General features: G+C 38.3%; 3 protein-coding genes and 1 long non-coding RNA gene across 4 annotated transcripts; 2 read left to right on the top strand and 2 right to left on the bottom strand.

Annotated features, from left to right (window-relative positions):
* Positions 1-71,158: 71,158 nt before the first annotated feature.
* Positions 71,159-79,086, top strand: LOC149160548 (uncharacterized). Its single transcript, XM_089434638.1, has 2 exons — positions 71,159-71,859; positions 79,065-79,086. Exons 1-2 carry the CDS (start codon positions 71,159-71,161, stop codon positions 79,084-79,086), a joined length of 723 nt encoding a protein of 240 aa, XP_089290764.1.
* Positions 79,087-80,647: 1,561 nt separating this feature from the next.
* Positions 80,648-86,338, bottom strand: LOC149160547 (uncharacterized). The gene is made up of 2 exons (XM_089434637.1): positions 85,016-86,338; positions 80,648-84,880 (listed from the first exon to the last, which is right to left on the bottom strand). The coding sequence occupies exons 1-2, from the start codon at positions 86,336-86,338 to the stop codon at positions 80,648-80,650; spliced, it is 5,556 nt and encodes a 1,851-aa protein (XP_089290763.1).
* A 9,440-nt stretch (positions 86,339-95,778) lies between these two features.
* LOC149160545 (uncharacterized) lies at positions 95,779-135,476 on the top strand. The gene is made up of 5 exons (XR_016261396.1): positions 95,779-95,910; positions 105,066-105,216; positions 106,395-106,463; positions 106,748-106,777; positions 135,381-135,476. It is a non-coding gene; the product is annotated as an uncharacterized LOC149160545 (long non-coding RNA).
* On the bottom strand, positions 97,740-98,823 carry LOC149160546 (dehydrogenase/reductase SDR family member FEY-like). Its single transcript, XM_089434636.1, has 5 exons — positions 98,677-98,823; positions 98,406-98,568; positions 98,145-98,225; positions 97,988-98,035; positions 97,740-97,894 (listed from the first exon to the last, which is right to left on the bottom strand). Exons 1-5 carry the CDS (start codon positions 98,821-98,823, stop codon positions 97,740-97,742), a joined length of 594 nt encoding a protein of 197 aa, XP_089290762.1.
* Positions 135,477-144,179: the final 8,703 nt, after the last annotated feature.

Raw genomic sequence — 144,179 nt, 5'->3', positions numbered from 1 at the left:
AGGATTTTTGAGAACAAGAAACAATGCATGTGTATGAAGCGAGTCACCACAACGGCAATCGTCTGTGCAAAAACAGTTTCATGCATGTGACAGCAGTGAGATGTTAACAAAAACTGAAACGGTGCTAGTACAAGCTAGTATGCATGCAAATGACAGCAAGCAGACCGCACTCACATAAAACAAAACACAGAAAATGACAGAAATGTAGTGCAAGTCATGAACAACGGGCTTACTCCAAGACAATTGAGCTGAATGTGCCGACGACTCATAGAGGCAATGTGGGATGCCAGAACTGTAAGATCGATGTGAGGAATGAGCTCTACAACGTCCAGTTGATGAGTTTTGATAAGATTGAGGTTGTGACGTGCATGCCACAAACATAGGAAAAGCGACACTTGGCGAGAGGTTTCTGAGATGATCCTTGCATGTAACCTCTAGTTGCTAAAAATAGATCCTTGAATCAAAGGATGCCTTTGCATGCTGCCTTGAGAGGAGCATCCCATGCATGCAAAACAGTTTTGCTCGGTCCCGGAGGGAACCGGTCAACTCAACTACACATGCAACAATCTGCTCAACTGGGAGGAAAAAATGTGCATTTCTAGGAGGGAGTTGGGCTGGCTTCCCAGAGGGATTGCGCAATTTCTAGGCAGAGCAGCTGACTGCTGCCCAGAATTGTGCAATTTCTGGGCTGAGCAGCCCTACTGAGAGGAATTACACAATTTTCTCAGTGAACAGTGACAGGCAGATTTGCGCAATTCTAGAGCCCAGTAGGCTGCCAGACAAAATTACACAATTTCTGGAGGGAAGGCTGGTTGCCCTCCAGAATTGTGCAATTTCTTGAGGGAGCTGCTCAGCCTGCAGCTGGACCAAGTCTGGTGAAACAGCCTGTGAGGGGGATGCAACAAGCTTTGATGGACAGGCTTTCATTCTGCAAGAAAATCACTGAAGCTAAGATAAGACAAGACATGACATGGTGTTGTGAAAGGTTGGTAGGGAGGCTCCAAAACAAAGCTAAGGCAAAATTTTGGAGGGTGGTTGTAGCTGCTACAACACCACCTTTTTAACATGGCCATATATTTCATTGGGTTTGAATAGTCTTTAATTCATAGGTCTTATATGGTTGTTTTTTTATATAACCATATAATAATTACTTATAATATCCCTTTTGTAACTAGTTTAATAATTTGGTTTATATATATATATATATATTGTTTTTAATGGCTTTTGTCTTTATATGAGAATTTTAATATTATATTTTTTTGTCCTTTTGCAGGGATAAGGAGCCAACAAATTGAGCACCAAATATCAATGGTTGATAGGCTACAAGTCGACTTCCATGTAATTTGTGGGTCCCACTTGTTGACTGGGATGTCATGTGGCACATTGTGGCCCCCCTTTTTTTAATTGTCTTGTCAAGCTTCAAACTGCAATAGGTTGGTCATACGAACTCATATTTGAGTGTCATCTACGCCACCAGAATCGTAACAATCAGCACTACAACTTGAACTTGGTTTTGTTGAAAGTTGATGACTTTTATTTTTGAGCCTTTATGGAGCCATCTTTGAATTATGAGTATTTTTGGAGCCACATGGATCATTCCTCACCACCAAGGAGCTTTTGGTCCTCCAAAACCATGAATATAATTTGTAATCTGTTGTACTCCTTTGTCTACACAAAAGTGCCCTAACATGCCACACTTCCTTCCCCTTCACCTTTGTTCTTCAGAGCCATAAGTGATGAACCGAAACTTGTCCCCTGTGAAAATTTGTAGTACAACTTGTAATATACATGTTCTTTTACAAGACCAAACATGACCCAAGCAAACCCATTCTTGCCAAGAGTTTATAAAACACTCTTTGGTCAAGTTTACATCAGAATCATAATAGAAATATGATCTAAGAAATATGACCCAAATAGGCATAATGGCCTGATTTTTCAACCTAACATTAGAATCAACATTCTAGGGTTTTAGATAGAGAGCTTAAGAGCCACAAAACCTTCACCTTCCAAGATATTATGTGCATCCACCTCTTCCCTCATTAACCAACCCATTATTGCTTTTACTAATATTAAACATTTTGTGGTGTAACCCATAAGAGGCCCAAAGTTTTGTTTTGTCCAATGCCAGAGAACCACATTAACATTCTTTTTCTTGCAAAGTGACCAACCACAACCTCCTTTTCCATGCCAAGAATTTCATTCAACTAAATATCCTTTCCTAACATCAGGGACAACTCCTCTGCCTTACACTTTATACATTTCTTAAGTGACCTAGGATGTTTCTTGACAATTAGAGGTGGGCAAATCAAAGACCTAGCATTTTAAATGCATCCAATAAACATTTATGAAGAAAAAAATTGCTAATAAAACTAGTAAACGGGCAAGGGAATGGTTGGCTTAGGAAGATATTCGATGAGGACGGTGGACAGAAAGAGCACCTTGGAAAAACAAGGGTATCTAATGACAAACAAGGGGAAAGGGGCTCCACAAGAGCACACATTATAGGACAGGGGAATGGGTAGTGATGTTGTTATTTAAAGAATTTGGAGGAATGTGACAAGTGCTTAGAATGATTGAAGTCTGGGATTTTTACCTCCCAGGATAACTAACCTGAAAGTGGTGTGGTAGCAAGAGAGGGATTTTTACTTCCTGAGACAAATAACCTGAAGGTGGAGTGGTAGCAAGAGAGAGAAATACTTGTTGTTGCATTCCCCCTACCAATTTTAGGTTAGTCGTCTCGGGAGGTAAAAATCCTTGCTCAGTTAATGACTGCCCTGACATTTTCAGTCTCAAGAAAGAAGTTAAGGGCAATGAACACTAGATTTGGAGGCCATCGAAAGGGTCATCATAATAGTCTATTGCTTCATAGTACATGTTAACATTTGAGAGAAGTAAACAAGGACATATACAAACATGGATTAAGAGGAGTACCGAGGCCCTTGGCCCTTCGACAACCTAATTAGTACACCAGACCTATCTCTCTCAAAAACATTACTCTCACCCTAGCTCTATATTGTTCATAAACTTTCGAGTTGGATGATATGTACTTAGCATTAAGTTAACATGGAGTAAGATGTGGTTTTAAATTAAGTTGACATTAAGTTAATGTGGAGTGACACATAGTTTTAAATTAAGTTAAAGTTTTATGAATTATAATAGTCGATTTACAAGTATTTTCTCATATATTAAGAGAAGAAAATGTTAGGGTGCTTTTCTTATTTTAAAGATGGTATTTTAAATATATTTTAAATTTGCTTAATGATATAATAATATATTTAATATGAATGCATCCTATCAGTGGGTATATTTTGATGGTGCTTCGTTGGAAAACAATATGTGCGGTGGGTGGCAGTCCTATTCCTACATCAACAACATTTCTACAGAATGCATCTTTGTTTTTTGGGGATTCTATGGTTGTGATAAATTGGTTTAATGAAACATAGAGATGACACAATCACACATTGTCACATCTTCTTGAGGAGATTCTACATCTAAAACATTATTTTGATCAGATTACATGTTGTCATATTTATAGAGAGCAAAATACATTTGTCAACCAACTATCTAAATCGAGTGTTCAACAAGATTTAGGCCGGTGGAAAATCATAAAAGAGCGGGATGGGAACATACATGAATACAACCACATGCCCTTCATTGACATCATGACTGAGGATTAGTTTTTTGTGACTTTTTGCATGGACAAAAAACTTTTTGGACAACTCTACGTATTTATATAATCTTCTGTTTATTTACACTTTTCAGAGAGAACTGTATTTCCTCTTTACAGTTATGGTTTTGTATGTATTATGATAATATGATGACATATCATGACACAAAGGCATACAGACTGAGAATTTGGCATTATGATATTCTTGTTTATGCTTAAATCCTAATATCTCTTTGGATGTTGACATATGAAGTGTGTTAGCCAAGAATAATGTGCAAGTGCCTATTTCTGAAATGGCTAGGCTTGAACCCCAAAGAAGGCAATTCATGAAGGCATTTGACCTTGAAAAGGATCTTGAATACCCTCTAGCCATCCTCTAAAATATGTACAATGACAAAATAAATGGAGAGCACATACATTTCTTACTATCCCTAGTGATAAAATATTTGATTTTGCACAATTTCATGCTTGACTCCAATGCCTCAGCCAATGTAATTCCATTTAGATTCATGAACGAATTGGAAATGGAAATTACTAGGCCCTATAAGAATGTGCGGGGTTGACTCAACGTTTATACCAATGTATGGTGTTATAAATAATGTTAAGGTGTCCCTGGTTGTGAATAAATACATCTCAATAGTGATTGATATTGTAGTCATAGATGTGCCTAGTGCCTAGGGGGTGCTCCTATCTAGGAAATGGTGTTCCTCTATTGGAGGAAATCTACAAAAGGATTTATCATGTGCTACTATACCTATGGTAGATGGTGGAACATTCATCCTTTACAGAGAGCCACACATGCCTGAGCATGTTGATGATACAAAACTTTTTCCATTCCCTCAACCTATTGGAAAATGTGAAGGTAACATACTTCCAAAATACTTACATATAAAACAAAAGAACTTCAAGCCAAAGGGCCATGAAAAAATTAAAGAGGTCGAATCATCAGGGAATGTATGCCAATTTAAGAACACACGTGTAAACAAAACAAAAACGTCGACGTTCCAAAATAAGAAGAAGCAATGGGTTCAAAGATAAGGCAAATAGTTTCAAGTGGGTGACCTAGTCCTTTTCAATGGTAATCCTATCCAATTTAGGGTCCATGACAAAGTAGAAGTTGGGTACTTCTACATTGCTAAACTTGATGGTGAACTCTTTCCTTCCCTAGTAGGAGGCAACCACCTCACTTTGTTCAATGGAATCTGATTTATTTTAGATAAGTAGTTGCATTGCATTCATGTGTTTAATATTGTTTGAGCATCCTACTTGTTGCATTTATCATTCTATTGTGTTGCATCCTATATTAGATTGAATTTGTTTAGATTTTTCTTTCCGATTATGGATTTTGTCTATCATATAAACACAAGGTTGGTGATCAACAACTCATACACATGCTAGCAGACAAGTTGATTTGAATGTGCAAGTAATAGGTCTACAAGACCAAGGGTTGTTGTGGTTCGAGCATATGGATCATGTGCTCTATGATGAGCACATGTCCTTGAGTTGGAGCTAGATGTTACCCTCTAAAACAAATAACCCTATAGAAAAAAACATTTTCTCCTATCTTGGTAAAACCAACAAGGTGGTATCCCTAGAAGTTACTCATTGATGATGGCATGCCACATTCCTCTGCCATCTGGACTAGTCATGCATCTCTCACCATCTGACATCCATCTTGAATGAAGTTAGTATACCACTTAACAAGTACTTTAATGATTTCTCAATTGAGTGCTTTTACTCAATGTTTTGGGAATTTTAAAGTGGATAAAGGGGTGATATTGATGATTGACTAATATTGTCTATAAAATTGTTCTCTTACCTTACCATGGGGGTTAGTTTTTATCCCCAGTCATGTGGGACCTTCTTTAAGCCCTTAGGGTGATATGAGGGGCACTACTTGGGAAACTTGGATTGAAGTAGTGTGTCAATTTCCCTATCCATACTTAACATATTATGTCTTTCATCATTCATGATGCAAGAGAATTTATTCAAGTCACAAGACCTAGGAGGCCTTGCCACATTTATTAAAGGGAGTGGGTTCCCTTAATTTGATTTAGGTCTGATTAATACACTTAAAGATAGGGATTTAGTTTTCTAGTTGAAATAGAGATTTATTTTGGAAATGAGGAATTATTCTCTCATCGACATGTAATATAGTATTTAAGGACATGCGTTTAGGAGTTAGAGGCTTTATCGTTAGATTTGATATTTTCCTTGTATGGAAGATTGGATCCACCTTTAGTGGATCTCAACAAACTCATTCTATTGTATATAGACAAATCTATAATGATTAAAGAATAAGGAAGAGAATAGAAGAGAGGATAAGAGATAGTCGAGACAGGCTAAGGGACCAAGAGAGGTACAAGAGGAAGAGAGGAAAAGGCCAAGTATTGAGTAATCAGGCCAAGTTTGTAAAGTTAGTGTGAATCTAGTTTGTGGAATGACCATTCACTTGTATACTTCATATAAGGGTTTTGAGTTAATACTTGATAATCGGGTGTTGAATCCTCTATGTCTATAGTCTTTTTGTATGTATGTTAATTTTTTGTTGAATGTAACTAGATTGAATTTCATGTTTGTCTCGAAGATGGAATCGTTGCAAATTAATCAATATATATGCTTTGCAAAAATTGTGGAGTCAAGGCTAGAGCTATAGTGCTCTCAACTATACTGAAACTTATCTAGTTCAACCAAGCCTAGGCATGTCATGCCAACTGTACAATTGGATGGTAAGCATAACAATTAAAATAAATGACAGTTCCATAACAGATTAGTAGAAAGACAACGTTATAACATGGGGACTTAATAAAAAACCAATGTAAAGTTTCCCATCAATTGCAGTCAAAATTGTCGTTGGGATTCAAGGTTCTGCCCTCACATAGTTCCAACCCGAGCTGAATATTTTTTAGGCAAAATCTTATGTATCTAATAATCTGAATATCCAAGTTGAACAATTGTGCAATCGCAAGTCTCAACTAGATTGTGAATTTCTAACTGAAGAGCGAGTATAATGTTAGAGAATCTAGATTGAACAAAGATATTTGGATCCAAAGAAACACATCTGGGAGGATTCTAGTGAAGGATACCATATTTCTATATGCATGCCAAGTGATCCGACTTTTCACATATCCAGGTCATCCCAAGGCATATGCAACTAAGACTTATCAGACCCTAGATGATTGGATCAAGGTGATTTATTACAATATATCTATGCTTGTGTTATATCCAGTGTGGGCCACATCCAAGATAATCAAAAGATTTGGGCCAAAATGAGTATAGATTACCCCAGATGATTGAGTCAAAGACTTGGCATGAACATTTAGCAGGTGTGGACCTCGCAAATTATGGGAAACTTACCAAATATCATCCAGACAAATAAGTTATATCTAGATAAAGGAGAATATATACGAATGTAGAGGTGTCCAGGTTTGTAAAGGGGAAAGACATTAGGATCAGAATGCATCCAAATAAAATTTATCCACACTCAGAGTTATCCAACCCAAGTTGAAGTGTAGGCATTGCTTACCATCTGAATTGATTGGATTTCGGAGACGACGGTAATTTTGGGGATTAATAATTTTTCAATTATAACATGAATATGTTGATAGGTAGGTGTAGGAAAGGCCTTAGTGCCTTCGAGTTAAGCCCTTGGTTCTAACCACAGTCATATGATAGTTTCGTGTTAAACCCGGTTGCTAGAGGCTATATGAATTTGGGGTTTGTAAACGAGATTACACATTATTTTGTCGCGTTGTGACTCATGTGGTGAGTTACAATAAACGGCCACAATGTTGGGTGGGTTGTAAAGGTTTGGAATTCACTCACATTTGTGACTATCAACCTTTGGAACTCTTCCACGACAAATTAAAGAGTAAGGAAAGCATTGACGGTGTAGATCACAAGCAATAAGTTGATTCACAGTCATGATTACAAGGTATATTAAAAGATCTGACACTTGGAAATGAGCACATTTGAGATCAATATGGTGAATTGGCCACCATGGGTAGAGGTTGAATTATGTAGTCTACATCAATTACATTGATGCCACCTCCATCCTTTGGGTTAACTACATTGTTTCATTGGGATTTGACACTCACACATCCACGCCCTTGAATAGTGCCAAAAAGATTTCCCTATAGATTGTTGTAACTAAAAGAATGAAAAAGCATAAGATAGCCATAACAAAAGAAAAAGATAATTTAAAATTAAAAAGATGGTTGGGACAAAAGTTGGTGCATGGGAAAAATCCTAGCGTGAGCTCTACCCCCCTTATTACCCATCCCCTGGTTCTTGAACACTTGATACTCCAACTCATCATAAGGAAATCTTGCATGTCCCAACCCTAATGAGTGATAAATTGACTCATCTTAAGGGGTAAAATAAACGTTATATCATATAGATCAAGCTTTGATCCTTGAGCTACGCACCATTAAAGGCATTATAAAAAATAAGAAAAGGTGCACTAGAGGGGTGGAAAAAAGCAAATTGGGGAAAGGGGTAACTCATGCCTCCATGATTTCTCCCTCCATTACATCTATACACTCAAGATGTGGACTCTCATTACCTGGTCCCCTCATCATGACACTTGGGCATAAGTCATTCCCATCCATTGCCACTTATTATAACTAACACATATGGATTGAAGGGTTGACCTTGGAAATGCCACCTCCCCTTAAGAGCTAGAAGCACCTAATATAATTGATTACCTAACCATCCATAAAAAGGTAGGGAACGCTTTTATGGGACTTGGTCTAGTTAGATATTTGAAGGTGATCCTAGTTTGAAGTAGTATTATGCCCTCAACACTTAAGTGTGGTTTACTTATATGCATATATGGTAATTGTCTCTAATGAATGGTTACTTTCATTTGAGTTTGAGATGGTTTTTGTAGGTGGTTTTACACAGAGTAGTTGAGGCCTTGAGGGCACACTATTCCACTCATACTCCACATGATGCTCAAGCCATACTACACTTTTGGAGGGCATGATTACCTTGCAAATGCAATGTTACCCTTATTCAGTAAAGCGTTGGGTACATAGATGATCTTGGTAGTTGATGGAAACCCCAAAGAACCCTTCGACGCTAGAATGTTGAGCTTGCCTTACTTAGGGATGAGGATTCTTGATGATGTACTAGTGGACCCAGTACACCTCCCAGTTGGCCTTAACAATACTTGATGAGCATGCCTTCAGCCAGAGAGCCTAGATGATGATGATTATTCCCCGTGATTATTAAGGAGGGCTTGGTGTACCTGTTGTATCACTAATATTGGAGAGATGGCACACCACATTATTTACATGGAACCCATAGAGATGAAGAAGAGGACCGAAAGTTGGCTTTTGGACATATGGAGATGCTTTGTGGCTTGATTTGAGGACCCTTCTTCAAATTGGTATTGATCACGATGCTTGGAGACTCATCAATCCCTTCTAGTTCACTTTTGAAGCATTTTGAGTTTTAAAAGGGCATGATGTCATGCTTGCTAAGGACTTATGACTCACGCTTGTGGGAATTTACTGGCATGTTTTATATGTCTAGTCAGTGGGTTGGCTTGTACTAACTCATTTTACTTTGTGGCTACTTAAAATTAAACTTCTTTTAGGGGATTTTAGTGGATTATTAGAGGTGGTAGATATCCTATAAAAGGAGGATCACTTATTTTCATTTGTCATCATCACATTTGTGGATTTCAACGTCTCTATAAGAGCTTGACTTAGCCTGTTGTATTTCGCTACTTGAGGAGATGTGTTATTATGTGGACTTTTGTTATTGGAGACTAGATTTTGTGTTGGAGACATATTTTTGGGCTTGAAAGAAGGCATGTTATTGGAAAATTTGTTAGTATTTACTACATATCTTTTATGGTTTTAAATGTAATGAAATATTTCTAAGGATTCTACTTGTTCCTTGTCTAAATGCAAATTTTTATTGGAAATTCTTGATAAATTGTTGCATGTTTAATCTATTTTCCTTGAACTCCCTGGAAACTCCCAATGAGGATTTTTCTAGTTAATTTCTACCCTCATAAAAAAGATAGCTAGGGTTACAAAGTGAAAATTAGGGTTCCCCCCCTTACTCCATGCAAAAAATTGATATCTCTACCATTTAAGTTCTTAAAACTCCATTACCCAAGTAGGGAAAAGGCATTGAGATCCATTTTGATGATCAAAATTCCCAAATAATTTTCTTTTCCTCTCTCTTTATTTTTCAACCCTTAAAGGCAAATTGTTAGGGCTAGTTGAAGGGTCGATTTAAACTAAGGCTTGAGCCACTGAAATGTTGGAGTTGATTTAGCATATTTTCACCTTGTATGACCTCACAAACTCATAATCTAGTATTTTTCTTGGTGAAAATTGCCTTATTAGGGTTGAGGTCATCAACCCAAAGCAATTTAGTGCACTAAAAAGCACTAATTCTATACTAAGCTTCAACTCAGGGCATATTGAAGTATTACCACTCCTTATTGTTGATCACAATGTTTGAATGAACCTCTTCTATGTGCTTGTATGCCTATATTCTCCCTTATTGAATCATATCTTGGAACCCTGGGTCTAAAGCATCTTTTTCTAGGCTTAGTTAATGGTATGTTTCTCCTTGACATAAAGATTTGTGCCTTGATCCAAAAATAAGTACCTAGATTAAGACTTTCACTTGCATCACCTTAAACCTATTAATTTAGAATCCTTTTAGGTCATATATACGGGGAAGCCTACCATGTGCTAAAATTCCACTAAAGAGAAAGAGGTGGAGTGGTAAGGTGATATTGGAAACCACCTCATTGTTGTATATTAATCTAGTCTTTGCCATATGAGGCCTCTCACAAGGCTTGCTAGCACATCCAAAGCAACAAATTCCTAAAGGGGAAATTATTTCTTTAAAATGGATTTTGCCTTTTCTCCTTCCATGATGGTTTCTTGTAAGAAGAGAATTTTATGATTGTGCAAATTAAGCATCCTTTTGATCTCCATTTTCTTTGAGGAGGTTGTCATCCCCCTGCAATTCAATGACAATTTTTTCATTTAGGCACATGTGACAGGTTGGTACTTTAAGGGCCCCGATTATAGATATTTTTTATTGACTGAATTTCTGAATTTGCCTGATGTTGTGCTATGGAGAGGAAGGATTTCCTTCCTTTGCCTTGATACTTTAAAACCCTTGCATCGAAATTCCCTAACACAATTGTTGTGTCTGTGCTAAATCCTGATCATAAATTGTTTCTAGATGATTTAAATGTTTTGATAGGGATTGAAGCTTGTAATGAGGGCAATGATAAGGGGTTATGACTGAGGCAGTTGATCCATGGAAAAAGAGAAGGGAGATGTTTACAATAGGGAAGGAGGAGGGAAGAGAGGGTGAGGGAGGGCTAAAAGAGAGGAGGGGAGAGGAACAACAGAATAGGAAAAAGGAATAGATAGAGGGGAAAGAAGGATTGTTAGATAACTGTGGAGGGAGGCCCCTCCAAAGAAACTAATGGCTCTAAGGGAACATCCTCCTTATGAGTATCATAGTCATAATGATTTTCCTTGCTATGATTACTCTTCAACTCGGTAGTTGGGAGAGCCTTTTGTTCTTGCACAAGGGAGTCAGGAAGTGTAGAATCTTGAGAGTGACCAGCTTATGTGGAATGATGGGGGTGGGGGGGGTAACAGAGAATAAAACATCCTTTCACACCCATTTATGCTTGGATTTCTTGAGAGGGAAATATTTTCCTAGGTGTTGATGAGCATGGAAATCACTGATTTGTAAGGAATATCTTCACATTCCAAGATTTATCGATGAGCCATTGCTTAGAGTTTATAAATATCGAGTCAAGTAGGCCCATGGAGAGGTTTATTCATACCAGGATACGAGCCATACCCATGTATCATGTCTGTTGGAGAGATAGATTTGCCTCATAAAAAAGAATCAGTGTGTTTCCAATCTCTTTGAAGATGTCCTTGTACCAAAGTGGTAGACCAAGGAGTCAAACCCAAATCAGAATGACTACCATTTTTTCCAAGTTAGCGTCGAAATCTACAAATTATTTCTTTACAAATAAATCCTAATATCCCTAATGCCATTACTCCTTAATTATTTTTGGGGCATCCTCATCTGAATTCGCAATGCATCCCATCCAACCCTTAACCAGTGTCATGTAGTGGAGCAAATATCCCAACAACAAAGAGAAATTGATGTCTATCAATTTTCAAAGGATTGAATGGACATTCTTTTTGCGAGTGAATCTGTTAACAATCATTGATTTCTCCATTTTCTAAATATCATGAAGTTGGACAGCCTTGCCCATAGTCAAGTTGGGTTCCTTCAGTTTCCATTTAACACACTTCTTGTTGATTTTTTGGTGGTCACCAATAGTAGGGACCGCAAAGGGGAAGGTATTAAAGGAAAATTGTCACTATTAAACATGTCCAAAGTTAACAAACCACAAAAAAAAAGTGGTTTGAGGTAATGGCGGGGGGGGATCTACAAGGTTTAAGCTAAGGGGAGAAACACAAAGAAACATAGAAATATCTAAAGAAAAGTTTTGAACATATCAAAAATTCAAATGAAAGTGGTTTCAATAACTACACCTACTCCTACAATGACCACATATCTAACAGATATTCTTTTAATTAATTAATTAATATCTTCCTAAATAGCAGTATTTAACATTATACATATATGAAAAATCACAAAATCATAACAATAAAATTACATAATATACAATAAAATTAGAGTTTAAAGAATAATAATTTTAACTCTAAGGTAATAATTTATTTTCCCCCCCGGATGCGAGTGATCAGAGGGAATGATATGTGGCAGAGGATTTGGGCATGCGCGTGGGATTCTACCACCGCCACCCTTCCTCTTGTCCTCGTCCTCATTAACTGCATTAACGACGAGCCTACCAACCGCCCCACTGCATTTATGCAGCACAGTTGCCCATGCTCGCGTCTGTTCTTCAGCAATATGGCTTCTACCGGAAGCTTCACGCCTGCTTTGTTGCCTCTGCACTCTTGCTGCTCCTCGGCTGTCTCAGAGCACAACTCCAGAACCAACACTGGGCGCAGATGTTCAATTTTCTGTTGCATTGACCTCATTCCAGGCTTTCATGTTACGCAGAGCTCCCATTGCTCTCGGGGATTCTAGTTTCACTCTGACTCTTTCCCTGATCCGTGCGCCCTTTCTCTGCTTTCTGAGCTTTGCACTGGTCCGCCCATTCATTCCTCGCCCTCTGCTTCTTGCTTTGTCTCGCTCAGTCATTCTCAATTGTATCCAATGCCTCGTCTGCGCCAGAGGATGTGGTGTCGTCACGGCTCGAGCCGTGGTTGTCCTCCCCACCACCCTCCCTCCACCTCTCCGAGCTCCTCGTCTCCTCCCTCGAACTCCCCGTTGGGTCGTTACCCTGAGACAAGAAGTGGTCATGGCTTCCGAGCTGGTCGCGGGATTTCTCAGCCTACAAGAGGCATCTCTAGTCTCATCCCCGGTCAGCAGCATACTGCCCAGTTCCGTTTCCCCTGTTTGCTCAACATGTCGACTATAACAGCCACCATTACCATTGATTTTAAAGAGGAGCCCCTTGAAATGAGTACCGAGCTTCCGAGAACTAATCTGGTGCAAAAGGAGGCTGAAAGGCCTAGCTCTCCCTCTAGAGGTGGTCAGAAAAGGAAAGCGGTTGAGTGCAGCACCTTGCAAGATCTCAGAGTTGAAGCTAGTTCGGGCGACACCAAGCGAGGCTACTCCAGTGCTATAGATGATAAGCAGGACGAGGATGACACCAAGCGAGGCTGTTCCAGTGCTAAAGATGATATGTAGGACGAGGACGACCCTTACGCCTATGCATGTCGCGTGGTCGAATCTCCCCCCTCCTCTCAAGGTACTTAAATGGCTAATCTCCATTTTTGCATGTTTTTGGATGGACGACAGTCCAGGTTAGTCACTGTTACTCGCTCGCTGCCACAACTTGGTTACCTTCAGATTTACAGCTTGTCAAGTCGCCGGTTTCCCCTTTGCGGGCGGCTGTGTTTTTTGACTGGGAACAATTTTGTATGCATAACTTCTCTTAGTTACTGTGGGTTGATAAACTGTTGGAGCTTCATGGCCGGTTTCCCCTATGAGGGCGGCACTCTCTTGTTGAATCGCCTGATACATGTTGATCATGTCTGCTGTTTTAGAATGCCCATACCACGGGCCAGAACTTCTGAGGCCCAGGCCTCCATGTAATCTTTTTGTATACTAATAGATTAAACTTATTCAAAAAAAAATTAAAAAATAATAATAAATAAATAAATAATTTTTCCATAATATTCTTAATTTTAGCACATGAGGGGCAGCTGAATTGGTGATTGTTGTGTTGTGCAGTGATATGTAAATTATGAGATTTCATATTCAAATATCCACATAGGTATTTACCCAAAAACATATCTCAATTTTAACATAATTTACTAATATTATACAACTTTTTTTAAGAATATTCTTACATGCGTGTTTACCCAAAAAAAAATCTTGATTTTTATGTAATTTACTAATATTATACAACTACTTCTTTTTAAGAGTATTATCAGTTGTATAATATTAGTAACAGAGAATTGAAACATCCTTTCACACCCATTTATGCTTGGATTTCTTGAGAGGGAAATATTTTCCTAGGTGTTGATGAGCATGGAAATGACTGAATTTGTAAGGAATACCTTCATAGTCCAAGCTTTGACGATGAGCCATTGCTTAGAGTTTATAGAGATCGAGTCAAGTAGGCTTGTGGAGAGGTTTATGCATACTAGGATACAAGCCATACCCATGTATCATGTCCGTTGGAGAGATAGATTTGCCTCATAAAAAAGAACCAGTGTGTTTCCAATGTCTTTGAAGATGTCCTTGTACCAAAGTGGTATACCAAGGAGTCAAACCCAAACCGGAATGACTGCCATTTTTTCCAAGTTAGTGTCGAAATATAAAAATTATTTCTTTACAAATAAAGCATAAGATCCCTAATGCCATTGCTCCTGAGTAATTTTTAGGGCATCCTCCTCTGAATTTGCAATGCATCCCATCCAACCCTTAACCAGTATCATGTATTGGAGAAAATATCCCAACGACAAAGACAAATTGGTGTCTATCAATTTTCAAAGGATTGAATGGACATTCATTTTGCTAGCGAATCTACCAACAATCATTGATTTCTCCATTTTCTGAATATCGTGAAGTTGGACATCCTTGCCCATAGTCAAGTTGGGTTCCTTCAGTTTCCACTTAACACACCTCTTATTGATTTTTTGGTGGTCACCAATAGTAGGGACCACGAAAGGCGAAGGTATTGAAGGAAAATTGTCACTACTAAACATGTCCAAAGTTAACAAACCACCAAAAAAAGTGGTTTGAGGTAATTTGGGGTGGGGGGGGGGGGGGGGGTTTGGGGGATAGGGCGAGCTACAAGGATTGAGCTAAGGGGAGAAACACAAAGAAACAAAGAAATCTCTAAAGAAAAGTTTTAAACATATCAAAAATGAAAATGAAAGTGGTTTCAATAACTACACCTACTCCTACAATGGCCACATATCTAACAAACATTTTTTTAATTAATTAATTAATATCTTCCTAAATAGTAGTATTTAACATTACACATATATGAAAAATCACAACAATAAAAATAATTAATATACAATAAAATTAGAGTTTAAAGAATAATAATATTAACTCGAAGGTAATAATTTATTTTTTCCATACTATTCTTAATTTTAGCCCATGAGGGGCAACTCAATTGGTGATTGTTGTGTTGTGAAGTAATATGTAAATTATGAGATTTCATATTCAAGTCTCCACATAGGTATTTACCCAAAAACAAATCTCAATTTTAACATAATTTACTGATATTATACTTCTTTTTTTAAGAGTATTCTTACATGTGTGTTTACCCAAAAAAAATCTTAATTTTTATATAATTTACTAATATTATACAACTACTTTTTACGAATATTATTAGTTGTATAATATTAGTAAGAGAGAATTAAACCATCCTTTCACACCCATTTATGCTTGGATTTCTTGAGAGGGAAATATTTTCCTAGGTGTTGATGAGCATAGAAATGACTGAATTTGTAAGGAATACCTTCATAGTCCAAGCTTTGACAATGAGCCATTGCTTAGAGTTTATAAAGATCAAGTCAAGTAAGCTCGTGGAGAGGTTTATGCATACCACGATACGAGCCATACCCATGTATCATGTTTGCTGGAGAGATAGATTTGCCTCATAAAAAAGAATTGGTTTGTTTCCGATCTCTTTGGAGATGTCCTTGTACCAAAGTGGTAGACCAACGAGTCAAACCCAAATCAGAATGATTGCCATTTTTCGAAGTTAGTGTCGAAATCTACAAATTATTTCTTTACAAATAAAGCTTAAGATCCCTAATGTCATTGCTCCTGAATAACTTTTAGGGCATCTTCCTCTGAATTTGTAATGCATCCCATCCAACCCTTAACCAATATCATGTAGTGGAGCAAATATCCCAACGACAAAGAGAAATTGGTGTCTATCAATTTTCAAAGGATTGAATGGACATTCATTTTGCTAGTGAATCTACCAAAAATCATTGATTTCTCCATTTTTTGAATATCGTGAAGTTTGACATCCTTTCCCATAGTCAAGTTGGGTTCCTTCAGTTTCCACTTAACACACTTCTTATTGATTTTTTGTAGTCACCAATAGTAGGGACCGCAAAAGGGGAAGGTATTAAAGGAAAATTGTCACTATTAAACATGTCCAAAGTTAACAGACCACCAGAAAAAGTGGTTTGAGGTAATCGGGGGGGGGGGGGCTACAAGGTTTGAGCTAAGGGGAGAAACACAAAGAAACAAAGAAATCTCTAAAGAAAAGTTTTGAACATATCAAAAAATGCAAATGAAAGTGGTTTCAATAACTGCACCTACTCCTACAATGACCACGTATCTAACAAATATTCTTTTAACTAATTAATTAATATCTCCCTAAATAGTAGTATTTAACATTATACATATATAAAAAATCACAAAATCATAACAATAAAAATAAATAATATACAATAAAATTAAAGTTTAAAGAATAATAATAATAACTCTAAGGTAATAATTTATTTTTTCCATAATATTCTTAATTTTAGCCCATGAGGTGCATCTCAATTGGTAATTGTTGCATTGTGAAGTAATATGTAAATTATGAGATTACATATTCAAATCTCCACATAGGTATTTACCCAAAAACAAATCTCAATTTAACACAATTTACTTAATATTATACAACTTTTTTTAAGAATATTATTACAAGCGTGTTTACCCAACAAAATTTTTTAATTTTTATATAATTTACTAATATTATACAACTACTTCTTTTTAAGAATATTATTAGTTGTATAATATTAGTAATAGAGAATTAAAACATCCTTTCGCACCCATTTATGCTTGGATTTCTTGAGAGGGAAATATTTTCCTGGGTGTTGATGAGCATGGAAATGACTGAATTTGTAAGGAATACCTTCATAGTCCAAGCTTTGTTGATAAGCCATTGCTTATAGTTTATAGATATCAATGCAAGTAGGCTCGTGGAGAGGTTTATACATACCAGGATACGAGCCATACCCATGTATCATGTCAGTTGGAGAGATAGATTTGTCTCATAAAAAAGAACCGGTATGTTTCCAATCTCTTTGAAGATGTCCTTGTACCAAAGTGGTAGACCAAGGAGTCAAACCCAAATCAGAATGATTGCCATTTTTTCCAAGCTAGTGTCGAAATCTACAAATTATTTATTTACAAATAAAGCCTAAGATCCCTAATGCCATTGCTCCTGAATAATTTTTAGGGCATCCTCCTCTAAATTTGCAATGCATCCCATCCAACCCTTAACCAGTATCATGTAGTGGAGAAAATATCCCAACGACAAAGAGAAATTGGTGTCTATCAATTTTCAAAGGACATTCTTTTTGCTAGCAAATCTATCAACAATCATTGGTTTTCCATTTTCGGAATATCGTGAAGTTGGACATCCTTGTCCATAGTCAAGTTGGGTTCCTTCATTTTCCACTTAACACACTTGTTGATTTTTTTGTGGTCACAAATAGTAGGGACCACAAAAGGGGAAGGTATTGAAGGAAAAAAGTCACTATTAAACATGCCCAAAGTTAACAAACCACCAAAAAACGTGGTTTGAGGTAATGGTGGGTGGGGGGGAGAGCTACAAGGTTTGAGCTAATGGGAGAAACACAAAGAAACAAAGAAATCTCTAAGCAAAAGTTTTGAACATATCAAAAATGCAAATGAAAGTGGTCTAAATCATTGCACCTACTCCTACAACGACCACATATCTAACAAATATTGTTTTAATTAATTAATTAATATCTTCCTAAATAGTAGTATTTAGCATTATACATATATGAAAAATCACAAAATCACAACAATAAAAATAAATAATATACAATAAAACTAGAGTTTAAAGAATATTAATTTTTTTTGTTAAGCTTGGCAGGTCCATCCATTTTCTATTATATATTAGGCAAATTTACACCACACAGATTGACTGGGTGGCCTCAACTTGCCCCGAGGGGAAACCAAGTCTGTTGGCCACCGGTCAACATTATACACCATCCAAAAACAAAATTGCTTCAGTCTTTCTAGCCAAGCTAGATAAGTCTCAATCTCATGTCCAAATACTACATAATTATAATAACTAGCATATGCAACAGGAAACTTAAAAGCTAACCACATAAACAAAAACTAAGCATGAGGACTCTAGTCTTTCTGCTCATCGGAGACAGAGGCTACAGGAGTAGGATCTTCAGCAGTTTCCCCTGGCATTCCATATAGCTCCAGGATGCAAGGGATGTGGCAGTCGATTCGATCCATCCTAATGTCCTATTTATGCAACTGAAAGAGGATTTTTTCCATGTCTTTTTTATAACTGGGCAGGCCCTGCACTGTGACTGCCATCCCCACAGATATTTGCTCCATCGCTTTCCCAAGCAGAGTTTTCATTAAGAAATACAAGTAAAGGGTGTGTTTGAACGACGTAATTCTACCACGAGTATTCCTTGGATCAGGGACCATCGTCCTCCAGTCAACAATCTCTTCCTCTGGTTCACTTTCCTATTTTATCTCTGCTTCCCAGTCTTCAATCAGCTTCTGAATTCCTTTATTCATCTCATCTCAGTATGTCGTTGTTGCCTCTGCTATGAGGTGCTCGACATGCTTATGACCCCTGCGAGCTTCTGACGTGCTCGACCCCTTGTTTTTCCGATGGGTCGGGCCTTTCCTACCTCGACCATGCCCTCTCATTGCTCAAGCCATAATCTGTGCAGTGATGCCCTATGGACAGTCAAACGAAGTTAGGTCCGTCAACCCTTGCACATCATCCCATTGTCGTTGTTCATACAATGCCTCTCTTCCATGCTTTACCATCTACAGGTTAAGGTAGCCCAGAGCCCACATGTGGCCAAGGGAATTGGGTTGTAGACTCATCTCCTAGGGCTCCTCAAAGTGCCCCTCCCCCTTGCCATGGTGCAATTTCCTATCATCCCGCTGCATCTGGAGCCAAGCCCTCAGGCTCGTCTGGAGCCTAGCTCGGCACTTGCTTTTATACCCACTTTCAGCTCCCTTAGCCAACAACTTCCAGCCATGGGTATGCTTGCCCCTCTGTCCCAAATACCGCCCAGGGTCCCTAGCTTTGCCCTTACTACCATGCAGGTGCCCATTTCCCCAGGGTTTTCTCAGCGTTCTACTGTCATGGCTGATATCTCGACCCCCTACCCGCAACTCTTTCGTGCCTCTCCCTTTAGCACCCAACCCCCCAGGAATGGAAAACCCGCTATCCCTATTTCCCTAGTCTGAGCAACTAGGTAAAGGCCCGCATATCTTCTCGACCCACCATTACCCATGTCGCCACCAAGATTCTGGTTCGAATGGGATATAAACGAAATGCAGAGCCAAGCCATGGCGCTCCCTTTCCTCGCCTAGTTCCTCCCATACATCGCTACTCCCTATTGGGACGGCCTCTTGCCCCTCCCTTCCCCCAAGCAAAACCCCAACCAGATCATGTAATTGATACAGGAACCCAACCAGATCATGGAATTGATGCAGGAGCGAGACCGAATTACATACCAGGAAACCGTTTCTTGTCCGCAGGCAAGGTGCCTTCGCCCCTCTCCAGCTCTGACTCACCTCTCGTCTCCACAGCTACTCTCACTTGCCCAACACATTGAATGCCTTAACCTTCTCCACCACCCTTCCTTATTCCTTCCTTTGCCACCTTGCCAGCCCATTGTCCATGCATTCATATCAAAGGACACCGCACCCCCTGCCTTGAGCATGTGGGGGACAATGGTAGTTATGGTCTTTGTACAGCCCATATCACATCCCAGCCTGTCGCCTCTAACACTCTCCCTCATCTCGATCGGGAGTAAAAAATAATAGTATTAACTCTAAGGTAATAATTTATTTTTTCCATGAAATTTACGATCGCGCACGCTGCTCTGAACCGCGGAGCCGAGATTAGGTCTGCTGCCGCCACAGTTCTTGGACGCAGCCATGAGCGGACCTGGGGGTGGGGAGTCCGCTCCCACCCCTCCATTAACCTCCGAAGATGCATTTCGAAGACTGTTAACGCAGAAAGGGAAGAAGCAACAGCACTCTGAGGTGCCGAAATTCATAAAAAAGCTTGAGGAAATACCAGAGATAGCACTTCCAGAGGAACAACCGATTAAAATTGCTCTTGCGCTGTCTGACAGAGGCCTGGTAGGGCAGTTTATGGGCCGATGGCCGTCCACTAAAACCACGGACGATTGGATTCAGCGAAACTTGAGACCTCAACTGAAAAACAATGTGATTTGTTATGTTGTAGGACGAGGCTATTTCATTTTTGAATTTACCACCAAAGAAGATCGCGACCTGGTGTTCAGAAACGGGCCGTATTTTATGGGAAATCAGGGACTGTATCTCAACAAATGGAGTCCTGACTTTGACCCATCCGTCGATGTCCCCAAGGAGGCGCCGGTCTGGGTTCGCTTACCTAATCTCCCTCTACACTGTTGGAGCTATCAATCTCTGCAGAAGATTGGTAATGGGTTGGGTCGATTCATTGACAAAGCTGATCACAAGGGCCAATATACATGTGCTAGAATCTGCGTGGAAGTCGATTTGGAAGCCGGGCTACCAGAAGCGATCAAACTCAAAGTTGGAGAATGGCAGCACTACCAGAAGCTGGACTACGAGCAGTTGCCTTTCAAATGCCGAACCTGTCATGAGCACGGACACTTCCAGAGAAACTGCCCAAAAGCTCCAACTGGGAACACGGTTGAAGAAGAAGGATGGAAAGAAATCAGAAAGGGAAAGGCTGTTCCAAAGCCTCCGGGACAGAACAATTCCGTTCCAATGGGGAAGCCTCACTTTAACCCAAAAGCCGCTGCTGCTTCTAAAGATGGATCCTCCTCTGGAGAAAAGGTGGATGACAAGGAGACCCAAGAGGAAACAGAAAATAAGGAGAAACAAGGGAAAGTAAATGAAGTTGAACCAACAGTCCCTCCACCTGAGGATTGTCAGAGGGGAAATGAAGGCAATGAAGAACACATTAGTCTAGCCTCAGACTCTGAGGGAGAATCAGAAGAGAGAGATTCTGAAACTGACAACTCGCTAGTCACCCCAATCAAGACGACTAGAGGGCGGAAATCCAAGAAGAAACAGAGAGAGGAAAAAACTTACATAGATGTCCTCCAAGGTTCCCAAAAAACTCTCAAAGCAATGATGAATACCAGATCTGGGCGCAAGAGTAACAAGGCTCCAATAGGAGCCTCATCTCCCCAAAATAGTAAATAATGAAATACGTCTCCTGGAACTGCAGAGGTTTAGGTAGCAGGTCGAAAGAGGAAGCCCTGAAAGATATAGTGAGAATATACTCGCCTGAAATCCTCCTCATCCAGGAGACAAAGCTAGAGGATCTTCCTCTCCTCCAATCCAGTAAAGTTTTTTGGAAAAAAGGCCATGGAAGAGCGGTTAGTGCAAGAGGCGCCTCTGGTGGAATAGCCACCTTCTGGAACAGCGCCATATATGACTTTATTCAAGAAAAAAGCAGCCCCCACTGGCTCTTCACTCAGCTACTCCACAAGGATTCTGGGCAGCAAGTAAGTATGTTTAATGTTTATGCTCTTGTATTGCCAAGCGAGAAAAAAATCTGTTGGAACTCGCTTCATTCATTTCTTTTAGAGCAAAATCCTGAGAATATCATCATTGCAGGTGACCTGAATGTCACCCTTGCTCTTGATGAGAAAAAGGGAGGCTCCATCGTCAGGGATCCTGCCAGAGAATGGGTTGAAGATATAATGCTGGGCTGGGACCTGGAGGACATTAAACCTTCTTCAGGTAAATTCACTTGGTCCAATAAAAGAATAGCCCCCAACCACATTGTTGCCCGTTTGGATAGATTTCTTGTCCACTCTTCTTTCCTTACCTGCGGTCTTATGGCAACCTCTAAAATTCTTCCAAACCTCACCTCTGATCATAAGCCCATTCTCCTCGAGCTTTCCCTGGATTGCAATCAAGGCCCCATCCCATTTCGGTTCAGCCCTCTTTGGATCCAGCAAGAAGGCTTTCAAGAGGTGGTCTCCGATTCTTGGAATAGGCCCGTCCATGGTTCTCCATTCTTTGTGTGGGAAGAGAAAATCAGGGTTCTAAAAAGAAACCTTAAAGATTGGGCTAAAAGACTGCAATCCCCCACAGCCAAAAGAAAAGAAAATCTAAACAGGCTCGCTGCTCATCAGTTAGATATGGAGCATAGTCCTGTTTCTCAAAGCCTGCTAGTAAAAGAAGTCGAGCTCCAAAAAGAGGTTCATAGATCTAGCAGGGAGGAGGAAGAATTTTGGCGACAGAAGTCTAGGAATCTTTGGCTGCAGTCCGGAGATAAGAACACCAGCTTCTTTCATAAGCAAGCCGAAGCCAGAAAGAATTTCAAATCAGTCTCAGAGATTCATTACCAAAATACTGTGATTAAGGATTTCGAAGGTATTAAGAGAGCTGCATATTCCTTCTACCAAGATCTTTATTCGGCTCCTGAAGAACCAGCTATTGATCCCCATTCCTATCTGATCGATTTAATTCCCAAATGCATCAAGGATTCGGACAACGCCATGCTGACAGCTCCGATTAGTATGGAAGAGCTTAAGGATGTTCTGAACAGCATGGAGCCTGATAAAGCCCCAGGCCCAGATGGGTTCTCTGTCAGGTTCCTTTTGACATGCTGGTCAACAATTAAAAAAGACCTATTGAGAATGGTCAGAAAATCCCAGAATTGTGTAAAGCTAGGCAGTGGCATCAACTCAGCCTTTCTCGCCTTGATCCCAAAAGAGAAAGGCGCCTCAGACTTCAGCAGATTTAGGCCAATATCCTTGTGCAATTCCAGTTATAAGTTGGTCTCCAAAATAATAGCCAACAGGCTTAAAAACATTTTTCCAGACATCATCCCTGAAAATCAAGGCGGATTCATAAAAGGCAGAAAGATATTGGACAACATTGTGCTGGTCCAAGAAGCAGTTCACTCTAGTTGCCAAAGAAACGAGAAAGGTATGGTGATTAAGCTCGATTTGGCTAACGCATTTGATAGGGTGAGACATGAATTTTTGTTCGCTGTGATGAAGAAGCTAGGCTTCTCAACAGACTTCATAAACTGGGTGAAAGCCTGTATTGCCTCACCTTGGATCACGCCTTTGGTCAACGGCCGTTCTACTGACTTCTTCCAAGCTTCTAGGGGCCTGAGACAAGGATGCCCTTTGTCTCCGCTTCTATATGCTGTCCAGGCCTCGGTGCTTAGTTTCCAACTAGATCATAACCAGCAAAATCAAACTCTGCCTGGCCTCAGAACTACTCACAAGGTGAAAGACATTAATCATGCCCAGTTCGCCGATGACACCTTGCTGCTCGGAGGAGCCAGCATAATCTCTGCCAGACATTTCAAGAGGGAGCTGGACATTTACAGGTTGATCTCGGGCAACAAAATCAATTATCGAAAATGCTCTATTTATGGCTGGAACTGCTCGACCAAAGAGCTGTCTGACATTGCAAGACTTTTAGAAATGGATGGAATTCGAAACTGAGAGTCATTTAAATACCTCGGGATCCCAATCTTCAAATCTAAGCCTAAAGTTGCTCACTGGCTGCCTCTACTCGATAAGGTAAAGAATAGAATCCAAGCTTGGGGTGCCTCTTGGCTGAATAATGCAGGGAAAGTCATCCTTATGAAATCGGTCCTAATAAGTATGCCCCTATTCCAAAACTCTATTCTCCTTGCCCCCAAAACCTTTCTCAGCAAATTGGACAGCCTGTTGAGAAGATTTCTGTGGGAAGGTGGGAATAACAATGATAGAAGGATCCATTTAGTGAACTGGGAAACTCTCAAGCGACCATTTCTGGAAGGAGGCCTCCAACTGCGTAACTTGGCTGCCCAAAATCTTGGGTTGGGATCCAAGATTCTGTGGAATTTAGTTTCTGGAAATACTAGCTGGAGTAAAAGAGTCATTTGGAAGAAATACTTCCAAGGGCAGCGCTTGAGATGCCTGGATAAGCCTCCAAGAATTCTAAAAGGATCTCCAATCTTCAATCTTTGCAATGCTGCTAGGGAGCAATTCAGCCATTACCTTTATTGGATCCCTGGTAATGGAAGAAAAATCAAAATCTGGGATGATTCGATCTTGGGTGACCAACCAATGAATCATGTGGAAGGTCTTGCAAACATCAAAGATTGGCTTCAGTCTTGCAATCTGCACACATTGTGGGATATCTCGAATTGGAAGGAAGCTCCTGATAGAACCTGGGATGGTTGGAACCTGGGGGAGGTCCCCATTATGCTGCAGGGGGAAGCTTCTTTACTATTAGATCTGCTCCAAGGTAAATCTCCTTCAAAGGCCACTGTTAAAGACCAAAGAGGCTGGGGATCCATCTCTGGCCATTACACTGTTTCCGAAGGGTATAAAAGAACTTTGGCTGTCCCTTATGCTCCGCCAAATCCAGCCCAATGGAAATTCATATGGGATTTCCCAGCTCTTCCCAAAATCGACTTCTTCTGTTGGACCGTTGCACACCAAAGCATTCTTACCAGAGATAATTTGCGAAGAAGAGGGATGGAAGGACCTTCCAGATGTCCACTTTGCTGGTCTGATGAAGAAACTATCAGTCACCTGTTGCTGCTTTGCCCCTTTGCTCAAGAAGTCTGGAGGGGAGTTCTGCTGTTAGATCCAACTAACCTTGATTTTCCAGATAACATCCCTGCCCTGTTCAGAACTTGGGCCAGCTTATCTCCCTTCTGCCTTAAAAATAAAAGTCTTCTTAAAACCAGTTGGATGTGGATCCCTAAATTCATTTGCTGGAAACTGTGGTTGGAAAGGAATAACATAATTTTTCGAGAAGAAAGTTGCACTGCAATAAGAGTTATCTCAAACATAAAAGCTTTGCTGGGCGAGGCTTTGGAAGCCAATACTTCCTCAAGGAACGAAATGAGTCTGGTCAAAGAGGAGGAGCAATGGTTCAAAGAACTGGTTCCAAATCTGAAGGAAAGGCCCTTTCATCCTGTTTCCGTCCATGCCAACTGGGAGATTAGGCTGGAAGAACTAGAGTTCATTAAGTGGAGATCGGCCCTGGATGATCACTGTTTATTCTTCGATGGGGCCTCTAAAGGAAACCCTGGGGTTGCTGGCAGTGGTGGAGTTCTATTGAGTCCTGGAGGTTCTCCGGAACTGAGATTCCATTGGGGTCTGGGAATCGAAACCAACAACAGAGCGGAGGCTCTTGCATTGTGGCAGGGGCTGACTCTGGCGATTAACAGAAATATCCTTTCTCTCTCAGTCTTTGGAGATTCAAGACTTATCATCCAGGCAATGCTACACCCTAAGACCTCCCATCAGGTTCAGTTAGCCACCATTATCAGAAAAATCAGGCTATTACTGCCCAAATTCAATAAAATCTCCTTCTATCATATCTTAAGGAACCTCAATTCTCAAGCTGATATGGAGGCCAATCTTGGCTCCCTCTGTTCTCGGAGATCCCTGGTGGTCAACTCAATTGAATCTTCTTGTTCCATTCCTTAATACACCTACTGATCGACCCTCCTATCCTTCCTGAATTAAGGGCTTCCTATTCCCCCCTCATTCCTGTTGTTCGGGACCTCTGCTCAATTCAAACTAAGTAAACCGATAATTTCAAGCCTGATATCAGCCTCCGTTTATCGACCTCTGTTTACTGTTTAGTTCCTGCTTCCCAAGAGCCCTCAAAGGACCCTCAAGGGTGCATCTCAGTTTCAGCTTTATTCTTCACTACATTCTCAATCCTGAAGGCTGGGTTCAGCATAATCAGAGCCTCTCACCTCTGGAAAGCAGCATTCGTTGTACTACGCAAAAACTTTCCTTGGAGCTTCCCGCTGAAGAAGCAATCTCTTCAAAGCGTGGTCAATCAGGTTCCTACGCCATTGATGCTCTTTGGAACAGCAAGATCAAGATCCGCAGGAAGATCAACAGCATGGATGCTCTTTGGCACAGCAAGATCAGGCTCCGTAGGAAGTCCTCTGGCACTGTGCGTAGTTCCAACTATTCCAACAGCCAACACTAAACGATCTCATGTCAAAGTCGACGAAGCTTATTTCTCTGACTCCGGACATCGGAGGGACTGGCAAATCTCCGGATTAGAGGCGAACATACCCAACTCCATTAAGAATTCCCCAGATCTCTGTCTCTGATTCTGCAGAAATGTAAAAGCACGCGGTAGCTTGTTTGCTGCCCAAATAAAACTAACCGTTACTGTCAAAAAAAATATATATATATATTTTTTCCATAATATTCTTAATTTTAGCCCATGAAGGGCAGCTTAATTGGTGATTGTTGTGTTGTAAAGTAATATGTAAATTATGAGATTTCATATTCAAATCTCCACATAAATATTTACCTAAAAACAAATCTCAATTTTAACATAATTTACTAATATTATACTATCTCCAAGCAATTTTTGGAATTGATTTGGCTCAATTGTTTGTCGATTATTTGATCTCCCTCATATTGTTTGTTCACGTAGGAGGGATATAGATCAAGGCATAGCCGCCCGTCGCCATCGCTAAAGGACGTTTGGCGGAATTACCTATCTCATTCAGGCAGGGCAGGGATCATTCTTGGTGTTAGTGTCGGTCTTGAGCCCTCCATCAGTGATCAATAACTCTTTGCATATGCATTTATAGGTGTCTCATCAGTGTCAGTTTTGCATCCCGCTAGGCATGCCATAACACTGAATGGAGGAGCTGGTCTTTGTTCCCTTCTTGGCTTTGCTGGATCAGGTCATACAACAATGTAATTGAGTCAGGCTTGTTCTTGTTTTTGTCTTGAGGTCCCATGGTCTTAGGTCTAGGGTTTTGAGTCAAATCATTTCAAGGTCATGAGTCATGGTCAGTAGGTGCCCAGCAAGCCGGAAGGAGTCTTGTACATACATTTCATTATCATTTTCTTCAGTTATAGCTCATTTTATGCCTTGGGTTTAAAAACCCTGTTTTTAAGTCCAAGGCCATGTGGAAATTTGAAAAAATAAAGAAATTCTCAAAAATTTGTAAAAGTGCCGGAAATAACCCTGGTTCCTTCACTACAGTCCCTCAGGCGGTCAACCTGCAAAAAGAAAGGAGTCAAACGCATCAGAAGGCTCATTTCAGGACAAAATGACTCCAAAACAGTGTTAAAAAAAAATGTCCAAGTGGAAACATTATAAAGTGGGTTTTTGAGTTAAATTTTTTCAAATGTAAGCATATAAAGGTAAATTCCCTCTTTGAAGACCCTCATTGTGCATTTGAAGGCAAGAAAACGCAAGAGAAAGAGGTGAGAAGGCAAATTGGCAATTTGCAGCAAATTCTGGGCTTTCTGAGCGTGCGCGACCAAACCACAGGTGTGCGCGACCACGTGGGTGGGCGCGACCAAACGGAGGCCAACGCACAATGTTAAATAACACGGGCGCGACCAAACGGAGGAGCGCGACCATTCTCAGAGCGTGCGCGACCAAAAACTCTGTCTGCCGTAAAACTCACCCAAACTTCAATTTTCTTTCAAATTTGCTCGGATTTCTTCAAGGTATGCTTCCCTTATGATGTTTATAATCATGCCATGGATGAATAAGGAGGGTTATGGTAATTTTATCATGCAAGAAATTAATGAAAAATAGGTTAAGTGACTTGATGTCTTTGCAAGCTTATGTTAGGTTGTATTGTTTGTTTTTCAAGGTAATTTTTCCTTTATTCCCTTCCATTAGTTTCCCATTATAAATTCACATGTGTTAGAGTGTCATTTTCATTGATCTCATTTGCAAATTAATGCTAGACCCCATCCCAATTTCCTAAAAACCCTAACCCCTCCTAAACCCTATTTCAAATCCTAATTTCTCCCATGCATCCTACTCAAACCCTAACACTTTGTCACACAGCAAAATGAAAAAGAAACATTGTGAAAAGAAAAAGGAATATGATGGCAAATGCAAGCTTATGAATATCACAAAAAACAAAGTAATATCACTATGCATAGCCTAGACAAGACAAGAGCAAAAGAGACATATTGCTGTGTAAAAATCAGAGGCAAGGTAACTAGGTGGCTGTCATGACAAAGTTAACAATATACAGCTGTACATGTTGTCAAAATGAACATTTTGCTGTGGTAAGGTTTGCATAAGAACATGGTATATTTCCCTAACCTCAAACTCTGTTTTCCTACCCTTCCCTTCATTAAAACCCTAATTCAATTGCTTATCCTTTCCCTAAAAATCCCAGTGCAATTGAAATCCCTCTTCCCTTTTGTCAACATGTAAATGAAGCTTTATTTCCCCTATGACAAAAAGCATTCATGAAGCTGCAAGTATTGTTTAAAGACCTGCTGTTATAGAGTATGGTTGGCAAAGGATTGTTAATGTATTTCCTAGTCCCAAAATCTAATTTCCTTTCTCCATCTATCTCCCTAAATCCCTTTCATGCCATTCATCTCTTTTCCCTTTCAAATTAAACCATACAAACCCTACCTTTTCCCCATGTTATATGATTAAAACCCTACCCTCTCTACACAGCAAATTTGCATACGTTAATACACAGCAAAGTAAAAAAGAAAACATTGTAAAAAACAAAAAGAAAAGTGATGACAAGGCATGCACACAAGAAATTGTAAAAACAGTGAAAATGTCATTTGCATAGCCTTATAAAAAAAAATAAAGAAAAGTGTCATCTTGCTGTGTATATGTCAAAGATTCAAAGCTGTGTTAAAGTCATCACAAAATTCATCAAAAATACAGCTGCATAATTGTCAAAGGAAACAGTTTTGCTGTGTTAGGGTTTCTCATTAGCATGGTATCATCTCTCTATCCATAAAACTCTGTTTTTCCCTATCCATTCCCCATATGAAAACCTAATTCAAATTGCATTTCCCTTCATGCAAAACTCCCTATGCAATTGAATTTCCATCCCCAATGTCAAAACATACAGTGAAATCCTAATTCCCAATGACAAATGCAAAAATGAAACTGCCAGCACCATGGAAAGACTGCTGTTATGAAAATTGTTTGGCAGATTTTGGTGATGGGTTTTATTGTCTCCTTAAACCTATTTCTCTATATCCCCTCATCTCCCTAACTCACAAGACATCATACTCTATTTCCATTGCAAACCTATCACAGTAACCCTTCCCTCCCTTGGTGATCAAACATACAAAATCACTGTTTCCCAAAAGCATTGAATGGCCATTCCAAAAGTTATGAAAAAACAGAGTATGCTCTTAGATGACATGCAAAGGCAAAATTTAAGGAGAGCAGCCTGTTAAAGGTTTATAACTGATGCTGCCCTATCCCCCTATGCTCATGACATCCTTCCCTCCATCATGGAGATTTTCATTGTCCTTTCCCTTGGTGTTCAAAATACAAGTTTTCCCTAATAAAATTTTAATTTGCAAATGATGAAAGATGGAATGACATGTTTAGCATTGTGTGATGATTTCCTTCAGAATTCCCTGCTTATATATATATTTTTCCCTTTCCTATATGTAAATTCCCTCCCCTAACATATTCCTCATGATGTTTCCCCTTGAAAACAGCATACTTCACAGCATTTTGCAGGCAGGGCAGCGGTCAATTTGACTTGTTTTTTCCACCTTGCTCAATAACACCATGTCAACCACTGAGACTAATGAGCAAGGTGATGACCGATCATCATCTTCTGAGATTCATACACAGCAGAGGCCTCGTAGGGGAGGCAAGGGTGGTCACCACAAGAGGGAAGAGCCCACATCATTGACAGAGTTGCAGGCTTGCCCATTGGCAGTGTCTTGTTTTCAGCATATGGCTTGTTATCAGTTTTGTGAGAGGCTGTCACACATTCAGCATCACAGAGAGTTGGCCCGGTTGTTTGTCCTACATCTCCATAACAGGCAGGTCACCCTTGCAGGGGTGAATTTTGTGTTTTCTCCAGAGGCTATCACAGAGGCTACCGGGATACCCAATGTGGGTGAGGTGTGGCCGAAGCGTAAGTGGCTGGACCTAGTATACTATGAGCCATATGTCAGGCCTATCTATGTGCATAACTTGTCAAGGAACTTTCCTATCAAGTTCCTCCGAGCAGAGTATATAGATATCATGAGACTCATTATGCACTACCTCACATGCGAGGGGAGATTCTCACGGGTATTTTCTTGTCATATCCGCATGCTGATGCACTTCACCAGAGTGAGGATGATGAACATCTCGGCATACTTATTTCATGACACTCAGAGGATGGTCTCTATCTTTCGGAGACAGACCCCAGCACAGCAGCTTCGGAGCCTATGTCATCATGGTCTTATCCAGCTGGTTGTTTCTCATCAGCTGAGCCAGCAGGGCATTTCTTGGGCAGATTTTATCTCCCGTAAGTTCTTCACACAGCCACAGCCAGAGCCAGAGGCAGTTCATGAGGAGGGAGGGCCATCACATCAGCCCGAGGTTAGTATTCCGAGACATGTGGTTTCTTCTCCTCGGGTCACTTATCAGAGAGGTCATAGGACCTTATTTGCAGCAGCCCGACAAGTACTTTCTCCACAGCCAGTGGAAGGGGTCTCGTCTTCATCATTTTCAGAGCAGCGAGTGTTATCTCCACACCAGGTGGAAGGGGCCTCGCTTTCTTCATCGGCACAGGGAGTACGAGAGGGCAAGCAGCCCATGGTTGAGGATGAGGCAGTTGGAGAGGCACATGATGATTTCACTGGTCGCGATGCCCACTCTCCCTCTTCAGATTTTGATGAGATCATCCGGCGGAGAGATGAGGAGAACCTTGTGTTGCAGCGGAAGCTTGAGATGGCTCAGTGGACCATCACTTATTTAGAGCAGCGCAACCGACAGCTAGAGACGGAGAAAGAGCTGGATGAACTATGGAGAATCCGCGGTGACAGAGGCTTAAACCGCAGGAGGCCTGGTGACCCATTGCCCGGTGACCGGGAGACTTGGTACATTCATGAGATTACTCGTTTGGAGAGATTGTTGGAGAAGGCAAACCATGACAAAGAGCTGCTCCGAAACATGAGGACACATTACTGGGCCAGATTACATGTTTGCAAGGCGAGAATGAAAATTCTCCAAAGAAAGCTATCGGAGGCCCGGAAGAGGAAGAAAAGGACAAATCCACTCCGCATCTTGGCTGAGGCCTCCCTCACTCATCATGGTACTGATCAGCCTTGATCTAGCATCAAAATGTGAAAATTTTGAGAATTTTGGAGCATTTTGGAAATTTTTGGTAAAATTACAGGTTTTGCCCACGGTTTGGTCTCACCCCGGGTGAGACCATTTTGGAGGACTGCTCGGAATTTTGAAAACTTGGCATTTTTGGAAAGGGCATGAAAAAAGAAAAATTACCAGTACTTGGGAGCAGCCTAATTTTGAGATTTGAGCCTCCAAAAGCTCAAAATACATCAAAAAAATGACTTTCTGCCCACTTTTTGAGTTGCAGAAAGTGACCTTGGGAGAATTGATTTTTGAGGGGTCAAATCAACTCCAAATCCAGAAATTCCACTTGGGATGGAAAGTAGACAGATCAAGCTTTCCAATGAGCCATCTTGCACCTGATTTGGACCAGTGGAACCCACTCAAAAACAGCTGTAAAGGGGCGCGACCAGAACTTCCAGATTTGCCAGAATTGCCATTTTCGGTCAAAAAACACTGTTTTGACTATGGTTGACCATTTTTACTTGTAGATGATGGATAAATGTAATATTTTCATGGCACTTTGGTAGATTTTATCTTTCTTTACCCTTCTAGAAGCTTCCATGATGTAAAAAGTGAAAAATTAATGCATGGATGAGTTAGCTAAGTAATAGAAGCAAGTTGTTGGGCTGCCTATTTTCTAGTTCTTAGTTTAGAATTAGTTCAAACTGCTCCTAGGAAGCTGAGCTCGACCCCTAGAGGTGGGGAAAGGAGTTAGATGGTCTAGATGGTCTATATTATGCTCTCTCCTTCTCATTTTCATGGTTGGACTCTTGTGGGAGAAAGCATTATTGTGTATTGTACATCTACTTCTGCAATTTAAGGAAAGGAAGGCCAGGGTTTTGCAGACTTCATTGTGGATTCTTGTGGATCATTGTGTTGATGGTGTGTCTTCTAATTGTTACTGTAAGTTTGTTTATGTGTTACATCTCTCTTTCTTTGCTGCTAATTGAACAAGATGAAGTGATAAAGTTTGAATTCATGCATGCCATGCTCAGCTTTTAATTCTGTTCAATATCTATGTTTTCCACTGTTTAAAGAGGATTCAAAGTCCTTGTTTGCCCTCTTTAACCTCCTCTCTTTCTTCCCTGATCACTCATCCAAGCCAAAGGCATCAGCACAAGTTCCTACCTTGCCCCAAAGATCCCCCTGCAAAAACTGTGCTCAATCCCCGCACCCTAAATTGCACTCCCTCCAATTGCCACCAAAAAACCAAAAATCTTTAAATCAACCCCCCTTTATCAATTTACTAGCCTAATATCTTTGATCCTAATTGGTCAGCCTAATAATATTATAAGATCTATCAAATCTGACCCGAGAGAGCCTTCTCATACCTCGTAGGGCTAGCTACGAGGTGAAATGGTTTGATGTAGCCTTGAGAGTTTGTCTATCTCAGCCTAGGTGAATTCCAAGCGCTAACACTTGGATCATTCATTCACCGTAATGACACGTATTTCTGCCGAAGGTCCTGAACCAGAAGGTGGCGAAAGAAGAAACCCAGCTACCGACATACCTTAGCTAGGGGGAGGGGGGTACCTTTTTGTCTATTTGAGAGATATATGGTTTGCCGCTGGTAGATCAACAAATTATAATGCAATTACATACGATGCACCATTCAAAATCATTCGCCAGACTCACTGCCTATTTGCTAAGCATTCCATTTGCTTCCCTCAAGGAAAGGAACGAAAGGATTGGCCCTTTGAAGCCTAGGTTCTGCCCTTCTCCATAGGTTTCCCCAAACTTCTTTTTATTGAATATTCTTACATGCCTATTTACCACCAAAAAAAATTACTAATATTATATAGCGTCTTTTTTTTTAAATATTCTTACATACTTATTTACCAAAAAAATATATATCTTAATTTTTATATAATTTACTAATATTATACAACTACTTCTTTTTAAAAACATTATTAGTTTTAATATAATCTATTAATATTTTTTTAACCTTTTCAATTTTATATAATTTATTAATGTTTCTAAGCCTTCTCAATTTTTATATATTTTATTAATATTTTTTAATTAAAAATATATATAATATATATTATAATAATAAAATATTATAAGTAAAAAAAAAATCATAAAATATTAAAATTATACACAATTAAATTCAATTTTCTCATGTGTCTATATGTATAATGTTTTAAATGTAGTTGTATAAGGGTCCAAGAATCTGATGGGTTAGAAATTTTCTTTCTTACTATCTGTAATAGCCCAAATTTTAAGTATAATTATATGAATACTATAACATGAATTCAACCATTAATGAATAAACACTTTTTTATTATTATTATTAATAAACAAATAATTCATAATGGTAGTGGATAATTTATAATAGTGGTGGATGATGAGAACTTACTTGTGAAACCTAACTCATTTACAAATTTGTGGATATTGAGTTTTTGCGCACTCGTTTTTTATCCACGTGACCACAATCAACGTTTGGACACTTCCTCCCAACCATATGTTTAACTAACCCATATATTTATGCACACGCCATATATTTATGCATGTAACCACTCTCGACCCCTAAGTCAACGCCTAAGTCAGTTCTTAAACCATGCCTTTCAATAATTCCCTATGAAAAAGATGCCTTCAATATTTATCTTCATCCATTAAATAGAACTCTTTTGTATATATATATATATATATATATAATCCATTACATTAATCATCATAAATTTTCATTTTTATATTAATTTTTTATTAATTAGTCTTTTTACATAATTTTTTAACATTTATTTACTAATTTAATAATATGAAACATTATAGAGAGAATGATGATTGATAATGCATGTTGAGGCAATATATAGAATTAGTTATTGTTGAACAGTGACTATCAGCACTCATATAGATGCTAATCACATATAATGCTAGTGCTAGTGTTGGTCGAAAACATATTAATATAGTACAAATAACATTTCCTTATTCATAAATAATAATACAAAGTCATAAAACAACATTGAAATGATAATCAACTTATTACTACTAAAATTTGTGAACTGGAAGTGAGCGAAATATAGATATTTTTCTTACCATAAGATTTGTACAATTTGAGTGGGCCTAATGGTTAAGAACGTGTGCTTCCTTGAAAGAGATCACATGTTCAAATCTAAAGGGAGTAGAGTATGTACATTTTTGTAGACTTTGGCAGTCAAATAGTTTCGCATAGTTTTGCATAGGTTGGTCCTTTGTCTCACAAACAAGGGGGTTTCATACACAAATTTGGAATCTAGAGGGAGTAGAGTATGTACACTTTTGTAGACTTTGGCAGTCAAATAGTTTCGCATAGGTGGGTCCTTTGTCTCAGAAACAAGGGGGTTTCATACACCAATTTGGTGTTTGGCTTGGGGGTTTTATACACAAATTGGTGTTTGGCTTAGGGGTTTTTGGTGTTTGGCTTGGGGGTTTCATACACAAATTTGGTGTTTGGCTTGGTCGTGACCTTAAAAATAGATTATTATCATTATTATTACGAGATAGACAAATTTGGCCCCATTTTGCTTAACTCTGAGAAATAAAAAGATGAGTGGGTTGAGAATTGTGATATGGATGATTGTGCGAAAAAGGTAATTTTTATTTGTAACTCTTCACATTTACATTGATTAGGCACAATCTAATTATTCTATGTTTTCACTTTTTTTGTCATAATTTAATGATACAATTTTCTATGAGATTGTATTTTTTTGTTATATAAAATATATTTTTGAATGCATAAATGGGTTGAATGACCTCAAAAACATTCAACCTCAAAAACTTCGAAGGCATTAAGATTGTGCACATCACACAACTCAAATCTATAATCCCAACAAATCTCTACCAAATTTTGAGCAAAATTGACAAAAAAATTATATCCTAAAAAAACCAAAACATAAAACAATTAAACTACGTTCAATAATTATTATTAAATTAAATTACAATTAGACTACTTTCAGTAATTATTAAATTAAATTATGATCAACACACATTAACCAATAAATAAACACAAAATAATTATTACTATTTTACTTTTAAAAATTATTAGTATTATTATTTTTAATTGTTAATAAACTTTTGTTTTTCTTTTTAAATTATCAATAATTATTAAAATTAAACCCAAAAAAATGAAAAAAGTTTAATCTTGAATACTAGTTATACTCAATAATTATATTCCTTTAAAAAAAATCCACAAAATTAATTCAACATATTTCATGTATATAATTTCTGCCATTAATATATGATAAAAATATATAATTACGTTCGAATTTAAATAAAAACTATTTCAAGCAATTCAATGATTAATAATTGAATTTAGATTTGGAATGCCATCAACTAACTTTAACTCGTATTTCTTTATCTCATAATAATAATTCAACACCTTTAAAAAATGTTATAATAACCAATATAACTAAACAAGCGATTGTGCTAAATAAATCAAGTAATGAAAAACTAGGTTTAGAACCATTCCGTCTATAGGTGAAGAATTACAATGCAAAGCTTGATATTTACACTTCTATATTGATTAAGGACTCAATACAACTATAATTAGGTGACTCAACGTTCTAATTGCCTGAAATATAATCAGGCATCTTAAGGGAAGTTTCATACAAAATTTCATCCATACATGATCATGTCAAATTTCTCATCACACTTTACAGAACAATAGCTATAAATATGTAAGCTACATCCTGTCTGCTATATTTGCAAGTTGGGTATTCACTGCTATAAAATGGTTTCTTTTCACGTAAATCTTTGTCTTCTACTCACAATATTATTGATTGCACTTTGTATTTTTCATAATACACCAGAAGCAAAAGCTGCAACAGCAACCAATTTCACAAAAAATTGAATCCAACCTCCCTTTGGGAACTAGTAATAAATCTCCACCTCTCAATGTCTATTAATTGATCTCAATATTCTATGCATCTATTTTTGCCGAGACATGTATTCATATGAATTTCTAGCCTGAGAAATTAATGCTATGTTAGTTTAAATTCATTTTATAGAGACATGTATTCATATGAATTTCGAGCATGAGAAATTAATGTTATGTCAGCGTAAATTCATTTTATAGAATAGATTAATTAAGCCATAGTCATTATAATAGTCATAGATTAATAGTAATCTTTGTAGATAGGGTATATATTTCTAGGATATGATTTTATCTAATAAGAGATTGTTGGTTTTTTCAAATTTATTTTAACGACTAATGCATCAGGAGTCCAAATTTACCAGTGTGAAAAAAACTCAAGCACAGTTGGGCTTGTATATAGTCAGGTTGGGGCAATGGCTTAGCTCTATTCTCCTTATGCAGATAGCAATAGAAATATTGAGAACTACACGTTAGTGGGTTATCATTATTGCCTGTCTAAACCTGTGCCTAAACCTCTTTCTCAAGGTGGGCAACCCAGCTTTGCGTTCAGCATAATCCATCCTCTTTTTGGCCATGAGGGGCTAGCATTATATCCTTGCCAGTTTCCTTGCAGAATCCTACAACTATGTCTCTATTTGTGCGAGTGTCCGTTGGATACTACAATAAACCCAATCTTCTTTTATGTCTCTATTTGTTCGAGCGTCCGTTGGATACTATAATAGACCCAATCTTCTTTTTTGGCCATGAGGGGCTAGCTTTATATCCCTACCAGTTTCCTTGCAAAATCCTACAGTTGTGGCTTTATTTGTGTGAGCGCCCGTTGGATAGTACAATAGCCAATCTTGCATTTCTCTGCAATAGACGATTCAGATTCAGTTCAGGCATAAGCATATTATTATAATAGTAAAATTTGACTAAACTATTGTAGCAACATTTCCCATGTTTTCATGCAATTTATAATCACTGAATGTGTAAAACTTACCTCACCTCACCTAGTGCTCTTTCATAGCTGTAGAATCAAGCTCTGCAACTAGCAAAATAGATGCAATGGCATAGACCCATGAGGGTTGATGGCAATGAAATTGCACTAATTGTTGTTGCGGGAAAACCCAATATTCCAGGTGCAATAGTCTCCGCGATGAATCCCACTGTAGTCCAGAAATTTCTTAGATTTCCCAAATCTATTTTGGATTCTTTTTCATATTAGTCTCTAGACTTATTCCATGAGATTTGCATGAGATTCAACCCAGATTCAAAATTTCTTTTGATGGTGCTCCTGCTTCTTTATCTCCATATCAATTTGGTTATGCCATTGGAAGGTATATTGCTAGGCTAAGAGCTATTGATAAGTCAGAAACTGCCATTACTCATAGTGCTTATAGATTTGTTGTATCTACTCTTCTGGTAGGTTTTCATATTAACCAAAACCTGGCACTGACTTTGGATCTCAATCTATTAGAGCTAGAAGAGGTGCTACTGCCTTGGCTTTAACTACCTTTTCTTTCCCTGGCTTTGGATCTCAATCTATTAGAGCTGCAAGAGGTGCTATTGCCCTGGCTTTAGCTACCTCTGCTTTCCCTGGTGCTTTTCATGACATGACTTTAATCTGTCTATTCCTGAACTCAGCATTGGACATGTGTCAAAGTAGAGTTGTATTCATTCCCATGACCAAATTAGACAGAGCAACTCTGAAAGGAAGATGCACAAGTGGGTTTCATTGTTCTTGGGTTTCAAGGTTCTTGGTAATTGTCTTCTGCAATTACCATAAAGGCTTCTCCCAATGTGATATACTTTGTAAAATGGAGTCCCAATGTGATATACTTTGTGAAATAGAGTAACAGTAACAAATAGAACTCATGCAAAATGATGTCAGATGGAGTTGACACGCAACTAGCAAATGGACACAAGCCCCACCATTAACATAAATCCAAGCCCCACCATTAACATAAATTCGTTTTTACATTTGATTTTGATTTTGTCAAAGTAAATATTATTAAAAAATAATTTAATACCTTTAGCTTTCAGAATTTAAATATAATAATTACCAAAATGATTTGGTAAAAGTAAATATTATTAAAAAATAAAATAATACCTATACTTTCAGAATTTGAATATAATAATTATAAAAACTAAAATAAAGTTAAAATAACCCTTAACTACTTTCACACACTCTTTTCAAAATTTAAATATAATAATTTGGTAAAAGTAAACATTATTAAAAAATAAAATAATATCCTTAGCTTTGAGAATTTAAATATAATAATTACAAAAACTAAAATAAAGTTAAAATAACCATTAACTACTTTCACACACTCTTTGATAAATTTTCACAACTTTCAAACGCTCTTTTAGAAATTTAAAGCATCTTTTAATTTTTATTATTAAAAAATAAAAATAATACCCTTAGATTTGAGAATTTAAATATAATAATTATAAAAACTAAAATAAAGTTAAAATAACCATTAACTACTTTCACACACTCTTTAAGAAATTTTCACAGCTTTCCCACACTCTTTTAGAAATTTAAAGCATCTTTTCATTTTTATTATTTTAAATATAAAATAACCTGGGGTGTTTCAAGAGATTTCTGATCGGAAGTGGAAAAGACCTCAGGACAACGCATGCCTCAATAGCTTGAGCTGTTTCCACTTCATCAACGGGTAGATCATCAAAGAGGCTTAGAAAGATCAACAACGAGTGAATCAACATCATGATCGAATGAAGGAGTAAAGAGATCACGACAACCACGATCAAAAAATTCGAGATGTTCATCGACATCCTCATGATCTGATGAATCATGTAGAGGGGTTGATGAGAAACAAGGATGTTCACCCTCTGCGTTTCCGAAAATGACAAATGAAAGATTGAATGGATTTTCATAGAAAGATGTGTCCTCTCTACAATGCAATGATAGACTGACATCCAGTGTGTCCTGTGAATGATTAGAAGTAGAAACATCCGACGATGAGTTTTCACAAGGAAAATCAAAAGTGGCAGAATCACAAGAGATGTCAAGATAGAGTGGATGAGGCACGGATGGAAGGAAGTCATCCTTCACCGCAAGTTCTTCTTCAGATTCTCGCACACACTCATCATGAATGATAGCGCAGGTTGGCTGCAAAACATCGACTCCATCAACAAATTGATCCTTGTGAACACAAGATGTGGATTCTGGAACGAGAGAAAACAACACAGTAAAATCTGGAAGATCAATGGAACTAGAAGACGGAGGCCGAGAAAACGAGTTCACGTGACAACCATCAGGGTTGCAAGCCAAATTTGCGCAGATGTCCAGAGCAGGTGGGGTGGAAGGATGTGAAAGTTCAATAGATGTGTGCACACCTTCTCGGTGAACCCTTTCAAAGAAATCATCACCATATCAGAATCTGAAATAGTCACATCGACGAAAACAAACTCATGTTTGACCTGAGACAATCTCGTCATACACGAAGTCACTCTTTCACCCTGTATCATCTTGGTGGACTTCAACTTATCGTCCAATACCAGTACCCGGTTCTTGTTCTTATTCTGGAACAAATTCTGAATAATCATCCACATCTCATGTGCAGTGTTCTTCCCAAACAAATGAGGTATTAGGGGATCCTTCACACCATCTAGGATGATCAATTTCTCCTTCACATCCAAATCCTCGTACACTTCTAGCTCCTTTGGGTCAATTGGATTCTTGATGGCTTTCTCAGTGAACTCCTAGATCTTGTTGACCTGCAAGACCAACTTGATCCTTCCCTTCCAATGGACTATAGTTGGACAAGCCCTCCAATCTATCCTCATACTGAGACCATCATGCAACTTCGACATTGTCACTTACAATGTGACCAACTCCCTATTAAGTTGTACTTAATTGTGCACTCTAATGATTCACTGTCTTCCAAAGTAACTCAGATGCGCTCTAATACCATGTTGAATTTCCACAATCTTGGGTCTAAGATACAATATTAAAATCTTTGACGCTACCAAACCAAGAATCTCAACATAACTACTTTGCATAGCGGAAAATATAAAGCAGTAAATCTGATCCAGGTGGATGTTGGTGGCCACCCACCTATTCCACTGGGACCCCCACCATTGTCTCTCTCAGTTTTTCAAATTCCTTAATTATATCACAATTTACTATTTTTGGTAGTTTGTCAGGTCCTGAACTTCTAGAGCCGTTTTGAGGCCCTAAATGACGTTCTTTTGGGAAAATTGAGGCCAACCTCTGTTGGTCAGTCAAAACTTGTAGTCCTCGGATAGATCTTTCTAACGAGGTATTTTGCGCGTAAAACAAAGATCGTATGCCAAAGTTACAACCCCAGGAAATTAATGTACCAATTTACCCAAACAGGGCCCATAGTCTTGGTGCTTCATCTCCTAGGGTTATGGTTTTGGATGTTTAGGGTTTTCCATTGTTTCTCAATAATAAATAGGCCTCTGAGCCTCATTATACAACAGTTCAGAGGCATGAAAACGCCACATCTCTTCTCAAAAATAAGCTACCATCGCTTGAGCTAGTTTATTGTCATTTCTGTTTGTAAGCATATTTCAATATTTGATATTAATGAAATGAAGTATTATTTCTGTTGCATCTTTGTCTTTATGGTTATATCTGTAATTTCTTACGTTCCAGTTTAATTTTGGATCAAAATCACACATGCACAAGTATAGATAACTTTCTACAAAATATTGTACAAATACATACAACCCAATCTTTGTTATATTAAACCAATCTGAAAAATACAACAGTGTATGGAATGCAAGATACAATGACAATCACATTGTAGTCTTTATGTCGTATCTTGTCCTACCGATCCTTCGCTCTCTTTCTTCTCTCTACCTACCCCTTAGTCCATCAAAGTACAACACATAGAGTCCCCAAGAGGGTTGCCACCTATCACTGTTGCAAGTCACTCTTGCTACAAAGAAACATGGGTTGATCCAATCTACTCTCTAGGCTTGCAAATACCTGTGCTCTAATTTGCCTTCTAGTAGCCTCTTTCATCCATCAAAGAGCCACACATAAGCTCAACAAATTCACCCAAACTTTAGTGGTCAAACTCTCTTTATGACTGCTAGTCACAGGCTACTTTGGGTAGCCACCACGCTACCCTCCACCAGTCCAATGACACCCAATCCTTCCACTGCAATATCTGCTCCTAGTTGGGGTTTCTTAACAGCCAAGACAACTCCAACACACGACTCCCATAGGATGCAAATTGTCCACACTTGGACACCACCCAATTAGCAACAATTCAACATAGAAAACACCAACATACCTGTACATGTGGGCTGGTGTATCTCGACCTTCTCTTCTTTGAGATGCAGCTTCCACAGGTAATGTTTTCACAATGAATGTTGCAATTGGATGAGTAAATGAGCTCACATACACCTTATATTTATACCAAAAATAAGGGCTCCCTCAAAATACCATCATAGGGCTTGACAACCTATCACAAGACTTATTAACATCAAGCTGACCTTGACCTTGTGCCACCATGCCCACACATAACTTTCAAAAATTCATAACTCCATTTCTATAGCTCAGAATCAAAGGATTTTTGATATGTCGGATTCATCTTGACGAGTACTATCATCATCATCCATCACATGCTAAAATGTGTCCATCGTTTTTGGCCGAAAACATGATGGGTGAAAAACCCCAACCTTGGGTTCCAAGCCCACAAGTGACTTTTATGGCACTTTTCCCTCTAAAGCTCGAACCCTATGACTTGGAGTACCTTCTAAGCTACTAAAAAAATCAACACATATGAGGAGGAGGGAGGGGGTGAACCAAGAGTAATGGGAAAAACAAAGGGAAGGGTAGGGGAAGCATAAAAGGAAGGGTTGGGAATGAGGGGGTATGGGGAAGACCCTGTCATTAAGGATCAACTGAGAGGAAACAAGAGGGAAGGGGAAGAAACTTGAGGGGCCAAGAGATATTCAATTTGAATAAAAACCATACAAAGGAAGGGCCTCCAAGATCAAAATTTTACCATTACAGGGATGGCCTTGCATAGAAGAAGAAACCCATGGTAAAGGAACGAATGCATCCAAGAAATGAGGGTCCATCGAGTGTAGGGAATGTCCCTGAGGTGTGAGCTCTTCCCCTTCCAAATGTGTTGGCATCCTTCTTACTAAAAGGGATGAAGGAGGATTGATTTCGACATATGATATTGGGGCGAAGACTGTGAAAAAACGATGGTTTCTTACTTAGTGTTTTGCAGCTTTCCTGATGGCACCTTCATTGCTAAGGTGACCTTGTGCATGGTAACATGCACATTTATAGGGAGTCCCCTCACACTTTAAGATCTGTTGGTGTTTCAGGAAGCCATAACTGAGAGAGATGGAGGAAAGGAGCCCTTTTGATAAATTCAAACCCACCGAATCCTTTCCAACCCCATATAATTAGTGGCATGATAAGAAAATACACATCATTATAGAAACCTAGGGTGTTTTTTATTTCTTTGGAGACATCCATTGACCATAAAATAAGAGGGAGCCCAGGAATTTGACCCAAATAGGCATAATGGCCTGATTTTTCAACCTAACATTAGAATCAACATTCTAGGGTTTTAGATAGAGAGCTTAAGAGCCACAAAACCTTTGACCTTCCAAGATATCATGTGCATCCACCTCTTCCCTCGTTAACCAACCCAATATTCCTTTTACTAATATTAAACATTCTGGGGTGTAACCCACAAGAGGCCCAAAGTTTTGTTTTGTCCAGCGCCAAAGAACCACATTGACATTCTTTTACTTATAAAGTGACCAACCACAACCTTCTTTTCCATGCCAAGAATTTCATTCACCTAAATATCCTTTCCTAACATTAGGGACAACTCCTTTGCCTTACACTTTATGCATTTATTCAGTGACCTGGAATGTTTCTTGACAGGTAGAGGTGGGGAAATTAGAGACCCAACATTTTGACTGCCTCCAATAAACATTTATGAAGAAAAAAAATTGCTAAGAAAACTACTAGACAAGCAAGGGGATGGTTGGCTTAAGAAGATATTCGATGAGGACAGTGGATGGAAAGAGCACCTTGGAAAAACAAGGGCATCTAATGACAAACAAGGGGAAAGGGGCTCCACAAAAGCATGCATTGTAGGATGGGGGAATGGGTAGTGATGTTGTTATTTAAAGAATTTGGAGGAATGTGACAAATGCTTAGAATGATTGAAGTCTAGGATTTTTACCTCCCGAGACAACTAACTTGAAAGTGGTGTGGTAGCAAGAGAGGGATTTTTACCTCTCGGGACAACTAACTTGAAGGTGGTGTGGTATAAAGAGAGGGTAATACCTTTTGTTGTATTTCCCCTGCTATTTTTAGGTTAGTCGTCTCGGGAGGTAAAAATCCTTGCTCAGTTAATGACTGCGTTGACATTTCCAGCCTCAAGAAAGAAGTTAGGGGCAATGAACACTAGATTTGGAGGCCATCGAAAGGATCATCATAATAGTCTATTGCTTCATAGTACATGTGAGCATTTGAGAGAAGAAGACAAGGGCATATACAAACAAGTATTAGGAGGAGGACCGAGGCCCTTGGCCCTTCAACAACCTAATTAGTACAGCGGACCTATCTCTCTCAAAAACCTTACTCTCGCCCTAGCTCTATATTGTTCATAAATTTTCGAGTTGGATGATATGTACTTAACATTAAGTTAACATGGAGTGAGATATGGTTTAAAATTAAGTTAACATTAAGTTAATGTGGAGTGACATATAGTTTTAAATTAAGTTAAAGTTTTATGAATTATAATAGTTGATTTACAAGTATTTGCTCATATATTAAGAGAAGAAAATGTTATTGTGCTTTTCTTATTTTAAATATGGTAGTTAAAATAAATTTTAACTTTGTTTAATGATATAATAATATATTTAATATGAATACATCCTCTTAGTGGGGTGTATACTTTGATGGTGCTTCGTTGGAAAACAATATGTGTGGTGGGGGTAGTCCTATTCCTACATCAACAACATTTCTACATAATGCAACTTGGGTTTTTGGGGATTCTATGATTGCGATAAATTGGTTTAATGAAACATAGAGATGACACAATCACACATCGTCACATCTTCTTGAGGAGATTCTACATCTAAAACATTATTTTGATAAGATTACATGTTGTCATATTTATAGAGAGAAAAATACATCTATCAACCAACTATCTAAATCGAGTGTTCAACAAGCTTTAGGCAGATGGAAAATCATAAAAGAGCAGGATGGGAACATACAGGAACACAACCACATGCCCTTCATTGACATCATGACCAAGGATTAGTTTTGTGACTTTTTGTATGAACAACAAATTTTTTGGACAACTCTACGTATTTATATAATCTTATGTTTATTTACACTTTTCAGAGAGAACTATATTTCCTATTTACAGTTATGGTTTTGTATGTATTTTGATAATATGATGACGTATCATGACATAGAGGCATATAGACTAACAATTGGGCATTATGATATTCTTGTTTATATTTTTAATTTTTTGGACATAAATGGATACAAGTTGATCTAAATGCAAAAAAAACACATCTACATAATGTAATTTATTTTTCATTAATGAAATTACATCTTCTTCCTTTTTGGCGGAAAATTATATTTATTATGAATTCAATATGTTATTTATGAGAATATAATCATAGAGAGAATAAAAATTATAACTTTAACGGAGATAATAACACTCAACTACACAACAATGACCCAATAAACATTTTGTGAATCATATGATAGTAACCTTATAAGTTTTGGTCTTTTATAACACAATATTATTTAATTGGAATTATAAAATTATGTTTTAAAATTGATTAAATTAATAAATAAATGACTAATTTATGGATTCAATATCTTTAGTTAATTGTGCCAAAAGATACTCTATAACCGAGTATAGAGGAGATCTTAGACATTAGATGTAAACATTTTTAAATGTCGGCTCCAGTGAATGATTAAGTTATATTGACTAATCAAAATAGCAATATTTATGGCCACGAATAGACGAAGAATGACAAATCAGATGAATACTTTAGTTAAAGTGATGAAGATGGTGAGTCAGTTAAAGTAAATACATGAACAAATAAAATCTCTTTTGCATTGGACCAAAGTGTAAATATTTTGAGACCAAGAGTTGGTAGTTTCTCCGAAGGCATATCTATTTCAGCTTGTCATTCCATTTGTTGCTTCAACAACTAATTTTTTGAATGGTTTATGAAGAGTTGCATTAAAGGATGCGCTAACAAAGACATCATATTGATGGGAAATATTATTTCCATAAGTGTTTATTGCAATTAGTAAATGTATTATAAGACATAGATGGACACAAGATGCAATGGAGAGCGTGAATCGAGTTTCTATTTAGGTAGTATAGATTCTCTGCATTCATTCTGTAAAGTTATAAAAGGGATTTGGTTTCGATTTACTATATTGGTTAATATTGTAAATTTTTAATTACTTGATGTGTATATGGAAGTTGCTCCACTGCTTAGATATGGAAAATATTATGAGCTTGGCTACGATGAATGTCTCAAAGAGTTACCTTACAATGGCGTCGATGCATGTTGCCAAACCCATGACTCATGTGTCCAATCGCACAAATGTAGGTAGATAATAACTTATCTAATATTTTACATTATTAGTATTTACTTTGTTGGTATTGAAATTTATTTAATGACAAGAGATTGTCTCAACCAAAGGTGAAATCATAATTTGTTAGTGTGTAAGGCTTTCTAGGAACTTCAAACACTCAGATGTACCAAGGGAGTAGTTGCAATATGAAACAAGTAACAAAGTTGATCTACCATATCACAGAGGCAACCATATTGGCAGGGAAAGCCCTAGACTAGCCTCAACCTTAGACAAAACAAGGAAATCTCTGCAGTGACCTTAGCCTTAGAAAAACAATTCGACTAGTCAAGTCATTTTGCTTCACATACTAGACTATGATGCAATGGTGATGAATAGCTTTGTAAGTCCATAGGCATAGCCAAGGATCTCTGGCCAGTAATTACATACAAAAACTAGAAGAATAAAAGAGACGAGGGATGAATTTAAAGAATCAATATTGGGTATCAATTGAAATTACAGTTGAGTGTGCTTCATTTACTTCCAATTATTTTTGAATGAATGTGCTTCATTAACTTCCAACTATTTATGGATGAATTTGCTCCATTACTTCCAATCTATCAATCTCATTTGAAATGTGACACATTTAGCGATATTGTCAAGCTAGATCTTTTTAATATAATATCATAAAATCTTTTTATTTACCTTACATCCCCAAATTATTGGATGGAATATGAAAATTATATGATTTGACTTTGGTGTTATTACTAGGCTAAAATAAAATAAAATGCATAAAATTCTCTAGCTCGATATGGTAGAGATGTTTTGATGTCGTGTTTAACATTCCGACTCTGTCAAAATAAAAAATAAAAATTTAAAAAACATAAAATTAATAACTATATTTATGATAGGAGTCTTTGGCGAAAATCACATCATATTTCATTTGTCGACGCATTTTGAACCAACGAGTGTGGTTCATTGTCAGGACGAGTTGAAGAACCAAATCACAGGTGCATGTTATAGAGAGAGCAGGTCCTCAAACGATCAAATTGAGGACCGTTTCCTAGTCAAATTTAACCGTTTGAGGACCTGCTCTCTCTATTTAACATGCACCTATGATCTGGTTCTTCAACTCATCCTGATGATGAACCACACTCGTTCGTTCGAAACGCGTCAACAAATGAAATATGATGTGATTTTCGCCGAAGACTCCTCTCATAAACTTGATATGGATCACAGAAGCCTTAATTCAACAATTATATTTATATTATAATTAATATGGGATGGAAAGAAGGGGGGAATTCTCTTAAATCCCGAAGAAAACCAAGAATTCAAGTATTCATGGGGGCTTGGAAAGAGGATGAATAATCTAGCTAAAATGTACGGGCTCTTGCATGGTCTTCAATTGACTGAAGATTAGGACATTTCCAGTATAGAAATCATGGTAGATTTTCTTATCACCATTCAACATTTACAAAATGGTTCTCTCCCTAAGAACAACCATCTAAGTCTTATGTTTCATATAATTCTCAGTATCATGGATTCCCTGCCTAACAAGGCCTTCTATAACATTTTCAGAACTCAAAACAAGGAAGTTGATGGGTAGACAAATAAGGCTTGTCTCTTAAAAGCTGGAAAGATCGTCATCAATGTTAACACTGGATGGAAAACTAGTCCATGAAGAGCCCCATACAGGTCCTTTTTCTCTGCTTCAACATTAGTGTTCATGGATGTCTGTGCTCAAGAATTCATTTTTTGGTGGTATTTATGGATTTCTTTTATAAGTTCCCCTCCCCAACATTGTGAAATACAAGTTAGTGGTTATGTGGTGTGGGCATATTGATCCTCCAAATTTGTCCTCTTTTTGACAGTTTACCTTTCCTTTTTTTCACTTATTTTTTCACCTATTCCCATCCCATTTCATCTTCTCCATGGGTCAATAGTCATTCAGGCCATGCAAATAAGGTAAATTTCCATTATCATCTCAAGTCTATATGTTTTACTTTATGAAATTGGTTTAACTAGACAATAACTATCGAATGGTGCATTTTTTGCAGCTAATCTAATATTTCATAGCTGGATCCAAGTTTCTATAGGTTCCTCAATATTAAAAATCAGTTGGAGTGCATGAGAAGCTGTCAAATGTCTTTAAGATGGAAATCCACCTATTGGCCACATGTGGAAGATCACAAGTTCAATGCAACTCTTGAGTCAAACTCACAGTTAAAGTAGTTATGATGCACCTGTAAATTACAACATATACAGTGAATTAGTTCCATAATCAAGCGAGTGATATTTGAAGAAAATATTGAATATTGGTAATGTGTGATGATGTGTCTTCTCACGATTCACTCCTTCAATAGTGAATCATGAGAATAAAGGCTCCTATTTTAATTCAAAGACTGAGATCACAATCTCGATTCTAGTTCTTAGGCAGTAAACTCTCAAGTTGTTTAGCTTTGAAACATTATATAAATGCTTCATCTGTAAGCAAGAGATAGTTCAAAAGTTATTATTATTATTATTTAGACTTATTGTTGTGGAGAAGACTCTATTTACAAACTATTTTTATGGCATTGTTAATCGTTATTGGTGACTTCAATTTCATGATCTGAGTTTCTAGTTCCTCGTACTCCTCAGGAGGGCCCCTTGAAGACGTGCGAGATCAATAGTATAATTGTTCTCCATTTGATTTCTTTATGCTAAATTTCCTACACTTTAATATTATATCTTACTTGGAAATAGATGCTTTGTTCTCTTAGTTATGATTTTCTCTCGCCTCTACTTATTTGTTTTGCTTTCCCATAGGTCAAGTGCTTGAGAAAAAGATAAAAAAACTACCAAAAACATTTACTGTTGTTCTCTTATCGTTTAGTCTCATATTTATAGTTGATAATTATGATTAGCTATGGTTTAGTACACACACATCAGTAATCTCCTAGGCTTCCTACACTTTAATTAATGTCATTTGCTTCCTCACAATTGCTTTTTAGAATAGATTTACTTTCAAAATCTCATAGATTAGATCTGCTTTTGATTCATAGATTAGATTTGCTTTCACAATATAATAGATTAGGTTTGCTTTCAAGTTTTGTAAATTAAATAAATTAGATAAATTAGATTTGTTTCAAAGCTCAATAAATTAGATTTGTTTTTCAAGTTCAATAAATTAGATTTATCTTCAAAGTTCAATAGAATAGGTTTCATTTCTTGTTCAATGTAATATAATTTCAAAGTTTTTGTAGTTCATAATTAGAATAGTTTTGCTCTAAATTTCTCTATATTTCAAGTTCTGGTTTAATGTTTGATTGGATATAGTCATTAAGAAAGAACACATGTGTGTGCTCATCTATAACTTTTCATGAATAGGTCTCATTTTCATCTTGCAATCATTTCTATAGAATAGTTTTCCTTTCCAATTGAAATTAAATAGCCTAGCATATATAATGCAAGTATATTTCATAAGAACACAAACCCTGGATTGGTAATTTAATGCAAGTAATTTAATAAGCAATTAAATTACCCAACAGGGCCTGGTACCATGGCTGAGGTGGTTGGTGGTGGGCATGCAGGCCACATGCCCCTTCAATTCTTGCATGTGGCAAACTCAACATCAGGACAACTCCTCATTTATTTGTCCACCCTTGTACCAGGCTCCATGAAAGCTCCAAGGGGTGTGAGTTAATTGCATTCAAGGTTGATGCGATTTCTGTGGCGTATGAATTTTTTGGCCCTAAGATTATGTCCATGAAGGGTGGTGGGGTGATCAGTATGCAAGATTCAAGCTTCTGGTGTTTGTATGAGATCTTGGTTTGCCTTTTTGGACGCCAGGGATTCTCCAAAGGTACTGAGAAATTTGAAAATGATAAGGGATTTTTGTTCTATGTAACGAAAGGAGTTTGGTTTGAGAATTTTAGCTTTGGAGCTTTGGAGATTCTCCTACACGATTTCATCATTGAAATTTTGTATTGCTCGGAGGGGAGTCAGGGATTGTTCTTCTTAAGTTTGCAGGTAAGTGGCTCTCATGGACAAATTTGGGGACCTTCATAGCTACTTTGTCATTCTCTCTATTGAAATTGTGGCCCCTTTGCTATTTGGTGAGTTCCCAACCCTCCTTTCTCTGGATAGAGGCGGTTATGTTGGATGGAATCTATCGTGTGAGCGACTACATACCAATTTGGGCTCACTAATTTTACGAAGGTGCCCAACTTTTACTTTCAAAGTTAATTTCAACTATGCTCTTTGTCTCGTTATGCTCTTGCAATTCTATTAGGTTTGCACCTATGCTTCCTCTTGTCTTAAGCATCTATTGTGCTTAGAATAACCTAATCATCCCCCAACTCTAGGTGTCTCTTAGGGGCTCGCTCTCCCCTCTCCTGTTGTTCCTTCATTTTCTTAGGGCACCTCCCTCTTTTCTTCAGGTCCTTTTGGATCATCATTCTGGCTCAATTGTTGCTCCGATTCTCTGGAGCTCAACTGCCTTCCCTTTTTTCTGAATATTCTGGAGCACAATGGTCATATTCTTGCGGGTTCAAGTAACATCAGTGCATGCAACCTATGCCTGCACCCCCCTATTGAATACCAAAAAGAAAGCAATGGCCCCCATTGGAAGATTCTCCATCAGTCCAACATCATCCTATTCTTGGCCGAGGAAATGAAAAAGCTTCAAGCCCAAGTTAATTGTCAAGAGGACGAGATTGAAGCCTTACATCATCAACTAGCTAACCTTCAAATTCAGAGGAATGATGATGAACAATGTAGCATTGCGAGCAAAACTCTTGGAGGCCGCTATGAAAATATGTCTATTGATCCCTCCATAACTTATGTTCTCATTCTGTAAGGTTGTGTTTTTGTCTGGGTCGTTTTGTCGAGTATATAATTGTCACTTAGTTGGTAAAATGTATGTTAATAGTTGCCTGCTAGATGAAAAATTTGGCTCTTCTATTTTGTTCTCCCTAGAAGAGCCTACATCTTGGATTACAGTGTAACTTTTCCCAAATATTTTGTTGCGTCTGGGTGCGTTATTTAATAGTAAATTTACTCATTATTGTCAACAAATAATAACTAATTATAATTAATAATTAAACCAGTTTAGATCCATATTAACTCCAAATCTACCAAGCGTCGAGAGGGATCAAATCCTTGAGTTGAAAACCTCTTTTATAGTGAAAATAGATTTGATCCCTTTCAACACTTGGTAGATCCACATTTAAGATGGATCTGGATTGGTTTTAAAAATAAACAAAATCTTGTTGCATCGAGAGGCATTCTACAACTTAGTTCTGGAGAAAGTGTTGTAGTGACGCATTAGATGCAATGAAGCATTAAATACAACAATAATAATAATAAAGCATATTGTCAATTCAATTTATAGCAATAAAACATTTTATCAGTGCAAATAAAAAATAATAATAATAATTCGATTCAACTTGTTATATTGTAATTTGGTATCCTTTTTTAATTTGAATTTGAGACTCTAATGGAAAATCCAACTTCTTTTACCTTTTTATAAAAGCCTTACTTCCTTTATGGTTAATTAATGTTTAATATCTATATATATATATATATAAAGGATAAGTTTGTATTAACTTTAAAAAAAAGGAACAAATAATTGTTTTTCCCTACTAATTGTTAGGCACTTGGGAAACTAGACCGGTAGCAGAGATTCAAATTATTCACATTATTGTCACTAAAGCAATCAGTCCATCACTTAAAGTAAAAAACAACTAATCAAAATACATTGCCAAAATTAACTACCATAATCAAAACAATGCCATTGCAAAAAATATTTACTAGTAAATTGGCTTGCTTGATCATATCACGTTGTGGCAGAGTCCACCTGGATTGGTGTAGGAGAGTCATTGTCTTCTTCAGAGGGGGTAAAGGTGATGTCTGTTTGCTTCTTTGTTAGGACAAAGACTTTTCTATCTAACTTCTCGATTTTGTCCATCATTTATACCATGTAGACCAAAACCTCCTGCTGAGTGACTGATCACTAAATGAAAACTCTTCTAATAAGAGTTTTGTTGTGCCAATATAAATTAATCGCCTACATATAAGAGGTTTGACGAGACTTGGTTGAAGTACCAATTTTCAGTATCCATTATCTTGTCTCTCTTTCAACATATTGGTCAGGAATAAATCTACGATCCTATTAGACTTCCTCTTCCACTTCTGCTACAATGCACCTTACCACTTCAGGATTTACATCTGCATAGCGAGTCATGACTCATTTGGCTACAGCTTGTGCATGAGACTATGAGGAGGAAGAAAGATAGGCATCTGGATCCATAAAGGGGGAACTATACCCGTTTTGCACCTCTCAATCCCATGTTTAATCTATGTCTAGCCATTGAAGGTAGGGATAGTAAAGTCAAGATAAAGCCTGAGAGCGCATAATTGATCCCTAGGAAAAAAGAGGTTGGAGAACACTTAACCTGGGTAGGCAACGTATTAACAAAAGGATTGAAATCAATATTAAGGGGAAATATGGTTGAAATTTAGGGTTTGAAACGCTGAGGGAGAGTGCCAGACAAGAGAACTCAAAAGTGCAAGAGATGTTATAGAGGACTAGAAGGGAAGGAGGGGAAAAGTTAAATCCACGAGTCTAAGACTTGAAACCACGAGTCTAAGACTTGAAACCACAAAAGGACTTAAATGTTGGTAAGAGAGCCAACGAACTATAAAACAAAACATAAAATTTGAGACTAAGGTTGAGAATTTTGCTATGAAACAAACAAAAATTGGAGTTACCTTGAGACCAAAGCGCTATATCTCTCCACGTCCAGGCCTAACACCAACAAAATATAATCCATGAAGCTCCACTTGTAATCCACACAACTTGAATTATACCAAGAACAAGGACATAACTTCTAGAGGTGACCCTTTTGGCTGGCCACCGAAAGCATGACGACCACTTGGACTATAAAACTTAGAAGTTCAAAATACAACACCAAAAAAGAGCAATAAGAGAAACATATGAGTAGACCATAGAAGATTGGGTTACTCACAAGAAACTTTCCATGTGACAACTTCCACTAGACAAGATACCAATTTAAATTATCATTTCTCAATCTCAACTTCTTTCACCATTTCTTGCCATAATTTTGTTGTTTTCCCATCAAATCCAAGACAATCATGCTCATAGTAGGTTTAAATGCCATCTCCCTGTCTTATTGTCCTCTCAACGCAACTATCCAACATCAAAAAATCATGAAACAAGTTTCACAGACCCTCATCTCGCAATCAACCACCCATTTACATTGCCAATTACATGCACCTCTCCATCTTAGCGACATACGATGCCCTTCATAAAATGCAGAGCCTCTCATATCAAGGTTGAAGCTCGCATCCCACGTCTAAGCACCCTTTTTGGGGAGTAATACTATATAATATTAAACATAATATTATATAATATTATGTTTAATGTTACATAATATTTTATTTTAAAACATTAGAATATTATATTTAATATTATATCATGTTTTATTTTTAAACGTTATAATGTCATGTTTAATACTATAAGGTTATTGCGCCGAGAGTTGCTCTCCAACCCAGTATGGAAGAGATGTTGTAATGCAAAGGCAAACATTTTAACCCGGTGAAATAAAAATAAAATAAAATAAAACTAAATAAAAATAATAATTTACTGTTGGAGTTTTTGGGCTCCATGTTTTAACAACCCATGGTTTTGCTTATGGTATTTATCCATGGTATTTGTTGTGACGAAGGCTATTTAAAGGTTCAAGGAAATCCATTATGGAATGCAAGAGTACTAACTTAGATTCATCTTAACTCCAAACTTGATCCCTCTCGACGCTTGGTAGATCTAGATTTAAGATGGATCTAGGTTAGTAATACTATGTTTATTAATACTACAATATTATGCAATGTAAATATAAAAAATAAATTATTAATTTAACTTTTAAAAAAGAATCCTAAGTATTTTTGAGTTAAAAAATAGGCAATTCAAATCATGATAAATTGAACGAGCTTCATACTTCAGTTATTCATCACTGGTATTCATTTAGTCATTAGTCGCATTCAAAATTAAACCTCGAGACATGTATGATTTATGGTTAAACACAAAAACATGCCATATCACTTCCACTAACACAAAGTACATGGAAACATTGAAAGGGGCATGCGATTCAACTTGGCTCAGTTGTAGAGTTAACATATTGAATCAATTATTTTGTGATGATGATAGTGTTCTCAAGCTCACAAAAAAATTATGTTCTATTAGAATCCAAATAATTGGAATATTACTCGACTATAGTTGACACATGATTCCTTCAAGATGTAGAAATTTCGCCTGTAGAACAAACCGATATATGCAATGTCCTAAAGCATAATACTTGTTCTACTTCTACAAAACATTAAGCGGAAGAATAATCGAATTCATGAGCAACATCAAGTAGAAACATGGATAACTAATCAAGAGAAATAATCACACATAACACAAGATATTTCTAGGGGAAAGCACTAGCATAAAACCCCAAACATGTATTATCAATCAAGTGGAAATCCTCTTCACAATACAAAAAGAATCAGCTCTCAAGCTATCCAGTTCTCAATGAACTATGAAGATATGAAGATATGTCTCATGAACCAACCAAGACATGTATATAAAGGCTTTACCTATGGTCCAATCCCTATTTCCTTGCACAATTTGCTTAGGAAATAATAGCAAAGGCATATGCAATTAATTCCAAACATACCAACTCAACCTATGGTCCAACTACGCAATCCTTGAGGACACTAGTTCCTCAATCATGCAAAAACTACTTACTAGAAATAGTCAAGAATTTGATAGTACACTGTCCCACATCTGATCTCAACTGGGTCTCTAACAGAACTGACATGCAACAGTTATCCATGAGTGAATCCTCAGTTATCTAAAATAATAGTTGTCACATGCATGCAAGCATTAACAAACTATATTTTATTATTTTAACAACTTGTTAAAATAATCTAACTGGACTTGACTAGTTAGAACTAAGTCAACTGATTCTCTCATTATAGAACTCATACTTATTCCCTCAATCAGTGGAGGAAATTAAGGATAAATTCCTCAATCAGTGGGACAACTCATGTGCATGCTCACAAAGACTTCAAATTCAAATTTCCTTAACTAATTAACTCAACTGAATTAATTAATTAATATTTCCAACTGCTGTTAAGACCAAAATTAATTTTACTTCCTATAGATAGACTAGGGACTGCTATAAATAGGAAGGGAGCAAGAAATGCTATTTTTAGAACTTTCTATTTTTAGCAGTTTCACCTCTCACCCAATGTGGCCAATGACCTCACTGGCCAAACTGCTATTTTTAGACATGCTATTTTTAGCAAGTCTATTTTTAGCACATTCTAAATTTAACATTCTTGTTGCACATTTTTCAACACAAGATAGTTAATATATAGGAATATGAAGTTTTATGCGTAGAGAGAAGACACCATTTCCATACATCTACACCCAATTCTCAAATTGAAGAGAACAAATGAGCTATATAAATACAATGTCATCTTTAGCCAGAGAAGAAGTGGAGAGGTCTTCATCTGATTATGTGAACACTATATATGTTGGAAAGTTAAAAGGTCATTGTGCTGGTGCATCGCAAATGAGATACATGATTCATCCAACCAACTACATAAACTTTGATATTTTATGGAAACATCGAAAGACAAACTTGAATTATAAACACAAATGCATAAATTCATGCATAAACATAAAATTTTGTGAAAACCTTACCTGAAAATCTTTGTTGCTTTCCTCAATTACCTCCTCTTCGTAGTTTCCTCAGTTAATTGAGTAATTTTCTTGCTTCAAATTGTTTGATATTTTAAACTTGAATTTATGTAATATGTGTGTGTTTAATTTGAATATATATATATATAAGGTCTCATTGGTCTAACAATTACTACAACATCTCCCCCACACTCGGTTGTGTCTCAACGCAATCAGAACTGTCTAGAATCTTGAGGCTTTGCAACATAGGGCTTTTGATCATTACAAAAATATACTAATTAAGAGATAAACATGTCATTAGAGGGAATTGAACCTAGAAAGAGAATATAACAATCATTCCTCTCAACCCCCAAGCTAGAACCAAATTGATTGCTTGAATTATAACCTATAATTACCATTTTTTTTTATTAAAAAATAAAATATCACATATATCCTTTCATAATGGAGAAATGTTTTACTATAACTCTAATAAATCTAATATGGGATACGAGCTAGAAATTGGTGTGGGAGCACTAATTCTATGGTGCGGTTATTATTAAATTCGGAAACCTTATGTAATATTTGGAGGAAAAAGATTGAGAGGGAAGTTTGGTGCGATTCGAACTCGCGACGCATTATGGCAGAGGACAGCAACGCAAGCCCTGGTTTCGGTCTGTCGTTAATCCCTGTGATAAACAAGCTGCAGGACATATTCGCGCAATTGGGCAGCGGTTCCACGATCGATCTCCCGCAGGTCGCTGTGGTCGGAAGTCAAAGTAGCGGGAAGTCCAGCGTCCCAGAAGCTCTGGTTGGCCGGGATTTTCTCCCCCGAGGATCGAATATCTACACTCGCCGGCCTCTTGTTCTACAGCTTGTTCAAGTCCCTCAGCCAGCCCAAGAGTGGGAATATGTCGAGTGGGGAGAGGTTACCCTCAAAGATGGAACCCTGGAGCGACTTGGGATGGGCGCCCCCAAGGCAGATCTTAGCAGGATGACCACGGATGGCAGTCATCTGCTCAGATCTGCGATTGAACCACTACATCAGAAGCCCAAAAGAACAAGAAGCCTTAAAAAACCCATATCTGTGGGCATGCAACCATCAGGCGGCAACCTCAGACGGGCACAAATCCTGGAGAGGCGGATCTCATACAGCTCCTCTTAAAAGCAGCGGACAACAGAAGTTACTACGTGAGGATATGGAGGGACAGTAGTATCCTGGAACTATGGAACAGAATTCAAATCCCTCAGAAGGCATTACACATCGGCTGCATCTGTGCCTCTCGTCCAACTCTGGTCAATGCTCAAAGACTGGCGAATCTGGACTTGGATCTGTCTGCTGTTGGTTGGAAGCAGCTTCCTCTCTTGAACCAGCCAGATCTGCCTGAAGACACACATGCATTTCAGATCCAAGTCAATCTCTTAGGAAAAACGACAATGCAATGGGTACGCGCAACAGATCTCGTGTAGGATCTTTTGCAAAAACTCGAACGCCGGCTGGGGATCCCCTCCTCTTACCTCAGACTACTATATAAGGGTAAGCAGCTCATGAATTCCCTTCCTCTCTCCTCTTACAACATTCATAAGGACGCTTCTATTGTGGCTACCTTTCGTTTAAGAGGTGGTTCCTTCAGGCAGACCTCCTCTACCCCTTCTTTCTCTTATAAAGATGCAATCCGTAAAGACGCTGCCCAACCGCAACCCTATGCGAAAGTAGTCCAACCATCTGGGGCTCCAAAGCCATTTTTGGTAGACAAATCAGAGGAAATTCCTTCCATCAATTTCTCTCATCTTGGGATTGACAATCGCTATTAGCTTTTTGCAGAATCCGCACTCATATGCAGATTTAATGGGCTCTGGCCTTGCACATCAGATCTATACCAATGGATCCATACCAATTGGACTAAAAAAAGCAAGATCTACTTATGTTCAAAAGGATTCTTCATTGTAGCTTTTGACTTAAATGAAGATTACCATAAAGCCTTAACAGGAGGCCCTTGGTTCTGGGGCTCGGCTGGGCTTTTTCTCACCCCCTGGTTTCCAGACTTTGACCCTTCTACAGCTGTCATCACGAAGATTCCCATTTGGTTCAGGCTCTCGAATCTTCCGGCGCATCTATGGCATATCTCTGTCTTCTTAGCCATTGCAGATACCTTAGGACGCTACCTGAAGGTAGATTCATCACGAAAGGAAAATGGACTCTACACCTACGGCATAATTTGTGCAGAAATAGATATTAGCAAAGGACTGCCGGATCAGATTAATCTCAAGTATGGAGATTTCCACTGGACTCAAACCTTGGATTACGAGAATACAGCCTTCCGTTGCCGCCATTGTCATCAAACGGGGCACCTCCAGAGTTCCTGTACCCAGTTCCTTGACAAAAAGAAGAATCTGAATCGCAAACCCAAATCCAAAAGCTGGAATCCATGTGTGCCTCCCCCTCCTATGGACGATACAGATTCCTCTAGTTCGGATGAGGAGGAAATTGTAGTAGATGGGCAGAATGTTGAGATTCCGCTGGACGCCCCCTTGGTCGATCCGGCAAACCCCTCCGCCCCTCAGATCTCTCAGAAACATTCTCATTTATCTTCGTCCTCATACTCTGATAAGGATATTCCGCCGCCGGGGCAGAATAGTCTACTACTTGTTACGGCTCAGCCAAACTCCTCTGGATGGGTCAAAGTAAGCAAGACAAAAGGCAAAAAATGTTGTGTGGCAGGAACTGCCTTCTCAGGGTAGATCTATCTGCTTAGTTCTAGCTTTTTATATTCCCGTGTTTTCTTTGGCCCTTTCCTTGTTTGTCTCTATGGAGCGAGGTGGATAACCTTTCACCTTCGGCTCCCTTGTTTTTCTGCTTCGCTTGCATGCAAGCTTGATTGTACTATACTTTTCTAATCTTAATAGAATTAGTCTTTATTAAAATAAATAAATAAATAAATAATCTAATATGGGATACACAATTTATTACCTCACAATCACCTTTTAGTTCTTAAATAATTACGTCGATAGACATTTTCTTTATTGGCTTGGGGTGGGCAAGCACTATTCACCCCAACCAATGGGAGAGCTGGATTTTTGCCCTTTCAACTAATTAAAATTTTCCATGTGTTCGTCCCTCCAACTAATGGAAATTTTCCATCTGTCCAGATTGCCTTCGTTCTCCCCATACTTGTTCGCCTATTTCTACAGCATTGAAATGCATTCATTGTTCTGTATTCACAAGCCATCCTTCGCACCATACCTGTTTGCTTGTTTCGTTCTCCCCATACTTGTCTGCCTGTTTCTACAAAAATGCGTTCATTGTTCTGTACTCACACGCCATCCTCTACCATCCTCTATGTGTGCCTATTTCTATAGCATTGAAATTCATTAATTGTTCACTCACACGCCATCCTCGACCATCCTCCGAGCCATACTTGTATCAATGCTTACACGCCATCCTCCGCCATATCAGTTTCTACAACATTGAAGAGCGTTCACCCCAAACTAAAGACGATCATGTATGCCTAGTCTAGGTCTTTAGATAGTCAATCTCAAATCGACGATCTCACAATCTCTTCTATCTCCCCCAAACATTGCCCTCCCTTACACATTTCCTTTCCACACCTTCTACTCCTAGCGTTATACACCAAAATTGCACTGTTAGGTGTGTTTCTTGTTTTATATAGCTCAGAGTGATTGTCTGTCTACAGATATCCACTTGGTCAAAAGAGGCAAACTCACCATCGAACATAGGTTTGGGTAGAAGATGGAACCATAATGGCCGTGTCTAGAGCCAGGAAACAACACAGAAAAAAATCATCAAATGGTGGAGGAGAATGAAAATTTTGTATTGACTCCCTTTGAAAAAATATCGAAATATGGAGGTAGCTTTGGCGAGTGCTTGAACGAAGTGATCTAGATGTTACAGTGGTGGATGCCCATAATTTGTTGTTTTACTCTTTCCTTGATTTAGCGGATTAATATTCATAAGAGGACAATATTGCTTGTCAATAAAACATATCTTTTACGACTTTATATTAGAGAAAAATGGGCAAAATATTTTTTTTGGTAGTAAGCACCCAGAAGAGAATTGAACCAGTAACTTATCGCAAGGAATGCCTTAACATAGCACCCATTCACCGAAACAGACAAAATATTTTCATTCACATGGAATTTTATATTTATTTTGGTCTACTAAAGTTGCTTGCTTGCTTCAGAAACTTTATAGGGTAAGGAATTAAAAAGTTCAGTGAATCCAGAAGAGTTACATTAATTAGGTGTTTCTGCTAAGGACATCAAAATTTATGGTCGACAAGAGCTATTGAATGGCTTACAAAAAGAGGCAGAAGTAATTTCCAGTATATCAATTTCACAGGTGGCCCACGAAGCAAAATTCAAATTTATTTTATGAACAAATGAAGCCGAATTTTGAAAATTCACCACATGGGTTTTTTGCAGACCAAACCCAGTTGACTTTCACTTGAGCAGATTCAAGAAATTGTTAGTGGTTTGGAAGGTTTTATTGGTTCTCTGTGAGGGTGTATGCCTGCAAACGTCTATCACAAATTAATTTTCATTTGTTAATAAACCAGATCAATGGCCTTGACAGTAATGCAACAGGTCCTCTCCTACTGTGATGGAATCAGAACGTTCATGTCTTCAAAATCCCCGCCCTTCGAAATTCAGATTGAAAAAAAAAACACCAACATCCAAAGAAGGAACAATTATAAGATCAGTCGAAGATTAGAAAATGGTAGGGTGGGAGAGACAGGAAACTATCGTGGCAACAAGCAAGCATTTGGAGAGGTTTGCAGTTGCCAGCTGCAACTGGACATGGCATGTGTAGGACGTGTCGCCATGTAAGTTAATAGAGGGAGTGACATGCGTGAAAAGGTGGCAGTTTCCATTATCTAAGGATGCTAATTGTTGGGAATCTTAATTGGTAACCAAAAACGAGTGTGGGTTAACGACAAGTGGGAGTGTGGGTTAACACTAAGTAGTTGGAATGTAAGCAGTCAGTTTGTCTCTTCTTCTGACGAGATGGCCCTTTTTTTCCTTCTGAGCGTCGTTAGGGCCACTGTATATTTGATAATAATTGCTAATCGTTATTAGGTGGCCTAGCATAGGTAATTCAATTATGTACTGGGAGGCGACACAAATCGTTTCCTCGGTGTTTAAGCGAGCTATGAACACACATTATCTTTCACGTAAAGAGTGGGGAACAATCACACGCTTAATGTGCATTACCCCTTTTAAAACTATTGGGCAGCAGTGGAAATAATTAAGCAGACAAACTATTGATTTCCATAGCGTTTTAATGCGGTAAAACCCACTAGGAAAAGCCCTTCCTACCAGTTGTTACCCCACGTGAGTCTTGCACATTTTGTTTTGAGGATTTTGATATTGCATTGCTCTGTTGCCATCTTGAGGATGAACATTGCATCGACACAAAAAATGTGGTGTGTGGAAACTCTATCCTTATTTTTGCATGTTTTTTGGGTCGCTTTTTAGCCGCAGTTACTGTTTTGCCAGCATTTTCCCTGCATGTTTTATATTACACATTTTAAGAGTGTATTTATCAGTTCTGGGTTGGCACATCGGTTTATTTTAATCTTGTAACTATGGTTGTGAGATTGAGGAACAAATTCAAGACATTACAAGAGCCATTTTATGAAAATATTCCATAGAATAGTTACAAGCGAATTCAATTTGTGCCATAGACAATGGGACCCGTATTGTATAATCAGTTGCTCAGTCCAATCGCCTTGAACCCAAGGGTATTTTTGGGCAAATGAGATCCACTAGCCGATTGGATAAGTAGTTCTTTGCTTGAGCTTTATGATTGGATAAGTAGTTCTTTGCTTGAGCTTTATGAGTACCAAAATCAAACAATTGCTTGACACTGACCAATGTGACATAACATGGGTCAGTGGAAGTCTTCCCACTTTTAATAAGATATATATTTGTTGAATGTGTAAATCTGAGAATTTGAAAATCATAGAAAATTTGTGGATTTATATTTAAATATTTATTCATTTAATTCAGAATAATAAGAAAATAAATGAATAGTTTTAATAAAAAAATTTAAATGAAAATCTTTTTAAAATAATGAAATTGTCAACGTTTAAATATATCTTTTAATTATTATAAAATATTGCATGTTATTTAATTTATTTTTTAGTTAAAATTAAATAATTAAATAATTTACAATTTACAATTTTAACGAGTAATAATAAAATTAAAATTTTCTTATTTATTTATAATTCATTTTTTAATTAAAAATAAATAATTTAATAATTTACAATTTTAACCACTAATAATAAAATTAAAATTTCCTTTATTTATTTATTAAATATTAGGGTTTTTATTTAATAAAATTTTCCATTAAATTTATGTTAAAATATTGATTTTGTTTTTGTAATTATTTTAATATATTAAAATAACAAATAATTCTTTTTTTATTCAACGTATTGCTAGATTACTCTACATTCATTTACACTTTTATTGGTGTGTTTTTGCACCTCTTTGCTACAAATGCTAGTAACTAAAACTATTTCTAATTACGCTGAAGGTGGTTTTTAAGGGAACGGTTAACTGCAAGGCTTCGTCGTCTATCCATAACGACTTACAAGTTGCCAAGTGTCGTCTGTCAAGAAACGTCGAAATCCACTTACAAGTTGCTAAGTGTTGATAGTCATGGTTGAATGTGTAAGATCAAGGTTGGTCGTGTGTTTAATTGTCAATGGATATAAAAATGACTCCACCACAATATCAACTGGTGTCATGTTCGAGTCAATTCAACAAACCCCTGAATCATTATATAACTTTAAGGCACATCATTGGAAAAGTTTGGGAGAAAAAGGAAGAAGTATTTTGTTGCTTTGTTGATTTCAGAAAAGCGTTTGACACGGTTCCTAGGGATAAGCTTTGGCACAGAATGGAGGAACTTGGGGTTCTTAAACATTTGAGAGCAATTGTGCATAGGCTGTATGAAGAGGTGAAAGTCAAAATTAGAACTTCAGCAGGCATTTCTGAAAGTTTCAGAAGCGATATCGGGGTCAAGCAAGGTTGTCCACTGTCTCCTACCTTTTTTGGTTTATATATAGACAAGCTTGAGGAGTGGTTAAATTCGCAAGGGGGTGATGGCATCTATTTGGACAAGTTTGTTATAAGGGTTCTTTTGTATGCAGATGACCTTATTCTGATTGTTAAATCGACTCTTGGTTTGCAAGAACACTTACTATCTCTTGAGCATTTTTGTAAAAGTGTGGGGATGCAAGTCAATATCAACAAAATGAAAGTAGTGGTTTTCTCTAAAATAAGAAAACATGACTATCATAAGTTCTACTTTGAAGGCAACATTCTAGAAGAATATTTTTAATTAATGGAAAAACCTGTGAGCAATTTTTGAAACCGACGTTTCGGACTAGCTAGGTGAGTCCATCATCAGGGTAGAAGTTGCAGATTACAAATACCTCAGAATTGATTTCAACAAAAATCTAAGTTGGGATGGTTGTAGAAAGAAGAGAACTTTGGGGGGTTGGAAAACATTTTATGCTTTTCAAAATAGGTGCAGAGAAGTAGAGTTATGGGACTGAAAAAACCACTCAAACTCCTTTTGGGCTTCTAGTGATTCTGGTGTTTCTCTATGGTTGTGAACTATGGGCTAACAGTACATTCGACATGTAGTGGAAACAAATTGAGAAAATTCAAACGCGTTTGGTTACAAACAAATTCAAGATTAAAATTGTAGTTCCTTATTCTATCTTGTTAAGTGAAACATGGGTTGCTCCTATTGAAGCAATTGCTATGGTATGAGTCATAAGGTTTTTTAAAAAATTTGAGCAAATGGAAGAGGGTAGATGGCCTAAGGTTGTCTTTAATGACATATTGTGCAATAGAAAAAATACTTGGATGCAACAAAATAACAGATGGTTTAGTAAATGGGGTATTTGCTTGAACTCGTGTCCCATAAACAACAAAGAGATAAAAACTTTTGTTATGGATAAGTTCTACAAGCATACTTGGGATAAGGAGCTAGGAAGAAAGAAAAAATACTATATTGAAGTGTTTAATCCCACTCATAGTCATCAACCAAAATCATACATAGAGGCCAATATCTTTTGGAGAGCCAAAATTCTTATTGTTTAGTTAAGGACTAATTCTCATCAACTCCGTTGTGAAATAGGGCATTAGAAAATGCCAAAAGAAGTGTGGGAGGAAATAGTATACATTTTTTGTTCTTCCGGAAAAGTGGAAACAGAAAAACATTTCACTTTAGAATGTGAGATCTGCGAAGACAACATGGAAAGTTATGCAAATATGCTGACAGCTAGCTCTTGGGATAATCTATTTAGCGAGGGGTTTGTCGAGAAGCTGGAAACATTTATTGTGAGGTTTCACAGAAAAAAAAAAAAGTTGAATACATCAAATTGATGAATAAGAGATCTGTCCAATAAGCTATCTTTAACATTATATACTTTAAAATGATTTTCTTTCTTTCTTTATCTAACATTTAATGTCATCAAGTGGGAGGAACCAAGATTATCTCGATTGCAGGTTCGTTAAGTTTGTCGACGTGGCCAACTGGGCTCCTCGCCGTCTCCAATACTGTCCGTTTACATAACGAGAGAAACTCATCTCCTGCCGAAGTCTGAAAACTCCCGGAAAATTTGCAATTGAGAACCCCTGCCACCGTGTGTCCTTTCAGTGTACTTGATAACCCCTGCGGACAGTTTGAGTTTCAATTTCAAATTCGAATTCAAAATCTAAACCCCTGCAGTTTACTGCCTCTCCTTTGTCCACTCGCTTATTTCAAAAACACTCTGTTTAGTTGAATTGATGGAGGGTAATTGCAGAAAGCAGAGCGGGAGCCCAGGAAAACGGCAAGAGGATTCATATTGGACATCACAATGCAGTGTATGTTCTCTGTATTTTTTTACTATTTGGAAACGATCTTGAAATAATTCCTAATTCCTTGAACATTGAGTGGTTTTTGCATTTTCTACAGGTGATTTTCTATGCCAGCGATTTTACATGGGGTTGTTCAGACAATGAGAGTTCATGGTCAGTTTGGACCAATCTTTGAGTACTCTTTAGTTATCAATGGCTACTGATTGCCTATATCACATTTTTTTTTCTAGCAGAGCAACTTATTCGAATCTTTCACATTGGATCAGGTGGATTGTTGAGTTACTATCAGAACGCATCCATAGCCAACTTGCAAAACTAAGATGAGGAAATTTTCCAGCAAAGAAAGTGAAATGTTTGTAGAACAATGGGGCATGAAGTAAATGAATTTTTTGTGTACACAACAAGAATGTCCATTGCCACTACTCCTGCGAAGGTAATAGCCTCAGATAATTTCCACAACTGACAGTTTTTTAAAGCTTTATATTGTAAGTATAAAAGTATTTAATGCTTTTTAATGCTTCCCTTCTCCGGAACTTTTCTCCTATGTCTTTTCTATGAACAATGTAAATTTTTGAATCTGGATGACAGTTTTCTGAGCTGTCGTTTCTCTCGGCAAATTTGTCTTGTCGCTTTTTGGGATTATGCTTCCCACTCCTATTAGCTCTTCAAATGATCTAGACCTTCTGGTCTTATACAGAATTACAAGCAAATGTATTAATCTGTCTTTTTATATATCTTATATAATACGATCTTGCTTTTTTCGCCGTGGAAAAAAAGAATATAAAAATATTTATAGTAAATTTCCCTGAATTATTTTATGTTTCTTGATCTTGATCCAGCTAGTACAGATTATTTGGGAAACCATCAATTACATTAAAAAGTTATCAACCAAGAAAAAACAATTACTGCAATCCAATTTGGAAACACAACAGACGAAAACATGGAGATTCAGGTTTGGAGTTTTGTGTAAAAGATTCAGGAGGAGATTGAATCATATCATAGATGCGAAACGCCTCGCACCTTTTATTTCAAAGGCTACGTTTTCCAACATCTTGCTCACAGCGAAACCTTTTTAGAATGTGAACTTAAATTAAATTATTAAATGTTGGTTTGCTGTGAGTAATTAGAGTTCTAGTATTATTGTTGGCAAATTATTTACATTTGGTATGTAGTTTTTAATTTGGTAAATTTTAAGTTTATTTTTAGTAAGATGAATACATTATTATTTTTTTCCTAATTTATGAAGTATTTGTTTATGTTTTCTATAGATGAGGTTATTTAGAGTAGAGAATTGGGTCATATTTGTAAATTTCAATGCAAAATTTTGATTTTTTAATTTATTTTAAAATGATGGAATGTTTTTATTATAATATCCAAAGAAAATAGAACAAAGAATAGATATGGTATAATTTGATTCAAGGAAAATGGAGAGAAATTTTATTTATAAAAAGGAATAAAAATTTAAATTGAATTTTTCATTTCCCCTAGCTATTTAGATATGATATAATTTGATTAAGGAAAATGGAGAGAAAATTTATTTATAAAAAAGAATAGATTTAAATTGAATATTTCATTTCCACTAATTTTATGACTTGAGTATTGCTTAAAAATTGAATTCACTTTTTTTTGGCGACTCGGGAGAGGATTGAGGACGGGGGAGGGAGCGAAACTGCCGGAGCAGAACCATGGCCTCGATGTGTCGTCTCCACGGTTTTCCATCGCCTGCATGCCACAAGCTCAGCCAACCAGCGACTAAGACGGGTCACTGCCATATCTCGTAAGTCTCTAATCTGTTTTTCCCTCATATATGCAGTCCTCCTGCTAAAAGTTACTTTTGCCACCTTTCTACCATGGCTCCTGCAACTTCTGGAAAATCTATCCCTGCAGCTTTTTTACACCCTTCTACCCTGCCTGTTGCAACTCTGAACTAGCTTGCGCTCCCCGCGCTAGTTCTTCCACCCCTTCTGCTTCCCTTAGCTCTGTTACTTTAGCATCTCTCCCTCCATCCTGGTTGTATGTTGTCTCATATTTTTCATGGAGCTCACGCGCTTTGAGTGTTATGGTTTCGTCTCCAGGTCAGTAATCTTCCTCCTTTCTTTCTAGTCTTATTTGTTTTGAATGTTTTAAGTTTTACTGCGCTTTTTATCTGGCTGTGGAGACTTTTAATGTAAATGCACCAAGGCTAGCTACTTCTGCTTTCTGCGCCACTCACAGCTCCTCACAGGATGTGCTCAACCTTCGTAAACAAACTCAGGAACCTTTTTGTCTTTTACAAGCCTTGCAAAGATGTCAGGTTTAATCTTGGAGGATGGTGGTGTATAGTAAAGGTTTATTGTTGTTGCGTCCTCTGTGATGAACCCCTAGCATAATCCTCTTCTTTCTCAGAGGTTCCAACATCGAACCCAGCTCTGTCTCTCTTCGAAAATCCAATTGAACCTCGAATCGAACCCTGAATCCAGCGTCTTCAGCTTTCCGGTAGCCTGAGCTACGTCACTTCCCGACCAATTCAAATTCTCTGGCCATCGCTGTCTTCTCCAGGCTTTATGTTCCAATAAATCCACAGGTACGAATACATCCTTCTCGGGATTTTGAAGTACATTGGAACATACCTTTCTGGTCTTGGAATCAGATATCCCGTACCCGACTTCACCTCCCTCTCTTGTCTCTTTTACTCTGGTCATTACTACCTATCCCTCTCATAACTTTGATCCATCCGCTCTGTACTTATCCTCATTATTTCCCCTTTTGGCGGTGCATGGAGGGAGTTTATGACTCCATTGCACCTGAAGAACTTGTCAACGCGGCTGTCAGTGCGGAAAATGCCTGGTCAGCTGCCGCCCTGGCATCCCTCGACGGCCTTGTTGTCAAGCCATCATCATCAAAGGGCACAGGTGGCACTTCAAAAAAGCAGCATAAACCTGCCAATACTTCGCTCCCCCCTCGGGCACTCCGCATTGAAATTGCCCAGCTGGAAGAGAGGATTGACAGCCTTCAGCAGAATGCACTTATCGGGAAATGGCACTTCCCTGAGATGTCTGACGAGGACATGAGGATCTGGCTGGCTAAGTTCTGGAAACCGATCATAGGCTATGTTCCAGTGATTTCCAGCCTCATGAGAGACTGGTACTGTTTTCATTTCCTCTGCGCTGAAGATGCGGAAATTATTCGCAGCCGACCTTGGGTGTTCAAGAGAAGCTTCCTTGCTTTATATAAGTGGTACATAGGGTTCAACCCTCTGAAAAACACCCCGGTAAACAACCTTATCTGGCTTAAATGTCCCAACCTCCCTCTCGAACTCTGGTCAAATGAATCCCTTGAAATGATAGGTAATGCCATTGGGCGTTTCGTTTACGTCGACCCCTGGTGTCTGGGTGAACGCGACAAACGCATTGCCTGGATTCTAATTCAGAAACCTTTCAAGGGCGGCTACCCCGATCATATCGAGATCAGTTGGAGGGATCAGGTCATTAACCAGAGATTAGACTTCTGGGGGATTCCGTTTCGATGTGCTGCCTGTAAAAGAACTGGGCACTTGGTCAAAAATTGCCCTAGTGCCAAATTATTTGATCAAAGGAGGCGTAACAAAAAATCTTTTCTCAGTGGCAGTCAATCATCGCCCACTTCTCCTTCTCCACTCCACAATCCCCCTCCCCCTCCGTTAAAAATTTCCTCTCAATGCAGCCCGCCACCCACAAATTGCCCGAACATCTGCAACGACTCTGGCTGCCGCGTATCCCCGTTTTCTGAGCCTACAGAGGCCCCCCCTGTTCCTTCTCCGGCCCCCATGCAACAGAAGGACTTTATTCACGACTCTCTTCCTGGGCCCTCAAACAGAAAAGATTTCTCTGTTGGCTCCATTCCTATCCCCATTTCGTCATCATCCCCGCATCCCCCTCACATAGACAGGAAAGGGAAATCGCAATGCACCCTTCCGACCCCTCCTAACTCTCCCGCTTCTTCTCCTGTAAATCTTATTGACAGTGACCTCGACCTTCTGCTTAGCCGTGACTCCCTCGAACTGGTTCCTCTCTCGATTCATAAGCCTGGCCCTGCCTCGCCTGTTATCAGCCCAGAATCGGCCAAAAATATCACTGTCCGCAAGAAAGGGAGAGGCAGCAGCCGACACTTCCGGGGCAGATCCTTTCTGTCAAATGAGGGCATCAGGAATATGACTCTGGTTGACATCCCCATTATCGATGCTTCCAATTCTCAGCCCCTTAGAGCGAGCCAGGCTGCATCTCCTTCCAAATGATCCCCATCATATCTTTCAACATCCGGGGCCTCGGCGTGGACCCAAAATTCATCACGCTAAAAAGTTTCTTTTTTCATTCCAGGGCTTCAATCATTCTTATCCAGGAAACCATGCATTCGAAGGAGGACTCCTTGCTGTATTTCAGGAAAATGATGCCTACATGGCACATGGCTGCTACAGAAGCAAATGGTCTATCAGGCGGCATGATTACCTTATGGAACCCCACCATGGTCAAAGCCAAGGCATACAGGTGTTTTGCAGGAATTCTAATTTCGGCTTCTGTCAGAGGAGTGGATGGCCCGATCAACATCCTCAACCTCTACGCTCCATATAAAGCTCGAACCCCCTTCTGGACCAAGCTTTTCGCTTCTGAGCTTTTCAACATGAACAATCTTCTCATTGCAGGTGACTCCAACGTAGCATTGTACTCCAATGAGGTCTGGGGTCAGGGGAAGATAGATAATTTTTTGGCGGACCTCATCAACTCTGAGATGTTAAAAAAGAACATGGTCGACATTATTCTAGCCAAAAGAAAGCCGACCTGGTCAAACAACAGGATTGGGAAAGCCTATATTGCCAAAAGGCTCGACAGAATGTTTATTCATCTTAGTCTTATTGACAAAATGGGTATGCCAAAACTGTCGGTGGAAAATGTCACGATATCGGACCATCTTCCTATCCTTATTTCCTGGCCGGCGAAAATCTTCAGGAAAGGCTATTCCTTTAAGTTCGACAACAGTCTCCTCCTTGACTCCGCTTTCAACACTTTCATTCAGAATGCATGGCAAGAAATCAAAGGTCGAGACAAACAATTTATCTTTTCAACCTTCAGGGAAAAATTGGCTGAGATCAGGGATTTGGTTAAAAAATGGCAGTTTCGTAAGCACCAGCAGGATAAAGAAAATCTTCTTCGGGTTCAACGGGAATTGGACCAGCTGCTGGACTCGACTGATTTCACCACGTGCTCTTTTGAAACAAAATGCCGCATCAGAGAGCTGGAAAACAAGAGGTTCTGTTTACTGAAACAAGAAGAATCGAAATGGAGGCTCAAAAGCCGCGCCATATGGTTGCATGAGGGTGATAAAAATACGAAATTCTTCCATAATTTCGCCAATGCAAGGAGGGAAAGAAACTTCATATGGAGAATCAAGGATGATCATGGTGATTATGCAATCTCCCAAGAAGACATCTCAGAGCTGGCTGTAAGATTTTTCAAAAAACAATACAGCAGATCCAATGAAAGCTGTTTCAGTGACATTCGATGGGGAATCGACCTCATGCCAGTAATGTTTGACCAACAAAAAAATGAGGATCTTCTCCGCCCTGTCGATGAAAAGGAGCTTCTCTCGGCCATGAAATCCTTCAAAAAGGACAAGGCCCCGGGGCCCGATGGATGGTCGATTGATTTTCTTATTCACTTCTTCGACCTCTTCAAAGATGACTTGCTGGGTATGGTGGAAGGCTCCAGACTTTCGGGCAACATTCACAGCCACCTTTCGTCCACTTTGATCGCCCTTATCCCCAAGCAGGACGAGCCTGAATCCTTCCAGGATTTCCGCCCGATCTCCCTCTGCAATATCTCCTTCAAGATCATCACTAAAATCATCGCGGCAAGGATTAAAAGCACTCTGGCTATTCACCTCTCTTCAAATCAACACGCCTTTTTAAAGGGCCGAAATATCCACGATGCAGTGGCCTGTGCGCAAGAATGTCTGCATTCAATGTCTATGCACAATTCCAGGGCGGCCATTCTGAAAATCGACCGGCAGAGGGCCTTTAATGTCTTAGACTAGGGATACCTGCGGTGCCTTCTAGCTAAAATCGGGATGAATCCAGCTGCCATCCGATGGATTATGGGCTGTGTACAAACAGTAAACTATGCCATTTTGATCAACGGCCGGCCTTCTCAGTTCTTTCAGGCCGAAAGGGGCCTCCGGCAGGGTTGCCCGCTGTCGCCCCTCCTTTTTATATTGGCCATCGATGCTTTAAGTCTTCATATCAACCATGCTGTGGAGGTAAAAGACTTTTCTCCGGTCAGGGTATGCAAACACATCCATATCTCCCATAATCTCTTTGTAGACGACATCCTCTTATTCGCTATGCTGTCCAGGACTACATGGCTGTGCATTAAGTCAATCTTGGATCGTTTCCAAAAAGCCTCGGGCCTGGCCATCAATAAAGCAAAAACGTTTCTCTTCCATAACGGCTTGGATGACGCACTGGTATCCTGGATTGCACAGCTCCTTGGAATCGCATCCAGACTTCTGTCTGATGGTTTCAACTGGCGCTGGCTTATTGACCGTTTTTTGGGCAAGATTGCACTGTGGGAATTCAGAACGCTTTCTCTGGGCGGCAGGGTTGTGCTTGTTAAATCGGTGTTATCATAGCTTTCGGTTTTCTGGGGTCACCTCTATCTCCGTCTGGCCCGCATCATCCAAGCCATTAACAGTATCACAGCAAACTTCATATGGGGAGCAAATGCAGAAAGGCGTAAAATGCATCTCGTGAGGCTGGATCTCTTAACTCGGCCAAAAAATCAAGGCGGTTGGGGCCTGTTAGATATAAAACTCTTTGGGGCTGCTCTTCTTTGCAAAACCCTCTGGCGAGGCATCTTCGGCACCTCCCCCTGGAGCGATATCATCCGCCAGAAATATCAACTTGGTCGCGGCATTGAGTTCTGGTTCAGGCTTCACTCAATTGGATTGCAGCACGGGTCTGCCATATGGCTTAGTTTCAAAAGGGTCCAGCATTACTTCCTCAGCAACCTCAAATGGCAAATCCACTCAGGCCGAAAGGTTCTGTTGGGCATAGATTCTTTTGCAGGTTTCAGGGGTTCTTCATCTGTTCCTTCTTCTATCCTTTTCCATCTTCACAGGGCTGGCCTGTTTTCATGGGACCGAGTTATCAAAGACTGGAATGGCTCCTCTCCAGTGCTCATGGACGCTCCCGATGTTGGTATTCCTCTGGATCTATTCCCCCATTGGGACTTTCTCAAAACCTCTCTCCTCCAGGGCGGCTTTGCGCGTTCAGCAGATGATGACCATTTGGTCTGGTCATTATCTCCTTCCTCCTCTCATGCAATTATCAAGGATATTTACATGGATCTTATAGCACTCTCAAACAGAATGATCAGCAAGCGTTTTCCAGCACTCTGGTGGAATCTAGGTTGCCCTCTCAAAGTGACCTTATTCACGTGGTTGGTGTTCTCAAACAAAAATCTGACTTGGGAGTCCTTGCGAAAGCGCTCTTGGCATGGGCCTAGTAGATGCGCCCTCTGCAAGTTGGACGAGGAAACCAATTTTCACGTGTTCTTCAAATGTCCTGTTTCTCAACAAATCTGGTCCGAACTTGCTCAGCTCTTCTCTTTCCCGCACCTTTGTTTCATTTCAGTTGAGGCAACTTTTGCATGGTGGGCAAGACAGATTGCCTCCCTTCGTCCTATCCTTCCCATCGCTTTATGGAGCATCTGGAAATGGAGGAATACATTTTTTTTTGAAGACTCATCCCTCTCCTCCATATATGTCCTGTCTCTTTTCTCCATGACCGCTGATGCTGATCCGTTGTGGAATTTTTGTCTATATCATGGCTGGCTTTGCTCGCAGCCCCTTTTGGTTCTCTCTCTTCATCCTCAGATGCTATATATTTTGATTATCAGCTTTCTCTCAGGCGATCCATGCTACAAATCCATCAGATCATCAGATCTTCTATGTCTGTCTCTCTTTTCAGATGATCATCCATCGATCTTTTCAGATCTATCATATCCATTTTGTATATATTCCCTCAATATAATATAAAGCTTTTTCTTTCTGAAAAAAAAATTGAATTCACTTGAAAATACTCTTCCCATAATATTCAATTTGCACATTATTAATTATGAGCAATACCAATTGTATCTCTGATTATTATTTTATATTGTGTTTTTTCAAAAAAAATGAACTTTTTTTAATGTGTTTTTTTTTCTTTCATAAACAACACTTATATTTGAAATTAATCAAATATTTCTATTATTTCTCTCAACCCAATCACTTTGTTGCAAATATTTTAATTATTAACTTAAATTACCAATATATCACCTCAAAATAAAAAACAAAAACAAAAAGAGCAATTCCTAATTTACATATTAACTATATTGTATATTTAAATTATTAACTTTGTTGCAAATATTTTAATTATTAACTTAAATTACCAATATATCACCTAAAAAAACAAAAAGAGCAATTCCTAATTTACATATTAACTATATTGTATATTTAAATTATTTATTAATCAAATATTTCTATTATTTCTCTCAACCCAATCACTTTGTTGCAAATATTTTAATTATTAACTTAAATTGCCAACATATCACCTCAAAAACAAAAACAAAAACAAAAAGAGCAATTCATAATTTACATATTAACTATATTGTATATTTACATTATTAACTTTATTGCAAATATTTTAATTATTAACTTAAATTACCAACATATCACCTCAAAAACAAAAACAAAAAGGGCAATTCCTAATTTACATATTAACTATATTTTATATTTAAATTATTTTTATAAATTCATATGATAATCAAAATGCCCTATTTACTTGAATTTGCAAGCACATGAGAGTACAATTAACATCATGAAATTACAACTAACATAAATTATTTCTAGTGTGTTTGTTCTTATTTCACATCTTTCATAAATTATTTCTAGTGTGTTTGTTCTTATTTCACATCTTTCTATTGCAAAATTTTGAATTTTGAAACTATTGTATTTAAATTCCAAAACTTTTTGAAATTTAAATTTATTGTGTTTTATGTTCCAAGCCTGTAATGTAAAATGACAAATGACGTCTCTCTAATGTTTGAGATATGTGTGAAATATAATCAATTTAGTTAATCTCATCCACTTTCATTTCTCTAATGTCTGAGATATGTGTGAAATTATTTCTAGTGTGTTTGTTCTTATTTCACATCTTTCTATTGCAAAATTTTGAATTTTGAATCTATTGTATTTAAATTCCAAAACTTTTTGAAATTTAAATTTATTGTGTTTTATGTTCCAAACCTGTAATGTAAAATGACAAATGACGTCTCTCCGATGTTTGAGATATGTGTGAAATATAATCAATTGAGTTTATCTCATCCACTTTCATGTCTCTCTAATGTTTGAGATATGTGTGAAATATAATCAATTTAGTTAATCTCATCCACTTTCATTTCTCTAATGTCTAAGATATGTGTGAAATAAATATAATCCACTTTCATTTCTCTAATGTCTGAGATATGTGTGAAATAAATATAATCAATTTAGTTAATCTCATCCATTTTCATTTTTTTATAATATAATCAATTTAGTTAATCTCATCCATTTTCAATTTTTTTTTTTTTTGTCGGCCAGACTAGACCCCAAGGGCGTCGAGGAGAATTGACCCTGTGACCTCCCGATCAGCGAGGCACTTAACAACAGGGACTCGACCAATTGAGCTAACCCTTGGGGCTTTATATATATATATATATATATATATATATATATATATATATATATATAAATGAGTGTATAATTGATATTTTTATGAAAGTTTTTTTTTTGCGATTATTTATATATTTTAATCTTTTGGCATATATATATTGATACATTTATCTTGTTATTTATAAGTTTTTGTTTAAAGATATAAAAAATTTATGGAATTTATTTTAATTTTTTAGGTGTATTTATTTTTAATTGTTTTATCTACTAAAAATTTGAATCTGTCACTTATGATAAATAATACTTTAATAGTGCACCATTCATGGTCCATCTAAAGCCTCATGGATATACATGCATTTACCATGTTTTTTTTTCTTTATTTACTTTTTTAATTTATTTTTGAATGATGACCTTTGCTTGTTTTAAATAGATTTTCTTCTTTATTTTATTTCTTTTATATTTTAATTTTTAATTTTAATTTAATGGCTATAATAACAATGTTATCTTGAACATTTTCTTTTATGCCACCCACGCTTAAGGTGAAGGTGGGGGTTTTGACTAGAGTTAGAAGCAATTTTAGATAGCCTCTTGGATTCCATGTTGTAAAGCTTCTTCTTATACATGAGATACTTAAACATAGCCCTGCTTTCAATAGGGGAGAGCCTAGTTTCGATCAAGAGGATAGGGTAGGGGGTATTTCCCTTCATCTTGAGATTGTAGGTTATGAATTGCTTTTGAATCATCTCAATATTTCTCCACGACTCTTTGGATATACTGCAACACCATACTTCACAACCGTATAGGACAACAGGGGTGACGAGGGTCTCAAAGAGGAACCTTATTTTACTCCAAATACAAATATCGACATCCTTACAATTTTTTTCGAGCTCATAATAAGCTTTCCAGACTCCAATAATCCTTTTCTCAATGTTGTAATTCCAGTTGAGTTGATAAGGAATGTCAATACCCAAATATTTTTAAGAAGAGACCTGTTCCAAGCAATTGTTCTCATAGACAAAATTTCCATGGGTGATCTTTTTGGATTTAATTATCATGATTTTAGTCTTGTCGGTATTAACCATCATACCCATCTTAGAGAAATAGTCATGAAGAACCTTAAGTGGCTTGTCTGGGTCCTCATGCCTTCTAGCAAGAAGAACGATATCATCGGCATAGAGGAGAAGAGTAATGATAATACCAGCAAACTCAATCCCCTTGCACCCCGTGATTTCCAAACACTCCTCTAGCTTATCGATGTAAACACCAAAAAGGGTAGGGGAAAGGGGACACCCTTGCTTAAGCCCAATATTGCATTTAATATCTTTATACCACCCTTTGTTGGTCTTAAGCTTGGAAACAACCATCTCGTAGAGGCAAATCACAACAAGCTGCAACTCAGGAAGAATCATTATCTCATCAAGTCTTTTCCAAAGCTTATCTTGAGGAACAATGGCAAAGGCTTTTCTAAAGTCCATAAAGCAACAAAAGAGATCAACTTTACTATTGTGACATTCCTCGGCAATGATCCTAAGAGTGACAAGATGGTCGATAGTCGAGTGGTATCTCGACTATCATAGCCACAATTTCTTATTTTCCATGTCAATGTGGCATTTTTCTTATCCTCATGATTGTTTGTGTTTTAAATTGTGGTTGTTCATATAGAAGATTTATAACCTTTACCTTAGATTTTTTCTTTGGTACATTTGCTTCATGTTACTTTCTTAATTTTTTATTTTTTATTTTTAAATGCATTCTTCTATTAGGGTCATATAGAAAGGCTTAGGACATTTATCTTAGAAATTTTTGGTGTATTTACTTTGTTACTTTCTTTTTAAAGTGTATTCTTGGATGAGGGCCTCTTCTTTTAGGTATATTTTTTTCTTTTTTCATCTATTTTATATATATTTTTTTAGTTTATGGTTTATTCTTCATTTTTGTTTTAATGGTTATAATAACAATGTTATCACGTCCACACTTTCTTTTTTTCCATGGTAATGTTTCCTTCCTCTTATCAACATGACTTTCATCATGTTCCTTTATGCCTATATCTTATGAACAATTCTAGATGGGCTAACCTAAGCTTTCTCTCATGTGGAAACAACCTTAAATGTATTGTAATAGCTTTACATCTATCGTAATGCACTTCTTCAAAGTCAACATTTTAATATGGAAACAAGCTACAATAAGGCATCACCCATGTTATATTCCTCCCTCTATTACTATGAATAGAGTCTCCCTTTGAGGAAATCACCACCTTTTATTATAGGTAGCTCTAGAGATGGAGGGAGTGACAGTGATGAAGGTTGAGGACGATACAAGAAAGAGTTGATTATGTAGGATTAAGTGTCATGGCACAATAACTAGCCACCATTTCAAACTTATTGTTGGTGTTAAAAACATTTACTAGATTGGCATAAAAGCCTCAGCTTAGTTGACATAGGATGGGAGAAGTAGTCTTCATCAATGTTTTTGTTTTTTTTGTAGAAAAATAAACGTAATTTTATTCATCAAAGATGAATGAAGTTACATTTTGCATATGCGAAAATGCATTCCATAGATACAGGATGAGAAAAAAGCTATCAACCATCAGAAAAATAAAAACCTAGAAGGGCGAGCATAAAGACCATTCCAGATGGAATTTTACTACACATTTCAGAAAAACATTTAAACCCTAGGGTCCGAACAAGAAAAAAACCCTAGGGCCTAGAAAAGAAAATTTTTCTACGCAGAAACTACAAGATCGAAACCCCTAAATAAAATAGAACTGAGAACAATCTAAAAAAAAAAAAATGACCCAGAGAGTCCATACACAAGCCCAGAACTAGGCAACAAAACATTACATGAGTAGGGTGACGAACCCCAAAAACAATAACATTAATGTTGCAATAGCAACAGAGCTTGCAATAGTAAAAATGCCAATAGCACAGGCGGAAATGACGGATAAATGATTGTCGACAGTGAGACAACCTGCAGATACACCACAATAGAGAAAAGGGGGTAGAAACCCACCAATACCCCAAAAAAAATGTCGAACCTCAAACAACATAATGACACCAAAGGAAATAGCAACAAACCATGACCCCAACAAAGAGAGCGACAAACCAACTGACAACGATGGAAGGTAGCATGTGGCGGCATCGGCAAGCAAGAAACACGACCAAAAACCCCGAAAATGGTGAAAAAACAAACAAAATGGAGCCACACCTAGACGGGGAGGCAAGAGATATGACGACCCATTCATGGCAGTGGGAGAAGACAACACGAAAAAAGAGGGCATCAACAACTAGGGTTCTAGCCATTGAACCCTTTTCCTCGTCAATGCCTCCCCTAGTTTTCATGAATGTTCACTCTGAGCTTAACATCAATCCATCTACTATATCAACTTGTTCAATGCATGCTTTAATTCTCAAATTCCATTACCATATATTAAGCACAACCCTCCATTTACTAATGTTGATTCCTCTGATACACTCTTTATGCCACCCCCAACCCTAGAGTAAATGTTATATGGTTTATAGCATTTTTAATGGCCCTTAACCCTTTAAGCCTTCATCAAGGACCTAAGCGCCCTAATTACCTCCCTTGACCTTGACCAATGCATTGAGACAACCATCTTAGGATACAAGACATCATAAAGTTACCCACATTCCACTATGAGGCCAATATCATTTATAAAGGGTCTATATTATGATTTTAGGTCATGTTCATTGCCAATGAGCCTTAGAGATTCATTTATGGTATAAGTCCCTTATTTTCTTACCTTAATTCTGGTTAAGGTCCCAATAGCCACATCCCCATTGTGTAAAATTTTTGTATCCATATCCATATCCACCTTGTATGACAAATTTCCACTTTAAGTGTCTATGTTATGGCCATGGCCTTGATCATGGCCCATTAGCTCAAGCAACTTAAGTTATCGCGAAAATACCTCAACTTCTTCCTCGACCATCGCCTCATAATCATCCCTAGTGCAAAAAATATCATATCAATGTCCATATCCCACTTTAAGAATGATGATATAGTAAACAAGGCATGTTGTGTGGTTTGAGGTCTTGCTCATGTCTCTTAGTTCCTAGAAGATTCACCTAGGAGCTAAGGGCCTTATTTTCATGCCATACACACTAGCAAGGCCTTGAGACACATCCCTATAATGCAAAGCATTATAGGAGCAACCATATTCCACATAGAGGCAAGACATCCTCACTTTCTAAGCATCCCCAATTAGGACACTAGTAGCTTTGCTATAACTTTAAAATTAAATAATAATTATTATTCTTTATTACCTTTTTAATCAGAAAAGATATATATATATATATGACTTTAAAATTAAATAATTATGATTATTCTTTATTACCTTTTTAATCAGAAAAGTTATATATATATATGACTTTAAAATTAAATAATCATTATTATTCTTTATTATATATATATATATATGACTTTAAAATTAAATAATCATTATTATTCTTTATTATATATATATATATATATGACTTTAAAATTAAATAATCATTATTATTCTTTATTACCTTTTTAATCAGAAAGGTTATATATATATATATTAAACTTACTGTATTATTTTTATCTATTTAAAATAATGAATAATATATGCATATATTTAAATATCAATGTTTTTCATGGATTTGACAAGAAATATAGAAAATAGTTAATATATTCCCCATAGTAAAATAAAATGGTTTCAATATTCACCTGTGTAAATTCATTTTAACCATGGATTTATCAAGGCACGTGAGGGATTAAATTTGGTGAGGCGTGAATTTCTTTTAGAGTGCAATATAAGATTTTCATTCTTTAAATTGCATTTTTTAACAGATAAATGGATTCGACCCCTTCAAAATCTCCTTGAACACTTGGATTGTGTATAATACACAACTTAAACTTGCAATTCTAAGATTTTTTTTTTAATTGAAATATTTTTTTTTTTTTGTAAGCTCAGGTATTACTCATTCTATTACTGAAATTTTTCAAAAAGATACATCATCCAAACCATAGAAGCCCGCCCTCAAGGGGAAACCGGGTCAAAACCACCTATAATTTTTCAGTCCAGCCCAGAAGTAATAGGCTCTCAGTCTGACCAGAGTAGCTAAAACAACATAGCAGTTTTGAAACTTACAACAAACCCTATTCAAGACTATATTTCTATTCCTACTAGCCATCTAAAGAGACAAGAGCAAAATCAGAACAAAACAGAGTAACAGCTTTAAACATATCTTTCTTCAAGCATTTTCCTTTTCCACAGGCTGGCTGACTCCTTGCGCAGGATTCGGCTGGCTGTCTCCTTGTACAGGATCTGGGCGCTCACTCTTCAGAATTTGAAGAATTTCATCCATCTTTTCTTCCTGCTTTGTCAAGGCTATACGGATATAGCTCAGCTCCTTGCGCGTATCAGGTTTCTCCTGTAGTAAATCAGTCATTTCTTTGGCAACCTGTTCCAAGGCCTTCGCCATCAGACCCTTCATTACCCAATACATGTGTAGAGACTGCTTGAAAAGAGTCCTGCGTCCACGAGTGTGGCCCGGGTCGTGGAGGATAGTTGCCCATTCTTCCATCTCGTCTGACGATTGCTCCTGTAAGGCCTCCTCTTCAAGATATTGCATTATCCTACGAATAGCAGGATCGGCATTGTTTTGAAAGGCCTTTTCCGCCGCTCGAATTTGGTGCATCACTGTTCTTTTAGGCTTCGCGGATTGCTGCTGTCTCTTTCCAGAATTTTCCCCTTCCTCGTGCTCTGTCGTGCTCTGGTTCCTACCTCCCTTCTGAGTTTTGCTTTGGCCACTGCCCAGGGGACGACCCCGCTTGCGAAGCCCCAGACGCCTATCTTCAGAGGCATTCTGTACAGGCTGATTTGTCACCGGCTGGGGCATGCTTCCTTTCGAACTCCTCTTCTGCATCTCCTTAAAACTTTTCCCTGAGACTCCATCGCCTCCCTCTCCTGATTCATCTTCTATATCCCAAATTGTGAATGGTGGGTCTCGTTCTATGGGACCTTTGCCCTTCCATTGCTGACGAGCTTCATCAGCTGCACTCCGCTCCCCTACACCACGGCCTCTCTGTCGAGTTTCCATATCACCTGCAGTCCTGTCACTCTTCCTTCTCTGATTATTTCCCACCTTAGAATGCCTCTGCTGGAAAATACCAAAATACTTCTGAACTATCCCGCAAGGGTGATTATTTATCGATCTTTGTTTCTCTTGACTTCGGAGATTTATAATATGTTTAACATAGAACGAGGCCCGAATTTTAATTTCCGGCTGCTTCCCATCCGACTCCGGTACCTCGCTGCCTTCAGTCGTTCCATCCTTAATCACGTCCTCTGCTATGTACCCTGACGCACCGTTAATCTCCCCTCTCAGCTGATGAGTAATAATTACCGCATCAGAAGTGTAATCTTTGGTACCCATCCCATCTGCCGCCATAATACCCCCTTTTAATTCCTGATTCATCATCGTGTGGATTTTCATGCCATTTAGCACCTTATTCGATCGAACCTTAGGCATGGTTCGATCGTGCCCCCGCCAATTAATAATCCCTTTCATTGATCGGAGTGTGATCCCCGATAGCACCATCATGATCTACCTTAATGATCGCGATCAAATCTTTCCATTCTCTATTTGCCTCCGCATTCCTCCATTGGCTATCTATCCTGCTTTCCTGGCCTCTGCTGCCCCAATTGGCAAGCCAATCCGCAGGTTTATTGCCATTTCTTCTAACATGATTAATGATACAGTAGTCTATTCTTCTAATCATATCCGCTATCTCCTGTACGATACCTGTTGTGCGCCAGCTCTTTGTCACCTTTTCCCACCCCTTGCCATTCCTGAGTTTCTTTACCATTTCAATGGCAATCTGGGAGTCGCCCGTAATTTCCAAGTTGGAGTACCCGTTCCTGATAGCAAGTCTTAATCCGGTATGGAGAGCCCAGAACTCGGCCTCATTGTTGGTCATCTCCCCTCCCCAGTCAGCATATATCCATCTTACTTGTCTATTGCTGTCACGGAATATACCCCCGAACCCTGCATCACCAGGGTTGCCCTTAGAGGCCCCGTCAAAATTTAGTTTTATAAATTGGTCCCTAGGATAGGTAAACTTGTCTGGGCTTTTAATCCTCATGTCCTGCTCTCTCCTTAATTGATAGTGCACCATCTCAAATTTAATATTGAGTCTGTTCAAAATTTCTTGCTCCCCTGGATCTGCTTTCCAATCTTCGTCTTGCCATCTCTCCACCAGAATGGTTTCTCTCATCGCCGCAACCACCCGCTCCCAGATCACCTCAGGTTCCTTATTGACATTTTTGAAAATTCTAGCATTGCGTTCCTTCCATACCAGCCATATTATAAAACCTGATACAAGATTCCAGGCTCTCTGTATGACTTTACAGTGAAAAGTTTCTTCCCTCCATCGAAAAATCATTTCAAGAAAATCTCTAACCACCACCCCGGATTTATTAAAGGTGCGCTTGGTATTAGACCATAATTGATTAATAAACGGGCAGTGGATCATAATATGATCTCTGTTTTCTTCGTTTTTTTTACACAGATAGCAGCTCGATGGTCCCGAGAAACCCCGTTTCTGAATGCGATCCCAAGTTAAGATTTTGTTTTTCGAAGCCAACCAAGCGAAAATGGTCACTTTGGGCCACCAAATTAGATCCCAAATTTTTCTCCAATCCTGCTGGCCATCATTGTTATTGTGAGAATTTACCAAATAATAGGCTTCCTTAGCTGAGAAAAGACCTCTCATGGTATTACCCCAACGTAGAATATCTTTCCCATCTCTTGCTCTGATTTTCCTTGAGTTCATTTCCTTTTTGAATGCCGTTTGGAAGTCAGGACTAAGATTCTGATCCCACTCTATCGGGTCCTTCCAGGATCTCCAACAGCCTTCCATGTTATCAGGTTTCCAATAATCCTTGACACAGATTCTGTTCCCCTCAATTCTTCCTCTGATTTGATGAAGGCTTTGAATATTATTTAGTCGTTCTCTTTGCTGCCATCTGTCGTCCCAGAAGTTAGCCTCATTCCCACCTCTGATTTCCCAGAACACATGCTGCTCAACAATGTCTCTATTTTGACTGGCCAATTCCCAGACAGCGGATCCGCGGGGAGTTTCTTTTTGTCTTAGAATGTCTACCTGTGAGTCTGGCATTCGATATTTTGTTCTCCATATTGATTTCCAAAGGTCATTTCCCCCTTTCAACCACCTCCACCAAAGTTTAGCTCCCAGTGTTTGATTGAGCAGTTCTGGGTCTCTTAATCCTAACCCACCTCTCTCTTTCCTCTCTGTAAGCTGATTCCAGGCCACTAAGGCCCATTTCTTCTTTTCCTCCGACCCTCTCCAAATGAAATTTCTGATAATTTCTCTAATCTTCCCATAAACTCCTCTCGGGGCCGCCATAATTGATAGAGGATAGATGGGTATGGCCTGAAGAACCGATTTAGCTAAAACAATTCTGCCAGCAACATTCAGGACCCTAAAGGCCCAACTCGAGACTTTTTTTTTCATTCTATCTAAGACTCCCTGCCAGTTCTTTAATCTTTTTGAAGTAAAGTCCAGCATGTTACCCAGATATTTTGTAGGTAGTTCACCCTTTTTGAAGCCCAGAATTCTAATAAGGTGAGTCTTCACTTGATCCACCGTGTTGAAGATAAAAACACAAGATTTATCCCGGTTAATCTCAAGTCCCGATGCCTCAGCAAACAAGTCCAGAATTTTCTTTAGATGTTTGACTTCTTTAACTGTTGGTTCTCCAAAGAGCATTATATCATCAACAAATTGTTGATGCGTTAGAGGAAGTCTGTCTCCCCATAAGCGAAGTCCTTTTAATCTGTGAGCTGCTCTTTCCTGTGTAATATACCTTCCTAGACCCTCTGCTGCTAAAATAAACAAGAAAGGGGACAACGGGTCACCCTGACGAATACCTCTGGAGGCGTTAAACGTGTTCGAAGGGTTTCCATTGACTAAGATTGAAAAGTTAGGGGAAGAAATGAGATTATGGATCCAAGTAATCCATCTCTTGTGAAAACCAAAACATTCCAGAACTCTTTCGAGGTATCTCCAGTTAAGCCTATCGTATGCCTTGGATAAATCTAACTTGATCATCATTCCTTTTCGTTTTTTATCTTTGAGGGAGTGAATAACTTCTTGAGAGACAACTAAGCCATCCAAAATCTGTCTCCCCTCCACAAAACCAGTTTGCTCCGCCGAGATTAAACCTTCCAGAAGGGGTTTTATTCTTTTGGCAATTAGAGAGGTTATGATCTTATACACTACATTACAGAGAGCTATAGGCCTAAAGCCATTAGCATCCTCCATATTTTCTCCTTTAGGAATTAGAGTAAAGAAGGTTGAATTAAGAGCCGGCCATACCTTCTGTTGCATCCTTGACTCTTCTACTAAATCCAATATGTCTTTTCCAAGAAAATGCCAGCCAGCCTGGTAAAAATCTACTGTAAAACCATCCGGGCCCGGTGCAGTGCCCTTCCTCATTGCTTTCACTGTATCTTCCAACTCTTCCAAAGTGACCGCCCTCATTAAGGCTTTGTTCTGGTCTTCCGTAACTAGTCTAGGTATAGCTGTACAGATCTCCTGAATGGCTCTCGCTCGATCCACTTGAGGTTCAGAAAGGATTCCTCTATGATGATCAACTAATGTTTGCTCAATTTCATTTTGCTCCACCAACCTTATACCATTATTCCCTTTAATGGAAAGAATTCTGTTTCCCTGTCTATGCTTAACCATTGCCTGATGAAAAAATTTTGTATTTCTTTCCCCTTCCCGAAGCCATTTAATTCTAGATTTTTGTCGCCATAAAATTTCCTCTTGCTTGCGTCTTTCTTCCATTCTTCCCAGCAGAATCCCTTCTTTGGTGATGCTTTCCTCAGTCCTGCCTTCCAAAATTATTTTCTGTTGGAGATCCTCCATTTCCCCTTCTAGTTTTTGCTTATCTTCCAGGATGTTGCCAAATTCTTCCTTGTTCCATTTCTTAATCTTCATCTTCAATTCTTTCAGTTTTAATTGAAACGTGTGCATTTTTCCTCTACCCTGCACTTTACTTTGATTCCACCATTCTTCTACCTTTTTTATGAAATCCGGATCCCGTAACCAGAAGGCTTCAAAACGAAATGGCTTCTTACCCTTGATTTTTTTAATGTCTATTTCCAATCGGATTGGCCAATGGTCCGATCCCAGGGAGGGGATAATCTTGGCCTCAACAAAAATATCCTTGTTCAAGATGTCTTCAGATATTAAGAATCTGTCCAGTTTTGAGGCAATTTGGTTCTTGCCTCCTCTTCGGTTATTCCAAGTGTAGACTCCGTTAATAGTTTTGATATCTACTACTCTTAGATCCTCTATCATCTCATTAAATTTATCCATGAACTGATCCAACCTTCTAACCCCTCCTTTTTTCTCGTCCAGGGATCTGATTAAATTAAAGTCTCCTCCAATGATCCAGGGCTGCACAGAATAAAGATGTCGGATAGTTCTTAAGCTCCTGATGAAGTTTTCTTTTTCTCCAGGGTTTGTGGGTCCATAAACACCTGTAATAACCACCTGTTCCTTAGTCCCTACTATCCTACCCAGCCCGGTCAGGATTCCATGCATGCTAGTCCAATTATCTAGAAGGATTTCATTCGGATTCCACAGTATTGCTATTCCCCCTGCAGCTCCTATAGCATCCTGTCCCATAACTTTGTAATTCAATCTACTTTTTTCAATGATGTCTTCTAACTGGTGTACCACAATTTTAGTCTCCTGCAATATCAAAATGCTAGGTTTTTCTTTTTTGAGCTTATCTCGCAAATATCTTTGCTTTCCCTTACTATTCAAACCCCTAATATTCCAACTAACAACAATCATTTAAAACTTTTGGAAGGAAGGAAAAAATACCTCTGACAGAGGTATCACTTTACCAGAGTTGATCAATGTTTCGCCCACCGATTGGATGGTTTCATTTATCGTTTTCCGACCTCTTTTTCTGCTACTTTTGCCAGCATTGCCCATTCCCAACATTTCATTCTCCTGCTCCCCACCCTCCGTTATCTGTTTTTCCAAGTTTTCCCCTTTCCGCTCCTTATATTTCTGGAAAGCTTCCTTGAACAACTGTTTTTGTTTTTCTGGTATAAATCTGTTATCCAAATACTTCCACTCCTGGATTAGTCTTTTCATTAACTTTTCCTCTTCGGCCTCGCTTTCCATTTGGTTTTCAATTTCCATCTGCGATTCCACTGTTTCTTCCGCCCCCTTTTCCTCTGTTTGTTCCTTGTTCGGTTTATTTGGGCTTTTTACTTTCTCTTTCTCTTCTCGGGAAATCTCCATGGGCGAGTTCTCTGGATCTTCATCATCATCCAGATTTATTTCATACCCCTCATTGTCATCTTGCAGCACCTGAAACTTATTTTGACTTTTTATTGTATTGGATGTTTCCTGCAATTTGGGTTTCAGGGTTTCTTTATCTTGCCTTTTCTTTCTATAGACTTGCTGGAAGCCTTCCTCCTTGTCTGCTGTCTTTCCTTTATCTGTCTTCCCCCCTTCCTCCTTGTTCAGCGGGCATTGCCTATATAGGTGACCATATTCATGACATTTCCGGCATCGAAAGGGGATGTGTTCATAATCGATCGGCTGCGTCCAGACTTCATCATGATATTCTAATTCAATATTTTCCGGGAGTGGTTCAGCCAAGTTCATGAAAACACAAATTCTGGCAAAGGCATTATACTTTCCTCTTTTGGTGGCCTCTGCGGTCTTGACAAAGCTACCTATTGAATTTCCTATTCCTTCCAAGATTTCCGGATCCCAAAACTCATCAGGTAACCCAAACAGCCTAACCCAAACCGGGGCAGCCATTAGTTTTTCTTTGTCAGGGTTATATCGCTCTTCCCAGTGCTTCATAAACAGACCTGCATTGTTCAAGAAGTACGACCCTTCCTCAAAAATTCTGTTCTTGTCTTCCAGATTCGTAAAGATAGCGGTGAAGAAACCCTGCGCTCCTAATTTAAGATCTACATGACCCCGAGGTCTCCATCGCTGTTCTATCCATCTATTTAACTCCTTTTCTGAAGGCCAATAGCCGATAAATTTGCAGATTAATGCATGATCCTTCATATAGCAATTGTATTCCTCCAGTTTATTATAGGGGATGATATACCTGGGTTTTTTCTGAGCTCGAGGAAGGCATTTTCCTCTCATTCGCTTCTGCCATAAGTTGCCCATTACCGGGGCCAGATTTTCTTTGTTTCCTTTTGGTGTTCCTCCTGAACTGGTTTCTCCCATCACTATATTCTTGAAGGAGGGGTTTGCACCCCCCCCCCCCCCCTTGGCTCCTCCATCCCGTTCAGTACTGTCGGCTAGGGTTTAACCCTAGTTCTCTATTAAACCAACCAAACTGAAAAAAATTCGTTGCAGCCGAAAGAATCGCTGACCAAACTAATCTATCTAGTCTTTGATCCGTCCCCCGACTGAGGATTCCTCTGTCAATCCTGCCCAACTGCGAAAACCCTATCCAGAGGCCCCCGCCTCATCGCCTGCCTCCGCTTCCGAGCATCCCCTTATCAGAAATCGAAAAATCATTTCTCCTCAATGAAATACTCTTTAATTGAAATATTTTACTTATAACTGATTTTTATTTATTTATTCTTAATAATTTTTAGATTCCATATATTAATTTTATATTAAGAATTTAACTAATTATATATATATATATAAAGAGAAATATTTTTACAACATCTTCTCAGTTGTAATGTTGATAACAAACCAAATGAACACAATGAAAACATGATTATTGATATTTTATAATGTTTTTAATTAAAACTAACCAAATAGATATATTTATTTTTGTTTTTAATTATAAGTGGATATTATTTTTTTATTTAGAAAATATTTTATGTTTATTTTAAAAGGGACATGTGTCAACTTAATACTCATCTTCTTCCTTGGCCTCTTCACAAAATAATATATATATTTTTAATTACTTTTATCTTTTTTAAAGTCATCATAAAATGATATTATTTCAAATGAACATCCAAATATTTTATTTATTGTTGAGAGTAATAATGAAATATTCTTACATATTTTGAGTTGTATGAGAATAAGATTATTGAAAATTTATAATGCTTTTAATTAAAATTAATCACTAAGTAAACATATATTTTCATTTTTGTTTTTAAATTATTGTAGACATTATTTTTTATTTAAAAAACACATCCAAAGGATTATGGTGGGCTCCAGTATTGCAGCAATGATGCTGCAACTCTTGGGACTCCCTTATTTACTTTTATCAACCTGGTTGTTCGTAACAAATTTGGAAGCGACGGTGCTATATGCACAAGTACTAGCTCTTGCCGCAAGCTGTCACTTGATTAGCTGGCACAAGTTCGCTAGGAGCTTAAGCCAACTTCTATGAGCTCTTAGAAGAAGCTTTTAACTGTGATGGATGAAAGCTAACTCAAAAAAGGCTAGTCTTCTTGTAGAAAGAAGCGGAAAGCTGAAAGGAAATGCAAACCCTAGCAAACCCTAGTTTTACTTACTAACCCTACTGGTGCAAGAAAATAGATGAAAGTTGCTAAAATGGATGCCATTGATTCTTGGAAAGGTAAAATGCATGTGACTAAGCTACTTCTGAAGTAAAATATGGAAAAAGCATCTTTTTGTATTTTTGAGTAATCTTGCAGAATTATTATGCATGTGCTTTAACTATTTTTTACTGTGCAGAGGTTGATTGGCGAAAGGAAATGGAGTGGGCGCTTGCAGGAGGTTGGGAAGGTGAGAAGAGGGCCTAAGGGGTCCCTAGCACCCTTCCAGAGAGTTTCACAGCGATCAGATCTCGAAAAACTACTCACGTGAACTTCTATAGGAAGTCTGCAGGGGTTCTACAGGATGTTCTATAGGAAGAGCCGAAAGGGGATTTTAGAGGGTTGATGGTGGAAAAACAGTGGGAAAGTGGAAATGAATGATGGATAAGGATGTTAAGGGGTCTAGGACCTGGTAAATGAAGCTAAGGAGTGATGAAGGTGGTTGGATTTGTACAAGGATGGAGGGAGAAATGTTGCACAAAAATGTAGAAATTAGGGAAAATTGGAAAAGTGTGGAAAATGAAAGGGAGGAATCTTGGATTAGGGGTTGGAGCAGGTTGTATGATGGAGGAAGGGTAGGTAGGGATGTATTACAGGTGCTCTGCACACTATTTTCCAAAACTGATCGAATAAAGACTAAAAAACTAGAGATCTATCTATTTTGACCTAATCTGACCTAAAAATTAGAAACATGATGAACAGAAGTTTATAGACAGGAGATCATGCAAGATAACTATGGAAACTAAGCAAGAACATATCTAAACATGAAAGTACAACTGGTAGCAACTTTTCCAACTAAAAATCTAACACTAGCAATTGCATTGAAAAGCAAAAACAATGTTTTTGTGGCAGCAAGTATGCCTTGGTCTCAGCTTATTAGTTCCAAGGAGGGAGAGATGAGATCAAGGATTGCTTGATGGCCTTTTTGCAGATCTCTTATGTTCCCAAACTATCAAATCAACTTGAAGCATGAAAAGCTATTTTAATCATCAAAAACAACCTAAGTAACAAAGTAAGATCTTATCCTAAATAAAAGAAATTATTCTATGAATGCAAGGAAAACACATAAAAGTACACAAAGGAGGTATTGGCACTTGGGTTGGGCCCAACCCCAAGAGCTACAACCTACTAAGAAAGCTCATAGCCGGTGCAAAGCAAAATTTATCTCCATTACTCAAAAAATAATCATGTCACAAAATTGTTTACAGCAAGAGCTTGAAAATGAGTTGAAATGCAGAGCTGCACTAAAGTGCGAAAAACAACTGTTCAATGGCTAACCTACTAACTAAAATCTAACCAAGAAAACTGAGGCCCTAAGCCTTCTTATTTATACAAATGGGGACTTCCAACAGTCCTCCTAAAATCAAGGAACTCGGCTTCCTGGAACTGAAGATAACATCAGTCCTACTTGACTTGCTTGGCTGCCCTTTGGCTTTGTGCTCCGAATTTTTTATGGAGAATTCGAGGTAAGGGCTTATAAATGAAGGGGACACCTTCCTACAAATCCTCTCCCTTGTTCTTCCACGAATTTGGCTGTCAAGTGCTCATTAAACCTTTGATTTTGTCTCAAAATTGACTAAAAATCTGCATAAAGCACACATTAGACTTTTTGGCATAATGACTAACCCAATTCACTCTATTAGCATAAATATAATAAAAAACATGCAATAAACTAATGAGAATGGTGGATTAAGTCGAATTAGGAGGCTGAATGAGCCCATATAATTACCCATTTCTCGAGCTCATCAAATTACACATTCGCCTCATACTCAAATATCAAATATTGATTAATAATAATATTTACTTTTTTTATAAAAAATTAATAAACAAATTAATTTGTTTTTATAAAATTTAAAAATATAAGAAAATTCTAATATAATTATTAACAACCATCATAATATTAATGATAATTAAATTTGTAAATAATACTAATTTTATTTTAGAATCTAACTTTTCCATATGTCAATACTAATAGTACTTTAAATTTTGAATAAAAATTCATCAATGAATGAAAGTTCTCAAACCAAGCACTCGATCAACTATGATAAATATTTGGTTACTTAAAATTACAATGCATTAATTGTTTCAGTGTGCACTTGTTGCTTTGCATAGGCTAGGACCCACGGGTGAGCTGTAGCTCAATAGGTTAAATTGAATTCCATGTCTCCAGTTCCCCTCTATACGGAGCTGAAACAGTAACAGATGTCAGACATAACATTTATATGTGATAGGCTTCCATGTGCAAATTTTTTTCGATGATAAACAATTCCGATGAAGAAAGTCAACGTCCGTCTCTGTAAACGGAGATGGAGAGGTGGGCCCAACCAGCCACGTAAATAGATTATTGAAATGTGCAATCGAGATAAGGGTTGCCAGTGGGAGGAGGCATTAACTGCAGAAATGTGTACCTCTAGAGGCAACAGAAACCCTCTGACGCCATTCTGGATTTATTAAGGGAGAGGACCTGGAGAAACCACAACCTGCGATTGTAGTGGAGCATTATCACGATTTCAAGAGAGTATACTATAGATTTTAGGGTGGATTTTGTCTCTTTTCGCGTCGAGCGGATCATACAGGAAGGCAACAAAAACCCTTTGATGCCATTCTGTATTTATTGGGGGAGAGGACCTAGAGAAACCACAACAAAAACATGTACCTTTATAGGCAGCAAAAACCCTCTGATGCCATTTTGGATTTATTGGGGGATAGGACCTAGAGAAACCACAGCCTGCGACTGTAGTGGAGCATTAGCACGATTTCAAGGGCGTATTCTGTAGAGTTGGGCCGACATTCAGAAGGCATTTGCAGCTTCACCTCCTTTACTTGACACATACTGGTTTCTTTTGGAGCGACAATGAGTTCTCGTTTGTTCAATGCAGCTGTCCGAGCAGTGAACAATGAGCAGTGTGAGAGCAGAGAGCTTTTATGCAGCAGAAGTATCGAGTAAGGAGCAAGGAGCAACAAATGCATTCAAACATGACAAAGGAACGATAAATTTCAGAACATATGGAGACAAATGATTTAGGACAAGTGAAAATTGCCTCATCTGCCAAAGTTGGGAAGTGGGTTTGGGTCAATGCCAAACAATATCGGGGCATTTTAAAACGAAGAATAGCCCGTCTAAAATGGGAGCAAACAAGGAAGAAACGGTCTAAAAAGAAAAGTACTCGAGCCCTTCACAAAAAGCACTCAAACAAGTCTCTTTTACAAGCACGTGGCAACAAGAAGTCCAGAGGAAAAGTCATTGATGATTCTGCCTTATATAGTCCCACATCCACATCTCTCACTTGGTCATCTGATCTTTATGTGAAAGAATTGTTAAATGCAAAACAAAGGTTGGAGGTTTTAGAAGTAAAGTGGAGGAAATAGATCATAAAATTCATATAATGACCACTGAGAACAAGACTTTAGCAGAAAGCAATAAAGTTTTAAAAGAACAAGTGGCATTGCTACAAGAAGCTCTCATGATAGGGAAGACAGAGTGGCAACGCATGAAGGTGGATGTGCAAAACATAAAGAAATCTGTAGTGGAAAGTATAGAGGTGGTGAATGCGAACATCCCAAGATAAAGGGAAAATGATTGCCCAAATAAACAACCATGAAGAGAACACAAGAGAAGAAATGAAAGGAGATTCCATCAAAATTTCCAAAACTTGAGTTCAAGTTATTAGCAACTCTACTAATAAGGAACAAGAAACAAATATTCAGGTTGACAACATGCAAGATAGTGAAGGCAAGGAAAGACAAAATAGAGCAGAAAACATAATTATTAAAGGGGTGAAAGACTATGGGAAAAATGAATGTACTCTTGACCTTGCAAGAGACTTCTTGAAAGACAAGTTGCTATGATAAGGACAAATATGCCAAGCATGGAGGGTGGGTAAGTTTAATGGGGAGAGAGCCAGGCCCATAAAAGTCATTATGCCTAGCTTATGTGATAAATATATCATTTTAAGCAAGAAACATCTCTTGAGGGGTTCTCGTTTTTTCCTAGAAGAATATTTAATTGTAAAACAACAGGAGGAAATAAGGGATGAAATTTTAAAGGTTAGGGTAGCGAGAGATGAAGGAAAGAGAACATGGAATTACAAAGCCAAAGCTATGATAGCGCGATTTGGACCTCCTTCCAAAACAGAGCAACAAGACGGTAACAAAGAAGATGCAACAAACTCTTCAATAGGAAATCAGAAAGCAAGGTCAGTATGGGAAAGTAGGGATAAAGACTCAAATGCGAGTCTTGCATGTCAAAATAAATAGCAATCAAGTCATACCCGAGTTTCCTTAAGATTAGTTTGTTGGAATTACAGAGGTTACCCATGGAGACGAGGACCTGGGTTAAGGCCTATTGCGGAAGATAGAAACATAATTTGTCTCATAGAAACACATGAGCATGAAGGGTGCAAGACACCTCTGTTTGAAGGATACTGGAAGATGGCAGTGTGGAACAAGGCAATAGGGAATGGCAAAGGGCACGAGGGTATCATGGTTTCAGTAAGCGAGAAAGAAGGTCGTCTCATTCAGTTAGAAAAAGAAGACTCAATAAGTAATTCATTTGGTTTAAAATATTAGTAAATGGAAACCATATCAGAATTGCAGCATGCTATTTTGCGCCGCAGGTTTCAAAAATCTACAAAGGTAGAGGGCTTGACCACAAAGATCCATTTGCAGCCTTAAAAGTGGATATTGCAACATATTCATAGCTAGGTGAAGTCCTTATAGTGGGTGATTTCAATGCTAGCACTGCAAGTCAGCAAGCTAGCATTCTTTGTTGTAAAGATGATTGTGACCCTATTTGGCTTACAGAGGAAAGTAATCATCAGTGGGAAAGAATTTATGAGGACAAGGGTTGCAATCTCTTCGGTGAACAATTGCTCTCTATGTGGGGCCTTTGATTTAGTCATTTGTAATGGCTTGACTAGATGGGCAAAGTCTGGTAACTTCACTTGCAATACTTACAATGGAGCAAGTGTGGTAGATTATGTAATTTGCTTGCATGGTTTGTGTGAGAAAATGGATGAAGTTTTGATTGGAGATCAACTGGGGGGCTTGAAATCAGATCACAAGCCAATTTATTTATGTTTCTCTTGGATTGGAAAGAAACAATTAGAGTAAAAAATCAGCATGTCCAACAAATTCTCCCACAGAGCATAATTCTTTTGACCCCAGAAAAATTGTAATACCTTCAAAATGACGCTCAAGAGGCTCTTCGAGAAGGGGAAAATTACAATTCATAGCCTTCATAGTCATGAATTAACACATTTAATTCAATGCGCACTTGCAAAATGCAAAAGAGCAAAAATTAAGAAGTCTGAAACAAATTGCTTTCTAGTTAATGCTTGGTTTGACGAGGAATGCAAAAAGGCAAGGAGAATGTGGAAAGAGTCAAACAAGGACAACATAAAGCTCAAAAATTACAAGCAGTTATTAAGCAAGAAAAAGGTTGATTTCATGGTTTCAAGGAGGGAAGAACTCATCTTCCTTGGAAAAATTAATCCCAAATTGTTTTGGAAGGAGCTCTAACCGAAAAAGATACAAATTGGAAATAATATTACAGCTTCTAAATGGTTTGACTATGCAAGACAACTCTATGAGCTGGTTCCCAAGGTTGACCGTCCCCACTTGGTCAACACTAATACTGAACTCTTCACGGTACAAGAGGTAGAGATGGGTATCAAGAAGTTGGGTGTTGGAAAAGCAAAAGACTTAGCTGAACTCCAAGCAGAATATCTAAAGTGGGGCTCAAAGATTCTTGCACCTCACATTACAAAAATCTTCAACAACATCGTACAATAAGGGCTCCCCACAGATTGGACAACTAGTCTGGTAATACCTCTTTTCAAGAGCGGTGACGTCAATAATCCTTCCAATTATAGGACCATCATGATAAACCCTTTGTTTGCAAAGCTATTTGGAAGCATGCTAGAAAACAAAATTAGAAATTGAGCAAAAGAAAGAGATAAACGTGCTAAAGGGCAAGTAGGTTTTAGACCTAAACGTTCCACAGTTGATCATTGTATAACTTTAAGGCACATCATTGAAAAATTTTGAGAGAAAAAGGAAGAAGTCTTTTGCTGCTTTGTTGATTTCAGAAAAGTGTTTGACTCGGTTTCTAGGGATAAGCTTTGGCACATAATGGAGGAACTTGGGGTTCCTAAACATTTGAGAGCAACTGTGCATAGGCTGTATGAATAGGTGAAAGTCAAAATTATAAATTCAGCAGGGATTTCTGAAAGTTTTAGAAGCGATATCGAGGTCAAGCAAGGTTGCCCACTGTCTCCTACCCTTTTTGGTTTATATATCGACAAGCTTGAGGAGTGGTTAAATTCACAAGGGGGTGATGGTATCTATTTGGGCAAGTTTGTTATAAGGCTTCTTTTGTATGCAGATGACCTTATTTTGATTGCTAAATCGGCTCTTGGTTTGTAAGAGCACTTACTATCCTTTGAGCATTTTTGTAGAAGTGTGGGGATGCAAGTCAATATCAGCAAAACGAAAGTAGTGGTCTTCTCTAAGAAAAGAAAACATAACCAACGTAAGTTCTACGTTGAAGACAACATTCTGGAAGAAGTTGCGGATTACAAATACCTCATAGTTGACTTCAACAAAAATCTAAGCTCGAATGGTTGTAGAAAGAAAAGAACTTTGGGGGGTTGGAAAACATTTTATGCTTTTCAAAATAGGTGTAGAGAGGCAAAGTTATGGGACTGGAAAACCACTCAAACTCTTTTTGGGCTTCTAGTGATTCTGGTGGTTCTCTATGGTTGTGAACTATGGGCCAGCAGTACATCTGACATGTAGTGGAGACAAATTGAGAAAATTCAGAAGCGTTTGATTACAAACAAATTTAAGATTAAAAGTGCAGTCCCTTATGATGTCTTGTTAAGTGAAACAGAGACTGCGCCTATTGAAGCAATTGCTATGGTGCGAGTCATAAGGTATTTAAAAAAAATTGAGCAAATGGAAGAGGGTAGATGACCTAAGGTTGTCTTTAATGATAGATTGTGCAAGAGCAAAAAAAATTGGATGTAACAAAATAACAAATGGTTTAGTAAATAGGGTATTTGCTTGAACGCGTGTCCCATAAACAACAAAGAGATAAAACTTTTGTTATGGAAAAATTCCACAAGCGTACTTGGGATAAGGAGCTAGGAAGAAAGAAAAATTACTATATTGAAGTGTTTAATCCCTCTCATAGTCATCGACCAAAAGCATACATAGAGGCCAATATCTCTTGGAGAGCCAAAATTCTTATTACTTAGTTAAGGAAGCGTACTTGGGATAAGGAGCTAGGAAGAAAGAAAAATTACTATATTGAAGTGTTTAATCCCTCTCATAGTCATCGACCAAAAGCACACATAGAGGCCAATATCTCTTGGAGAGCCAAAATTCTTATTGTTTAGTTAAGGACTAATTCTCATCAACTCCGTTGTGAAACAAGGCGCTGGAAAAGGCCAAAGGAAGTGTGGGAGGAAAGAGTATGCATTTTTTGTTCTTCAGCAGCGTGTGAACCCTCCCAGGATATGATTTAATGGACAGTTTGCACTTGCCATCAGCTCTTCATCGGGCCAACAAACTTTGTAGAGTTTCTTCAGTGTTATTCATTTAGCCTCAGATGTTAGGAGAGATGGGTCTGATCTTCAGACCTATTAGCTCCTGGATCTTCTTCGCTAGGCCAGATGTTGATTTATTTCATGCATTGTATCTTTTATAGGAGACCGTTTGGTTCTCCCGCTTTGTATATGCATTAGTATTCAACAGTCCATTTGACTTACTTTGTGGTCATTATATTTGTTGGACATAAATATAATTATCTTATCTTATCTTAAAGTGGAAACAGAAAAACATTTCATTTTAAAATGTGAAGCCTTCAAAGACAGCAGAGAAAGTTATGCAAATATGTTGGCAGCTAGCGTTTGGGATAATCTATTTAGCGAGGGGTTTGAGGAGAAGCCCGGAGTATTTATTTTGAAGCTTCACAGAAAAATAACCAAATACATCAATCAGATGAAGAATCAACCTATCTCATAAGCTATCTTTAACCTCTTAAAATAATTTCTTTCTTCTTTCTTTCTTCTCAATCTAATTTAAAGCTGGAAGAAACTAAAATGGAAATGAAGCGGGAAACGCCACCGCTGTCGTTCTTTGTCTGGCGAGTTCTAGATTCATCTTAGTGAGCAGTCCGTGAGCATCGGTTTACTACAGTGGAGCAGTCTGGTTCGTTTCTCTCTCTTTTACAGGGCCGAGCTTCTTATTTTTTTTTTCTTTATTTTCTTGGCTCTAGAAATATAAAACTAATATAAATGTTACAACACTTAATTTTATCAGCAGAACTTAAATGCTATATCTAAATTTCACCAGCAGAACGCAGGGTCCAAAACACAGTCTCGAAGTAGATTCATAGATTCAGTATGAGTTTAAAGCTTTCACTTCCTCAAATGACCTGAAGTATTATCCGCTTCCTTCTCGTTCGCTGGTCAATGCCTTTTTTCTCAAAATAGTCGAAAACACCAGATAAAGGGCCAAGTCGTCTCTAATTCCCGGGATTTCCCTTTAAACAGATGCCCAGTGGAAGATTTTATTATCTCGATCAAATTTGAGGCACCCGTCTCATAATTTTTCTTTGAAATTCCACTGTTTAATTGCAATTGAAGGAGACAAAACCTGATTAAATTAGCGGAAATCATATATCGTTCATGGTAGATCAGATGCAAATGCATTTTAAAAAATAATTTATTTTCTAAATTTGATGCTGTAAAACTTCACATTCAGTACCAAAACGACTGTTTTACATGCCAAAAATCTGATATTTGAGGGACCTTGTTCCATTTAGCCTCAAGACAATGGTGAATGTCTGAAATTGATGAAAACTCAAGTTTAAAATTTGCCATCGCTGCCATTCATACATAGGTCGAAATGCTTTCGTTGCCGTGGGATTAAGTGATTAAATTCTCCATCTCGAATTAAAAAGGAAAAATCCGAACGTTTTTGGGCCAGAGAGGCACTCGTTGTGTATGATATTAGGGATTCCTTCTCTGATTGTCCTTGTATATAGTCTTAGCAATTTAATAAGAGCTCTTGTCAGATTTTGTTTGGGGCCAATACATTACCAAATAGCACATGCAAAAGCCTCACAATTTCATATAAATTGACCCTGCAATTTGTAACATGAACATGACTTCCCGAACCTTGCAAGGGAAGTAGGTAAGAGATCTCATCTTCTAATGTAACAGGATAATTGATGATTGTACAGGTTACATAGTGTTGAATTGTAAGTAGTACATGTGACAACACAAAGGAACCGTGTTCAGCTATTTCCTAAAAGAAAATTGCTTTAACTTCATATACGAAGATCCTCATGTTTTTCATAAACATTTGTCACCACCATAGATCTGTTCGAGCCTTCTATCTATTAAGTACCTGTGAATAAGAATTCGTTGTGTCATGACATCCCTTTGTCACCACCATAGATATGTTCGAGCCTTCTATCTATTAAGTACCTGTGAATAAGAATTCGTTGTGTCATGACATCCCCCATTTGTAAAATCTAATTAAAAATACATTTCTACCTACAGAATTTATGCATTCATCTCAACTCACCGTGACATGAAATCTCCCATTTGTAAAATCTACATTAAAATACATTTGCAAAGTTTGTACATTCATCTCTTCCAACATGTTGTTTCCATTATCTCATACGATGGAGAGCTTAATTTCCATTCAACTGGTTGCATTTGCTTATATTCTCGCCACCATTTTATGAAACTGCTTCCTTCTCAGAAAACATTTGAAGAAATGGTGCACTCATTAATCATCTTTGTCACATATTTTTCAAACTTTTCCAGACTTTCTTTCTTTTGGTGTAGGCCTTGTTTGATATCTTTCAAAGCCTCTTATCCAGACATAGACTGCTCTCTTGAAAAATTTGTATCCAGTAGAGTAGTGGACTGATTGTAGAGATTAGCAATGTCAATACTGGCAGGGGAAACACCCAAAAGTCCCAACGTTTTATCCCACACTCGGAGAGCAACGATCCAGTCGTTTGCTCACCTGCAAACTTTTGCTGGTTTGCAATCATATCTGTAATATGAAAACTTAGTACTGGTATCTCGATTGTCCTCTCCACCAATTCTATGAATCTGATTAGTATCGTTTCTGGGAACGTTTGCAGTTGTTGCACAGAACAAAACACTTCGTGCTTCTGTTAAATGGAAAACAAACCCATGATATCACAAATTCTCAGGCTGGTGAAACATGGGAATTATTAGACTATATATATAGGAAGAAGAAGTACCTTCTGTAGCATCAAATCTCCAAAAGGATTTGTTGTTGTAATGACTTGCTATAACTCCCAGCTGTGAAATTCACAAAACAATCATTCAATTTCTGAAACAAGACTTGATATAGAAAGAAAACATAGAAATAAGTTTCATATTGTAATGTTGTGGAACAAACCAGATTTGTACTAACAATTCCGGGATGAACAACTATCACATCTATTTCAGCATTGGCTGGAAGCTTGCTGGACAGTACTGAAAGGAACATCAACTATTCTAGGCAAATTAATAAGTAAACATTACAATCAAGAAAGTATATGTTTATGACCAAGGGTTATAACCAACTCATAGTGGTAGGTTAAGTCTATCAGTGCTGTAAACCTTTAAAAAGCCCAAGAATTTTTACCCTGAGATTTGCATTAATAACCTACTTACACTGGAATGTAAAAACTAGCATAACATAAGTGGAGCAGTACAAAGTCATAGTTTTACATATGTGAGCAGGTTTGCTTGCACCATAAGCAGCAATGCAGTTGAAACTGTTTTTCTTCAACTTGAGATTGAGATCCTGAGGGTCTACTACTCTGCAATGGTGAGCCTGGACACATTAATAATAAAGACATGATGGGCATTAAACCTTAGGAAATATCAAACATGACTTCATGAAAATTACAAAGCAGGGCACCAAGGTTGAATAATATCATACCACAAAGTTTACATTAACAATTCTTGAAGCACCTCCAGCTTCAAGAAGTAAAAGTAGGAGGAGGATTGTTAGGAGTGCAGGTCCCAGATTACTTGCATGTGTTTCTCCATTAGAAACACTGATTGGAGTTAGCTTAATGAAGAACATCCTTCCATTTTATGTCCATTCACATTTACCCTCGCTAAATACTTTTTGATTTTTTTTTTTTTTCAAACAAATTCCCCAATTTTTAAATAATGGAACTATTCGGCGTTCCTTTCCCGCGCTTCGGGGTATTCTAGTTTGATAGAAGTTTGTTTTCCTCGCACTTAAAAGAAACATATTAACAACCCTAAATAAGAAGCTTTTAGGAAAAGTGAAAATTTGTTTAATTATACCCCACCAATAACAATAAATGAATCGCCTGGAAAACCAAAATAGCAAGTAGAAACTTATCTCTGATTATCATCATTTAAACACAGTTTAATATTTAAAAAAAACACTATCCATATTAATTTGACATCAAAAAAGAATTCCCACGTTTTACAACGGCACATTGAATATATTAATTTATTGGAGCGGGGAATCTTCTGGCAGGGCATCTGTGGTAAGAATTCTGCATCATAATTTAATAATGTTTGCAGCTTCTTCTGTTGCTGCAGCCCTTTACAAATGTAATCTTATCTGAAGCCTCTTGATTCGACCTACAATATGAAAACGAAGAAGATAAAGATGAAATTACCAATGGCTTCAGAATATATTTTTAGTTGCAATTCTGTTTCCATCGAATCAGTTCATTTAAATTTAAAACTATTTATGGCTTCAGAATTAAGTTGCAATTCTATTTCTATGCTATTCGGCCATTTCAATTTAGATTCTGTTGTAGGGTATACATCTAGGATCTGCTGGGCACTTGGGTGGATTCCCACCGAGCTTGCAAAATGCCTTTTAAACTCCAGAGAGGTGAGCTATCAGTGCATTCTCTCGAACTGCAATTGCTGGTTTGGTAGTGATTTCATCCATCTACCTTGAGGGTGAAGGATTCAAGTTGGATATTACTACTAAATAGTGAATCACTTGCCGGGAAACGGTCTAGTTTTCCCGCTGCAGTGCCTTCCCCATGTCTGTTATTCCATACATCTAACCTCTTCCTGAGCAGGGTATCTATCGAATTCAGGTCATCCATCAGAGCTTGTAGTTGAATTCCTGCGGTACTGAATGTCCTGACTGCCCCTTTCTTCGCCAAGAGGGGCATTGTAGCGTTGAAGTCCCTTTCAAGATTCCAGTGATGATTTTCTTTGTTCTATCTCAGCTTTTTGATATTTTCCTAGCATTGTAGTTTTCTCTTAAGATAGTTGGGAGTGTAGAGGTTGGTGACCCGTCCTTTGATGTCCAAACTAAGATATACAAAATTTCTCTAGATCCAATTTCTATACCTACATTCGCTAGATCCCAAACGAAGGCTAATCATCCTGCAAACCCTCTTGCTTTGTTTGGAATGCATCTGCAGCCCTGGCATACCTTTTGTGCATACTGATATACATTGTTCATTCACCGTTGCGTTTATCGTATAAAATATTTGTCTGGTTCTTCAATGGATATCTTCCCGCTGCAACCATCTTCTCTTCCTAGGCGCTTCTTAGGCACATATAGGTCCCTTATGTTTCATGATACAACTTTCATTGTGAATGACTGAGTTCATATTGGAGGAGTATATCCTTTAAGGACAAGAGTTTCCTTGAACAGTTCCCCCTCCTCTTGAAGCTTAGCATTGTTTATTTTGTTTGTCGTTTGTGTTGTTTTCCTTTTTGCTGTTTAGTCTGCTCAATTTAATCCTAAGAGCCTTCTGGTGGTTGGGAGCTAATTTGTTTACCTATTGTTTTCCTTTTCCTCAAGTCATTCCCTTTTGGAGATAAATAAGCTGATCTTCTGTGAAAATGTACAGATAAGACTGTTCGTATTTTTTTGCCAGGAGAACCAAATCAGCTTCTAGTTCATTATCCTCCTGTCCTCCACCCCCATTATCATCTGAGAACAGAGACATAAAATATTCTCCCGTGGATACCTTAGTCTCCTCAATCTCCTCCTTTAGCTCTCCACTTATTTCCTTGGTCTCCTTCCATTTTTTCACTCATGATTCCTCTTTGCTCCATCTCTTCCGAGTGGCTTCACGTCAGCTCCAAGTTGAAACAGATCATCGTCTTCCTTGCACTGAAAGGATCTTCCGGCCTTGACAGAGTTGGAGGATAACGGAGATGCCCCATTTATTAAAAGGTCTGAGGAAGGTTCTATAGCTTATAATGGGATTTAGATGGGTCCCTCTCTACATTTTTTTCAGAACACCAGATTAGAGGTGTCTTGCTCTGGAAGGTGCTTGGTTTTAGATTGCAAGCCCTTCTTAGCCCTCCCCATCTTAACTCGACTAGGAGAATCACTTCCTTCTTTCTTGTTGTTTAGACTACTTAGGTTCGGAAATGATGACTAGAGATTCAGACTCCTCCAACTATCAAATCTGTGAGGACTGACCTCATCCCAACCACTCCTCCCCCATTAGGGTGTCCTCCTTCGGGACTTTTTATTTGTTCTTGCCCAGTCCCCAGGTCCGACACCACAATACCAACATACAATGTAGCTCTAAGAGATTCTAGATCTAGGGGCAGAGACATACACCAAAGTACTCAGTCCCCATACTTTGTCCAGAGGCTTGTTCCCTGCTTCAACTTTGTGGTAGGAGTTGGGGCGGGGAGGGGGGGGGGTGTTGGTGGCGTGTTCTTCGTGATGTTACAGGGTTCATCGAACTGGAATCTTGAGGTTTGAAATTTGGTGAACTTCAAAAAAATGGTTCACGTTTGTTCAGGTTCGTTTGGGTTCATTTGACATTTGCCGGATTTCGCAACATTCACCCGATGTTACTCATGAACTTCAAAATTGGATGCCGAATCACTAATTTACCAGTGTAATTTGCTAATTTTCCAGTGGAATGAATCAATTTAGTTTACCAGTCGAAATTACCAATTTACCAATGAAAAGAGTCAAGTTACACATCAAATTATCACTCAAATTACCGCGGAAGATATGACTGCTATAGATGCAAATAGAATGGTGGAATGATACAAGGGTTGAATGTTTGGTTTATTCCTATACAAATAATTAGTTATGAAACCACTTGCATTTCATTTAGCAAGTGTAAGAAAACATAAATTTAAAGAGCCGACGATGAGCTAGTTATCTGAATTTAAAGGATGTGATAATGAACCATTTCCAGATTGTTTGATACAAAGAATAAGAATAAAGATTAAAGCATTTCATCAAAAATGTCAAGCAACACACAAGTTACAAAGGTTAAATTGCTATCCAAATATAGATTCAATTGACTCGTACAAGCTAAGTCAAATAATCTGCGTTGGAGATAATAAGTTCTAGAATGCTTTGAAGTAGATTACCAGTATATATTCCTGAGAAAAAAAGCAATTCTAGCTTAAACTTGAGCTGCCAATCCTGCTCTAACTACAATAGTCTCCTCAAAATGAAAAGAAAAGCAACTTCATTGAACGTGCTTTCACATCAAAACAGAGTCTGCAATCTGGGAGAAACAAAATGCACCGTAGTAGGGGTTTTGGTGGGTAGTGATAGGATGGAGGGTCCATGAACTCTTGACTCAAAGGGGGAGGGGGCATTCCTTAGTCCCACCATCATATAAAGGGGCTATAGCGGGAACAAACACTCCTGGGCAGCTGCATCAAGGACAACAGTGGAAGACCCAGAGCGTGTAGTTAAGCACCTCAGCACTTAGAAAAAGTGGTGGAGAACCCACAATTGGAGATAACCTACACAAACGTTTGTGTGTGTTTTACAGACAACAATGTCATCTAATTTCTTGGGATTTGGCCATCTGAATTGGCACCGTGGTAATGGGTAAACACCAAGTGGAAGGTACAAGGATCCATAACCCAGAAAATGTGTGCTGCCAAAATGTTTTTATCTCTATTTTCTCAAGCATAGAAGGTAGAGAACGACTTTTTGTGATCGGGCTATATTTCTTCAACTCATCCAAGTTATACAAGAGACACTAGACAAAACTCATTGACCCAACAAAAGAAGATTTTGTAAAGGGACTTGTATGTATTAAACTCTACTTTCTCCTACTGGAGTTTTGAACTTTGCAGATACTCAAGGTAATCAGGAAAACTCTTGGGATTTTTTATCAAACCTCAGAAGTCACAAGTGTCAAGAACTATGGGTTATACCTCCTATGCCTGTATATGTGTCATTTTAAATATTTCAAACCCCCTCCCCAACTCAATATTTTTGGACTATTGTGAAAACAAGTGGATTCAAACAATAGACTGCAAACATGTTTCACTCTGCTGCACATCCTTTCATAAACACAGACACCTGATGAGGAATGGCCCGCAAAACATGAAACCTAGTCAAGAGAACAATCCAAATCCTTGAGGTTTTGATGAGGTTCAGAGTAAATTGAGAAGGGAAAAGAGATGGGAGAAAATATAGGGGTCTGTAGAAACCGTTACTAATGACTTTGAGCTACCTTTTTGCTGTTTGCTTGATTCTCGTAATTGGATTAAAAGTTCAAAGTCATTAGTAATGGTTTCTACAGTCCCCTATTTTTTTTCTTCCTTCTCTTTTCCCTTTTCGATTTTACTCTGAAGTCTGAACCTCTTCAAATCCTCAAGGATTTGGACCGTTCTCTTAACTGGGTTTCAAGTTTACTGGGCCATTCCTCGTAAGGTGTCTGTGTTCAGGAAAGGATTTGCAACAGAGTGAAACATGTTTGCAGTCTGTTGTTTGAATCCACTTGTTTTCACAATAGTCCAAAAATATTGACTTGGGGAAGGGAGTTTGAAATATTTATAATGACATATATACATGCATAGGAGGGATACCCCATAGCTCTTGTGACCTCTGAGGTTTGATAAAAAATTCCGAGAGTTTTCCTGATTACCTTGAGTATCTGCATAATTTAAAACTCCAGTGGGAGCAAGTATAGTTTAATACATACAATTCCCTTACAAAACTTCTTTTGCCGGGTCAATGTGTTCTGTCTAGTGCCTCACGTATAACTGGGATGAATTGAAGAAATATAGCCCGATCACCAAAAACTGTTCTCTGCCTTCTGTGCTTGAGAAAATAGAGATAAAAACATTTTGGCAGCACACATTTTCATGGCTATGGATCCTTGTACCTTCCACTTGGTGTTCACCCATCACCTTATTAGTGCCAATTTGGATGACCAAATCCCAAGAAATCAGATGACATTGTTGTCTGTAAAATACCCACCAACCTCTGGGTAGGTTTTCTCCAGTTGTGGGTTATCCACTACTTTTTCTAAGCAAGTGCTGGGCTGCTTAACGACGAGCTATGGGTCTTCCATTGCTGCTCTTGATGCAGCCGCTGAAGAGTGTTTGTTCTCACTATAGTCCTTTTATATGATGGTGGGACTAAGAACTGCCCCCTCCCCCTTGAGTCGAGAGGTCATGGACCCTCCATCCTATTGCTACCTGCCAAAATTCCTACTACTATGCACTTTTCTGTTTATCCCAGATTTCAGACTCCCTTTTGATGTGAAAGCACATTCAACGAAGTTGCTTTTCTTTTCATTTTGAAACTACCGTAGTTAGAGCAGGATTGGCAGCTCAAGTTTGTGCTAGGAATTAGAATTGCCTTTTTTCTCATGGATATATACTGGTAGTGTACTTCAAAGCATTCTAGAGCTTATTATCTCCGATACAGATTATTTGACTTAGGGTGTAGGTCTCAATTGAATCTATATTTCGATAGAGATTTACCCTTTGTAATTTGTACTTGTGTGTTGCTTGACATTTTTGATGAAATGCTTTAAATCTTGATTCTTATTCCTTGTATCAAACAATCTGGAAATGATGGATGGAGATACCATCCGAAACGTTGGACTGATCACAAAAACCACACAGTTCTATTCCGGAAATCTTCAACAACAATATGAATAACTGTGGAAGTCTCCAATCACTTAAATCTGGAAATGATTCCCATCACTTCTTTTAAATTCAGATAACTAGCTCATCGTTGGTTCTTTAAAGTTATTATCTACTTCCTTACACTCGATAAATGAAATGCTTTAAATTTAATCAAATTTTTATTGCCTCATTTTTAAAATATTCCTTACTCATTTTGTCTGATTGATTGTTGAATTATCTTTTGCTGCTTTTACCTGTTGAATGAAATGTTTTAAATTCAATCAATTTTTCTTGCCTCATTTTTAATATTATTTTTTCATTTATTCTTATTGCTGGCTCATTTATCTTTTGCTGCTTTTGTCTCTTCAATGGAATGTTTTAAATTTAATCATTTTTTCTTGCCTCATTCTTTAATATTATTTACTCACTGCTTCTGACATTAATATCTGTCTGCAGACAATGCATATCCTCTTGTAAACAGTGGAGGCTCAGTCAATACTATAACATGGATAGAGATGCTCAACAGAGTCAGAGCTCAAGAGTTTTGAGCCTTAGAAAATCTTTTTCGTTGGCTTTACATTCACTCTTGCTTGCTTGTCCCAAGGAGGTCAGTAGCTTGTACCTTCAGTAACGATATTTATTTTTTGGCCATCGTAATTTTGATAAACAGTCCATTTTTGAAGGTATTTTCGAATCTTGGATGTACAACCTCATTTATAAAGAATAATTTTGGATTTTGAATCATGTAATCATCTACGTGAGTTAACATAGACTGAGTTTTCCTTCTAAAATGTCATTTATGTGTCTCATTCTTTTTTTTTTCTTGCAAGATGCATTATTAACTTTTATATATATATATATACACGACGTTTCGCCCGACGTTTCCTTTTTTTGGGGGTCACATTTCCAGCTGTACCCATTTCGGCAACTTACAGACATTTCAGCGTTTCGTGCAACTTACAGACATTTCTGCATTTCGTGCAACTTACAGACATTTCTGTGTTTCGTGCAACTTAGGTTAAAAATTTGCCCTTTCTTTCTGGACATTGGAGGTGGTTGCGTGAGGGCCATGAGGGAGGTAGAAATGACAAGGGGATGGTCCATGGATTGTTCTTAGCTATAGGTGGGACTAAACCCCACCCAAATAACTAAATGATCACAAGATAGATGGCTATGCAGTTCTGTTGAAGCAAGTTTCCATGGGAGTTAATCTTGTAAGAAGAATCAAACATCAATTACTAAGGAGGGTCTGCTATGACAAAGAATAATGGCCATGATCAGTTAAGAAGCTGTATACAGAAAAAATTTCCACTGGCTTTGAGGAATAAAAGCTTGGATCCGCCTAGGCATAAGAGACTTTAATAATTGAATGCAAATGTATAAGCTTTTTAATCTGATACATTGTGTAATCTTAGTGATAGAATGGGAGGGGAGACTCTCCCTAAGACCTCTCAAAGTTGGTTAAGCAAATTGACCTGAGTAAAATAAAGAACATTTTTATAAATGCATTGCAACATCATAATAAGATTCTTCAAAGAAAGTTTAGCTATGTCTCTGTTCCTTCCTAGAGCTTTCAGCATTTTATTTGAAACTAATCTCTATAATAGTTAAATATTGCCGTGAAGATCTTGTTCATTCTTGCTTTCTCTCTCTACGGATCAAAATGTCCTAGTTGTTTTGTTATTGATGCTTTCTCAGTTGTACCACCTTTTGGTGTGTCTAAGTGGAGACATCCAGTACTATGAATTCTGCAATTAGTAGTAACAAGTATATTTGTTATTGCAGGACTTCCTAAGGATTTTCTCTTCATTCAAACATGCCGATCAAGAAACTCTTTACCAACTTTATTTGCAGGTACATATTGTGGACTCTCTTCATTATGTGCAAGGAATCATATATAAAATTATGCATCTCAACTTTTGTTTATTTTGATAAAATTTGCCATGCTGTAAGGATCGCATTTTAGTATGCATTGTTGGAGACACTTTTACATGCAATCAAATTGGGATTATACTTGTAATATTTGTTGAAGTGTGTAATCTGGGAACATGAAGGAGAATAACATACCTAATGCTGAGACATATTTGCCATGTTCATTTTATTAGAGATATAATTGTGATTTTTTTAATGAAATACAGATGATAGCTTCCATACATGGGAATATACAGGTATGCATTTGCATCGACACCATGTTTGTTGTGCTATCATTTCCTTTATTATCAACTTGTTAAATGCAAGTAAGTTTGTTGCTGTTGTACTATGCAGGCTTATTAGGTATTATGTTTTCATTTTCCAAGGGAAAATTATGTCTTTATATTCAAGTAAAAAAAAGTTAATTTCAAAATGTACTTGAAGCACTAATTCAAATTAAAGTCTGATAGAAAGTCTAGTAAAGAAGGATTTCCCTCCTGTCATTTCCTATAATCTCATATATATAGTCTAGAAAAACTAGGTGTCTCAAGACTGACATCGAAAAGGATCTTATCCATAATAACAATACAAAAAACTATCAGCTCAAGAAGATAAATCCTCTCATCAGTCTATCAAGCAAAATGTACAGTCCATATGCAAAGGAAGTGATCAGCATCAGAGGGAGAAAGGCTTATATCCCCGTCCTCCTTTCTCTCCTTCAGCAGAATTTTCTCAATCTGCTCCCTGGCACCACTCTTTGACAGCTCATCAGCCTCTGTATTGTGTTCTTTGAATACATGTTGGAAGCTTATTTCATGAAACTGAGCAGCAGCTTATTTGATCTAATCCAAGAATGGACTGAAGGGAAGATTTTGCAACCTATAAGTGCCATTGACCCACTCAATCACCATTTTTGAGTCTTCGAATGCTTGCGGCCTGTCAACATTCATATCTAGGGCCAGTTTCAGCAGAGATTTATGAGCATTGAGCTCAGCCCAATTATTGCTGCTACTTTAGTCCTATTATTTTATATCTAGTCCCACCATTCAGGAACAGAACTCTACCAGCGCCACAAGGACTGGGATTACCTTGGCTTTGCACCATCAAGGGACTCCCATGCTTTTGAATTTATCATTACATCACCTATCTGTCTTGGTGCTTTCTGGCTAGTTGTTTGTTTGATTTCCTTATAGATGTATCTAATTTTGTGAGATAGTTCCAGGGGAGAGAAAGAAAGGTCTTGGAAAAACATGGGCTATGACATTCCTAGTGATCCACAGACCTCAAGAAATTACTAAGGGTAAGGCTCTATGAGTAGCAACAAATGGCTCTTCCATCCACTTTTTAAAACCCTCAATCAGAGTTTGACCTTTAGAGGTTGTTGCAGGGTAATGTTGTCGCCAAATTTATGGATTAATGAAGGATGAAATAGCCTATTCGACCCTTAGGCTATAGTCTTGATAAAGGGGTAAAACCCAATTTTTCCTATGTTGGGGCGACATTGGGCAAAAGTTGGGTCTGTTGACCACATTTTGTCAACAGTCCAAGGAAGCAGAATGCAAAGACATGAAGAATTTTTTTCAGAGTTCAAAGTCATTGGCCAACACAACTTTGTCATTGTAAACCCAATTTTTGCAAGTTATATTGTAAATGATGCTAGTATGATCATTTATTTATGTAACAACACCTGGGTAAGCCTCTGACTTTGGCAATGGATTTAATCTTAGGAAGTCTTTTAACCTCCCCGAATTATGTGTGTTTTTAAATACGGATAATCGACATAGTTTATTTTCCAGGTTAAACCCCAAAGTCAGGGTGGAATCTTTTGACAAGGTTTTAGGTGAGTCCTAGTGTTATATCGAGTCTTTGTACAATGTGTTTGGGAATAATTTAAGCACATTTGGCTAAATTATTTTACTACAAACCACTTGGTCTATACGAAATCATATTGTGTGGTAGAATTGGGTAATGTCATAAGGGTCTATGTGTAAAGGTGTATTCCCCTTTTGAGGGTTGAATGAATTGTAGTATCTTGATGTAAAAAATATTTTAGTGCATGGTCCTTCATATTTAGAAACCATGTCTAAAATATTCAAGGGTGGAAAAATTATTAATCCCCTCTAGTGTCAATTAATAATTTTTTTTGGCAAAATTAAATAAAAATCCAAAGCTAAAAAATTAATTAATTTGAGTCAAACAAATAATTATGGAGAAATCTATTTCTCTCCGAGTGACAAATAACAAAAAATTCGTGGGTCAAAGAGAAGTCAATTTTTGGAGGTCCCCCACCAAGGGAAAAATGGATATTTTAAGAAAATTTGAGCTCTTGGACCTTGGTGGTTAAGTCAAAATCAAGTTTTTGGGGAAATTAAGCCAAAATATTAATTTTTGGACTAATTAAAAGTGGGTTTAAAGAAAATTTTGAATTTTCCTCAAAAATAAAAATTCAACGGTGGAGAATAAAAGATGATCAAATTATTTTCAATGGTTGAGTTTATTTTGACGGGGATCAAGCCAACTAGCCGTTATTTTCTACTTGGAGGGATTTCTCTATAAATAGAAGTCATTTTGCTTCCATTGGATATCTTTGGATGATGTAAAAATTTTGTAACACTGATATTGAGTTGTCGCTCTGCTGGGAACATTTTGTATCATAATAGAAAGACTTTGGGGTTGAGTTCATGGTGTTTTTCTTCCACTGATCTGTACTATGTAGTATGTGTTAGCTATGTGTGATCCTATTTTGAGCTAAATATTGATAAATTATTGTTATTTCATTTGTTGGTGATAAGAACATTTTATTGATATATTTTATCTTAGGTGATCTGATTCACTATATGATCTAGATTTTTTCTTGAGAATATAATAAAGATTTTACAGGTACACTAGCCCTTGGGCTCCAAGTTCACAGACTGTGGGGAAAGACTGACTATGTTTGGGCTTTGAGATTTCTATATGGTATTTGATTTTGCATATTTATTTTTCAAAAATATACTTATCCATTATTATTTATCCAAAAAGTTATTTTATCCAAAAAATATAAATTTTGTAAATATTGTATATTTGTAAATTATTTGTAAATCATTTCTAACCTATTTGTTTTGCAACAATTGGGGTTTTATTATTTTTGGATTTTTGTATATATATATTTGAGGTTTGGCATTTTTTGATTCATTTGTGTAGGTGAGCTTCAAGTTGCTCAAGAAGATTTTTGCTGGGGTTTTGAGGCTGATCTAGGCCTAGGAAGGCAAAATCTTGCCTCCATTCATCCTCAAGGCCCAACATCCAACAATTTTGCCACAAATCTACGGAGAAATTTTTGTTTGTAAGGTTTGAAAATTATTTAGGCTCTAAGGCCTAGCCGTCCAGCCCTTCTAACCGTAGCCGTGAGTCTCAAAGGGATTTTTAGGCCCTTGGCCTAGCCTTTAGCCTAGCCGCAACCCTTTTAGGGCTAGCCACAACCCTTAGAGGCCTTTTTAAGGCCTCGACCCCCCTTTAGAGGAGCTGTCCAGCCCTCAAAGGGCCTCAACCCTCCTCTTTGGCCCCTGTCATGGCCTCTTAGAGGCCTTCCTCCCTCTCGCCCTCTCTTTCTCCCTTAGCTGCAGCCCTAAAAGGCTTTTCCCTTTGCCGTCAGCCCATTTAGGGCTTCCTCTTGCCCTACATCAGCCCTATTGGGCTTGACGTTAACCCTAGAAGGCTTACTTGCCTTTGATGTGGCCTTCCTTGCCTTCATTCCCTTCATTTCTGCCCTTGTTCAGCCTTTCCAACCTTTCATTGTGCTTTCCTAGCCCTAGTCTTGGGGTTTTCAGCCTTCTAACCCTTGTCCTAGTCTTGTATTCAGTCATCTCTAGTTTTGCATTACTTTAGTGGACTAACATTGTCTTTTTGCAGCAAATATTTGAGCTAATTTGGTGTTTCCAGGTGGCCAAGCGCATTGGAGGTCAAACTAGCCCTCAACTAGGCCTCTTGGCCTCTCGGTTTGCTTCTTTCCCTCTCATTCTTTCTCTCTGTTTTGCTAAGTCCATTTTATGCAGTCATATAAACTTAATACAATCATCAAAATTGACTGAAGATAATCAAACAATCACTTATCCTAATTAGCTAATCATTAGATCTATTATGGTATTAATAATTTGGCACCTTGTGGGTTTATTGAGGATTGAATCACTGATTTTTTGAGTTGTTTCAAGTCTGATATGCATTATTTTGAGGTCTGATCTGAACATAACAAGTCTAATCTATAGATTGTAAGCAATCTCATAGTCATTGGTAATCATAGGAAAGTTGAATGCATTAATTTTTCGACTTATTTTGGGCGTTGTACATTGTCTTGTGATCGCTGATATAAAATTGCAGATCTCTGAATACAAGGTTGCAGTGATAATAAAACACATATAAGGCTCTAAAATTGGCTAATAGGCTCTTGTAATTCATAATCATTATAGTTGAAGTGATTTTGGACTTGAAATTTGGTTATTGGCATCTATTTGCACTCTTGCATCCTCACACACAAGTGCTCTAATCAAGTTTATAATTTGTTTAATAAGTTTGGTTAATTGCTCTAAGTGACATTGTGATTTGATTGCTATTATCATTGTTGGATAAGTAGATACATTACTCATTGGTGAATTAGATATCTCTTGTGGATCTCATAATTAAGTTTAATCATAAGTGTGATAAGAGACTTTAATTCTGTATCTTGGCATATTGGTTATTCATTGACCATAATTTTGAAGTTGCTAATTGTATCAAAGGAGTATTGATCTTGTCTTTTAAGCAATTGTCTATGATATTACTTGTCACACTTGTGGATTGAGATTGTCTATTGTTCAAGTATTTCATTATTCATAATTGAATATCATTGTAAATGAATACTTAAGTAATCAAGTGATCTCACCTTAAGAGCACTCATCACTCTCTTGCACGTACTAGGATTAGTATCTTGCATTAATTAATTTACTTCCAAGCTTAAACTTGGTTGATAGAGATATAAGCCTACCTTACTCATCTAGTTTGAGGAGTCCAAAAACTCTTTAGTGGTTAACACGGCGACCTTGCAGTCGTCAAAGTCATAGTCTCTATAGCGCCGGAGGCATCGAGTGGTTAGAACCCTAGGGGAGGTATTGTTAACCAAGCCTTTGCTTGCTTCCCCTTGGCTTCTCTCTCACAACCTACTCTAGAGACTAGCTTCAAAATAGTTAAGAGGAAGGATACATTTAGAGTAGGCATCTAACTAAAATAAACCAAGATTTTGCATCTCACCTAGATTGTAGGATTTGCATCTCATTTAGGATAGTGAAGCATTCTCAAGCAACAACTGTTCATCCGGTGACTTGGTAAATAATTTGTCTTAAGCAAGTAATTGACTCCATTTAAGGCACTGGTCTTCCACGATAATCTAATCAAATCATTTAACTTGCTAATTCAACCAAGTTGCTAGGCCATTCAATTGTGTCTCCCGGATTTGTTAGTTGCCAACAAATCTCTCATCTTCACATTTCATAGGGACTACCCCCATAGCTTGCTGTAGGGAAACAACTAGAATGGAGAGGGCGGGGATCAGAGTGATAACCCCTGTCCTGAGCGATGTCGCATCTAGCCTGTACATTTTGGGCGACAACAGGGTCAATTGGGGCAAAAAAACCCGAAATTCGAGGTTGCACCCACAACCCCTCTTAATTTGGAGCCCATAGAAAAATCTATAAATAGAGAAGAGTTGTGATCAAATGAGACATTATCAATTGTGGATCAAATCATCTGTTTTCTTGAGCTGGAGCTCTGAGGGTTTTAAGACCCCTTCTTTTCTACTAATTTCTATGGTGAAAGATTCCACCCTAGTTAGTTCTATTTTCTTTTTTCTACTTTGTTCTGGCAAAGGGATCTTACTATACAAGGAGAAACATAGTAATTTTTGTGTAAGAATCTAGGCAAGACAAATTGAGTCACCTTGATGCTGGATGGATTGTCTCTGAGGCTAGTTCTTGTGTAATATCTCCAATTTCCTAAGTCACTTAGGAAATATTACAATTTTGACAATTTTGATATTCAGAGCAATTTTGGCAATTTTAACTTTGGAGAAAAGAGAAGGTCACTTTCTTAATGGGTTGTGGGGGCCACAAGGAGGGAATTCACACTCTCTTAGAAAAAATGCACTTGTGGGAAGAGGTGAGAAAATAGGGAGTGCGTAATAGTGGAGAATAGGGTCCACAAGGAGAGAGAGGCAATAAGCATAAATAGAGCACGGGGGCCTTCGTTTGGGGCCTTTGTCATTTATCTTTAGAATTCCAGTTCTCTTGTTGCTGCTTAGCTCAAGACAACCAGTGCTGCTTAGCACAAGGATTTCCAAGCGGGAATCCAACCCCTTCTTTGGAGAACCTTGAGTGTCTCCCTAATAGGGAGGAAGGAGTCTATTCTAACTTATTCCAAAGTTGTACGACCAACGTCCCAACGAACAATGCGTATTTTTCTGGGCATAAAAGGCAACTCGTGGGGGTGGAATTGGACAAGTATTGAGGAGTTGCTTGGACCAGGCTTTTGCAGGGAAGACATCTACCATGAGGGAAAAATTTTCATTTGATTTTGTAGGGCTGGAAGTGGAGCTTTTTGGAGGGCCGAATTGTACCAATTTTGGCTTGTACAAGAGTTATTGGCCGAAGCTTGCGCAGAGGGAGAGAGTGAAGGAGATTGGGAGTGAAAAAGGGTGGAGAAATAAGGGAGATCTGGAGGAGATTTTTTGCAAGAGATTGGAAGGCCTTTGTGGGCACTCTACAACACTTATTCTTGTAGTGCGTGTTGGAGGCCAAATTGGGCAACTCGCACTAATTTGGGGGTATCTGGGACTGTTGGATTTAGGCCAAACCCTTTCTGGGTTTTTGAGGGTTTATTGAGTAGATGCTCAAGCTAATTTTGCAGAATTTTTTGAGCACATTTGAGGGTTGAAACTCCCATCCTTTTCTAGTTGCAAAGACAAATTTCTAGGTCAACACAGAGACTGTTGGGTGAAGTCATTCTAGCACTTGGGCATAACATTATCACTTGGGTTTTGCCTACTTGCTAAAGCAAGCCCAGGTTCCACCATTCTTACTCATATGTACTCCATTGTTCTCAGATTTAATAAAATGGCTCAGAAGTTTGGTGTATTTCCTCTTGTGTATTGATGAACTGTGTGTTTGTTGAATTTTTTGGTTGCTATTCATTTTGCATGTTTATGTTATTCACTTAATATTTCCTTTAGGAATATTACATCTTGAACATATCGAAGTTTTCTTGAGGTCAAATCTTTGCGAAGTCATCTTGTAACAAAGGGAAATTCATCTGTAGTATATTAGAATAATGCTACTTTAGTGATTAATGCTGTTTCTATTTTGTCTTATTAGCAGTTTCTTAGATGAAACTTGCTGTTTCTATCTATGTAAATACATTTGTATTATTTATTGAGCTTCATAGCTCATTGTAAATCAATTCAATCCATTCATTGATTATGGTATCAGAGCACAGGGATCTTTCGAAATAATTTTTCACTGTTTGAAAAATTTTGTTTCATTTCGAAATTGCTCTTTAGGGGTCTGGATTTTTTGTTATCGTGGCCACGTTCGATTTTTTTTTCCAAGGGTTAGCGTCTCCATTTGCAAATAATCCTCTGTGTATGTCCTGCTTGGTCTGAGATCTGAAAGCTATTTTTATATTTACCGAATCAACAACAAAATTGAGAACAATCCATGCAGAGATTCGAACCAGTAACCAGACAGAGAGAAAGATCATTTGGGCTATGATGTTTTGATTGGATGAGATAGTCCAACGCTCGCTCATCTGGTGGCTACAGCTTCTGTGGCGACTGCACCCCGAGACGTCGAGAGAAAATCGAAAAGCCTCCAGCGGACAATTTTTCTCCACATAGCAAGCCCTGCCTCGAGCTCTGAGGTCACATGGGTGTGTCATCTTAAGCTGCTGGTCATATCAGGCGGCTAGTTCCTTGAGGCTTCCTCAAGCGAATAATATTTTTTTCACACCCCGTGACAGAGCTCTGTGCCGTCGGCGTGGCCCGCTTCATTTCGTCCTTCTCGAAAGCTCAGTCAACCAGCGTATAGATGCGAAGATATTGACTATAATGACCATAAACTGAAATTCGGTAATAACCAGAACTAAATACAGTAAGAACAAAACTGAACTGGAATACAGTAAAAGAATTTTGACACCTACCTGAACTGCTGCTTGCTCTGGTGATGTTGATGGCGTTGTGGTTGCTTCTGATACCAATTACCGGGAAACCAATTCCACCCAGCCTAGACTGAGCAAAGCCTGGCTGCTCAATCCAGTAAGCTTCCCAACAGAAGCTTACTGTCCCCCGTGCCCAGAACCTCACACTGATTAAAGCTCTTCCAATGGCAAAATCTCTCTCACTGCTGAATTCCTCCTCTGGTTTCTAGCTCTGTCTTTTTTTTCCCCCTGTTCTCGGTTCAGACCTCCGGTTTTAACCACGGGCTTGGCGGTGGCCGCCCTCCCGCATGCAACCACCGCCTCCCTCCCTGTTGCCACGCTCCTGTCCACGTCTCTTCGACTAGAAGCTAATCCCTTCGTGCTTTATGACTCAGTCACGTGATTTGGCCTTTAACTCTATTATGTTTTATGTATTTGATTTTGGGTATTCCATTTCTAAATTATAAAGTTTGTTTTGTATTTTTAATATGATTTACATATATATTCTAAATATGAAGTTTCATTAATATTATTTTAAATATAAAGTTTATAACTTTATATTAATTAATTATTATATATATTTTTTTCTATTATTTCTTAACTTTTATAAATGGGTCATTACATACACTCCCCCTTCAGAAAACTTCGTCCCGAAGTTAGAGTTTTATCTTATCTGATTACTTATGATAGTAATTAGTACCCCCTTCTTAGTTTTAAAATTTTATTTTAATATCAAGAGACTAAAACAAAATTAGAATTTTAGGTTTATGATTTTAATGGATATATCGTGCTCCATCCAGGTTCCCAAGCTATTCTAAAATCAACCTATCCTTCCTAATCTCTTCCGCTCCCATCCTATCCGTCCTCTACTGGAGTATGCCATGGCGTCAGTTTTACTGACCCGACCATTCATAAACTCTAAGGTGACAGCGTCGGTTATACCGACCTGATCCCTAGTAGGCATCCGGCAGTCATCATCACACGTCTAGGGGAGCGTGACTCGCACAGTCCTCCCATGACTCCAGGGTTCAAAGGATAAACGGTGGGTAACACCTCCACCCCTCCCAATAGAACTCAGGGCTAACACCCTATTATAAAATCACTTGGAGCTTTAATTGTTCTGAGGTTTTGTCATCACGTGGTCATCCCGGTAACTGTCTATTACCTGCAATCGTACACTTATCCATGCATCCGTAAAATGTGCATCAACATATTCAAAATAACTCACATATTATTCCCTTATTAATTCATTTATGATACTACAGTACAACATATTTTTCCATATTCCACGCATGTCTTTTGTCTTTCATCTAGAATGTATTCACTTTCTGATTTCTATCCCATTGATCATATTGACATGTATAAATAAATTAGATCTATAATATCTTAATTTCTATCAGAAGTAAAATCATTCAACTGTCTTAACTTTACTTCGACAACTATAATTTAGTAAAATGAACCACATATATTGTTTTGGTATCCATGTACCTGCAGGAATTAAACATATATTATGCCCCAAAATTTCACGTTTATCCATAATCATTCAAAATGTTTCTGAGTCTCTGATTGTAGTGAAGTAAATATATACTAAACATAATTTAAAGTTCTTCAAAATTGACATAGATTAGGGTATCTTTGGCATATGTCCTCTGTATCTTCCCAAGTTGCTGATCCAGGATTATACTTGTCCCATTGGACCTTAACTTGGTCCACCAGGTGGTTCCTCAGCTGTCGAACCCTACGTTCCAGTATACGTAATGGTTCGACCGTTACGACTCCCTCGTCCGATACTTGCAATTCCTTCCATTGAAGGTTATGAGATAGATCAGCTATATAATGCCTTAATACAGAAACATGAAATACATTATGAATTCTATGCAGGTGAGGTGGCAGGGCAAGACGATAGGCAACAGGTCCAACTCTTTCCATGACTTTAAATGGTCCAATAAATCGGGGTGACAACTTTGTCCCTTTTCCGAATCGAATAGTACTTTTATTTGGTTTGATGCGGATGAAGACCTGATCCCCTACTTCATACCTCCTATCAATTCGGTGAGCATCCGCATAACTCTTTTGTCTATCCTGTGCTTCCTTTAATCTTTGTCTAATTTGTCTTACCTGCGCTTCCATTTCATGGATTAATTCTGGTCCTATTATCACTCGATCTTCTAACCTGTCCCAACTTAACGGAGTTCTGCAAGGTCTGCCATATAAAGCTTCAAATGGAGGCATCCCAATCGAACTGTGGTAACTGTTGTTGTATGCAAATTCGACTAAGGGTAAGTATTTTTCCTAATGTGATTGCTGATCCATCACATACATTCGCAACATGTCTTCAAGTACTTGATTTACCCTTTCAGTTTGCCCATCAGTCTCAGGATGGTAAGCAGTGCTTAAATTTAGCTGAGTACCTAAGGCTGTTTGCATACAAGTCCAGAATCTAGAAGTGAATCGCGAATCTCTATCGGATATAATCTTTTTAGGTACTCCATGAAATCTAATAACTTCATTTATGAATACTCGAGCTACGTCAGCAACATCGTAAGTATCTCTTACGGGAATGAAATGGGCGTTTTTTGTTAATTTATCCACCACTACCAAAATGGCATTGTGTCTTTGAGAAGTAAGAGGTAGTCCAGTGATAAAATCCATCGAAATGGTCTCCCATTTAGACATAGGAATGTCGTGGGGTTGTAAGAGGCCCGCTGGGTGACAATGATCTGCCTTTACTTGCTGACATTCCAAACATTTTGCAACAAATTGAGTGATATCACGCTTCATGCCTGCCCAAAAGAAGAGTTTCTTGGTATCCACATACATCTTCCCTACTCCAGGATGAGCACAATATACTGCTCTGTGGGCTTCCCCAAGGATGGTATCTCGAAGATCTTTATCATCAGGAATATACATCCTTCCATGGAATCGTAAGATCCCATCGTTTTCTAATTCATATCCCTCAAATTTAGATTCTTTTGCCCTATTACCTTCAAGACCTGCTCTTACCTTTAAATACCAGCTGTCTTTTATAAGATGATCCAGTACTCGTTGTCTTAAGTCTACTTTAATGGGTATGAGAGAAAATATCCGAGGTCTTCTGCTTAAAGCATCTGCTACCACATTCTCCTTTCCCTTAATGTATGATATTTCGAAGTCATATTCACTTAGGAATTCGCTCCAGCGCCTTTGCCTGGCATTTAAGTCTCTTTGGGTGAACAAATATTGTAGACTTTGATGGTCACTTTTGAGTGTAAAACTTCGTCCTACTAGATAGTGCCTCCAAATCTTTAAAGCTAGCACTACAACGGCTAGTTCTAAATCGTGAGTAGCATAGAGTTCTTCATGAGGTTTTAACTTTCTGGAAACATATGCTACCACTCCTCTATCCTGCATCAACACTGCACCCAACCCTTGTTTGGATGCATCAGTACATACAGTAAAATCTTTGTCCATGTCTGGGACTCTTAGGATTGGTGCACTGGTGAGTAGTCTTTTGAGTTCAGAGAATGCTTTATTACATTCCTCGGTCCATTCGTACTTAACACCTTTACGCTGAAGGGTGGTAATTGGCCTTGCGATTTTGGAGAATCCCTCCACAAATCTTCGGTAATAACCGGCTAAACCCATAAAGCTTCGTATCTCATGTGCATTTTTCGGTATTGGCCAATCCATGATCGCTTTTACCTTCTGAGGATCTACTGAAATCCCTTCACCTGATATGATGTGACCCAAATAATGAATCTTTTCCTAAAAGAATGAACACTTGGATAGTTTTCCATATAACCGATGTTCTCTAAGGCAGGACAATACTGTCCGCAAATGATCTTCATTCTCTTTCTCATTCTTGGAATAGATGAGAATATCATCTAAAAAGACTTGCACAAATTGATCAAGATATTCACGGAAAACACTGTTCATAAGATTCATGAATACGGCTGGTGCATTTGTTAATCCAAAGGGTACCACCGTAAATTCATAGTGTCCAAAACGTGTCCGGAATGCAGCCTTAGAAATATCATTTTCAGAAATCCTTAGCTGATGGTATCCTGAGCGAAGATCATTTTTTGAAAAGATAGCAGCTCCTTTCATTTGATCGAAAAGATCATCGATTCGAGGCATAGGGTATTGATTATTTACTGTAGCTCGATTCAAGTCTCGATAATCTATGCATAATCTTAAAGATCCATCTTTCTTCTTCACAAAAATTACAGGAGCGCCCCAAGGTGATGAACTAGGCCGAATATGCCCTATATTCAGTAGTTCCTTTAATTGAATTTGCAATTCCTGAAGTTCTGGAGCTGTCATTCTATAAGGTGTTTTAGAGATTGGTTGGGTACCTGGTTTTAATTCGATAGTGAGATCCAATTCTCTTACCGGGGGTAATCCAGGTAGTTCTTTTGGAAATATATCCGGGAATTCGGCTAACACCGGATATTGTTCTAAGGATGGCCCTTTTCCATGGCTTACTTCTTGAATTGCATAAGCCTGACAACCTTTCCTTAAACAACGCTTCATCTGCGTTGCTGAAATGTAGCGTAAGGAAACTTCCCTCCTGATTCCTTGGATTTGGATTACTTCTCCTTCATCATTTATGCCTAGAATCCTTTTCCCATAACAGTCTACCCAAGCTTGGTGAGCTTCTAGCCAGTCCATACCTATGATAAGATCATACGTTCCTAAGGCTGTGACATAAACTTTCAGTTTAGTCGCACAGACCCCTAGGTCAATTTTGCATTGATCCACACTCAAGCCCACGGTTTGGAGTTCTCCTGAGGCCAGTTCCACTTGGTGGAAATCATTTTGTCTACGAGCTGCCAACCCACATTTGTTTAATGCATATGATGAAATGAAACTATCTGTGGCACCAGTGTCAAATAAGATTTTGAGTTTTATACCATTGATAATACCTGAAGATTCCACTACAGTGGATTGATGTGCTGCTTGGTCGTTGCCGACTACTGCGTGAATTCTATGATTACCTCGATTGTTTGATATCGGTCCCTTTCCAGTCCTATGCAATATATTCGATGAAGCTTCTGGGCAGTCACGTTGAAAATGCGGTCCCCCACATCCCCAACAATTAAGCTGCGTTGATCCTCTTGAATCGGGACGTGAATTTCTAGAGAACGAGTTTCGTCCTCTCATGTTGATTCCTCTCGAAGTTCTTCCTCTACTGGCAGTCCCTCGAGATGTCCATGGACTGGTGTTTGATGATTCCGCGGCTATAGTGTTTACTGCCATGGAAGCTCTTGTCCCCACATTTCTTGGGGTAAACCTGTTACCGTAAGGTGGCCTCGAGCCACCTTCTCTGAAGAAGTTTCGGGGGGTCTTTCCTGGAAATCCTGGTTGGATAGGCCCTGTTGGCCCCATATCTTTTTTGATTCCAAGGTGTTCTTCTGCATAACGACCACATTCGACTGCCTCGGCTACTGATGATGGTTTCCACATGCTTACCAAGGCTCTGATGCGAGGATTTAACCCAAATATGAAGCGTTCAGCTTGACGTTCATCAGAGTCTAAGTAGTGAATGTATTTTACCAGCTCCATAAACCTTATCTCGTACTCTTCCACCGTTTTACTTCCCTGAATTAATGTATGAAAGGCTCTGGCTTGCTGTTGTTGAAAGTATGGAGGTAAATACTTTGCGCGGAACCTTTCCTCAAATAGTTCCCAAGGGACATTATCCGATGTAAGGTGTAACTGCTTCTCCAGATTTCCCCACCAAATCAAGGCGCTTTCCTTTAATTGAAACACGACAATTTTTGTTTTTGCAGAAGAAGAATATTTTCTTAACCTAAAGCACCGGTTCATTCCTTCTAACCACGCTTCAGCGCGTTCACCTGCTCGACCTCCTGAGAATTCTGGGAGTCTAATTTTCTGAAGCTCCCTGGAAATGTCTTCTTTCGGTCTTCTGGGCTCAAAATTATTTGGTTCCGCTGAACTGGTGGCTACATGCTGAAATTCCTCTTTGGTTTTAGCCTTAGTTGATTCCTTTAATGTCTCCAATAAGGCTTCCAAAGAGTTCATTATCACAGTCAACTCTGGCGCTGGGGCGTTTGATGTTGATAATGGTCTAGGTGGTGACGATTGTGATGGGGATGATGATGGCGACGGTGGCGGCATTAATGGTGGTGATGCTGCCTGGTCACGTCGTCGTCGCTCATACGTCCTTACCATTGTAATGGTCCCTGAACACATAATAAAATTTCTATAAAAATTTTGAGGTAGACAACCGAATTTAACACATAATTTTCTTTTGCAACTTCACATTTGTAAACGGGTATAGTTTTGCTATTTTTATCCGCTAGGCGGATCTTACTGGTACCGAGGTCAAGGAGGGTGGTCTCGCGACCTCCTTGTCCTAATGCAGGGTATTCGATCCTAATATGAATAATGCAGAAGTATGGTTATAAGCTCCTAAGGTAAGACATCCAAAGTTTATTCACCAATGACATCTATGATTGAAAAAATAAAAAAAATAAAAAAATAAAATGTCTCGTTACACTGTACCTCGGTAACATACCCGTCATACCTCAATCTAGCTACTACCTTTAAAGAAGGTCATACATACTTATATTTTTGAATATATTACTTAGATATGGATTAAACCTATAATAAAATGAAGGGTTATTCTGGTTCCAAATCAGTTTGTCCTTTAGCCGGAAAATTTACCATAGACATGTCATGATTACAATCTAGGAGAGATACAGTTCAGCAGTATACCATAATGTAGGTTGGGGTCAACTGAAGGATAAATTCAGATCAATAGTCAAATTGTACCTAAAATGTAGGTCAGTGGTCTACATATTGCAGTTGATCAGACAATGAAGAAAGTAGTTCTTTTAATGTTTCCCCAGCATCCTACTTTGAAATTTGAGTGACCGAGGACCCAAGGTACCAACACTGTGCGACATCCACTTTTACTGAAATCATGGTGTTGTCGCGCGGATTGACACGACAACGCTCGGATCGGGGGCTGTCACTCTGATCCCCGATCCCTCCGTTTAAGCCTATCTCCTACTGGCTAAGGGGGGTAGTCCCTGGAAAAGATTGAGGCCAACTGCCAAGCAGTTGGGCCAGGAGACGAAAGGCACTAAAATGACTTGACGAATTGAGCAGACCAGTGCCTTAAAAGATCTAAATGATTACTAGCTAGATGATCGAAGAACATGAACCACGACCAGCAATCATCAGGAAAAGAGAGCAATGCTTTAAATATTCAGTAAAACCGCAACGCTCTTCAAACAACGATATCCAGCAAACTAAAAGAAATAAATTGCTTCAAACAACAGAGAAACCAGATATCAATTTAGTGCTCAAATCTCAGCGTGAAAGATACAGCATGCATAAAAAAAAAAAAAAAAAAAGCTGAAACTGGCAGGATAAATTTTCCACAAATTTTATAAATTTATTTTATTTTATTTTATTTATTTATTTATTTATTTATTTATTTATTTTTTTAAATAAAAAATAAAAAAAATTTCTAATTTAAAATCTAAGTTAAATTTAAAAGACCCTAAAAAAAAAAAATATATATAAAATCTAAAACCTAAATTAAAATCTGAGAAATTTAAACTAAAATTTATCTAAAACAAAAGGTTAAAACTAAGCCCTAAAGCTAACTAAAATAAAACATTTAAATCAAATTACTAAAAATCAAATTAAAATCCCTTTTTTTTTTTTTTTTATATGATTAAATCTAAAACAAATGAAACTATAAACTAACTTAAATTTTAAAGCTAAAATCTAAAATATAACTATATGCTATCCGCTACAATAATAACCTAGCCAAAAACATTAAAAAAAAAAAAAAAAAAAAAAAAAAAACAAAAGAATACAAAGGCCGCACCCTAAAATAACCTAACTAACCATCCGACTATGGTAAAGGCAGCGGATTCAACTCATTCGAAGCCACAACCACAGCTTGCAAACGAAACAAAAACCCGACGCTGAACACTTAGCCCGACCCAAACATGTCAATGCATATGCGATATGGAGTGATACAAAGCGGGAGAGAGGGCGTGACAGAATTCGAAGGGGAACGAGGTCTGGAAGAGGCCAACGTTGAGACGGCAGAGAAGAAGTGACCGTCTAACAGCTGAACGCGTGACCCTTTTGATATATGCACAGTCAAATAAACCGTGATTGCAGGTATGACTATAAACCAGCACGACAAGAAAACGCATCAGATTTTCGTGACAGGGTTCCCAGCATATGTGACGGCGAATGAAGGAAAAACGAACCAGTTTTGAAACTTAACCGTGATAGATGCACAGGTCTATGAACCCAAAAGCAAGGTGAATACGATTTTTCGAAATTCGTTTGACACACAGAAATTTGCTTGAGGATGGATGACGCAGCAGCAAACTGATTTTCCTTAGATTTCCCAATAAATTACTGAGGAAAATCAAATGCGATTCATGACAGCAGGTCCTTAGCTTCTGAGAGGAGAAATCGATGCATAAATGAGAGAAAAAGACAGCCTTTTGGAGCAAATCGATTTAAGCTTGCTTAGTTTGATGAAATTGCTGAATAAGTTCCACCAGAAATCAAATCATAAGACACTCAAATCTGAAACCTAAACTGTGTATACATTCACACTTCCATTTTGTTTCAAAACTTTCTCTGTCATTGTTCAGTGTTGTGCTTGCAGTTTTAAAAGAACAGCAGGTTTTTGTAAATACCTGGGATGGTTTGGAACCTGCAGAACGCACCTTTTCACGCTTGACTTTCACTCTGGCGCAATGTGTTTTCAGCAGCAGCATGGGCCTTTGAAACCCTGGAAAACAGATAAAACAAGAGCCTAGCAGGGATATGCAAAATTTTCAGCGTAAAACCTTCAAAATTTACCCACAGTTACAGAAATTCTACAGCTCTTAGAACAGCCAGATTTAACCATGATTACAGTAACATTTTCAAGATATCAAACATTTGAACTTTACTGTGAAATAAAGAAAATCCCTCATGTAAAACAGGAAATAAACCCTAAAAGATTAACCCAGGGCAAAAACAGCTGGGCTCTGCACAGAACAGCTTGTGGGAGTCGGCTGGTTCAGCCCAGAACTTCCCCAAACGCCCACAAATAACCTTCACCTAAAAGTTTCCTGCACACCTCAAGCAAGCATCAGCAAAAGAGGGCAAGAAATGCTGCTAGATTTCAAGAGAAAATGGAGATACCTGCCATTTTCCAGAAACCCTACAACATTCAGACCCTAGCACGTGAGCAAGATACCTGTACTCACAATGCTCTGAAAAAAATCAGCTATTTTAACTGTTGAAAACTGAAATATGCAGAAAAACAAACACCTCACAGCGATTCCAGAGAGTAACACCAGCCAGTTTGAACCCCAAAGTCTTTTTATTAATCAGAAATCAGTTTACAAGAGAGCTTTCAGTACAGACTCACAGATCAGATCCCCTAAAAATGACCCCCTAAGACCCTACATAAAGGAAATGATCCCAACGGCTAGTTTTGGGTGATCCACAAAAATATTATTATTTTATTGCTTAGGGTTTTTGCTTTATGCTTTTTATTTTTTATTATTATTATTATTATTATTTTTTTTATATATGAATTTATTATTTTTATTCATTAAAAAAAATTTAAATTTATTTTAAAATGGATCATCAAACCCAGCCGTTGGAACCATCACCTAGCACCTAGGACCTAGGACTCGTGAGGGGATTTACAACATTTTCAACCCTCAAGACACATTTCATCATGATTTTTTACAATTTTTACAATTTACATCTCAAAGGGATGAATCCACTTTAACATAGACCCTCATAGACCCACCCAGATCTGCGACACAACTATAATCTAGCAGAGTAACACGCTAGGATTCTCCTAAAGTCCTAATGACGAAATGCATCCCGGCTTTGGGGTCGGGTTTGAAGGAAAACTCTGCCGATCCATGGATCGGTGAGACTAAAAACCTCCCGGGACGCAGATTTTCATTAGAAAGTTAGGTCCACCTAGGCAACTTTACATACATGACTCTGATCTGCTTAGATTATTTACAATTCAAACGTGCAGACTGGGTTTACAACAAAAATGATCAAGCTGTCGATGACTGTAGGCTGGCACGGACATGTTGCTCAGGAGCTACCCTTCTCTGCCAACAGGAAGGAGGTGTACTGCATGGGTAGTTGACCAATAGTGGTCAACATCTGGCTCTACTTGGGGACACGTTGCTGCACTGGTAGGAATGTGAGAATCCAGAATCTGCATCCATACAACACACAAATAAAAATAAGTAGCGTCCATTCCCAAATCATCATATGCATTAAGTACAGGAAAGATAAAAGCTCTTCATTTATTGACTAACTAATAACATGAAAAGTAAATCTAATCCTAAAAACAGAAATGAAATGCTGAAAAGACAAGGAGTAGGGATAGAAATACAATACAAAAGATGCCCCATGGCATCAGATATCATCTCTGAAGAACAGCTTGAGCATTTGGCCGTTCACTGGTAGATGAAGTGATTCACCATCCAATCTGCTCAAGTGGAATGAGTTTGGTCCAGCTATGTCTCTAATGATGTACGGTCCCAACCACAAGCTGTCAAACTTTTTATGCTTTCCTGGTTTTTCATTTTTGCGATCCCAAAGTAAAACCATATCTCCAACCTGCAAAGATCTAGATCTAGAGCATTTATCAAAGCTTTTCTTAATATTAGATTGATTTTTACATGCAGTTTCAAAAGCTGTCCGACGAGTCTCATCTAACTCCACAATCTGATCTATCCTATTCTGAACAACATCTTTATCAGTGGAAAAATTTTGGAGAAGCTGATAGGCTGGCAATTTTAGGTGCACAGGTAAGGTAACATCCAAGCCATAAACCAATTCAAAGGGAGATTTACCAGTAGATTTCTTCTTAGTAATTCTGTCTGCCCACAAAGCATACTTGATTTTGCTGTCCCAAGACTTCTTGTTATCTCCTACTATTTTCTTGATAATGGTTATGAGATTTTTATTACTTGATTCAGCCAAACCATTACCCTGAGGATAGTAATTCGACGAATGAGATAAGACAATGCCATATTTGAAACAAAAAGATGTAAACTCTGAAGAACTGAAAGCCTTGGCATTGTCAGTAGTGATCTTAGCGGGGACACCAAATCTAGTAATGATATTATTCTCAATGAAATCCATAATCACCTTTTCAGTGGCATTCTTAGCAGGAATGGCTTCGACCCATTTAGTGAAATAATCAGTAGCAGTCAAAATCCAAGAGTAGCCATTGCTAGAATTTTCATGGAACTTCCCTATGAAGTCCAGACCCCAATGCTGAAAAGGTGCCTCTACAATAACAGGTTGTAGAGGAAGGGCAGCAAGCTTCTGTTTCCCAGTGAACAGTTGACAGGCTTGACACGTTCTAACATACTTGTGCACATCAGAAAAAATCGAAGGCCAATAATAGCCAGCTCTCAGGATTTTGTGGGCAGTAGTTCTAGCGGCATAATGACCACCACAAAATCTTGAATGAAATTCGGAGATTAATCTTTTGGACTCAATATCGTCAACACACCTAAGCACTATGCCCTCAGGATTTCTCCATCCAAGGCCATCCTTCATAAGGCAATACTTAGTGGCCTTTAGTCTAAGAGCCCTTCTCTTATGAGCGACTAAATGGTTAGGACACGCAAGATTTGTCAAGTAGTAAACTATGTCCTTATACCATTCATGCTCAGCTAACCTTCTTAATTCAGGTGAAGAAAGATCGTCAAGGCAAAACAGACCAAGAGTCTTTTCATTACTTTCAGCTAACATTTGAGCTAAACCTTGGCCTTTGATCAGCTTAGTGGGTCTAATCTCTAAATCATACTCCTGTATCTTAGTAACCCACCTAGCACGAGTCCCTAAGCAATCAGTTTGAGTTAATATGTCTTTAACAGCAGAATGTGGGACGAAAGCGATGATCTTAGAATAACCCACATAAGTTTTAAAATGCTTAAGAGACTTGACTAGGGCATAGGCCTGCTTTTCCATGGTATTGTACTTCAATTCGGAATTTTGAAGTGCTCTACTCATGAAAGCGATAGGCTGCTCGTGACCCTCTCTATTCTTTTGAAGTAAGACACCGGCAATGGTATCCTCAGAAGCGAAAGAAAAAATCATGAAATCTTTGGAGTAATCAGGACTAACAAGGACAGGAGCCTTCGCGATAGCAGACTTGATTTCTTGGAAAGCCCTTTTGCCCTCTTCTTGCCAGACAAATTTCACATCCTTCTTCAGAAGACTTTGAATGGGCTTAGCTATTTCCGCATAATTCGGGATAAATCTTCTAATAAAATTTATCTTTTCAAGGAAAGACTGAAGGGACTTGAGGTTATGCGGGAGAGGAATCTTTTGAATTGCTTCAACTCGTTCAGGATCGACCCTGACTCCTTCCTTAGAGATGATATGACCCAGGAGTTTCCCTTCAGTTACCCCAAAGATAGATTTAGCCGGATTCAAAGAAATTCCATATTCTCTACATCTATCGAAAACTTGCCTAAGATGATCTATATGACTGATACCATCTTTAGAGAAAACAGTAAGATCATCTTGATATATTTCGATAATTTTCCCGATCAATCCTTTGAAGGCATAGTCCATGGCCCTCTGGAAAGTAGCTCCAGCGTTTGTTAACCCAAATGGCATTCTGATGTATTCAAAAGTGCCCCATGGTGTTGTGAACGTGGTCTTGTGTCGATCTTCCTTTTTAACCCAAACTTGATTATACCCAGAAAAACCGTCTAGCAATGACATCATTCCAGACCCAGTTACTCTTTGCAACAAAGTTTCCATTTTTGGCAAAGGGTAATTATCCTTCTTGCACGCTAGATTAAGGTTTCTAAAATCGACACAAAGTCTTATTGTACCATTCTTCTTCCTGACAATCACCAAATTCGAACACCATGTCGAATGCCTAGTTTGAGCGATGATTCCTGCTGCAAGCATCTTTGCAAGCTCTTTTTGGACCAGGGGGCTAACTTAGGATTAATCTGCCTAAGTTTCTGCCGAAAAGGTTTAGCATTTTCGTCTTTTAAGGGAATAGTATGCTCCATAATATCTTCCCTATAGCCCTTCAACTCATCATAGGAAAAAGCCAAAACATCTCGATATTCACGAAGTAAATCAATCAACTTTTTCCTTTCCTCCAGACTAGTACCTTTACCGATTTTAACCATTTTCGGATTTTCAAAAGTACCAATGTTAACTTCAAGGTACTCGCCTGGGTCCGACTTGTCTTCTTCTCTCAGCTTCGTGGCATCATGCCGATCAAAATATTGCTCTAAGGCAACTACATTTCTGGGAGTGGGATTTATGATATGTCCTTGATCTAAAGACCCATCCTCGCCAGAAACTAACCGGAAATCCTCAAACTCATCTAAACTATTGAGAAAACGAACGACTTGCTTTTCATCATTAAAAATTTGCCAATGCTCTGAGTTGTCTGGAACAGATGGTCTGAATATTATCTCCATTTTAATTTTATCGTTGATTAACTCATCAGACAACTGGAAAGTGCTAGCAGCTACGGCAAGTTCATCTGCCGAACTATTTAGCTCTCTAGGAATTGCTTCAAGGTTAAGGGCATCGAAGTGCTCCATAGTATCCCACACAGCATTTCGATAGTTTCTTAATCTCTGATTTCTACATGTGAATTTGTTCTTAAGCTGCATGATAACCAGATCGGAATCCCCCTTTATGTTAAGCAATTTAATCTTCAAAGCTTTGGCCAATTCAAGGCCCAACAATATGGCTTCATACTCAGCGACATTGTTGGTTGCTTCAAATTCTAGACGATAGGCAAACTTGAATACGTGACCAAGGGGAGACTTAAGCACAATCCCAGCACCCTTACCATGACTAGAGAAAGCACCATCGAAATACATATACCAGACTTCATCCTTAAGATCTTTAATCTCATCATCGGGAGGAATTATGAAATTGGACATGATAGCATAGTTCCCGATGTCAGATTTTTCTTTAATTATCTCGTTACGAGGCTTTTTAGGATTTTCAACATGAAATTTCCTCTCAGGCTCTCTATTTAGTCTAACAAAACCGTCACCGCTAGGAGAAGGAATCATAGCATATGACCAATTCATCTGAATGCTTCCCCCTAGATCAGAGGCCCACTTCCTAGATAACAGCATACCCCAAGCATCAGGTACATCAACGACAACAATATCCATAACAACCATGATGTCTGGGTAGACCGAAAGATGAACTTGCAAATCCTTGATTAAACCATGTACCTCGATCTTCTTAGAATCCATGGCGCATATATTATAGTAGGGTCTGGAAACTCTTAAGTTAAGCTGTTCCATAACCCTTTTAGTCATAACACAAGCAGATGCGCCTGAATCCAACATGCAGTTATTCAATTTATACCCATTGACTAATAAGGTGATAAAGAAGGGTTGATGATCCTTGTTATCAGCATCTACGCTTTGCAGATAAATAGGAGCATCATGATAGTCAACCTCACGAATCTTCTGCTGAGAAGTGTTGACTTGAGGACCCTGAATTGCTTTTAGTAACATGTCCCTTTGGGAAGGGATTTTAGCGATCTCAGAGACGGGAACCCAGATTTTAGCATTATTAAACCAACTCCCCAAATCGACATCTATTCCCGAATTTATACCAGGGTTTAAAGTTCGAGGAGGAATTTGATTCCCGCTCTGATCCTTATCCCTTCTCTGGTATGTCAAACCCTTATCTCTAGCAATTTCCAGAATTTTCTCAGGAGAAGGTTTCTCACCATATAACCTAGCCAAAATGTCATCTTCGTCTTCAAGGTTATTTATGCTAAAAGCGGATTGAGGATTCACAACATCATAGCTCCTTTCCTTAACCTCTATCCAATCATTCATGGGCAAAGGAAACTTGCTCCCTACCACGTTTATTTGCTCACCTGTCCCAAACATTCCATTATCAAAAAGTCTTTTGATAACGGGACAAGAGGATTCTTCGTGAAAATCAGCACAAGCACGACAGTAGGGAGGAGCATCATCCACCAGATTGGTAAGCGGATTAGGGGGCCTCTGCTCACTAGTTTGACCCTTTCTTTGCCAGTTACTATTTCTGTTATTATTATTTCGAGGCTGAAAATTTTGCGGTTGCGCTCTTTCCATTTGAATTAACCTATTCTGCAAAGTGTTTATCTCCTTATTATGATTGATTTCCATGGTTTCAATTTTCTGAAGCAATTTGAGAACAAGTTCATTTTCAGGCTCTTGGACTGCTTTTCCCTTAGGTTCCTTTAGTTTCGTAGCAGCCCTATCAAAGCCTGGGATTTCAGATTTCCCAGACGCTGCCTTGTCCTTTTCAAGTTCTACAGCTAAGGCTTGGCAATCACGATAATCAGTAAGTTTAGCACGCCTTAACTCATAAGATGGTTCGGGACCAAAGGCATCGATATAAAAATCTTGGAGAGTTTTATCTGAAGGTTTATAGTCTTGAGGTAATTCTCTAATAATACCATTAAACCTTCTGTTAAATTCTTCAACAGTTTCGTCTTCTCTCTTTTTCATCAGAGTAAGAGCTCTTACAAGATGTCTTCCCTCTCTCTTATCTCCAAATTTTTCTCTAAATGCAGTAATGAGTGATTGTAGAGAGTCAAAAGTATTAGGAGGTTTTTCTGTATACCAATCATGAGCATCACCTCCTAGAGTCAAGACAAAAAGGGTCATCCTGACATCTTCATGATCAAAATCAGGAGATCTAGCATACTTAGCCATCCATATGTTGAAATCTCGTAAATGGGAATTAACAGTAATGGCATTATCTCCATGAAAGCTAGGCAATTTGTCTATCCCAACAGATGGAATATCATTGGGGGCTCCAGGAATGTTAGAAAAATTACAAGGGGCAAACAGACTCATGGTGCTGCGCTTAACTTGACCTTTAAAGAGCAAATGAATATCAGAGAGGGCTTCTTGTCCAAGATTTCCAAGAAGTGTACGAGAAGCGAGTTTGTGTGATCGCACCCTATAAACCTTTTCAGGATCAGGAGTAGGATTGCACAGACTGCTCGGATGTCTTCTAGTGTACACTCTTGCAGATAATATAGGAAGTGGAGTCGCCACTTGAACAAGAAGTTAAGCACAGGAAAGCTTGCAAAGCAAGAACCAAGGACAGAAAAACTCTATCCCCGGCAACGGCACCAAAAAATGTTGTCGCGCGGATTGACACGACAACGCTCGGATCGGGGGCTGTCACTCTGATCCCCGATCCCTCCGTTTAAGCCTATCTCCTACTGGCTAAGGGGGGTAGTCCCTGGAAAAGATTGAGGCCAACTGCCAAGCAGTTGGGCCAGGAGACGAAAGGCACTAAAATGACTTGACGAATTGAGCAGACCAGTGCCTTAAAAGATCTAAATGATTACTAGCTAGATGATCGAAGAACATGAACCACGACCAGCAATCATCAGGAAAAGAGAGCAATGCTTTAAATATTCAGTAAAACCACAACGCTCTTCAAACAACGATATCCAGCAAACTAAAAGAAATAAATTGCTTCAAACAACAGAGAAACCAGATATCAATTTAGTGCTCAAATCTCAGCGTGAAAGATACAACATGCATAAAAAAAAAAAAAAAAAAAAGCTGAAACTGGCAGGATAAATTTTCCACAAATTTTATAATTTTTTTTTTTTTTTAAAATAAAAAATAAAAAAAATTTCTAATTTAAAATCTAAGTTAAATTTAAAAGACCCTAAAAAAAAATAAAAAAATATAAAATCTAAAACCTAAATTAAAATCTGAGAAATTTAAACTAAAATTTATCTAAAACAAAAGGTTAAAACTAAGCCCTAAAGCTAACTAAAATAAAACATTTAAATCAAATTACTAAAAATCAAATTAAAATCCCTTTTTTTTTTTTTATATGATTAAATCTAAAACAAATGAAACTATAAACTAACTTAAATTTTAAAGCTAAAATCTAAAATATAACTATATGCTATCCGCTACAATAATAACCTAGCCAAAAACATTAAAAAAAAAAAAAAAAAAAAACAAACAAAAGAATACAAAGGCCGCACCCTAAAATAACCTAACTAACCATCCGACTATGGTAAAGGCAGCGGATTCAACTCATTCGAAGCCACAACCACAGCTTGCAAACGAAACAAAAACCCGACGCTGAACACTTAGCCCGACCCAAACATGTCAATGCATATGCGATATGGAGTGATACAAAGCGGGAGAGAGGGCGTGACAGAATTCGAAGGGGAACGAGGTCTGGAAGAGGCCAACGTTGAGACGGCAGAGACGGCAGAGAAGAAGTGACCGTCTAACAGCTGAACGCGTGACCCTTTTGATATATGCACAGTCAAATAAACCGTGATTGCAGGTATGACTATAAACCAGCACGACAAGAAAACGCATCAGATTTTCGTGACAGGGTTCCCAGCATATGTGACGGCGAATGAAGGAAAAACGAACCAGTTTTGAAACTTAACCGTGATAGATGCACAGGTCTATGAACCCAAAAGCAAGGTGAATACGATTTTTCGAAATTCGTTTGACACACAGAAATTTGCTTGAGGATGGATGACACAGCAGCAAACTGATTTTCCTTAGATTTCCCAATAAATTACTGAGGAAAATCAAATGCGATTCATGACAGCAGGTCCTTAGCTTCTGAGAGGAGAAATCGATGCATAAATGAGAGAAAAAGACAGCCTTTTGGAGCAAATCGATTTAAGCTTGCTTAGTTTGATGAAATTGCTGAATAAGTTCCACCAGAAATCAAATCATAAGACACTCAAATCTGAAACCTAAACTGTGTATACATTCACACTTCCATTTTGTTTCAAAACTTTCTCTGTCATTGTTCAGTGTTGTGCTTGCAGTTTTAAAAGAACAGCAGGGTTTTGTAAATACCTGGGATGGTTTGGAACCTGCAGAACGCACCTTTTCACGCTTGACTTTCACTCTGGCGCAATGTGTTTTCAGCAGCAGCATGGGCCTTTGAAACCCTGGAAAACAGATAAAACAAGAGCCTAGCAGGGATATGCAAAATTTTCAGCGTAAAACCTTCAAAATTTACCCACAGTTACAGAAATTCTACAGCTCTTAGAACAGCCAGATTTAACCATGATTACAGTAACATTTTCAAGATATCAAACATTTGAACTTTACTGTGAAATAAAGAAAATCCCTCATGTAAAACAGGGAATAAACCCTAAAAGATTAACCCAGGGCAAAAACAGCTGGGCTCTGCACAGAACAGCTTGTGGGAGTCGGCTGGTTCAGCCCAGAACTTCCCCAAACGCCCACAAATAACCTTCACCTAAAAGTTTCCTGCACACCTCAAGCAAGCATCAGCAAAAGAGGGCAAGAAATGCTGCTAGATTTCAAGAGAAAATGGAGATACCTGCCATTTTCCAGAAACCCTACAACATTCAGACCCTAGCACGTGAGCAAGATACCTGTACTCACAATGCTCTGAAAAAAATCAGCTATTTTAACTGTTGAAAACTGAAATATGCAGAAAAACAAACACCTCACAGCGATTCCAGAGAGTAACACCAGCCAGTTTGAACCCCAAAGTCTTTTTATTAATCAGAAATCAGTTTACAAGAGAGCTTTCAGTACAGACTCACAGATCAGATCCCCTAAAAATGACCCCCTAAGACCCTACATAAAGGAAATGATCCCAACGGCTAGTTTTGGGTGATCCACAAAAATATTATTATTTTATTGCTTAGGGTTTTTGCTTTATGCTTTTTATTTTTTATTATTTTAAATTTTTTTATTTTTTTTATTTTTTATTTTTTATATGAATTTATTATTTTTATTCATTAAAAAAAATTTAAATTTATTTTAAAATGGATCATCAAACCCAGCCGTTGGAACCATCACCTAGCACCTAGGACCTAGGACTCATGAGGGGATTTACAACATTTTCAACCCTCAAGACACATTTCATCATGATTTTTTACAATTTTTACAATTTACATCTCAAAGGGATGAATCCACTTTAACATAGACCCTCATAGACCACCCAGATCTGCGACACAACTATAATCTAGCAGAGTAACACGCTAGGATTCTCCTAAAGTCCTAATGACGAAATGCATCCCGGCTTTGGGGTCGGGTTTGAAGGAAAACTCTGCCGATCCATGGATCGGTGAGACTAAAAACCTCCCGGGACGCAGATTTTCATTAGAAAGTTAGGTCCACCTAGGCAACTTTACATACATGACTCTGATCTGCTTAGATTATTTACAATTCAAACGTGCAGACTGGGTTTACAACAAAAATGATCAAGCTGTCGATGACTGTAGGCTGGCACGGACATGTTGCTCAGGAGCTACCCTTCTCTGCCAACAGGAAGGAGGTGTACTGCATGGGTAGTTGACCAATAGTGGTCAACACATGGTAATCCAAACTCTCTTCCTCAGTGGTTGCGTTGCCCAATTTCACAGCATGTGATATTCAAGGAGCAAGCCTAACTGACCCTTCTCTCAAAGTTAGATCTCATGTCTAGGTAACCAGGCTTTGAACAAGCCACACTAGATTAGTATTTTCTTATTATCCTCATTTGCTTGAGGTGAATTGCTTTTGCTAAAACTGATAAGTACCTACTCCTCATTCTTTGTACCGGACTCTCTTAAAATGAGACTCAGTTTTGTATTGTAAGAATTATGGTGATGGCTTTTATATTTTACTTCTATTTTATAGACATGATTATTTCTTAGTATGAACTTACCATTAATTGGAAACCCAACTTTTTACAATTTAAAAGAATATATGTTGCATATATAAAGGGCATAGAAGTGTGCTAGACCAAATTGGAGTTTTACGATCTACTGACTGGATGTACTTGGAAATAACTTGTATTCCTTAATCTCAGTGTTATGTGCTGTAAAGTATACACAATGTTTCCTAATTAAGCTCTGTATAAGGTCATACATGCAGCTTTGTGCCTCTGTTCAAAATGTTATTGGCATAAAAATAATTAAGTATTTAAAGTGGACATTCAGCAGATAATGTAGCATAAAGGTAATATAAGGTATGTAAATAAAATGAGCTATACTATCCTTTCCTACATTAGTGCACCATCTCATTTCTAGATGTTTTAAGAGCCACCTACAGGCATTATGTAACGGGACTACAAAATCAAAACTTTGTAAGATCATGGCAATGTTAGAGCTATTTTTAGAGATGACCTAGCAATGCATTATATTGAAACTACTCTGTACCTAAACACAAATCCCTGTATGTAAGTACGTTTATGTACATCTAATTTTGTTTATAAGCTCACGAGATTGTACTGGAAGATCATAAAGTTATGGTTCTGGAAAAATACAAGTTTGCTGAGTTTAATCATTATTGTAGAACCTTCATAAATTTCAGCACGGGACTTAGTTTTGAAGAATTATTGAAGCAGTATTGATGATAACAAGTATGGATTTAAACTTTTTACTAACCACTTCTCAAGATTGCACCGGTGTTTGCAAAAATTCATGATGCTGGAGCAATTAATCTACGAAAATGGTTGACCTCTTTCCAAATCTTTGCATTATTTTTAAACTGATAACGCTGCCTTTTCTCGATTCCTTATTAAAGGAATCGATGCAATAGCAAGGTTTTGATAATTTCCTGTGGTTACAAAAGTGCCTATGGTAATAAATTACCATTTGTTTTATATTTATAGCAACAGGCAAATGGAGATGAGATTAAGGAGTTTAGAGGACCTATGGCTCAGAGACCTGGAGATACTCAAATGGGTCCCAAAACATGCCATCTTTGATTTAATGATTGCTATCAAGGTTGCTGTTATGCACAATGTACAACATGCAAAATTATGACAGCAAACAGCAAACAACCTATAATTCATGGTGATCAATAAATAAACAAGGCTTTTGAATAAATAAATAATTGAAAGGGTTGCAGCAACTTTCTAATGGTTGAAAATGCATAACACAGCTGTCAATGGTAGCTGTCAGCATCTAAAATGGTTCCAAGACTCCTTCAACATATCAAAATATGTTTAAATTCAAGAGAAGTTACAACAAATACTTATAAGGAAGTTTGAAAAAAAATTGTGGTTCGAGCTTTTGGCAAGCCATCACAGCAGCCATCAAGGATTCCCATGCAATGCAGAGGTGGACTGAAGCTTTGCTACATCAGATGACTGTTGCAAATATTAATGATGTAGGAGCTTATTGGATAATTTGGACATTATTCAACACTATATTCGAGAATCAAGCAAGTATCAGGACATTATTTACTGAGAAGTTTCTATTTTGGAAAGTTTTTCCTGTATCCTGCTTGAGATGGATATTGCAATTTGCTGTCTTTCGTTCCTCACCTCGTCAGCGGCCTCGAACGTCAAGCATTCGTCCACGAAACAAGATCTGTTGAGCAAACCCCAGTCTTTCTGCCACCAGTCCTCGTTCGAATCTTCGTCCTGCTGCACACCTGGTAAATGAGCATTTTTGGCCTCTTGCGTCTCCTCTGATAAAACCAATTGACGGACTTCATCATAATCGAGCAACGCGTATGCCATGGCTTTAGGAGTTCGAGGGTTCGACACCAGAGGAAATAGGAGAAGAGGTGTGATGGATGGGTCGTCTATGGCAGCAAGTGCAAGGGAAGGAACGAAGTCATTGGCTTCTGAATAGCTGACAGACTTTACTGGAGAGGGTGAAGCTCCATATTTGAGAAAATTCGTGATCCTCTCGGCCATCGCTGTGTTTCACTGCTTTTGCTTCCGCTGGAATCGAACTCGACTGGAATAAATGAATAACTCGGCTGTCGTCAACCTGTTCTGGCAGAGGAGTATGATGATCAGCCAATGTTCACGTGTAGATTATCTTTCTGGTAAGTCCCTAATAGTATTGGTTCCGGACACTATTTTACGGCATTGGTCATTCAGAAAATTACCCATGCCATGAACAAGAAATGCCGAACAAAAGTTCTCGGGCATTCGTTGGTGAAGGGGAATGTCAATTACAAAACAAAGAAAACAGACAACACTATATCCGCTGAAAATGCATGCACCGGAGTTACAATAAAACAAAGGCCAATTTAGGACCATTGCTTAAAAAAAATCTGAGAATGGTAGAAAATTGATTTACTATGCGAAGTGACGAACATTTTGCGAACGAAGATACTCGAGGAATTCAGTGAAATCAAATAGAAATAGGTTGTTGCCGTAACGGTACAGAAATAAGATATCATGAGGAAATCTCAATTGGCAATTCCGTGTTAGGGGACATTTTAATCGACTATTTCCGGTTATAAAGTATTATCGTGAAATTTAATGTTAAAATATAGGTCAAGCCAACCAAAATAATTGGTGTGAAAACTAAATGCAATGGAGATGAAATGAGTAAATGTGAAGATTAACCAAGTCAACAAGAGCTGCAGCCTTTTGATATCGATCTCCATGGGCAAAGGCGTCGGCTCTCCCGTGAACCACCTTGCGGCCGTCTCTATGAAACCGCAAAATGTAACCGAGAATTTCTTACAAGTTTTTACGCAGCAGAATTAAATCACAAAATGTACAAGAGCGTAGGGCCTGTGAGGTCCCGAAGGGTTTGAACACGCGCTCTGATACCATGTATAACGACCATAAACTGAAATTCGGTAATAACCAGAACTAAATACAGTAAGAACAAAACTGAACCGGAATACAGTAAAAGAATTTGGACACCTACCTGAACTGCTGCTTGCTCTGGTGATGTTGATGGCGTTGTGGTTGCTTCTGATACCAATTACCGGGAAACCAATTCCACCCAGCCTAGACTGAGCAAAGCCTGGCTGCTCAATCCAGTAAGCTTCCCAACAGAAGCTTACTGTCCCCCGTGCCCAGAACCTCAGACTGATTAAAGCTCTTCCAATGGCAAAATCTCTCTCACTGCTGAATTCCTCCTCTGGTTTCTAGCTCTGTCTTTTTTTTCCCCCTGTTCTCGGTTCAGACCTCCGGTTTTAACCACGGGCTTGGCGGTGGCCGCCCTCCCGCATGCAACCACCGCCTCCCTCCCTGTTGCCACGCTCCTGTCCACGTCTCTCAGACCAGAAGCTAATCCCTTCGTGCTTTATGACTCAGTCACGTGGTTTGGCCTTTAACTCTATTATGTTTTATGTATTTGATTTTGGGTATTCCATTTCTAAATTATAAAGTTTGTTTTGTATTTTTAATATGATTTACATATATATTTTAAATATGAAGTTTCATTAATATTATTTTAAATATAAAGTTTATAACTTTATATTAATTAATTATTATATATATATATATTTTTCTATTATTTCTTAACTTTTATAAATGGGTCATTACATTGATGCAATCCGACGCCATACTTCTTTGCCCAGGCTGTAGCTTCTTGATAGTTTGGTTATATTTCAGTCAGCCGACTACGCGAGATCTCCATTAATCGACGTCAGGGCTCTACAACAATCCAAGTCGGAGTCGTAGGAGAGGAGGTAGCGGTGCTTGAACTTTGGTTCAGGTTATTGTGCGAGCTTCCACAAAGATCAGTCCTTCGTTGGTGCATCTGTTGGCACCAATCAAGCTGGGGGTGCTGCGGCTTATCACAAAACGTGGCCATTTCTGCTCCGGAATAGTGTTGTCGAAACCGTGTGGTCGTTTTCGTGCTTGGTTGAATGCTTGATTCAGAGAAATGCTGCATTTGAGCGCTACCAGTCTGCATTTTTGAAATCTGTGTCGTATTATTAGCCAGAGCACGTAAAATTAGACACTTATCGTATCCCGAAAGCAAATCCCTCATTCTGTCCACGTATTGGCATTTCCATCGCTTAAACGTCAGTCAGTAAATTGACGGAGTTTTTTCCTTTTGGTGGCTCGTTTTTTTTCAACCAAGGTATTTTATTTTTTGCATTTATCGAAATTTTTTTCTGATTGCAAATTTGATGTGGGTTTTGTGATATCTCACTTGGGTAGTCGTCAGAATTTTCTGGGTACATTATTTTCCATGCCTCGGTTTTTTTTGAGTCAGCGGATTTAAATTTTGTTTCCAGCACCTGTCAGATTTTGTTCGGATCAGCCGACATCTACATTAAAATCCGTGCCAGACTCCTTTCTTGTTGTTGTTTTTTGTGTCTTGGGAAATTTGCAGATGGCCTCGCTAACCAATCTGATGTTGGAAGGCAATCAGCGCTTTAATGGCAACAATTATAACATCTGGAAACAAAGAATGTTGACCATTTTTGAATATAGGTGTCTTGACCAGCTCATTCTGAACAAAGAGCTCCGTCTTGGTACAATTGGTACCAATCAAGATAAGTTTGATGATCGAAATCGAGAGGCTGTTATGCTTCTCAAACTCTCTATGATTGATGATCAGTTACCGCAGATTCCTTCCGGCAAGACAGCGGCCGAAATCTGGCAACATTTGAAGGAATTGCACGAGACATCCGACAAGAGCAGAGCTTTCTTTCTCAAGAATCAGTTGTTCTCCATCATGATGGACGAACATATGTCTTTACAGGAACATCTTAACAGGATTAAAGACCTTCGAGATCAGCTCGAAGCCATTGGTCGGACCATGGAGGAAGAAGATATGGTAGTCATCACTCTAAAAAGTCTACCAAAATCTTATGAGCACTTCATAGAAACACTCAACATTACCTCCACTAATGTTGATCTGAAGTTTCCAGAGTTATGCACCAAACTCATGCAGCAAGATCGTTGGAAACAACAGTTTGGTAGTGGTGCTTCATCAGCCTCCTCAGAAAATGCTTTTGCTGCCAAATATCAGTCCTCTCAGTCCTTTCAGCAGAAAGGTTCTTCTCAGCTTTTTGATCCTGCTAGGAAGAAAAATGTGCAGTGTAATTACTGTCACAAATTCGGCCACATGAAGAAAGATTGCCGACAGAGGATTGCTTCTGAACAAAAGAAACAGGGAGGGCCCCATCAGACAGTGAATGTTGCAGAACATTCTGAGCAGACAGAATTTGCCTTTTATGCCTTTATGGCTAAAAGGTCTTCAGATCATGTCCCGTCTTTGGCCTGGTACATTGACTCTGGTGCATCACGCCATTTCTCTCACAGGAGTGACTGGTTTATTGACTTCTCACCTTTCAGTGATTCAGTAGTATTTGGCGGAGGTGAAGAGTACATAGTGGTTGGCAAAGGTATAGTTCAGATTCAGTCTGGTGGGCGCACACTCATCTTCTTGAATATGTACTATGTTCCTGGTATGGAAATTAATTTGCTGTTTGTCAGCCAGATTATGAGGAACTCTCCTCAGCTTGATGTAGTGTTCAGTGCGCACAAGTGCTCCATTATCGACCAGGACACTAGTCTTACAGTTGCTGTTGGCCTAGAGGATCATGGTCTATACAGGCTTCTTGACACCGGAGATTCTCCAAAAGTAGCTCTAGTAGCTCGTGTTTCTCCCATTAGCACTCTGTGGCATCAGCGATATGGGCATCTAAACATGCAGTATCTCTCTCAGCTCTCTCAGGTGGGACTTGTGTCAGGGTTACCTGATATTCAGACTTAGCAGTTGGGAGTATGTGGCGCCTGTCAAGCTGGCAAGAAACATTGGTCTTCATTCAAAGATGGAGAATCTTGGCGTGCATCTAAGGTACTCCAGTTAATTCATGCTGATATTTGTGATCCTATGCATACATCTTCTATTACTGGTTGAAAATGTTTTTTGCTTATTGTAGATGATTTTAGTAGAAAGATGTGGGTGTATTTTCTAAAATATAAATATCATGTATTTAGTATCTTTCAGAAGTTTAAATCCTTAGTTGAAAAAGAGTCTGGCTGTAATATCATAACTCTTAGGACAGATAACGGGGGGGAATTTTGTTCTTCTGCTTTCTCCAACTTTTGTGATACTCATGGCATCAAACGCCAGTTAACTACACCCTACACTCCTCAGCAGAACAGTGTTGTCGAATGCCGCAACCGTACGGTTGTTGAAATGGCTCGTTCCATGTTACAACACAGGAATGTTCCAAACAAATTCTGGGCTAAAGCAGTATTTACTGCTGTCTATCTTCTTAACCGATCTCCTACTCAGGCTGTTAAGGGGAAGACTCCCGAAGAGGTTTGGTTTGGCTATAAGCCTAAGATCAGTCACCTCAAAATATTTGGCTCAGTTGTATGTGTTTGGATTCCAACTGCTAAGCGTTCTAAGTTGGATTCCAAAAGCCAGAAACGCGTGATGACAGGGTACAGTGATCATCACAAGGCCTATAGGTTGATAGATATAGCCACTGGTCGTCTTAGCTTCAGTTGGGACGTAGTATTTGATGAAGACAGAGGATTCTTTCATTCTCCTTTTTCTGAGCAGTGTTCTGAGGATCAGCCTCACAATGTTTTTCTTCCGGTAGGTCCACCTGATGGGAGGGATGATGCAACATCAGTATTTGATGATGCACTACCTGAGCTTCCTCCGGAAAATAACCCTCCTCTTGCTGCTCCTATTGTTCCTGAGACTTCTCCATCTCCTCCTGATATTGGTTCCTCTACTCTCCGGCCTAAATGGTGGGCTGAAACCATTGGTGATCTTCGGGATAATGAGCTCCTTGAAGGTAGAACTTCTAGACATAAGAGCAAACAATAGTCTATAGTAAATTTTGCTTTTATGGCTAACCTGCACAGTATTTTTGAGCCTCAAACCTATTCAGAGGCTAAAGGTACACTTGAGTGGGGAACATGCTATGGAAGCTGAATTCCAGAGTCTTTAGAAGAATCACACTTGGACCCTTTATGATCTTCCTGCAGGGAAAAAGCCCATTAGCTGCAAATGGGTGTATAAAGTGAAATACAAAGCTGATGGAACCCTAGACAAGTATAAAGCTCGCCTTGTTGCTCGAGGGTTCTCACAGAAGGAAGGCATTGACTACGAGGAGACCTTTGCTCCTACAGCCAAGATGAGTACCATACGGCTTGTCCTTGCCTTAGCAGCTCAGTTCAATTGGAAAGTCCATTAGATGGATGTAAAGAGTGCTTTTCTGAATGGTGACTTACAGGAAGAAGTCTACATGACGCAGCCTCCAGGATTCAAGGTTGCCGATCAAGAACAGAAAGTTTGTAGATTAGTCAAAGCACTATATGGTCTGAAACAAGCTCCTCGGGCTTGGTACATGAAAATTGATTAGTACCTCATAGATCATGGTTTTCAGCGGAGTCCATCTGATGCAAACTTGTATATCAAGCATACTGGTGATGATATTCTGTTTGTGGTTGTCTATGTGGATGACCTTATCATTACTGGCAGCTCAGCACATTTGATCCATGGGATCAAACAGGATTTGTGCAACACTTTTGATATGACAGATTTAGGACTTCTTCATTATTGTTTGGGGGTTGAAGTCTGGGAGACTGAGAACATCTTTCTCTCTCAGTCCAAGTATGCCAGAAATCTTGTGGACAGATTCAGAATGCAGGATTGCAAACCTGCTACGACTCCTATGGAACCAGGGCTCAAACTTTCAGCTTAGTCATCCTCACCCCTTGTGGATGAAACTTTATTCAGGTAATTAGTGGGCAACCTCATCTACTTTACTGCCACTAGCCCTGACATCAGTTTTGCAGTGAGCTACATTTCCCGCTTCATGTCAGCTCTTAAGGTTGATCATTGGATAGCAGCGAAGCGTGTGCTGCGTTATGTGCATGGCACTCCTGATTATGGACTTCTGTACACTCGAAGTTCCGATCCTATACTCAGTGGTTACACAGATTCTGACTGGGCCGGTTCGGTTGATGACCGTAAATCTACAGCTGGGTATGTGTTTAGTCTGGGATCCGGTGCTGTCACATGGACTAGTAAGAAGCAGCAGGCAGTGGCTCTTTCCTCAACAGAAGCAGAGTATCGGGGAGCAGTTAAGGCATCTTGTGAGGCAGTTTGGCTTCGACGTATGCTTGCGGATATGCATGTTTCCTAGGCCGGTCCTACTCCTTTGTTTTGTGATAATCAAGGAGTGCTCAAACTTGCCAAGAATCCAGTCTTCCATGAACGAACAAAGCATGTGGAAACCCATTGTCACTACATTCGACAACTTGTTGAAGACGGATCCATTCAGTTGTTATATGTTCCCACAACGGACCAGCTAGCAGACATCCTCACCAAGCCCCTTGGTCCTGATAAATTTGTAAAATTCAGAGGGTCTCTAGGCGTTGTAAATAGATTGAGCATTAAGGGAGGGTATTAGAATAATGCTACTTTAGTGATTAATGCTGTTTCTATTTTCTGTCTTATTAGCAGTTTCTTAGACGAAACTTGCTGTTTCTATTTCTTAGTAGAAACTTGCTGTTTCTATCTATGTAAATACATTTGTATTATTTATTGAGCTTCATAGCTCATTGTAAATCAATTCAATCCATTCATTGATTATAGTAGGCCGAAAATACCTTGGGATTGAAGTCTCTTGCTAAAATATTTTCCCGAGGCTAAAATTGTGGCAGATAGCTATTCTGCGCGCATTCAAATATGTTTGAGTATGAATAAGACCCCTTCAAGGTAGTTCGAGCCCAGACTAAGACCAGACAAAGGTCTAGATTAGGCTAAAATTAAGAAGTAAACACAAAAAACATTGAGATGGTTTTTTGGAAGAGTTCTGAAGCAAATCAGAGTTCAATCACCCACTCAGACACTTGCTCTCTTCCCGAGGCAAGTTGGGTTGCATTCCTGAGTGTAGTTGCATGTTGGACAACCCTGTAATAGGATAATGTTCGATCCTGAAGCTAGTTAAGCAATTTAGGTAGTCCAAGTTAGAGATAGGATAAATTTGATTAGTAAACAAGTTTTGTTGAATTTAGAATTAAATTGGAACTAATTGAAATTGTATTGGACTGTTGAAATTGGGCTATATAAGTATTGTTGAATTGATGAATGATTATACTGTAACTTTATGGTTTATTGTGTGTAGAAAGAGCAATACTGTTTGCTGAAGATTATATTTGTATTGCAATAGTCTATAACATTGCTGATGGAAAAAGGATTTTGATAGAAAGCCTAGTTGCTTAAGAAATCCTAGGGCAATTTTTTTCCCTAGAATTTTACATGCAACCCCTTTTAAAGAGAATGATTCTTTCTATACTTCCTTAAAGAAGGGGCAGTCCATGAGAATGTGTTTGATTCTTGTTAATTTTTGCAACTAGGGTCAAATTCCACCTTGGATAACTCAGATGACCGATATGATGCTTGCATTAAATTCCTCTTTTCAAGAGGACCAAAATCGACCTAAAGATCACCCTATTTGGTCAAGCAGAAGTTGATTTTTGAATTATTTTATTCATACATGTATTATGGAATGGGTTAGCCCTAAGCACATGTGAAATTGGTTAGGTCGGCCTCAACCCCAAGTGGACCCTCAGGAAAGCCTATAAATAGAAGCGACCTCAAGCTCATTTCATCACATTGATCAAGCCATCTTCTATTCTTCTCTTTTGTCTTGGTTTGCACAGGTCTGATGGAAGGAGTTCGCGCAAGGGTTCGAAATCACAGGGGTGGAGCTTGCATTGATC

Source organism: Pinus tabuliformis, chromosome 5_2, assembly GCF_031772625.1.
Source record: "Pinus tabuliformis cultivar Carrire ecotype Pingquan chromosome 5_2, CPIR1, whole genome shotgun sequence".
Lineage (NCBI taxonomy): Eukaryota > Viridiplantae > Streptophyta > Pinopsida > Pinales > Pinaceae > Pinus > Pinus tabuliformis.
Note: the sequence above shows the minus strand (reverse complement) of the source record. Positions and strands in the feature narration are given on the sequence as shown.

Coding starts and splice junctions, on each gene's coding strand:
- LOC149160546 (XM_089434636.1), bottom strand. CDS start 98,823: ATGTTCTTCATTAAGCTAACTCCAATCAGTGTTTCTAATGGAGAAACA. Junction 98,569..98,676: donor TTGTTAATGTAAACTTTGTG/GTATGATATTAT, acceptor TAATGTGTCCAG/GCTCACCATTGCAGAGTAGT. Junction 97,895..97,987: donor GAGATTTGATGCTACAGAAG/GTACTTCTTCTT, acceptor TCCATTTAACAG/AAGCACGAAGTGTTTTGTTC.
- LOC149160548 (XM_089434638.1), top strand. CDS start 71,159: ATGCATCTCGTGAGGCTGGATCTCTTAACTCGGCCAAAAAATCAAGGC. Junction 71,860..79,064: donor AAAGTGACCTTATTCACGTG/GTTGGTGTTCTC, acceptor TTGTAAGCTCAG/GTATTACTCATTCTATTACT.
- LOC149160547 (XM_089434637.1), bottom strand. CDS start 86,338: ATGGGCAACTTATGGCAGAAGCGAATGAGAGGAAAATGCCTTCCTCGA. Junction 84,881..85,015: donor AAGTGATACCTCTGTCAGAG/GTATTTTTTCCT, acceptor TTGATATTGCAG/GAGACTAAAATTGTGGTACA.